This window comes from Ictidomys tridecemlineatus, chromosome 9 (assembly GCF_052094955.1).
Source record: "Ictidomys tridecemlineatus isolate mIctTri1 chromosome 9, mIctTri1.hap1, whole genome shotgun sequence".
In the NCBI taxonomy this organism is placed as follows: Eukaryota; Metazoa; Chordata; class Mammalia; order Rodentia; family Sciuridae; genus Ictidomys; species Ictidomys tridecemlineatus.
Window position 1 is genome coordinate 112,811,282 of NC_135485.1, and position 144,179 is coordinate 112,955,460.

At 38.5% G+C, this 144,179-nt stretch overlaps 2 protein-coding genes and 2 non-coding genes across 4 annotated transcripts; all 4 read right to left on the bottom strand.

Annotated features, from left to right (window-relative positions):
* Window positions 1–13,975: 13,975 nt before the first annotated feature.
* Window positions 13,976–14,048, bottom strand: Trnai-uau (transfer RNA isoleucine (anticodon UAU)). The gene has a single exon. It is a non-coding gene; the product is annotated as a tRNA-Ile (tRNA).
* A 922-nt stretch (window positions 14,049–14,970) lies between these two features.
* On the bottom strand, window positions 14,971–65,228 carry Herc5 (HECT and RLD domain containing E3 ubiquitin protein ligase 5). Its single transcript, XM_078021929.1, has 23 exons — window positions 64,818–65,228; window positions 62,354–62,474; window positions 61,458–61,534; window positions 58,610–58,831; window positions 56,783–56,874; window positions 56,431–56,561; window positions 54,296–54,441; window positions 53,151–53,227; window positions 52,403–52,506; window positions 51,141–51,200; window positions 49,215–49,308; window positions 45,792–45,981; window positions 43,124–43,278; window positions 36,417–36,530; window positions 35,421–35,528; window positions 33,486–33,656; window positions 32,758–32,907; window positions 31,997–32,163; window positions 24,191–24,257; window positions 23,264–23,334; window positions 17,551–17,734; window positions 17,367–17,469; window positions 14,971–15,241 (listed from the first exon to the last, which is right to left on the bottom strand). Exons 1-23 carry the CDS (start codon window positions 65,080–65,082, stop codon window positions 15,036–15,038), a joined length of 3,075 nt encoding a protein of 1,024 aa, XP_077878055.1. The 5' UTR covers window positions 65,083–65,228; the 3' UTR covers window positions 14,971–15,035.
* Trnag-acc (transfer RNA glycine (anticodon ACC)) lies at window positions 46,782–46,851 on the bottom strand. Its single transcript has one exon. It is a non-coding gene; the product is annotated as a tRNA-Gly (tRNA).
* A 5,689-nt stretch (window positions 65,229–70,917) lies between the features above and the next one.
* Window positions 70,918–117,011, bottom strand: Herc6 (HECT and RLD domain containing E3 ubiquitin protein ligase family member 6). The gene is made up of 23 exons (XM_078021930.1): window positions 116,652–117,011; window positions 114,587–114,746; window positions 112,345–112,421; window positions 110,790–111,017; window positions 108,825–108,919; window positions 106,507–106,634; window positions 105,271–105,407; window positions 104,709–104,776; window positions 100,060–100,181; window positions 99,424–99,483; window positions 96,453–96,546; window positions 94,414–94,600; window positions 90,361–90,524; window positions 88,257–88,373; window positions 87,609–87,716; window positions 83,152–83,286; window positions 80,429–80,572; window positions 77,803–77,969; window positions 76,681–76,744; window positions 75,361–75,431; window positions 73,563–73,746; window positions 73,373–73,475; window positions 70,918–71,556 (listed from the first exon to the last, which is right to left on the bottom strand). Exons 1-23 carry the CDS (start codon window positions 116,857–116,859, stop codon window positions 71,324–71,326), a joined length of 3,054 nt encoding a protein of 1,017 aa, XP_077878056.1. The 5' UTR covers window positions 116,860–117,011; the 3' UTR covers window positions 70,918–71,323.
* Window positions 117,012–144,179: the final 27,168 nt, after the last annotated feature.

A 144,179-nucleotide genomic window follows, 5' to 3' on the forward strand; every position in this document is an offset into this window, starting at 1 on the left:
GGGTTTGATTCTCAGCACTACATATAAATAAAGGTCTATTAACAATTAAAAAAATATTAAAAACAAAAAAAAAATTAGGATAGGAATCTGAAGCTCCCTAACAAACTGTTTGAGAAGGAAATGTTAATTACCCCATATAATCACACTGTACTTATGTGTTGAATTACACTTGGACCCCAAATATGTATAACGTGTCAAACACTACATGGTTTATTCTAGTTTTTTTGTACTGTGTCTATATTTTGTCTATCTGGACAGTAAACTTTTTTTTTTTCCCCATACTGGGGATTGAACCCAGGGGTGCTTTACCACGGAGCTACATCCCCAGACCTTTTTATTCTAGTTTGATTTTAGAACGGGATCTCACTAAGTTGCTAAGGCAAGCCTCAAATTTGGGGTCTTCCTACCTCAATCTCCTGAGTCACTCAGATCACAGGTGAGTGTTGCCATATCTGGCCATATTTCTTCTTAACTGATTTGCAGGGAAACTTTAGAAAACAGTATGTATACAATTTTTTTTTTAAAGAGTGAGTGAGAGAGAGGGAGAGAGAGAATTTTAATATTTATTTTTTAGTTATCGGTGGACACAACATCTTTGTTTGTATGTGGTGCTGAGGATCAAACCTGGGCCTCACGCATGCCAGGCGAGCGCGATACCGCTTGAGACACATCCCCAGCCCCAGTATGTATACAATTTTACTAAAGGTCTATAACATATAACGATATTAATAGTCTATAGGAAGTAAATGTGAGCAAAGTATATTTGGAGTAAGGAAATGACACCAGATGGTAATTTGAATTCTTAGGAATACATGACGAAAACCAGAAAACAACATAACTAATGCTATAAATATATACTTGCTTTCCTTTTCTCTAAGAGACATCAAATTATATGAAATAATTATAGTATTGTTGGGTTTATAACGTAGTATGGATAACAACAGTACAGAATGAGGGAAAAAATAATATAACATGTTTTTATATCTCACTTGCACTCTTATGAATGGATTTGCAGTTTTAATAAACCTCAAACCATCCTCATAGGCTGGTGAGAATATAAAACACTGCAACTTATTAGGAAAATGGTTAGCTGCCTATACAAGGTTAAATATAGAGTCTGGGTCTGCAATTTCATTCCTTAGTGTTTACTCAAGAGAAATGAAACCTCTTTTCACACAAAAACTTATATGCAGATGTTCTCAACAGCATCATTCATATAGCCTTAAAATAGAAACAACCCAATGTCCATAACTGATGAATGGATAGATGAAATGTGGTATGAAAACAATGAAGTATTATTTGGCAATAAGAAGGACTGAAGTGCTGGGCACCTTAGTGCATGCCTGTAATCCCATCAGTTCAGGAGGGAGGAGCATGAGTTCAAAGCCAGCCTCAGCAAAAGCAAGGTAGGCGCTAAGCAACTCAGTGAGACCCTGTCTCTATATAAAAATACAAAATAGGATTTGGGATGTGGCTCAATGGTCAAGTACCTCTGAGTTGAGTCCCCAATACAAAAAATAATCTCATTATAACATGAATTTTTGAAAACATGCTAAGTAAAGCCAGTTATAAAAGAACATTATTTGATCATTTATATGAAATGTCCATAACAGGTGTAATGGTTTAAATATTAAGTGTCTCCCAAAAGCTCATGTGTGAGACAATGCAAGAAAGCTTAGAGGTGAAATGATTGGGATGAGAGCCTTAACCTAATCAGTACATTAATCCCTGATGGGGATTAAATGAATGTGACTAGGCAGGTAGGGTGTAACTGGAGGAGGTGGTGTCCCTGGTGAGGTGTTCTCTTTCTCTGCTTCCTGGTAATGTCCTGAGCTGTTTTCCTTCAATGCACCTTTCCTTCATGATATCCTTCCTCACTTCAGGCCCTGAGGAATGGAGTTGGCCATTTATGAACTAAGGCTGTAGTAGGACAGACAAGGCTGGACACGGAGGAAAAGCAGGAAGCAGGTTTATTGGCTACAACCAGGTTCAAAGTGGGGATTTTTGCCTCCATCAAATCACCCCTCTGAACCCCGAGTTCAGAAAGTTTTAGAACTTTATACCCAGTGTGTAAGTGGAGGGACTCAAAGGCTCACAATCTGTAGAAATTCACATAAAAGCAGCTTTTTCACTGTTCTAGGCACCCAATTTAAGCCAAGGACTCTAGGAAGTGGAGAGTCCCCTCCACTTTCTTCCCACCAGCTGGCTCTGAAGGACCTCACTATAGTCCTGTGAGAGGAAAACACCTCTGTGTACGCTCCAGACCCAGGCTGGAGGCCTTGAGTCCCACTCTGTCTCTGCAAACACACCCTCCCCTTGAAAAGTTCTTGCTGATAGTCTAAGAACAATTATGCTAAATAGAATGTTTGAGGGTCACTGAAGAAGCTTAGTTATGACAAGGGTCTTCTGGATGGGGGTATCTGATGTACTTCAAGACCTCTGAAACTGTGGGCTCCCAAATAAACTTTCCCTTCTCTATGTTCTTGTCAGGTATTTTGGTCACAGCAGCGAAAAAGTTGACTAAAGAGGTAAATCTACAGAAACAGACAGTAGTTTAGTGATTATCTAGGGTGAGGGGAGGTTATGGAGTTAAACTCAGAGGTGTAGTAGGGCTTCTCTTTAGAGAAATGAAAAGGTTTAAAATTTGATCGTGGTGATGTTGCATAATTCTCTCTGTGTGTGTGTTGTGTGTGTGTGTACAGGGATTGAACCTAAGCCACTTAACCACATAGTTACATCCCAAGACGTTTTTATTTTTATTTTGAGATAGGTTCTCACTAGGTTGCTTACAGTCTTATTAAGTTGCTGAAGCTTTCTTTGAACCTGCATGCTATCTTCCTGCCTCAGTCTCCCCCTCCCGATGTGCTGGATTACAGGCATGAGCCACCACGCCCAGCTAATGTTGCATAATGCCATGGATATACTAAAAACCACTGAGTTGCACACTTTACATGTCTGGATTACAGTAGCTTCCCTTGTAGGTACATTCCAAGACCTCTCATGGATGCCCGAAACCACGAAGACTACTGAACTCTAGTATAGGGATAGTATACACTTACTTTTTTTTTTCCTATACACACATATGTATGAAAAAATTGTTTATAAGTTAAGCTTAGTAAGAGATTAACCAAAATAATAAAATATACTATATATACTATAGTAAAAGTTAAGTGAGTTTGTTCTCGCATGAAAGAGTCAAAACAAAGAATATTTTTGGATGAGGTCAATCACAAGTAACCAAAACCATGGCAAGTGAAACCAGGGATAAAGGGAGACTAATGTATGTAAATATATTTACATACATTAGTAAGGATTATATATCAAAAGGATTATATATCAAAAACCCATTATTATTTTTCTTTTTGAGGGGTTACCAGTACTGGGGATTGAACTCAAGGGCACCAGACCACTGAGGCACATCTATTTTGTATTTTATTTAGAAACAGGGTTGCACTGAATTGTTTAGTGTCTTGCTTTTGCTGAGGCTGGCTTTGAACTTTCTATCCTCCTTCTTCAGCCTCCTGAACTGCTGGGATTACAGGCATGAACCATCGCACTCAATTCAATAAACCTATTATTTAAAAGGTACAATATCTAAGTCTCTGTTGTTTCAAGACATCTGCTAATTAGAGACATGTTCAAAAGTGATATGCAGTTTTTTTAAGAGAGAGAGAGAGAATTTTTTAATATTTATTTTTCAGTTTCTGGTGGACACAACATCTTTATTTTATTTTTTTTTATGTGGTGCTGAGGATCAAACCCAGTGCCCCGTGCATGCCAGGCGAGCACGTTACCGCTTGAGCCACATTCCCAGCCCAATGCAGTTTTTGAACCTTCTAGATTTGTTTCCATTGTGCTACTTCTTGTGACCCTCTCAGATATGATACCCTTTCTTAGATTTTTTCAACTCGTTTCTAGAGTTCTAAACCAAGTTTCTTGGTGACAGACATAGACTTCATTATCTTCAATTGTTGCACAGAACCCACCATAAGGGTACTCCTTCACTAAATGGAACTCATCTCCATTCCTCCTCTGCAATAATTGGAGGACTTCACAAAACCAGGGTGAATGTGTTCCTAGTCCCTTTGTGATCTATGGTCACTCGGCTACCTTGTCACTGGGGGGTGGGGGGTAGGGGGGTGTAGAGATGGAATCAACACACAAACTTTGGGAGCTGGTGAGAGAACTGGCTGGAGACCCACCTCAGGTCGTCGTCCAGTAGCTCAGGTTATTTTTGGAATGCACAATGTAAGGGTCTGGCCAAACGTCGGAGGAAGAGACCACCAAGAGACTGACTCATGCAATTGCAGAAGGGGATTTATTGAGTATCCATTCCAGTGTGCTGGGTCTCCAGGCTCACTCAAGAAGGGAGAGCAGCCCAGAGCCCCAGGCAGGGGTTGAGCAGTGCTTAAGTACACTTTTTGGGGAGGGCGGGGACTTTACATACATCACAGTCTCCTTTAACAAATCACCATACACCGTGGGAAAATCAAACAACAATTCTTAGACTTGATTAGTACATTCATTGGTGGGAACAGGTCGGGCTGGAGTGATAGGTCATTCCTAAGGAAGGGGTTACATTCAAACTGATTGGTTCGGGCCCTGAATGCCTACGTGACAAGCTGCACAGGGTCCTAGGCTATTAATCAACTAAATGGTCAGTAGGGCATTGTCTTAAGTGCCTCAGGAATTTCAGGTTCTGTATGCAGTTCAGAAACTCTACAATACCTAGTCCTTTACTTTTTAACCCAGGCTTTGCAGTTTAGAAGCAGCTTTACAATGCCTGGTCTTTTACATTTTAACTTAAATTTCTTTTACTCTTACACACACAATGGTTATAGGGTTTGAATGGGGCGTGCCTGTTAATCATACATAAGCAAGACAATATCCATAAGCCAATCATTTTCTGCCTACCATAACCGCACTGTGAGGAAACTCTAAATATTGCTGTCGTGGCAGAAAGCAATCTGGAAGGGTCTTTAGCCCTTATTGAGGCAGGGGTTTCATGCCCTGAAGCCCCTGACTCTCAGTTTTCTGGCTGGGCAGTTTGGCAATGCTAACCACAAGTGCTGAGGATGTGGTTTCACCCCATCCTGCAGGTCCTCCTATCAGGCCTGAAGGAAGGTGGATATTTCAAGCACTTCTGAGCTGCTAATGAAGATAGGTAGTCAGTGTAGTTAGGTAAATCGGGTCTAATATCAAGTAAAATCCAAAATGGAGGCCATGTTGAGAATGAAGTCCGGGAAAAGCAGAACAACTCTTGGAATGTTAATGTCCCCAAGGTCCAGAGCCCATCCCAAAGAAGTGTTAATGAAACAGCTCCCAGCAAACTTGAAGATGTTGACCCAAAAGTCCTTCCTGCCCAGATTACTCCTTTGGCCCACCTGTGCCCCACCCTTAACAGAACAATGGACAGGAATGTGACAGGAATGCAGGAAAGATAAAGGAAGACTTTAGCTATAAAAAAGGGAGACAACCACCCTTTGATGGATTCCACCTCTTGGGTCCCCTTCTTTCTCAGAAGCCTTTTCTACTATCCTTTAATAAACTACTTTCTACTCTAACCTTGCCTCGGTGTGCTTCTCTGGTGTTATACTTCGACACTGGGGAAGCAAGGACTCATCACCAGTACACGGTAACACTGAAAAACCAGCCTCTATCTCAGAGCAAAGCTGTCCAAGGAAGGGACATGGCCTTTGTCCTTGGAAAAACCCACAGAGCACTTCCTAGGCACATTCCCACCCTGCTAAGTTGTTTATCTACAAATAACAGGAGAGATCTGCTGCGCCAGGTGTCCCTGACTCAGTCAGGCTAGGTGGGGATCCATAGCAACCCCCTAGCAGCCACCAATCAGCATGAGACAGGGAAATACCTGGGATGCCAGATGACCCTCCCAGTAGTATATGGTAGTTGATAACAAGTTGGGAAATCATGCCGTATGCATCTCAGGGCTTCAACCAATCAGTTTAAACGTATACCCCTTCTTAGGACTGACCAATCCCCCCCCCCACCTGTTCCCGCCAGTGAATGTGCTAATCATGTTTTAGAGTTGTTATTTGATTTTCCCGAGGTATGTGATGATTTGCTAAGGGATGCTATGATGTATGTAAAGTCCCTGCCCTTTCCAAAGAATGTATATAAGCTCTGCTTTAGTTGTTCTGGGGCTCTTTGTTCTCTGCTCCTCTGAAGTGAGCTCTGAGCCCCAGCATGCTGGACCCCCAGTAAACCCTTTGCTGTTGCAAGAGACAGTCTCTTGGTGGTCTTTTCACACTAACTACCTAATTTTAAATCTGGCTTCAGCAGGATATGGTTTTGGTGGCTAACCAAGAGCCTTATAAAATTTGGGGGTAAGAGCCTTCACCAAAATCTATGTTAAATAACAATCAAGACTGTTGCCTTGTCTTTAGCCTTTAATTTAAAAAAAAAAAAACACAATACCTTTGTTTTATTTATTTTTTTAATGTGCTAAGGATTGAACCCAGTGCTTCACACATGCTAAGCAAGCCAAGGAGCTACAGCCCCTAGCCTTTGAATCTTAATCCTTCCTGTAACTCCCATTTGGGTTTACCTCTGCCTTCCATTTCCTGCAGCTCTGGGACAAAGGATTTGGCTGGAATGTTCCCTAGGGTTAGGTCTTTACATTTGAAAAAGAACTTCAGGGGACCCATTTTGTTTCTACAGGTTACCCTCCAGGCATGGTCCTTACAAATGCACAGGATCTTCATTGGGGATTATTACTGTGATGGCCTGACCATAAATTCTTTCTTCTTATTTACTAGCATGGCCAGGAGCAATAGTAGAGTCTCACCACCAAATATGGTGAGGACAAAGGCATCCCTTTTTCCAAGTTTTGTCCTCCTTGGTGAAATGCTGCATTTGGAGGTAGTTGTTATATTCTGCATATACCACTAGGTGGAACTTTTGGCTAACTAATGGGATACAGTGAACCAAACACTCCGAAGGCACTAGAAAGATGACTGTGCTTAGGCAGTGCTAAGCCAGGTAGGCGCACCCTGCGTGTATTTATTTAGCATATACTGGAAGCCCACAATAGCTGACATGAATCCTGAAAAATGAACAGGAATGAGGTGAGGAAAATGGAACAATAAAAGTGGGATAGGAAGAGGGATCCTGGAACAAGAAAGAGCACATGTAAAAACACAGGAAAGAGACTGACCCATTCAGGAAACTGAAATGGTTTACAAACTGTAATGGTGGGGTGTGGGACCAGAGCCATACACGGGCACATCAGGAAGGACTTAAAAGTTCAATAAAACTGGACTTTAAACTGGGCTTGGTGGCACAAGCCTGTAATTCTAGCAACTCAGGAAGCTGAGGCAGGAGTTTAATAGTAGTCTACTTCATGATTTTTAATATAGGATCTTGCTGCTCTGCCACTGAGGCTTATTTTTATTTATTTGTTTTAATATTTTTTAGATGTTGATGGACTTTCATTTTATTCATTTATTTATATGCGGTGCTGAGAATTGAATCCAGGGCCCCACACATGCTAAGCGAGCACTCTACCACTGAGCTGCTCTTGACGCTTATTTTTCCTCTTCTCCCTTTCACAAATTAGCAAGTGAATTTCAACACCTGCCCCTCTTTGGGCACACTGGCAAGTAGCTTTGGAATCACCACTTTGAAAGACCTTTGTTCCCCCAAATGGGCAGAATCACAGCCTCGAGGACAGGGATCCCTGGTGTTTCTCCTTTGCTAGCAAAACAATAAAACTTATTTTCTTTCTCTCAAAACTATGTCCTTGGGCTGGGAATGTGGCTCAAGCGGTAACATGCTTGCCTGGCATGCGTGGGGGGCCCTGGTTCGATCCTCAGCACCACATACAAACAAAGATGTTTTGTCTGCCGAAAACTAAACAATAAATATTAAAATTCTCTCTCTCTCTCTCTCTCTCTCTCTCTCTCTCTCTCTTAAAAACAACAACAAAAAAACCCATGTCCTCATTATTAGGTTGGCTTGGGGATGATCTTTCCATAACAGAAAAATCACAAAAAGACGATCACAATAAGAAATTTGCAGTAAGAAACTTCTCTGAGACTTCTAGCAGAGCAGTTTGAGTGGAAGAAATGGGCACTGGAGGAAGATAAGGTACGATGTAGAGACAGCAACCATAGATTTTTTTTTTTTTTTAATGAAAATAAATACAGAAAGAAGAGACAGGAATTGGGCTGGGGTTGTGGCTCAGGGGTGGAGCGTTTTCCTGGCATGCATGAGGCACTGGGTTGGATCCTTAGCCCCACATAAAAATAAATAAATAGAATAAAGGTATTGTGTCTATCTACAACAACGACAAAAAAAAAAAAAAATAAGAGAAAGGGAAGTACATAGCAAGAGAGGAATTTAAAAACTTATTTAATATTTATTTTTTGGTACCACGGATTGAACCGAGGGCGCTTAACCACTGAGCCATATCACCAGCCCTTTTTATTTTTGAGACAGGGTCTCACTAGTTGCTTAGTGCCTCACTAAATTGCTGAGTCTGGCTTTGAATCTGCAATCCTTTTGCCTTAGCCTTCAGAGCTGCTGGGATTACAGGTGTGTGTGCCACCACACCAGGCTAAAAACTTATTACCTTAATGGCAGAAATGTGACTATGTCGGAGCCTGTGGTGAAACAATGGAAGATTGGAAGATGGAGGAAAGTAGAGAAAGGATGCCAAGATCTTGAAGGAGTTGGAAATCAGAGCACAAGTGCAGTGCAAGATGCATCTTGTTGGAGTCAAGGAGGAAGGAAGAAACCAAGGGTGAGGGAAGTGGGTTTGTGTATGGTGAAGGGGCAGGCAATTCCTGAGGTGGATTCCACTCTCAAGTTAGGTCTCCTGGGAGAACATAATGCACCAGGTGCAAGTAGTTTATAGTTCCTTCTTCTGTAACAGTTCAGAACACATTGTAAATACAGAGAGTATTATAGTATTATATACAGAGGAAAGCAATAGTGTTGTTCCAGTGACTCTGTAGCTTTTACCCTCTTAGAAAACTATTGTCTTCTACCAGTTTCAAAAACATGTGCCTATCTTGTCTACTCTATATTGTGAGCATCTCTTGTAAAATCAGAAGCCAAAGGAAATCATTAAAAAATTGCCTTTGAAACTTGGGGATTGAGTCAAATTAATGTCCAACTTAAGGTTGCCAAATAGATTCTGTTCCCAGGAAAAGTGCTCACTATCTTTACACAGGAAAAAGAGAGGTGGCTCAGGAGGCTGAAGCAGGAGGATTGCAAGTTCAAAGCCAGCCTTGGCAAAAGCAAGGCGCTAAACAACTCAGTGAGACCCTGTCTCTAAATAAAATACTAAATAGGGCTGGGGAAGTGACTCAGTGGTAGAGGGCCCCTGAGTTCAATACCTGGTACCCCTGCTGCCCCCCCACCCCCAAATTGCACAAACCTAAAGTACATTTTTACCTAGCATAATTATTTTGCAATTCTTCCATGCTGTTGTCAATAGTTTATTCCTTTTTAATGCTGATTTTTTTTTCTTGTGGTGCTGGGGATTGAACCCAGAGTCCTATGTGTTGGAAGGAAGCACTCTACTAACTTAGCCATATCCCCAGCCCTGTTTTGTATTTTATTTAGAGACAGGGTCTCACTGAGTTGCTTAGCGCCTTGCTCATTGCTGAAGCTGTCTTTAAACTGGCAATCCTCCTGTCTGAGCCTCCAGAGCTGCTGGGATTACAGATGTGTGCCACCGCAACCACACCTGACCCATGTATCTTCTTTGATAATGTCTTTTCATATGTTTGACATATGATAATTGAGGTGTTTTCTTGAGATTTGTTTATATATCATGGATAGGCTACAAGTCTTTCATCAGATACATGATTGCAAATATTTTCTCCCTCTGTGACTTGTCTTTTCATTCTCTTAACAGTGGCTTTCCAAGAGTAGATGTTAATTATAATGATGATACATAAGTTTTTTCTTATATGGATATTTTTATTATTAACAAATAATTTTTGCCTAGCCCAAGGTCATGATTTTTGCCACCTATGTTTCTAGAAATTTTGTTTTACATTTATGTCTGCAATTCTTAATTTTGTATACAATGCAAAGAATACATAGCTTTTCCTTTATGTATGATGGACATTGAACTGATCCAGCACTGTTTTTTGAAAAGACTATACTTTGTTGAATTATTTTTGCTCCTTAGTTAAAAAAAAAAATCAGTAATCCATGAATATGAGACCTACTTCTAGACTATTCTGCTTCAACCATCAAACTACCACCTTGACACTAATGCCATGTCCAGTCTCTTGATTTGTGTTGCTTTATACATCATAAATTCCAGTAGTAGTTGTTTAAGCTATTCTTGGTCTTTTGCATTACCATATCATTATTAATATCTTGTCAATGTTTACAAAAAAAAGCTTCCTTGGGATTCTGATAGGAATCGACTATAGATCAATTTAGGGGAGACAGACACCTTAACAGCCAGTCTTCTGACTAGTGAAAACAGTTTGTCTATCTAGGTTAATTTCAAGAATTTAAAAAGTATATTTTATTTTTTGGTACTGGCAATTGAAACTAGGGGCGCTTAGCCACTGAACCACATCCCCAGTCCTTTTAAATTTTGAGATACGGTCTCACTAAATTGTTTAGGCTGGTTTTGAACTTGGAATTCTCCTGCCTTAGCCTCCTGAGTTGCTGTGATCACATGTACATGCCATCATGCCCAGCATAAAAAAAATCAGCTTTTTAAAAATTTTTCTTTTTTTTGGTGTCCAGGACTTTTCCACTTTTGTTGAATTTATGTCTAAGTATATTGTATTTTTAAATGTGACCACACTGATTTTGGCCCTTTCCTACGTTGGCTTCAGATTCCAAGTTGAAAAGGAGCCTTCTTTCTCAATAAAACAATTATAAAATAGCAAGCAAAATCACATAGGATATAGCGTAAGGTGTTAAAATTTTGTTCTACTGGGGCACTCTACCACTGAGCAAATCCCCAGCCCTTTTTTCTTTTGAGACAGGGTCTCACTAAATTGCTGAGGCTGGCCTTGAACTTTCCATTTTCTTGCCTCAGCCTCCCAATTAGTTGGGATTATAAATAGAGTAGCTGGGATTACAGGTGAGTGTCATTTACAAACAGCACTTCTTTTTTGTTTTCTTCATGTTGCAATTTACTTAACCTCCTTTGGGAATGAGAGCCAAGTTTTGCAACACCATTTTCTTTTTTTGTTGTTGGTACCAGAGATTGAACTCTGGGTCACTTGACCATTGAGCCACATCCCCAGCCCTGTTTTGTATTTTATTTAGAGGCAGGGTCTCACTGAATTGCTAAGCACTTCTCCAATGCTGAGGCTGATTACAGATGTGCACCACCGTGCCTGGCTTGCACTGCCATTTTCTATTGGTGCAGACTGAGAAAAAAAAATACCTTAAAAGAATAGCCATGAAAAGCTAGTAGAATTATTTGAAAATCACTATCCACTAAGATAAACACCAAAAATGGAGAAAGTACCAAATTCTCAAAAATAAAATAGTAAAAATAAGGGAAATTTTTTTCCTTAATCAAAGTATATGCTTAAATATATTGCACATCTAATATTCAAACATTAAAAAACCCATTGGTGGACACAGTGGTGCCCACCTATAATTCAAGCAACATGGGAGGCTATGACAGAACCAAGTTCAAGTAAGACCCTGTCTCAAAATAAAAAATAAGGGTTAAGGATCCCTGGGTTCAATTTCTAATAGGGCAAAACCAAACCAAACCTAATAAAAGCCCTCCTCAATTGCAGACAAAGCCAAGATAGTATTTCTTTGGTATCAGGGATTGAACGCAGAAGCGCTTAACCACTGAGCCACATCCCCAGCCCTTTATTATTATTTTGTAGTTATAGATGGACAGAATGCCTTTATTATTTTTTTTAAATGTGGTGCTAAGGATCGTACCCAGTGCCTCACACATGCTAGGCAAGTGCTCTGCCATTAAGCAGGGAACTCACTGACCAGCCTCACCCCCAGCCCTTTTTCATATATTATTTAGAGACAGGGTTTTGCCAAGTTGCTGAGGCTGGCTTTGAGACACTGGGATTACAGGCACACACTAATGTGCTTGGCTCAAGAACGGTATTTTGGGCTGAGGATGTGGCTCAAGTGGTAACACGCTCGTCTGGCATGCGCAGGGCGCTGATTCGATCCTCAGCACCACATAAAAATAAAATAAAGATGTTGTCTCCGCCGAAAACTGAAAAATAAATATTAAAAAAATCTCTAAAAAAAAAAAAAAAAAGAATGGTATCTCGAGGCGTCACAATGAAGATACTGGCCTTGGAGCTGGAGTTGCAGCTCGGCGGTAGAGAGTTTTCCTTCCATGTGTGAGGCACTGGGTTCGATTCTCAGCACTACATATAAATAAGTGAATAAATCAACTAAAAAAAAATCCTGGCCTCCACATTTCCATTAAAGACATCTGGATTCCCCTTCTAAAGTCTATTTAAAAGTAATACTTAATAAAATATATTTTGTGTTAATACCTGTTCTAGGTATTTGACATAAAAAAAATGAATGAAAAAAGGTCCCTGTCATCACAGTGAGGCTGGCAGAAAATGCGGCTCAAAATATGGAACTCACTGACCATCTCAAAGAGTACCTGAATCTCATTCCAAGATGGATTAAGTCATTTTGACAAATCTGATTGTCTTCAGAAAGTCTCATGCTAATGACCATCTACATGAAGCGGGATATAAGAGCATTTTGGAATGGTTTGACCCTACCAGACGTGGCTATGGGAAGACTCCTGATTTCTACAGAAGACAAATCTTCATAAGCATCTTTATACATATATAAATATATATATATATTTTAAAAAGTAGGTATCAATATAGTGCACTGTCAAACTTACATACATAGGACATGTGTCTTAAACCATCAGTTACTTGATCATTAACTAAGGGAAACCCATGCAGAGTGACTTAAAATTTTGGAGAGTAAGCCTGATGGAATGTTAAGTACTTGTTCATCCGTGTGTATTTATTTATTTATATTAGGTCTTATTACTGAGTGATTCCCTTCCCCTCTGAGTTCAGTAATAAGAACAGAACCTCACAAATTTCAGCAGAAAGAGCCAATTCAAGAAAACAGGTGCTTATAATCTTTAGAAGGGCTGTTAAAAAACGAAGTCAGCAGGTGACCACAGAATTTGGCTTTAGCATCCTACCAACTCGGAGGTCAGAGGTCGGAAGCTGCTGTTTCCACTGATGCTACTGCTATTAGCATCACAATCACAGTCCCCACCCATTCACGATGCTGGTAAGTCCAGTGGGATGAGCAGTCTTACTGCCTGCAGCAGTCCCATCTGCTGGTTGCTTCCACTGCCTGTCCCACCAACCATGATGCCTGCACCTTCCCGGTCACATTCCACATCCTTTGCAAATGTAATGCATCCTGTTGGCATACAGAGCTCTGGCTATTAGGAATCCTGAGAAATGTAGCTTTTTCCTCTCCAACCTCTCAATAGAAGGAGGATAAAATGGAGGTCAAGATTGCTAACCCAAATACCTAGTTCGCACAGAAATGAACCAATTTTCAGTGTTCCCCTTGCTTCATCTAAAACAATTCTTTGGAAATATTATTCTATCTTGATCTAAATAAATAGTCTACTTTGTAAACACATCAAAGTATATTTGAACTAAATATGTGCTAGGAAAAAGGGCACATCAAATATGCTTACGATATAGAGTTACTTTTCACATAGAACACTATTGCTCCTATCTCCTGACTCTATATAAGCAGTCTTGCGGTGTGTATGTCACAAAAACTCCATATGCTTACTGACATGACTTTAAGCCCCTTTTCTGATTTGACAGCTTTCAATCCTAACCCTCAGCCCACCTTTAACTGCAATCTTTTAGTGCCCTCTCACCCATTACACTACCCTTTTTAATTCATCTTTTATAAGGGATGTGTTTGCCCATAGTAAGACTCTACCAAAGTACCTTTTTTTTTGTGTGGGGGGGGAGGGTGCTGGGGATTGAACCCAGGGCCTTGAGTATATAAGGCAAACACTCTACCAACTGAGCTACATCCCCAGCCCTACCATAGTACCTTAAACACAAACACAAAACCAATTATTCTCATAAGATGTTCAGAATTAAGCAGTTTCTAATCGTTAAACCAAAGAATTTTAGGGACAAGGTTTCTGCTCTTATTGGACTTCTCCCTGGTCTGAAGACAGATGCTGAGGCTCTTGCTATAGTGCTGCATCCTAGCAAGAAAAACAAAGGCAGGAGCAAAAAAGTTTCCTTCACAAAGTTCCCTCAGAAACTTATACTAACAGCTTTCAAAACCATTGCCCCAGTTCCTACTGTCCAGGGAGGCTGGGAAATGTATGGTCTTTTAACTTGGCACAGTGCCACTCCCACCTTAAAGGGAATCTACACCTGAAGAAAAGGATAGCTATGATGTAGACAAACAGTCTTAAAAAAAAACACAAACAAACAAACAAAAAAACTCCTAAGCTAAAGAGTCTCTCTCAGGCCAAATTAGGCAAATATTTGTGTCAGACAAACAGTTTAACCTATTTCATAACTAATACATCTTACATGCAATGACAACAATTATTTTTAATTATTATTATACTTTATATATTTTTTGTGGTACCAGGGATTGAATTCATGGGCATTCAACCACTAAGCCACATTCCCAGGGTCTTACCAAGTTGTTTAGCACCTTGTGCCGCTGCCGAGGCTGACTTTCAACTTGTGATCCTCTGATGTCAGCCTCCTGAATGCTGGGATTACAGGCTTGCACCACCCTGCCAGGCTGTTATTCTTTTTTGAGACAGGATCTTGCTAAGTTTCTGATCTGGCCTGAAACTTGTGATCCTCCTGCCTCAGCCTCCTGAGTTGCTGGAATTATAGGCACATACATTCATGGGGCCCAGCTGAAATGATAGCCAATTTTCAAACAGCAGGTAACTACACTGAATATTGAACAAGACTTTTATGTCAGTTTTTGAGTTATTATTGTTTATTTTGAAAATATTTCCCAACAGAGGTAGAGAATACAATGTAGGGTTAGCCAAATCCCCTGCTATTGTTGATGGCTACTTGAAGTGCTTCTTCCACTCTCTCCATAGTAGAATACTTAGGGAGGTAGAGAACACTAAAACATGTCTGCGCTCTCATGGGATCTTTTTCATTCAAATTTTCAGGGCAGCAAAATCTTATTTTCATATTCTTTAAATCTTTCATTTGTAGTCTGTCAGTGCCTGTAAGAAACACTGAAAAGAAGAATGCAACAGGATGACCTATTACATATGAAGACCAAAATCTCTTTATAAAGACAGAAAATCTATTTTTTAAAAAATAACTTTACTAAGGGCCCATGAGCAGAGTCCTATATTAAATAGTACATTGGGGACCATATTAGGACAAGATTTGGCATAGTCACTGCCATCAAACAATTCCCAAGACCGGCTGGGAATACAGTAGTCATTTCCTACCCCCAAGTTCCAAGATCCCAGTGGATGCCTCAAACTGTGGACACTATATGTACCCTACGCTTACTGTTTTTTCCTATTTATACATAATTATGATAAACTAAACTTTTCACTTAAGGAAGATGTTTATAACTTCTCTTCAATATATATGAACTGGCAGCAAAAATTATTCATGCACTTTGGGGCCACCATTAAGTAAGATAAGGGTTACTTAAACATAAGCACTGTGATACATCGATGGTCAATCTGAAAATGAGATGGCTAGTAAGTGACTGGTGACCAGGGAGTGTATGTAGTGAGCATATGCTGGACAAAAGGATGATTCGTGTCCAGGTAGGGCAGACTAGGATGACACAAAATTTTGTCATGCTTCCCAGAATGGCATGTTAACTTAAACTTAAGGATTGTTTACTTCTGGAATTTTCTATTTAATATTCTCACACAGTGCTTGTCCATAAGAAACTGAAACCACAGATGAAGAGAGGGATACTATATAGATTTGTGTATAGAACAAGACCAAAAAACGAGTAAATAGGACAGCCAAAGAGAAATTAAATGCCTTCTGTGTAAATGCTGTGTTTGAGGGTAGGGAGAGGATGCCAGGCTGGGATGAGCAGAGAAGAGTTTAGAGTAATAAACTAGAGTTTATTCACAGTATGAGAATCTGTCTCAGAGTTATTATAAAGATTAGTCAGGACAACAGTGCACATGGCAAGTTCTTCATGACTGTTAGGAGTTCAAGCCTTTAGATTTACCCTCCAATTTTTTTTTTTAGAGTTTAGAGTTTAGAAGGGAAAATAAAGAGGTAGGTGAGGCTCAAGGCACAGGGAGGAACGTCAGAGAGGGCCCAGAGGCAGGAGTGCAAGGCGAGCTCAGGAAAAGATTCCTCTGGAAGTTAAGACTACAGAGGCAGGCTGCTGGCTTCAGGGTAACTGAGTGCCTTCCAACATACATGTCATCCACAAAAACAAGAACAGGAAGATTACTGCTTCTTCAAAGTAAGGAAGCAGTAAGCAACTGAGAAAGTCATTAAGCCAACCTCAGGAAACCATCATGTAGGTATAAAACTGAGATCAAAAGCTGGGAGGTGAGTTAGAATAGGCTTGGAAACACAAGTAAAACAGCTTGTATACAGTAACAACAACATAGCAATAGAAAAAATTACCCTGACAAAATATTTTGGTAAATCCCACAAAGGCTGGGTAATTCAATGGAGAGTGCAAAATGAATACTCAAAATTTAGCTTGGACAAAGAAAACAAGAAAAAATTTAAAAGCAGGAAGCAGGGATGAAATATTAGGGAAAAAGATCACCTATATTAACACTTGAATTGTTCCCCCCTTGGCAGGTTGGGGATGGTAGACAAACACTCTTAACCACTTAGCTACCTCCTCACCATTAATACTTGATTTTTTAAAAAAAATTATTTGTTTTTTCTAGATGTATATGATAGTAGAGTGTATTTTGACATATTATACATACAGAGGATAAGTATAACTTGTTCTAATTAGGATCCCATTATTGTGGTTGTATGTGATATGGAGTTACACTGGTCATGTATTCAAATATAAAAATAGGAAAGATATGTCTGATTCATTCTACTGTCTTTAGCACTTGATTTTTTGATGCTAGCACACAGCAGACATTTGGTTGGACTAGAAGTAGCTATGACACTAACCATGATGGTACCCATCACAACTGAGATTTTTTAAAAAATTTTTTTGTTGGAGATGGACACAATACCTTTATCTTATTCATTTATTTTTATGTGGTGCTGATGATTGAACTCAGTCCAATGCCTCACATATGCTAGACAAGCGCTCTACAACCCCAGCTCCACAATTGAGATTTTTATTCCTTTAAAAAGATATCAAATTATAGATCTATTCATTGATATAATACTTACCAAGGAACTTTTTCTTTTCCTCCAGAGTCAATTTATGTAAAGCCTCCCAAAACATCACTATAGTGGGATGTGAATTATTGTATCCTTGTTCATAACTTGCATTCTAGAGCAAATAAAAGAGAGAAAAAAATTAAGGAAACAGAAAAGAAAACAGAAGTTAATTGATTTGGCATCCACGATGTACCTTTTCTAATGTTTCCCAGTCATAATCTGTGTTTCCAACAATCACATCCTTTAATTCTTCAGGATGAAAAATTTCTATAATCTCTTTGTCACATACTTTATAAAATCCTCTCTGGAATTCTTTGTAAACTGTCTTCACAGAGATGTTGAAGATGTAATCAACACACTTAGAAACATAGTCTCTCCTTTTAATAAAACAAAAACAACAACAAAAAATTACTTCCTTTGATTGCAATAACTGGAAAAAAAAAGATTGGAGGATAAATCTAAAAGCTTGAATGCCTAACAGTCATGAAGTGCTTGCCATGTGCACTGTTATCTTGACTAATTATATCTTTATAATAAATCTGAGACAGATTCCCATATTGTGAATGATTTAGTGAGGAAGAAACAGACATGGTGAAGTTAAATGATAGTTTAAGGTCACAGAGTTCAGAGAATCAATACTTAGATTAGAACAAAATTTGACCTAATATAAAGTCTGAACCGCTACAGTGATTAGTCTCTGGGGACTGACTGGGCTTGGGAGGTGGGCTAAATATCATGTTTTATTATTATGCACCATTACAAATTACCTAAATTTGTATTGGTGAGCAACTGGTGGTTAACACAAACGAAGAAGTAGTTTCCCCTTCTAACTAGGATGAAGTAGCTTACAGCAGACAAATGCTGCCCCTGGGAAGAACCAGCAAAGTCATCAGCTAAAATACAAAAACACCAGGCTCAAAGCTTCTGAATCAGGGTCAAAACTCCAGAGGCCACTATTGGGAAGGAAGGCTCACTGAGGAGGGCCTAGCATTTTCCTTTTGCCCTTCAGGATATTTGCCAATTTTTGATGAAGGCAAAGAAGCCAGAAAGTAAAGAGTCAGATAAATTAGTACAAGATTTGGTAATTTAATGGGGATGCACAGAAAAATTAAGTTTGGGGTTATCAAAATAAGAATGTAAGAGGCCAAGGGCTCTGGGAGGAGGGCAGTGCTCTGGGAAGGCATCTCCCAAATTCTTTAGAGGCAAAGACGAATAAGCTTTTGGCACATAAAAAACAGAGCAGAACTTAACAGTCTCCTGAGGCTGAAGAAACAAAAACTGAAGTTCAGGGTCCACCAAAGGGGTCCTAAAAAATTCAGCACTCATTCATGATTAAAAAAAAAACTGAAAAAACTATGGATAGAGGACTAGGGTTGTGGCTCAGTGTTAGAGCACTTGTCTCACATGTGTGAGGCACTGGGTTTGATCCTCAGCACCACATAAATAAATAAAATAAAGAAAAGAAAGATATATTATAATAAAAGATCAAAGACAAAATGAAAAACCTTCAAAACAGTCCAAGAAGAAACTCATATGACTTCAAAAGAGGAACAAAAAGACAAAGTGATGATTTTCAGCGGGGTAATGAAAGCCAGAAGCAATGGAATGGCACTTCTTAAGGTGGTGAGAGACCAGCCCTCCTAGAATTCTGCACTTGTTTGAACTCTTCTTCAAAGTGAAGACTTCATAAAGACACTTCAGATTTTAAAACAAAAATTAAGGGAGTTCATAAATAAATAGGCAACCTGAATTACAGGAAACACTATAAGTATTTCTTCCTCTAGAAAGGAAGTGGATCCCAAGTGCAAAGGGAAGTGCTGAAGGAATGATGGTCAATGTAAAGGAAAATTAGAGCGAGTCCAAATGAACACTGACTCCATCAGAGAATGATTACAATTAGTATTTAAAATTGATGTAGAATTAGATTAATTAAGAATAATAGTGTCCTAAGGCCCACCGCTGGTCATGGAGGTGCATGCCTGCAATCTCAGACACTTGGGAGGCTGAGGCTGAAGACCAGCAAGTTTGAGGCCAGCCTCAGCAACTTCGTGAGGTCTCAAAATATACAATAAAAAGGATTAGGGGTATAGCTCAGTGGTAGAACACCTCTGGGTATAATAATTTAGCAACACTGCCTCAAAAAACAAAAAGGGTTGGGAATATGGTTAAGTGGTAGAGTTCCCTGGTTTTTCCCAGTACCACTGGAAAAAATTGAGAAACAGATTCCCAGAAAAATACAATTTAGAAATAGTTTCTTCTCTAATAGGCTTTAAAGAGTATATGTGAGAAATTTAATCTATAATAAAAATTCACTAATAATAAAATGGCTTCACTGGAAATTCTTTCAATACTTTAGAAAGAAGCAACACCAATAATATATAAACTTTCCCAGACAGCAGGATAAAGGAGATGGCCTACCTAGTCAATGGGACCAGTGTAAGCTCAATGCCAACCTTAGTATCAACATCGTAAAAGAGGAAAATGACTAACCTACAAACTATGCTTTTTACAAACTGGATGAAATAATCATAAACCAAATAGTAGCAAACAGTTATACATAAAGAGAATAATAGATTATCACTAAACTCTGTTTATATCAGGAACACAGAGTTGGTTTAACATTTGAAAACCCAATAGTACAATTCTCCCCATCAAACAAACTCATGATCATTTCAATGGATGCAGAAAAAGCATTTGAGAATATTCAACATTTACTCAAAATAAAAATTCCGAAGAACAGAAGGAAATAACATTAAATCTGGCAAAAATTAAAACCTATGGCAAATGCCACATTTAATGGTAACATACTGAAAACATTACATTTGAGATGAAGAAAGCAAAAGAATGCCTGCTGTTACCATTTCCATACAACCCTAGATGTTTTGGCCACTGCAACAGAGAATATTTTAACAACTGCAAGGATACACTTACAACTCCAATTAATTGCAGAAACATGAATGTGTACCAAAAAAAAAAAAAAAAAAACCCCACCAAAAAACAAAAATGAAAAACCTGAAGAATCTATTGAAAAACTATTAAAATAACTGGATTTAAGATCCTTGAATCTTGGGGCTGGGGCTATAGCTCAGCGGTAGAGTGCTTGCCTACCACATGTGAGGCCCTGGGTTGGATCCTCAGCACCACATACAAATGAATAACCATAGAATAACGGTTAAAAAAAAATCCTTGCATCTCAATGTATCAAAACTAATGTTTCTATATGCAAAAATAAACAATTAGAAAACTGAAATTTTTTGGCTGGGGTTGTGGCTCAGCGGTAGAGTGCCACGGGTGAGGCCCTGGGTTCAATCCCCAACACCACATAAAAATAAATAAATATACTGTGTCCAACCACAACTAAAAAATAAATTTTAAAAAAACCCTGAAATTTTAAAAGTGATAAAATTTATATTAGCATAAAATACATCAAAAGCTAAGAGTAAACCCAATGAAACATAGGCATGCTCTCTACACAAAAAACCACAAAATTTTTCTGAGAGGAACGAGCTAATCAGATGGAAAGAGATTTTATATTCATGAATTTAAAAATTTAATACTTTAAGATGTCATCTATCTCCAAATTTATCTAGATTCAATTCAACCACAATTCAGAATCCCAGCAGGTCGTGGTGGTGGTTGTAGAAACTGATGCTAATACAAGGTTATTCTTTTTTAAAGGAAAAATGACATGCGATATAACAGAAAAGGTAATCTTTCCAATAAATGATGCTAGATCAATTGGATGAGGGAAAAGAGGGAAGGAAAGGAGAGAACAGGAAGAAACCTTATATTACATCTTACTAAAAAAATTACTTGGATTATAGGTCTAAATGTGATAAGTAAAATAAGCTTCTAGGAGAAGACACAGGGTCATACACTCATGGGTGTATAATTGTGAAGGATTTTAGTCATCAGAGAAAAGCAAATTGAAACCATGAGTCAGGTGGTGGATCACACCTGTAATCTTAGCACATAGGGAGGCTGAGGCAGGAGGATCATAAGTTGAAAGATAACCTCAGCAAATAAAAGGAACTGGGGATGTGTCTCAGTGGTAAAGGGTTCCTGGATCCAATTCCTAGTACTAAAAATCAAAACAATCCAAACCCAAATCCACAATGAAATATTACAATGCACCCCCATAATAGCTAATTTAAAAAGTCTGACTAACAAGCTAGGCGTGGTGGCGTACACCTGTAATCCCAGAGGCTGGGGAGCCTGAGACAGGAGGATCAAAAGTTCAAAGCCAGCCTCAGCAATGGTGAGGCACTAAGTAACTCAGTAAGACACTGTCTCTAAAAAAATACAAAATAGGGCTGGGGATGTGGCTCAGTGGTTTGGTGTCCCTGAGTTTAAACACAGGTCCCCCCACCGAAATGATGTTAACAATAACAACCATCAGAGAGTTTGTAGAGCAATTAGCACTTTCATACCCTGCTGGTAGAAGTCTGTCTCCATTCTGGATGTGTGCAGACTACCCACTTTCAGGTCCCATTACTCCCCCTATCACCACATCTGCACAATAGGTAATAAAGCCCTCAGGCTCTCTCCCTTGGCACTCGGGGAAGGTTAAACTATACAAGCTCTGGACTACATGGGAACACTCATCATAGTCACATGTCTGAACCACCATAAAAACCAGAGGCATCTGCCTCTTCCTTCACTTAAGCCAAACAGTTTAGGATAAGTATCTGCCCAGCTCTCCCCAGAAAGCCTCATTATATGTGTAATATTCTTATACTCTCATGTGTACATGTGGCAGTAAAACTTTAAAAACTCCAACCAATACTGGGTGGGGGGATTGATCCCATCCTGCATGGGGGGCAACCACCAAGACTGCCAGAAATAATTCTCCTAGTTATATACAACAAACATGCACATACACAAGCAACCACATACACACACAAGAATGTTCACAGCATTACTCACAATAATCTAAGACTTGAAACACATCCTGTCTGTCAATAACACTACGGGTGAACAAACTTTAGTATATTCACGCAGTATACAACTACTACAGCTGGAAATGATCTGTTTCTCAGTGTGGATGGTAATTACATAAGTACATTCATTCATTAAAATATACACTTATCATTGTAGAATTTTCTATATTATATCATTGGACTACATTGGGGACACTCTCCATGGTCTCATGTCTGAACCACCATAAAAACCAGAGGCATCTGCCTCTTCTTTTCACTTGAGCCAAACAGTTTAGGATAAGTGTCTGCCAAGCTCTCCCTAGAAAGCCTCATTATGTGCATATCTCTATATCTCAATACAAAGTTAAACAAAAATTAAGAAATAGATTAAGAATAGATTTGGATTAGGCCAGTATGCTCCCTAGAGATCTCTTTGCCATGTAACCAACCATCAAGGGAATGAACTATGATCCTAAACTATGTGGCTTTAAGTAGCATCCCACAGGTGCAGTGAAGTCATATCACAATAACCTACTCAATACAAGGTGCCTGCTACATACTGGGCACTACTATAGACCACTTGAGGGTCCAACATGCAGTGTGAAGCATACAGATCAAGTCTCTGCCACCACACAGCTTTCACTATGGGGGAGGGGGGCATGCACTGACAAATAAGCAAATAAATCCTGAGGGCAAGTGAAGTGTTACAAAAAAAAAACTAAAGCAAAATAAGGGAAAAAAGAGGTTAGTAGTATATTATTTTACACAGGAGGAAAAGGGGAGGTTTCTCTGAGAATGCCATTTCCATTCATTACAGTATGAACCCCATGGTGTACATATCTATACATACAACACACAACTCCTCTGCCCTACTGAAAAATGATTATCGGGAATAAAAAAATTATACAAAATAAAAAAAACTTTTAGAGCTTAGTGAGATAAATATTATGTATATAGAAACCAAATACTTTATTTCTTTGTACGTACTTGTTGGTCTGGTTGACAACTATGGAGCTTCCATTAGGAATTAAGTTTTCGTCATTTCTGTCCCAATGCAACTGTGAACAAAATAAACTCAGATAACATCTCCAAAAATAATTCTGAACAGTTTAGTACCACCAAAAATACTTTGGAGTGAATCTCTTTTCCTACAAGATTTATGAGAATGTACATCTTTGTCAAAAACTAGAAGAAAGGTATAAACAAAAAACTACCATTCATCATGAAGAATGTTAAATAGTTTTTTTTTTTCAAAACTTGAATCATCTTAACTGATCAGATTTAACAAACTAATCAGAAAATTGTCAGAACTCAATATTTGCTTTACATGTAGTGTAGACAGTGTGGCAGATTTGCAAAATGACTACCAATTCCTCCCTTCCCCTAAAAGGAGCAATGTGACTTGGCAATTCCTCCCATCAAGAGGTGAGTGCATATCTTCAGCCATTGAATCTGGGGTGGCCATGTGCAGTACTTTGGCTAATGGGATCTGACAGAAGCAGAAACTTGAGAAGCTGCTGTGTGTTAGGCTTGCTATTTACCCCGTGAAGCGGCCTTGGCTAGCCTATTAGTAAATAAGAACCCACATGGAACAAAGACCAGCTGTTTCAGCTGACACTCCATAAACCAATCCACATGCCCATCACCAGGCATGTGGTAAAGGCCATGGCAGATCACCCAACCCCACTCACCCAGCCCAGACACACAGAATCATGTTTGAGCTACTAAGTTTAAGGGTAGGTTGTTACATAGTAAAATTTAATATACCCAACTAATGAAAAACAAGGAAAAAACATCTTTTCATTAACATGATTTAGAATTTTTTTTTGAAGCAAAAGGTGACATTTAGGTAAAGTATCTAAAGGGTTATTAATGAAAGCTAAAACTGAATATCAGGTTTTTATTGTTACTCACATTAAAATGGACGTAAAATACTTCTCCAAAGTCATTGCCTTCATCATCCAGAAGTGTCTGCAAACTCCTAAGAAAGAATTTTGTTTTTAAAAGTACAGTAATCTCTCATATATATTTTAGATCACCATCTATAATAACTACTGGCATGAGTACTGCTAATCCAAAGGCGGGGGTTAATGTTTATGGCACCCATTTTCTGTGGATTGACAGTTAAACTGGGCCTGAACTCAGCTAAAATGTGAGGCACAGGAAGCTTATCTGTAGGGTCCCTTCTGATTTGTAGCTCTTTTCCTTCAACCCTAACTTTCTTAACCCAGTGATGCAGGTTTCTAGCTAGAAAAGGAAAACATGTTTACTGACAGCAAAATTCATTCAAACTGGCATTAGCCCTCTTTATGCTTTTGAATTTCACCTACAGATTAATAAGTTTCCTATCAATATTGGATAACATGAAATCTGAGGAGTAAGTTAGAGGACCTTCTCTTCTATCTCTTTTCCCAGTACCATCGAGCTTAAGAAAAACCTGAAATTCTACTATCTTATTAATTTCAAGGCACCTCTCACAGCAGCTTCCATCAAGAGGTCAGGAGCCAGCCTTTTCAGATTTCCAGCCTGTCATGCTGTGGTACTTTATACCTACTTTCAAAGTCACATGTCTCGCATTGATTTTTGCTTACACACTCGTTTATTCACTTAGCATTCAAGCAGACCCTAACATGGAAGGCATAGGGAATGTAAAAGATGAGACTAACCCATCACCAACTAACCCTGAGGGACATAGGTGAGGTATGCTGAGGAAGTCCCCCCTATGGTATAGTCAGATCTGTGCAAGTGTGTAAAAGACACAGGTGTAGCTTCAAAGAAATTTCCAAAGGGACACCTATTTTTGGGAAAGATTTCTGGAGCTGTGTTCCCCGACCCCCACCAGACTTTTATTACAATATTGTAACATAATAGATCATACTTATTGTTTTTTAGGGAGAAAAGGAGGCAAATTACTCTCTAGGTGTAACCCTGTGAAATCAAACAAGTTATTGCTTCCAATGACAGAATAGGTGACATTCTTATTCTAGAAAAGAGATAAGAGGCCAGGCGTGGTGGTGTATGCCTGTAATCCCAGCAACTTGCGAGGCAGAGGCGAGAGGATAGAGAGTTAAAAGCCAGCCTCAGCAATTTAGCAAGGCACTAAGCAACTCAGTAAGACCCTGTCGCTAATAAAATACAAAATAGGGGCTGGAGATGTGGCTCAAGCGGTAGCGCACTCGCCTGGCAGGCGTGCGGCCCGGGTTCGATCCTCAGCACCACATACAAACAAAGATGTTGTGTCCGCCGAGAACTAAAAAATAAATATTAAAAAAGATTCTCTCTCTCTCACTCTCTCTTTAAAAAAAAATACAAAATAGGGCTGGGGATGTAGCTCAGTGGTCAAGTTCCCCTGAGTTCAATCCCTGGTACACCCCCCCCCCCCGTCCCCATAAAAAAGCTAGAAAAGAGACAAGAGAAAGAGGAAACAGTTCCCAAGTTAAATCCAAAAAACCCCAAAGGGTGAACATGGAATTTTTAGGTCTGAGAATAATATTTGGATGGCTCACCTTTGATAGGGCTGGGATTGGAAACTGCCCCCATAGCTTTGCCAGGCATAGCCCACCTAACAGCTCTCAATGGTGGCAGCCGTATACCTGTGGCTCTCTTAGGCTGGAGTGGCTTGCTGGTAGCTCTACTGTCCTGGGGTCTCTAGGGAAGCCTCACTTCTTGGCAATTCTCTGCCTGGGCCAAATGATTCTGTCAGGCACCCTCTGAAATCTGTCAAGGAAGCCATACCTCCAGGCATGTGTGCTCTGTACGCTTACAAATATGGGGGCACCGGATTCCCTAGCACCTATGTATTTACCACCTGTACACTCAAGAAGGGTGGCCACTGCAGTCACACCAAACCCAAGTTCAGTGGAGCCCAGTAGGATTGGCTGAGCACTGTGCTAGAATGCAGGGAGCAGAGATTTGATATAGTGCCAAGCATAGACCGTGAGGTCTGATGATACCTAGGGTCTCTCCTTTGACACAGTTCTGTATCCTAGGCCTTGAGTGGAAGCTCTGATGATTTCCACAAATGCTGTCAGTCATTTTCCCATCATCTTGGTGAACAGAGCCAGGCCCCAGTTAATCCATACTACCCTCTTTACCAAAGATTGCTTGGCCACACCCCCTTGGTGGTTTCCCCCAAACACACCTTTTCAGCTTTTTACAACATGGCCAGGCTCCAAATTTCTCCAAATCTTTATGTTCTACTTCCCTCTGAGTACAAATTCCTATTTTTTTTTTTTTTTAGTATTAAAGACTGATGCCAGGGATGCTCTACTTCTCAGATACATCTCAGTCCTTTTTAAAATTTATTTTAAGACAGGGACTCAGTAAGTTGCCCAGGCCGACCCCAGCAAACTTGTGATCCTCCTGTCTCAGCCTCCTGAATAGCTGGGATTATAGGTGTACATCACTGCATCACAAATTCAATCTTTAAATCATTTCTCTCTTCTCACATTTTACTTTAAGCAATCAAGAAATCTTACTGCTCCTCAACAATTTGCTTAGAAATTTCTTTTCACAATTCTCTGCTCATAAATTCTACCTTTCACAGAATACTAAAACATAAACACAATTCAGCTAACTTTTTTGCCATGTTATTATAAGGACTGCCCTTTCTCCAGTTTCAAATAACATCCCTCACTTGTTTTGAGACTTTTATCAAATGGCCTATAGTGTCCCTATTCTATCCAACACCTTCATCATAACCACTTAGGTAATGTCCAAGAAGACTGTAGCCTTCTCTATCACTTTCCTCTTTTGAGTCCTCATCAGAATAGCCCTTCATGGTCTGTTTGCAGCATTACAGACTTTTTCCAAACCACATCTCAAAACAATTCCAGCCCCTGCCTATTACCTAAATGCTTGCAAATTGCTTCCACAGTTTCACATATTTGTTATAGTAATATCCCCGTCTTGTCTTCTCATTTCTGACTTCATCCATTTTGCCTTCTGTAACAAAATACCTTATACGAAGATGATTTATAAACAATAGAAATTTATTGCTCATTAGAAGCTAAGATCAAGACAACAGCAGATTCTGTGTCTAGCAGGGGACAGTTCACCACAGATGGTGCCTTTAATGTGCCCTCACAAGGCAGAAGAGGGGAATAAGTGCACTAATCCCACTGAAAAGGGCTTTGCCGTGGGATCTAATCATTTCTTAAAGACTCTCCCCCAAATACTATAGCATGGGGTAGGCAGACCGCAACAGTTCCCCCTCTCATTTTTCTATCATCCTCAAATGAGTTCAAATATCTACCAGTTTCATTAAGGTATCTACCTCTTGGCGAACAGAGAAGCTCTTTAATCTTAATGCTGTTAAATTTATCAATCTTTTCTTTAAAAGTTGGTTCTATGTCTTGAAAACTCTATCCTATAGATCTTCAGTATCTATATCCATCTTCTATATTTTAGTCATTTTTGCATTGAATACTTAAGTCCTTTATCCACATGGAGGACTTTTGTGTGAGGCATTAGGCAATGATCTACTGTCACTTTTCTCCCAGGTGGGTAATAAGTTTTTACAGATCTATTTATTAAATAATACTATTTCCACTAATCTAACATGCAACCTCTAACAAAACTGCATATATACCCAAGTCATTTTCTGAGCTTTCTCTTCAGCACCACTGGAAACCCTACACCATTAACATGCTGTTCTAATTAGTACAGCTTTCCAATAATTCTGGGTATCTGGTAGGCCAAGTTCTCCATCTTTATTTACTCTGAAGAATTATGTCTGGCTATTCTTGGTCCTCTGTTCATTCATAGAAAATTTAGAATCAGCTTATGAGGTTTAATAAAAAGTCTACTGGGAAAAAACTGGAGAATTACAGAATTCAGAGAGATCAGTGAGTGGTTTTCAAAATGTGGCTCAGGCCAAGAACTACTGGGAACCTTGGGGATTTTACAGAGAGTTCACAGGGTCAAAACTACTTTCATATTACTAAGATGCTATTTGCCTTTGTGCATTGTGTCATGAGTAGAGAGTAATTTTCCAGAGGCTATGTGAAACTGTGGAGTCCTCTGATAGCTAACAGAATGTTTGTGTATTCCTGTGTTTAAAACATTTCTCATTTTTAACTTCGAATACTGTAAATACCAACAGATATAACCAACAAAAGAAAAAGCTCTTTGTGGTCTTCAATGATTTTGAGATAATCTTCAAACTTGAAAATTTGAAAAGTGCTATTCACATACATATTTACTGAGTTTATGTATGTTAAAAATACAGGGGCTGGGGCTGTGGTTCAGTGGTAGAGCACTTGCCTGGCATGTGTGAGGAGGCATTGGGTTTGATTCTCAGCACTGCATATAAATAAAATAAAATTCTACCAATAGCTAAAAAAAATATTTTAAAAAATACATAAAAGTGACTAAAGTTAGTTAAGTCTTCTTGGGTATAAGCATTATTTAGGTCTTCTTCAGTGTTTGCCGTAAAAACAATGACAAATTTATCTTCTTTCCAAATCTTGTGTTTTTATTACATTTTCCTTGTCTTATTATTTAGTATAATGAGAAATAATTGGACTCTGGAGCCAGATCTATGTTCAAGTCGTGGGTCTGACACTGAGGGGTCCTCTGCAAGTTACCTAACCTCTCTGTTTCAGTTTCCTTAACTAGAAAATGGAGGTATTCATAATAGGATCATATTACTATTTTCATTATTTTAAAAATCTCTTCATTATTTAAAAAAGTCTTTATGTCTGATTGCATAAATATACTAAATACGCTGGGTATAGTGGCACTTGCTGTAATCCTGGTGAGTAGGAAGGCTCAGGCAGGAAAATTATAGGTTTGAGGCCAGTCTCAGAAACTTAGCAAGATCTTCTATCAAAATAAAACCAATGAGGGTTGTAGTTGAATGGTAAAGTGCCCCCAAGTTCAATCCCCAGTACCCACCCCCCAAATATATATATATGTGTAGACATAAATATTAAAGGACATTTTAGGAAGCTCTTATATTTTTATAAATTATAATACAATGTAGGTTAGTATCACAAACTATTGCAGGGTTTTGCTTTATTCTTCTTCTTTTTCTTTTTGCAGTGCTGGGGACTGAACCTAGGGCCTCGAGTATGTTAGGGAAGCACTCTACCATTGAGCTACACCCTCAGCCTGTGGCTATATATTTCTAAAAGTGAAATATTTAGAAGTAGACTTGCTGAGTCAAAGGGCATATACAGTTTTAGTTTTCACAAGTACCATGTCACACTGTTCTGAAAAAGGAGTACTAATTCACATTTCCATTAAATACCTGAAATAAGAGTAAACCTTTCCCCAAACCCTTGTTACCTCAATTTAGCACCAATATCTCAATCCTCTCTGTTGAAGCACCAGATACCTTCTCATGTTGACATATACTCCAGGAGCACTAGTGAGACTGAACACCTTTTTAATTGTGAGCCATTTTATTGTTTCTTTTGTTGTTTGTCTTTTCAGATACTTTGTTAATTTGAATTAAGGATGTGTAGGGAAAGTGTTGCACAGCAGGGACAATAATGTATGTTACCAATGTTTCCCACGTGGTACTTTGTCTTTCAACTAAAAAGTAAATTTCTACTTTATTTATTTATTTTTTTATTGTTGGTAGTTCAAAACATTACACAGTTCTTAATACATCATCTTTCACAGTTTGATTCAAGTGGGTTATGAACTCCCAACTTTACCCCGTATACAGATTGCTGTATCACATAAGTTACCCTTCCATTGGTTGACATATTGCTTTTCTAGTGTCTGATGTATTCTGCTGTCAGTCCTATTCTCTACTATCCCCCCTCCCCTCCCTTCCCCTCCCCTTTTCTCTCTCTACCCCTTCTACTGTAAATCATTTCTTCCATTTGTATTATCTTGTCTTACCCCTCCTTTCCTCTTATATATCATTCTCACTCCCTTTCCCTCCCACCTCTCATCCCTGTTTAATGTAAATCTTCTTCTCAAGCTCTTCGTCCTTACCCTGTCCTTGTTTACTCCCCTTATATCAAAGGGGTCATTTGGTATAAACTATACTACAGAGCAATAGTAACAAAAACAGCATGGTACTGGTACCAAAACAGGCGGGTGGACCAATGGTACAGAATAGAGGATACAGTAACCAATCCACAAAACTACAACTATCTTATATTTGATAAAGGGGCTAAAAGCATGCAATGGAGGAAGGATAGCATCTTCAACAAATGGTGCTGGGAAAACTGGAAATCCATTTGCATCAAAATGAATCTGAATCCCTATCTCTCGCCATGCACAAAAGTTAACTCAAAATGGATCAAGGAGCTTGATATTAAATCAGAGACACGGCATCTGATAGAAGAAAAAGTTGGCTACGATCTACATACTGTGGGATCGGGCCCCAAATTCCTCAATAGGACACCCATAGCGCAAGAGTTAACAACTAGAATCAACAAATGGGACTTACTCAAACTAAAAAGTTTTTTCTCAGCAAAAGAAACAATAAGAGAGATAAATAGGGAGCCTACATCCTGGGAACAAATCTTTAATCCACACACTTCAGATAGTGCCCTAATAACCAGAATATACAAAGAACTCAAAAAATTAGACAATAAGATAACAAATAACCCAATCAATAAATGGGCCAAGGACCTGAATAGATACTTCTCAGAGGAGGACATACAATCAATCAATAAGTACATGAAGAAATGCTCACCATCGCTAGCAGTCAGAGAAATGCAAATCAAAACTACCCTAAGATACCATCTCACTCCAGTAAGATTGGCAGCCATTAGGAAGTCAAACAACAATAAGTGCTGGAGAGGATGCGGAGAAAAGGGCACTCTTGTTCATTGCTGGTGGGACTGCAAATTGGTGCAGCCAATTTGGAAAGCAGTATGGAGATTTCTTGGAAAGCTGGGAATGGAACCACCATTTGACCCAGCTATTCCCCTTCTCGGTCTATTCCCTAAAGACTTAAAAAGAGCATGCTACAGGGACACTGCTGCATCGATGTTCATAGCAGCACAATTCACGATAGCAAGATTGTGGAACCAACCTAGATGCCCTTCAATAGATGAATGGATAAAAAAAATGTGGCATTTATACACAATGGAGTATTACTCTGCATTAAGGAACGACAAAATCATAGAATTTGGAGGGAAATGGATGGCATTAGAGCAGATTATGCTAAGTGAAGCTAGTCAATCGTTAAAAATAAATTTCTACTTTAAAGGTGATAACTAGCCTGGTGTGGTTGCACGTGCCTGTAATTCTAGAAACTCCATAGGCTGAAGCTGAAGAATTGCAAGTTTAAGGCCAGCCTCAGCAACTTATCAAAGTCCTAAGTAATTTAGAGAGACCCTGTGTCAAAATAAAACTTAAAAACAGCTGGCGATGTGGCTCAGTGGTAAATCACCCATGGGTTCAATCCCGAGTACCCCCCCCCAAAAAGTGATGACCACGAAACATCTAATATAAACATCATTAGCCGATTTTGCACCAAGGTATTGTGTCTGCTCATGAAATTTTCCACATAGAAAATGCTCAAAGATAATACTGAGTGCCGAGGTGTAAGTCATAGGAACAATCAACTCTTCTTAATTTTAGAACATGAAACTATTGTCCAACAGTTCTTACCAGAGTTAAAAGTGGTTCAAAGTACCTAAAATGCTAATGTCAAACATGAAATAACAATGCAGTGTGCATATTTAAATATTTATCTTAATATCTTAATATATTTTAGATAAGATCTTAAAAGGGGACTGTGTTCCTTACATTGCCAAAACAGGACTGAGTTCTTTTAAGTCTTCCAATGATGGCACCTGGTCCAAAAGCTTCTTGAACAGTGCCAGTGGGAAAGGGATGTTGGCCACACTGCGGTTGAAAAGGGAAAGTCCACAGAGAACCCCAAAGAAGAAATATCTCTTCTCCTCAAATTTAGGCTGAAAAGAGAAAAACAATTTCAAAGTATTACGAATTCTTTTTCATTACAGTGAAATGTTCATGTCAGGTAAATTCCTTTTCCACTTTCACAAAATCAAATTGCAAAATAACATCAAAAATTCTGAGGTAAGAACATTTAGGGTTTAGTTGGGTGTAGTGGTGCACACCTGTAATCCCAGGGGCTTGGGAAGCTGAGGAAGGAGGATTGTGAATTCAAGGTTAACCTCGGCAACTTAGCAAGACCCTAAGCAACTCAGCAAGACCCTGTTTCTGAATCTAATATAAAAAAGGGCTGGAGATGTGGCTCAGTTAATGGTTAAGCACCCTTGGGTTCAACCATGGTACTAAAAAAAAAAAAAAAGGATATTTAGGGTTTATATTTGGATATTAAATCAATATATTTGGTTATTAAGTGCCTACCACAGTTTCATTATACTAAAACCATAACAGGAACAAAAACATATTTGGCTTAGTAATCCTTATAAGATTATCTCAAAATGACATCAATAACTCCTACCATAAAATAGTTTTCTGTGGCATATGACACACTTTTATGGTCATGGAATACCACAAGCAAAGAAAAGAGGGCTCACCCGGGCAGGAAACCACATGTAGGAGGACTCTTCAGGATATATGAACATCCCATATTCTGGCCGGGTCATCTCTTCAAATAAACAGTAGAAAAATTCTGTCTTGACTCCTCCAAGGTCATATTCATATCCAATTTCTCCAATAAATGAAACCTGGGGAAACAGCAAATAAGGTATCACTTCCAGGGCTCTGTATGAAGTTTCTCTTTGTAATAATAGTTACTAACAATTTCGAACCCAAGTTTTAGTAGGTATTGTGGTTTGCATCCTATTTGTTTTATCCTATCTAGTTTCCCAATTAACTCTAAGAGGGGAATAAGGCTTGAGAATTTCATAAACTCTCCCAAGTTTTTGTCAACAGCTATGGAGCACAGTCCAGATTTCATCCTAAATCTGTTATACCCCAGACCTAGAAGTCTTTACCATAAAACAGTCCTTGACTTGCATCTCTATTTTAGTAATCAGGTCCCTTAAACATAATAAAAATTAAATAAACAAATCATAAATATTAGGATTTTCAAAAAACTGCAAAGCCAGAGCTTGTACACTTGCTGCTTAACCCCAAGGGCACTGAGGAGATGCTACAACTACCTATGGAAACACAATGGACCAGAAAAAGCCCCTAAAGACCACCTTGTGGCAAAGGGAGAGGACTTCCTCTAACACCCTTTGTTCCTTTCTTTTTTTTCTTCTCTCAACACCAAGAATTATAAATGATAATTATACTTTACCCTCAACTCTCTCCTCAAGTCTTCGTTCTCAAATTGACTGAGCTGACTCAAAACATCCTCAATCAAGTGATTCCTTCTGACTCTTAGATTAAAGGTGGACAATGAAGCTAATTCAGACTCTTCTTGTTCAATAATTCCTGCCAAACTCACGTAAGCTCGAATTTTTCTTTCCTAAGGAAAGAAAAATGTTTCATTTCATTTTGCTATTTTCCCTCTTTAAGTAGAAATTTGTAAAATGGAATAAACCAGTTTTACTTATAATTACACCTTGCATTTATGAAATGAGCCTTATATAAACCCCTGGAAGTAAACAATACATTCAGTATTTGCTATTAGCAAGCAGAAGAAATGTGGGACCTTTGGAACAAAATACTGTGCAGAGCCAAACTAAACATGCAGGGAAGTGACCAAATGTAGGTTTTACTGGACCACTTTATCTTAACACAACTATTAACGTTTAGGTTTTTAAAGGCTGAGAGATTCAATATTATTCACTGGGACAGTGCACTGCAGCATAAAACTCTCATTTAAAAATCAGATGTTTAGAAAGGAAGCAGGCTGTAGGAAAAACCCAGGTTCGAAGTTAATAGAAGAGAGGAATAATTAGGGGAGGAGAGAGAGAGAAGAGATAGAGGAAATTAAAGTAGGCAGAATGTTTAGTCTCAAATTAAATGGCACTTTGGGAAGCCTGTGGCTCCAGCAATAGAGTGCTTGCCTAGTTATGTGTGGGGCCCTGGGTTTAATCCTCAGCACCACATATAAAAAAATAAATAATAAAGAACTAAAATTATCACTGGAAGTTTGCTTAAAATCAGGGGAAAATAGGGTATGAGAGTTGAAGCAAAACAAAGTTTTTGTGTCTTTTTAAAATTCATTTTCTTTGTTAAATATTCCAAGAATGATCACACTTAAAAGTTATAAATGATATCCTATTCTGTAAATGCATTATGTGAGAGTATCTTATTTTAAGGACTTTTATTTGAATATTATACATTCATATATACATGTCTGTATATAAGAGTACGTGATAGCAATTGCTATTACTTTGGGTAATGTACATTGTGCGAGGTACTGTTTTAAATGCTTTATTAACAAATTTAATCCTTTCAAAACAACAGTGAGGTAGGGATTATCTGATATATTTTCCTCGTGAATTTTTCTTTTCTGGAATGGTGGTGTGTGTGGAGTGATGCTGGAGATTGACCCCAGGGCCAAGTGCTCTACCATATAAACCTAGCTATACCCCAGGCCCTTTAATGCTTTCACTTGTCCAGTTTTAGGTCCAAAACCACTTTGCTAGATGTCTTGACAAACAAAACCACTTAAGCTGCTGACAGTACATTGAAATGGAACACTCAGAGTACTACCTATAGAGGTCCTAATTTCAAGGCTCCTTTGTCACATTTTATTCCTGCTGTATACCTTTCCATTAGATTGTACCTCCTTAAGTATTAGAAGTAATCCTAATCACACCTAGATTAGTGATACTTCTTTTGAGTACTATTCAGAAGACTACAGGCTCCCTTGACAACTTCAGGTAAAAACATCACAACTAGGTCAGTTGCTCAAGATCTGTCCTTTGTGACAGATGCCCTAACATGTCTAAGGTCTGAGCAACCTAAATTCTGAGTTTTCTTGGCTTTCTTTTTCTTTTTAGTTGTAGTTGGACACAATACCTTTATTTCTTTAATTTACTTATTTATTTATGTGGTGCTGAGGATGGAACCCAGAGCCTTGCACATACTAGGCAAGCATTCTACCACTGAGCCACAATCCCAGCTCCTTCCTGGCTTTCTTTAGAGAAAAAACTCCTAAATGCCATAGCTGCGGCCTTGCCAACAGGGGCTCCCTTACCACCCCCGAAAAAGGGCACACTCAAGAAGGAATTTATCTTGTAATTTATGTTAACGAAGACAGAGAACTAGGCATTCGTACCTGTATTTTTAGAATTGAGTCTGCATAAAGTAGTTTAGTTTTTGACCGAATATCAAAAACAAATGGAAAGTGACTGAATATGACACAATGCATATCTTCTGAAGTATCCTAAAAATGAAAACGATGAGAATTCTGATAAATTAGAAGAACAGAGACCTCTTACACCTTACCTCATAGCCTTAAATCCCTTTTGGTTTCAAAGTTTCAGTACTTCCAGCCAAAGCAATCAAAATTGCTGGCCAGCAGTAGTAGTTGTAGGAAATGTATTTAACATGTCACCAACGAAAGGTATGTAAGCCTAATATTTTCAGCACCATTTAATTTGGCAATTATAAACTTTGGACATGTTCTAAAAGAGTCCATCTCACAGCAACCTGAGTGTCTGAAATGTGAATCAGCTCGGGGAACAAGGGATTGATACAGTGTGGAGAGCGGGCTAACTCAGTCATGTCTCATCAAGCAAGGGTTGATATGCCAGAAGAATGATAACCTCCAGAGAAAGGGAAAAAAAACCTCAATCAGCTACAGCACTGGCATCACAAACCTCTGAACTATATTTTTTAAAAACAAAGAGTGCTTACACCAGGACTCCCTCCCCTAAGCTGTAGCTTTGGACTGCTGGCTCTTGGTGCCTGGTGAGTCTTGGGGCCCCCAAAGGCACTGGAGCTTCCATCTGTGTAATATCAGAGACAACCAGTTCTCTCAGAGCGTGAAAAGAGTTTTACCTTTGCTTTTTCAGCAAATTTGTCTTCTTCTTATAGCACTCCCTGAGGCCTGCTCACCTGGTTGGTCCCAGGCACAATCACTTTTCTGCCAGTGCTTCTGGTGAAAAACTGCATAGGTTTTAATAAGTCTTATTCTTCCTACCAGCCTGCTATTTCAATTGTGCAATTATAGAGTGCAAAGTTTCTCAGAAACTCATGGAGAAAGTTGGGGCAGAATATCTAAATTAACTCACTGATAATCATCTTCTCCCCTCAAACATGCCAAACTTACCAAGTTCATTTTCCAACAGGACCTTCTATATGCTTCTCCATAAAAATTGAGCCAATCTGAGAGTACATCTAGTTTGAAAATATCTTCAGGCAGTTGATATTTAATTTGGTTTACCTAAAATAAAATGTGACATCAGAACACTTTATATTTAAAGACAATTTTACTTAAGGGTTGTTAGTTACATTATTGAATTAAACAGTAAATTAACGATTCTTAATGACCACAGTAAGATTGTATCCAATTGCCAAATCCCCCAATTTTCATGAACAAAAAGAATACCCCAAAATTAACAGGAGAAATTGATGATATGATAAACTTTTGATTACTTTAAATTCAGAGGAAAGTTTTTAAAGCATTTTAAGTCCAAAGGCAAAAGCCAGTTCTTCATTTCTTACTCTTCTAGAGCTTAACAATACACTATTTACAAATCCCTTGAGGATTTCTTCCATTACTGCTTGAGCATTTCTCATGATTTTCTTTGTAAGTGGTAAAAACTCTTTAGAGGATACTTCTTTGAGCTCTTCCATAAATTTCTCGCTTTTTAAAAACCCCATTTAAAAAAATTATCTTTCCCTTTTATACAAAACCTTTAGAGGGGCTGGGATCGTGGCTCAGTGGTACAGCACTTGCTTAGTACATGTGAGGCACTGGGTTCGAAGTCTCAGCACCACATACAAATAAATCACTAAATAAAATTCATCAACAACTAATAAAAATATTTTTTAAAAAGACCTTTAGAAATAATCCAGGACAGAGCCAGATGTGGTGGGTGTACATCAGTAATCCCAGCAACTCAGGAGGCTGAGGCAGAAGGATTGCAAATTCAAGGTCAGCCTCAGCAAATTAGCAAGGCCTTGTCTCAAAATAAAAAACAAAAGGGCTAGGGATGTAAAGGGCCCCTGGGTTCAATCCCCAGTACTATAAATAAAAAAACAAATGAATGAATGTAGTCTGGGATAGCTACTATTTTCAATAGTATAGAAGGCTTTTTTTCTTTAGCAATGATGATCCAATGAAAACCTGAAATACAGGGGAAATTGTGAAAACATTTTAAAGTCATTACTGATTTTGTAGTAGATAGGGAACAGTCAGGTCAAAACTGAGGTGAGGGTGGCATTTGCCAAATCCTGTGAACTTGACCTTCAGGGAAAGGACACAAAGTCCACCACACTGTTCCAATTAGGGAGTCAATAGATTCTATCCCCAGGCCTGAGACCCAAAGGGCGAAGCCATCAGAGTGAAGGTGACCTAGAAATAAATTCTTTCCTTCACCTCTATCAATCCGCCCCCATCTCAACCCTAGGGCCATAAGGCAAACTCTAGCAATTTGGAATGGTGTTGAGTTGGGGAAAAAATATTCCCCAGAGGACTTGTTATTACTAGAGCTCTCCTACAAATATGCACACTAAACTCCTACCACCTGGGGATCTAAAATGCTTCAAGCCAAGAATTTAATTATCTGCAGGAACACAGCAGAAACAAATTCTCCCTGAAAAAAATCCTAGCCACCAACTAATTCCAAAAGATAAACCTCTAAGGTGAATGAAGCTTTCTCAACACAAATACAAAACACATGATGAGAGACAGGAGGAGCTTTCAGCAGACATAAGAAATGACCTGTAAATACTTCAGGTATTAGAGTTATAACATATATACATTTAAATAAAGGGAAAACTTGAAAAAATATATTGTAAAAAATGACCAAGAAAATAAATGTAAAGAACAAATCACAATGTCTGAAAATGAAAAACATTCATACTTCAAATTAATAAAAAAGTAAAGGGTAGTTTTAATAGCAGAAAGACGTAACTGAAAGGAGAATTAATGAAATGGAAGACAAGGTTGAAGAAGTCATCCAGAATGACTGGGTGTGGTGGTGCATTCCTGTAATCCCAACAGCTTGGGAGGCTGAGGCAGGAGGATCCAGAGGTCAAAGCCAGCCTCAGTAACTGCAATTCACTAAGCAACTCAGGAAACCCTGTCTCTAAATAAAAATAAAACATAAAATAGAGCTGAGGTGTGGCACAGCAGTTGAGTGCCCCTGAGTTTAGTCCCCCTCAAAAAACAATCATCATCCAGAATGGAGTACAGAGAGACAAAGAGATGGAAAATAAGAAAGCTTGAGACACATAGTGATATTCAGTGAGATGGTCTAATATAACTGGAATCTCAGTAGGACAGCATCAATTATTGGCTTAAATTTAAAATATGCAACAACTTTGAAAAGGAGGGCACATCCTCAGACCATTAAAGGTATATTTTCAAAAACCATGTAATAAATATTCTATTTAATAGTGACATGCAAAACATTTCCTTTAAAATCACAAGACAAGGTACCTGCTATTACTACCACTTTTATTTGCACTCTATTGCCTATCCAGTATAATATGGGAAAGTAGTAAAAAGTGAAAACAAAAAACCCAGCAAATTCAAAAGAATCTTCAGATAAATCATAAGATCTATGTGAAAATTTAGCAGTAACTGATATAAGAATCAACATTTAAAAATCAATGAATTCTGGGACTAGGGGTGTGTATTTCAGTGGTAGAGTGTTAGACTAGTATGCACAAGGCCTTGGGTTTGATACCAGCACTACCAAAAATAAAAATAAATAAAAAATTAATGTGTTCCCATAAGCTAGTAACATAATTTATTTACCTAAGTACATTTCAGGGTTGAACCCAGAGGCACTTTATCACTAAACCACATCCTCAGCCCTTTAAAATTTTTTTTTTATTTTGAGGCAAGTTCTTATAAGGTGCTGATACTGGCTTTGAACTTGAGATCCTCCTGCTTCGTCACTTGCCCATACTGCTGGGATTACAGGTGTGTGCCTCAGTGCCTGGTCATAATGTAATTAAAATTTTTTTTTTTTTTAGTTGTAGATGGACACAATACCTTTATGTTGTTTATTTATTTTTATATCCATTGCCTCACACTGTGTGAGGCAAGTGTTCTACTGCTGAGCCACAACCCTAGCCCCTATAATTTTTAAATCATGATTTACAATAGCCTAAAAATGACTAAGTATCTCAGAACCAATTAAAAAAATCCAAGACTTTCAGTCATAGTAAAGATACAGTTCTCCCTAAAGTGAAATGTGGATTCAATGTAACTCCAGTCAAATTCCCAATAAGATTTTTTTTGTATATGTGTAATTTGACAAATCAACTTTAAAATTTATACTGAAGAGGCAAGTGCAAAAAATAACTAAAAATACACTTCAAAAACAAAGTAGGGGTACTTCTCTTACCAGATATAAACAATCAGAAGAGAGTCAGAAATGGCCAGTAATACAGCAATGAGCCCAGAAATGAATGTCACACATAGAAACCTGAATTATGACAGTGCCCAAGCTTGAACTTCCCATCAGTGGGGAAAGGGCACTATTTCAATTAATGGTTACTAATTATTTTCCATGTGAAAAATAATCAATATAAATTTGATATCAATTTTCAATTAGATTAAACACTAAATTCTAAAGGAATAAACTAAAAGCATTTTCCTCTAGATCTAGACAAGAGCCACAGTGATCTGTCTACTTATAGCCCATTTATCTTGCAGAGTGGTTCCACGCCAGCCTCTACGACCTGCTTGGTTGCTGGAGAGTGGACTCTGTCACACCCCAATTCTCAGGACTGGCCAAGAAGTACTTGTGGTAGAGGTGGATGAAGCCAGGGTATGTGGGTGGAAGCATCCACATAGAGGCATGTGACATTCCTCACTGTGCAGGGATAAGACCCACGTAAGAAAAGAAGTACAGAGGGCTCAGTGAGGGACCTGTCTGAGCTGCCACTTTTTTCAGTGTAGAATGCTATAAGGAGCTTGAAATTTCTAAGTTCCACCCTAGCTTCCCCTGTCATTATCAGGTTTTATTTTTCTAAGAGGGAGGATAGAGTACATTTAACAGTTTGTTAGTTAGGTTTCTTTCTTTCTTTTTAATAAGTACATTTGATTTTTTTTCTTCTTAGTTTAGATGAACACAATACCTTAATTTATTTTTATGTAGTGCTTAGGATCGAATCCAGTGCCTCTCACATGCTAGGCAAGCACTTTACCACTAAGCCACAAACCCAGCCCTGTTAGTTAGATTTCTAATATTCTAAATATCTGCTTCCATGTATCTTCTTCCTCTGGCCTTGGCTATCATCCTCTGAAGACTATCTAGTGCCAAGTGCAATGTATATCTGTAATCCTAGCTACTCAGGAGGCTTAAGCAGGAGGATCTCATGTTTGAGACCAGCCTGGGCAACTTGGTGAGACTCTATTAAAAATGAAAAATAAGAATAATTAAGGGTTGGGGCTAGGTGCAATGGTGCACACCTGTAATTCCAGAAACTTGAGAGGCTGAGACTGGAGGATTGCAAATTCAAGGCCAGACTCAGCAAATTAGGGAAGCCCTCAGCAACTTATCAGGATCCTATCTCAAAATAATAGATAGATAGATAGATAGACAGATAGTTAGATAGATAGATAGGACTGGGGATGTACCTCAGTGGTAAAGTACCCATGGGTCAAACCTCTGGTACCAAAAAGAAAAAGAAGAAGAAAAAGAAAAAAGAAAAAAGAGAGATATAGGTCAATGGTTAAGCATCTCTGGGTTCAATCTACAGTACTATAAATGAACAAACAAATGCATAAATAAATAAAAAATAAGATTTGTTAAAAAACACTATAGAGTGAAAGACAAGCTATAAACCAGTACTCAATATTTATAACACAAATAATTAACAAAGGACTAGTGTTTAAGATTTTTAAAAACTCCTTTAGCCAAGGCAAATATCCATGTAAAATGAACATGATTCAAGGACAGACATTTTAGAGAAGAGGAAACAAATAATGCAATTATAAACATGTAAAATATGCTCTAATACACTAGAACCAGGAAAGTTCATTTAAAATCATAATTTGGTATCATTTCATATAAAACATGTCTTATAAATTTTAAAGCCTGATGTGGAACAATAGGAATTCTCATAATCTCCTAGAGAAGAATTAAACTGATCTAGTCATTTCAGAAAATAGTTTGTCACTATTAAAAAAGAACACATATTTCCATAACCTATCAATTCCAGAATCAGCTATGAAAACAAAAAAATCAACTCTTGGCCCAAGAAAACCAAGAGATAAGTATGAAAATACTTATAACAATATGTTTTCTCATAAGGTAATACCCACTCCAAAACCAAACCAAACCAAACTGAACCAAGGAACTGAAAGAGCATATGCATCCATCAATACTGGAATGCATGTATAATGGCTTGTACTAGAGAATGGACCGCAGTACACGGTGGAAATGAATGAAATACAGCCAATCAGTATTATCTGGAGTAATCTATAAAACAAAATATCGAATATAATTCATATAAATTTTGAAAACAGCAAAAGTAAACATCATAATGCTTACAGACACACATATTATAGTCATAAAATAGAAAGAGAAAGGAAATAATTAACCCCAAATCCAGGTTCACACTACCTCTGGGAAGTGGAAAGAGTGTGATCTCTGAGGGATATACCAGCATTTTCAAAAGTATTGGAAATGTTTTATGTTTTAGGTATCCGATGTTTATTACCTTTCTTCAAATAGGTATTATATCTACTTGTGTATCTCTGTACATAGATATTATATCCAGTTATTTCTTAGGATCCATGGGAGATTGGTTCAAGGAGCCCCTAGAGATACCAAAATCCAAGCTGCTGAAGTCCCTTATTTAAAATGGCACAGCATTTTCATGTAACCCAAACATAACCTCTCCTCTACTTTAAGTATCTAGATACTTGATATCTAATGTAACATAAATGCTGCAGGAATAGCTGTTATACTGTATTATTTAGCGAATAATGAAAAGGGGGGGGGAAGTCTGCACATGTGCAGAACAGATGTGATTTTTGTTTTCAAATGCTTTTAAATTCTCAGTTGAATCCCTGGATGTGAAACCCACAGACATGGAGGGCCAGATGGAATAATCCTTTATGTCAATGATGTAATTTAAAAAACACAACATTAAAAAATAACAATCTACACCTGATGGAGAACAAGGACTTCAGGCCACTTCCCCTCAATTACACCCTCTTCTAGAGGGAAGAAGCTTGGAGACGTCATTGCTCATTTTCCCCTAGCAATGGAATGTAAAAGTTGTCAGTGGGGAAATGTAACAGTGGTCTGCTTTACCCTTTGAATATAGCTCTTGCTGCTCTGCCACTGTGACTTATTTTTAAAACAAACATGTTCTTTCTCTTCCTCACTCCCTCTCCTTCCCTCATCTCCCCTCCTAATTCTCCAGGAAACAGATTACCTTTCTTCACCATCCTATGCAGAGTTACCTGCTCTTGAGCATACAACAAACCAAAGAAAGGGACTGACTTGGGAATGGCATCAGAAGACCTAAGAAATTACTCTCTCCTAATTTAACTAGTGAATTACAACCCCAGACAGAGAACACCTGGAATGCAGCCTTTGAATTTCCTCTTTAAACCCCACCTCCACCATGGGCAGAATCAACAGACTCAGGGATAAGAGTCTTGTGTTTCTCCTTTGCTAGGAAAGCAATAAAACAGTTTTTCCTTTTTATTAAAAGAGAAAAAAGAAAAAGGCAATGTAAATTTCTTATGTTTCATAAGCCTGCTTAAAATTCAGGCCAATTAAAAGAGAATCAACTATAATTGCCAACTCCAGACATGGAGGTTTCTAAATGAACCCTTACCCTATGCAGCTTTTTCAAAATTTCTAGTAGAGCTTTAAGGTGACAGTTATTCTCATTGTTTTCAGTCCAGTAATGCAGCTGAGAGTTGATGGCTTTCATAAACATCTGAACCAGGTTTCTGAATGTGGATTCTTGCAGAGTTGCCCAGTACTCTTCTGAGGAATTAAAAGAAGACCAATGTAATTGCTAGTAGGTAATTTCTCTTGGATTCTTAGGAAAAAAAGGGGGGTCAACAGTGCCCCAAATTCATACCAAAAATTTTTTACATGTCATAATTATCAAAACACATTTGTAATAAACCAGTGAATAAATATAATTGTAATTAATACACAAGCATTTCAAAAGTACTAAGAAATACTAGATTTTTACATCCTGAAAAAACTCCTTTAGCTGGGTTTGTAGCTCAGTGGTAGAGCACTTGCCTAGCATGTGTGAGGCACTGGGTTCAATCCTCAGCACCACATAAAGATAAATAAATAAAATAAAGGTATGGTACCCATCTACAACTAAAAAAAAAAAAAACTTAAAACAACAACAACAAAAACACTCTTTTATGTTAAAAAAGAAAAACTTGTTCTAACCAATTTGTGAAGAAAATGCAGACATTAATCACATTCTTTGCCTAGATGAAAAACCATATTGTTAAATTAGGAATTGTTTATGACTAAAACTCTTAATTCTTAGAACACATATTTCATTTAAAAAGTTAAAACCAAATAACCACTCTAAAATATCTTTTCATCACTTACAATACGGTTTATTTTGGGTGCTAGGATTTACCACTGAGCTACATTCCCAACCCTTTTTAAATTTTTGAAAGGGAAGGTGTCTCATTAAGTTGTTTAGGGCCTCACTAAATTGCTGAGGCTGGCCTTGAACTTGTGATCTTCCTGCTTTAGCCTTCCAAATTGCTGGGGTAACAGGCTTGCAACACCACCCTGGGCAGTTTAGATTTAATAAAATGTGAAGAGTGGACATACCAAGTACTGAATATACTAGGTATGTCAAAAATCTTTGTTAAAATCTATTCATGCCTAGACAATCAGGATATGACACAATCCACAAAACAATGGATTTAAATTCTTTTTTTAAAATATTTTTTTGTAGTTGTACACAAAATTTTATTTATTTATTTATTTTTGATATGTAATTATTTTATTCTGTAAAAGGTAACAAAATATACAGAACAAAACTTTCCCTTTTTAAAACTAATGTTACAAACCCATATTATCACATATATAAATACCATATTCTATAGCTGATCATTAATTAAGAATATATTCCAACAGTGTATTCTAACTGTTAAGCAAAAAAAACTGCAGTGGTCATTCAGAATGAACGGTACAGAAGGACTCTCCGGTAAAGTTCGTTTTTTGTTTTTATTTATTTATTTATTTTTATGTGGTGCTGAGGATTGAACCCAGGGCCTTGAACGTGTGAGCACTCTACCACTGAGCCATAACCCTAGTCCCGGATTTGAATTCTTTTTTTTTTTCTTTTCTTTATTTTTTTAAAAATATTTTTATTGTTGGTTGTTTAAAACATTACATAGTTCTTGATATATCATATTTCACATTTTGATTCAAGTGGGTTATGAACTCCCATTTTTACCCGGTATACAGATTGCAGAATCACATCAGTTACACATCCACTGATTTACATATTGCCATACTAGTGTCTGTTGTATTCTGCTGCCTTTCCTATCCTCTACTATCCCCCCTCCCCTCCCCTCTTCTCTCTCTACCCCATCTACTGTAATTCATTTCTCCCCCTTGTTTTTTTCCCCTTTCCCCTCACTTCCTCTTGTATGTAATTTTGTATAACCCTGAGGGTCTCCTTCCATTTCCATGCAATTTCCCTTCTTTCTCCCTTTCCCTCCCACCTCTTGTCCCCTTTAATGTTAATCTTCTTCTCATGCTCTTCGCCCCTACTCTGTTCTTAGTTACTCTCCTTATATCAAAGAAGACATTTGGCATTTGTTTTTTAGGGATTGGATAGTTTCACTTAGCATAATCTGCTCTAATGCCATCCATTTCCCTGCAAATTCTATGATTTTGTCATTTTTAAATGCAGAGTAATACTCCATTGTGTATAAATGTCAAAAGACAAAAAAGCTGTAAAATATTTCCTGAGAAAATTTCAATATGGCCTAGATATAAGGTGGTATCATGGAATTATGACTAATTTTCTTAAGTTTGATGATCATATGAAGTTAATAGACAATTCAATATTAATGCTGAAATGAGCAAAATCTCACATCCTCAACTTACTTTCAAATAGTTAAGCAAAACTAAAAGGTAATCTGAATAGAAGAGAAAGCACACATTCATTGTTGATGACTCTAAGGTAGAAGATACATGGGTCATTGCTCTCCTGTTCTTTCATCTTCCTTGTATTTGTGAAAAAATTTATAATGAAATGTTCGGGAAGAAGGACCTCATGACCAAGCCAAGCATGTATATTCCAAGAACTCTAAAAAAAGTACTAGAATAATCATTTTAAATGACCACAGTAATTATTATAGCATCTTTAAGAGAATATAAACTGTAACACATGAATATATTATTATATCTAAATTGTGTTATAATTTTAGCATGTAACCAGGCATGTCTTTCCATTAAGATGGGTGAAGTATATTCAATAATAAATCATAAACCATCACTCTTACCCAGAATCCCTAGTGATTGGTCACTCATTTTACAAATAGTCTCTGCAAACGGAACCACCAGGCTCTCCCAGTTGTTAAAATCATGCATCACTGGACACTCTGGGAGAAGGAAGAAAATTTCTAAAGCTTCTTGGTGTAGAAAACAAAATGGCAGATTTTTGAGCAGATTATCTCTGAGGCAGGTAGTTATCTGTGGTCAGCAAGAATGAGAGAAAAGGCATTCAAAACTCAGGATCTGGGTGCCACACCATCAGTTGAAACACAGTGTAGAATATGGAGTTTCCCTCCAGAAGGAAATCTGAATACTCATTTAGTTTCCCTGAAACTCACCTTGACAACCCGTCTTGCCAAGGTTTCCTAATACAGAGGTACAGATACGGGACAAGTATTCCCACTGTTCAATGTTGGGCACATGAATGAGATCAGGAAGAAACCACAGGTGTGAGGATGACACTGAATGAACAATGGATTCAGAATAGGCAGCTTTCCCAATAATTAATACTACACTCTGCCCTCTGGTTCACACCGTGACACCCCATTTTCTGAAAAAAGAAGAATGTGTCCGAATCCAATAATGTAAACAAAATAAAACTCTCAACACAATGTGGTTTCTATCATCTTCGCATAGGACCTTGTCTCTACCATGAATGCTTGTTTCTAGTGCCTCTAATTATAGTTTCTCTGATTTGGATCTAACCTTTCAGGAAAAACCCAAATTGAATTCTGAATTTTTATTTGCTATGTGTGTACAGCAGCATTAATTTAAAAGCCCCTTTAAACTAGTATTTATGAAGTCCTACTTGATAGATATTATATATTAATTAAGTTAATAAATATAGCTTCTCTTATAACAAAGATGTTATTAAACCCATTTTATAGATGAGAAATCTGTACTTCAGAGAAATTAAGTAACTTGCTCATGGTCACACAGCTACATGAGATTCTCTCCTGAATCTTTCTGACTCTAATGTTCATACTCTTTTGTTGTGTTGGTGGTGCTGGGGATTGAACCCAGGGCCTCGTGCATGGTAGGCAAGCACTCTACCACTGAGCCACATCCTTAGTCCCTTCAATGTCCAAACATTTGATTACTAAATTATGATATACTAAATGACAGCTCTAAATATGCAAATTCTTATAACTTTAATTTATATCACACATTATATTGAGTTCCCACTATGAAGTTTAGTCCTTGGAGTGGCATAGTTCTGATGACTCTACTTAATACCTCAATGGCACAACGAACACACTCCTACCTCTCCTCACCAGCCACAGCCTACAACCTCCAAACCTACCCCAATCTCTAGAACTGCAGTCAGATATCAATCCAATGTCACTGCTTCACACACTGCATTTACTTCGGGGTACACCTTTCCTGCTGCCTTGAAGGGCTTCCCTACACCCCTGGTGAGCTCCTTCCCCTGGGTAGATTGTTTTCAGTACATTAAGTAGAAGTGACCATTCGATACCTTAGGAACAAATGCATTTACCTGAAAATATTTATTGTACACCAATTCTAAGCTAGGGACTAGGGGAAGCATGATCACTCGTGTCTACACAAGTGTCTTGTCTCCCTCACTAAACCATGAGACTCCAAAGGACAGTAGCATGTCTTTTTTCATTTTTCATCAAGAATTTAGCTGGACGCAGTGATGTACGCCTGTAATCCCACTGACTTGGGAGGCTGAGGCAGGAGGATTGCAAGTTCATTAGCAAGGCCCTCAACAAATTAGCAAGACCCTGTTTCAAAATAAAAAACAAATAGGGCAGAGGACGTGGTTCAGTAGTTTAGTACTCCTGTGTTCAATTCTGGGTACCAAAGCGGGTAAAAATCATCATGCAGTGCACCTAAGCACACAATTAAATGTTTGCTGAATAAATGCACAAAATGCACAAAATAAATGCCAAAAGTCTGTGAGTCCATATTACCAAATCTCAAGATAAAAAGGAACGTCTTAGGTTTTCTAATCTAATCACTCTCTCCTTCTGGATGTGAAAAATGCCCTCTGAGTATATCACCCATCCCTGGCATAACCAAAGTGTAATTAGTATGCAAGGAGGATCCCAAGTGATGAACTGATCCAACCCCTCCCTGTCACACCTGCTTTTGGTTGACTTTTCTATGGCTGCATTCAGCAGCAGTGACTCAGAATCTTATCGAAAAAGTTAAACTGACCTTGACAGGAGGAATTCAAAGAGTCAAAGTAAATGAGCAAGAATAAATGCTGATAAAATTGGCCATAGGGGTTCATTTTGTTTCCAACCTCTAAATGGCCCATGTTTCTCCTGAAATTAACAGAATTACACTTTCCTGGCTGGGCATGGTGGTGCATGCCTGTAATCCCAGCGGCCTGGGAGGGTGAAGCAGCAGTAGCATGAGTTCAAAGGCAGCCTCAGCCACATAGTGAGGCTCAAAGCAACTAGGTGAGACCCTTTCTCTCCCTGTTACCAAAAAAAAAAAAAAAAAAAAAAAACCAACCTCACAAAAAAGAAAAAAAAAACCCTTTCCCTATAGTCTTGAAAGAAAGGTATGAGAGAAGGTAAACTGCAGCTAAGACACAGCATGCACTGTGGCAGACAGAGCAACAGGAGGGGCAAAGGAGCAGAGACACGGGAGGAATGAGAGCAAGCCTGAGAGGGACAGAAAAATCAAATAGGAGAGAGAAAAACAGAAAAAGGGGGTGGGAGCAAGGAGGAGAGGAGGGAGCATACAGGAAGAAAAGGAAGGAACCAGATGTTAAAAAAGAAAAAAAAAAAAAAAAGATTGAGACTATAGGAAGTACTACCCAAGATGAACCAGTAAAATAGAATAGGGAAATAATGCAGCCTGCGTCACAAAGGGCTGTTAATAAAGGAAGCATGTTTGCAACATTTGCAAGTGAAAAACCTAAAGACAGTAATAACAGGGTTGGAGCAGGAAGCAACAGTCCCAGAAAGAACAAGAATATTCTAGAACTTACAGAAAAGGGAGAAGTATAAACAAAACAGAGAGGAAGAATGTTTATATTAGAAAAGATGAGGGAGATGTTTATATTAGGAAAAAAGTGTTCTCATTTCTGTATTTATGCTTAAAAGAATTGCATATAAAATGTTGTTCTGATTCTAGTGTGCCAAACTCAACAATCCTTAAATAGACTTCGAAAGCCCTGAATTGAAAAATTTCACTCCAGAATTGTATGCATGTATGTGTGTATGTGTTTGTGTATGGAGCACTATTTAGACTATTTGTAACCTATGTGACTGCCATGTCAATTATTTCACCCTAGATGGGGAAACTCTAAATGCTATCTCAGTTTAACTTAACCTGGCTGAATTACAGGGTCTCAGAGAATCTCTTAAAAGAAAATATTTCTTCTGAAACTTTGGATTCTTATAAGTTCCAGTGCATTTTCTTTCTCCAAATAACACTCTGAAGAATACCACCGTGTTAGCGATCCAGTCCTTTTGGGTTAATTCCTTAAAGGTGTTTCTTGCTTTATTTAAGTCAGAATGTATAAACATGGTTTCAGCAGCTATTCTGTAGAAGATAAATAAATAAATTGATAAGTAAACGAGAAAGGATATCTATCTAGACACAGTTTCCTCTAGAGCTTGCCCCATTTCAGTACAATTACTTTTTTTCTCAATTTTAAAATAATTTGGCTAAACATAAACACAATAGTAGTATACAATACGGGTATTTCTAAAATGCCCCAAAATATCAAGGCTGCATTAATCACATATTCCTTAAGACTGTAATTCAAATATCATGTTATCTAAAATGAATAATCAGGCATGGGGGTACACAGCTTAGTTGTAACAACACCTGCTTAGTATGAACAAGGCCCTGTGTTCCATCTCCAGCACCGTAGAAAAAAGAATGTTTAAGTAAAAAATACCTTCTAAGAAAAAAAAAATGTATTTTTTTTCCGGTTTCCAGAAAAATGTGACTAGCTCTTCCAATTACATGAACTGAAAATGGGGTCTAAAAGAAAGGGCTTCAGCATGCCTGTAATTTCAGTAACCCAGGAGGCTGATGCAAGAGTTCACAAGTTTGAAGCCAGCATCAGCAACTTAAACCTTGTCTCAAAATAGAAAATAAAAAGGGCTAGGGATGTAATTCAGTGGTAGAGTATCTGTGGGTTCAATCCCTAATATCCTGTAGTCACCCCACACAGAAGAGGCTTCAGAGAAGTAAATTCTTAGTATCTCAAGAGAAAATTATCAATGAAATGTGTCTTATGAATTCTGTTCTGATGCTGAACAGAACAGATTCACTGTCTAAAATTAAAATTAAGCATATTCTTTGTTAATACATATATTGCATGTATGAAAGTAGGAATAAATTCTTCTTCTTTTTTTTTTTTTTTTGGTACTGGGGATTGAACTCAGGGGCACCTACCATTGAGCCACATTCCCAGCCCTAGTTTGCACTCTGTATTTAGAGACAGGGTCTCTCAGAGTTGCTTAGCATCTTGCCATTCGTGAGGCTAGCTTTGAACTTGTGATCCTCCAGTCTCAGCCTCCAGAGCTGCTGGCATTAAAGACATGTGCCAGCAGCAATAAACTCTTTTAAAGAAACAAATATACAAAAATGTAGGAAAAGAAGTAAAAAGTTGTTCTTCACTAATACTTAAAAATTCAAAAGGGGCAGGGGTGTTACTCAGTGCTAGAACATGTATAGATTAACATCTGGTTTGATCCTCAGCACTACCATAAAAGAAAATAAAATTTTAAAATCTTTATTGTCTACCAATAAGGAAATAAAGTATATCCTTCCCATGGATTATTGTACAACCATTAAAATGATGTTGTAGAAAAACAGTGAATAATATGGAATTGAATAAAATAGAAAATGGGCACAATAAGTAAAAAGCAATACATAAAACAATATCCATTTTTTTGGGTGCATGTCTGTATACATTAGGGATCAAACCCAAGGGCTTGTGCAAATAAGCACAAGCTTTACCACTGGGCTGTCCCCCTTGACTAAGATATTATTATTATTATTATTTTTTTTGGTGCTGGGGATCAAACCTGGGGCCCTGTGTATGAAGCAAGCACTCTACCACCGAGCCACATCCCCTAAGATATTACTCTTAAGTGATGGATTATGGATGATTTTGATATTTTGTGTATGTGTGTATGTGTGCTGGACCTCATGCATGCCTAGGCAAGCGCTCTACCACTGAGCTACTTCCTTAGTCCTCTGTATTTTTGATGTTTTATACAGCAAGCAGATATTTGGTTTTATTGAAAAAAGTAATTTGGAAAAGAGATAAACACATAGCTAACTTTTTGCCCTGGAACCATTTCGAATATGCTTTCGTAATACTTTTAAATAGAATTTTAATTCATTATATGTATTACCTTTCCCTTAAGAAACTTCCGGTCAGACAAGCAGGAGATGAAAATATCTCTCGGATTTCCCTATATCAGGAATAAGATGATGGTTACACCAAATTGAACAGCATGCCTCCTTACAGCATGAGACATGATAAATGAAACAGCTTGTAATTGTCCTTCAAACTTCTCCCATCTTTTACTTGTTTGCGTACTATCATGGCATCTAAATATCTACCCCATTTGTTAATTCTCAAAATGTCAGTGGAAATAGAAAGGTGTATTCTGAGACGTCTCAGGGAAAGAGGAAAGGGCCTGATGCAGTCAGAAATTTCTCCAACAAATAAAACATATTCTACTCAACTTCACAAGCTCTATTTCTATTCCACTGATTTGGGAACAAAATAAATTACCAGAAATTAAATATACTGGGGGCCCAGGGTAGGGGTTTGTTTCATCTCTAGAAGTACACAACACTTGTTGGTCATTTGTACTCTGCAAATTATAACACAACTATTTTTTATAACTAGTTTCCAGAATTAAAAAGCCACATCTAAGAAGGTCTCTAGAATGAGACCGTAAGAATGAGTATAATCCTTACAAGTGGCAGGAGTTTTGTAGTTGAGATTAGGGTTGTTCTGACTATTCAGCTATGAATTAGAGGTGTAGGAACAAGTGGTTGCAGGGTCAGAAAGGGTTGGGAAATGCCACAGAACATATTTCCTGCTCAGAGTCACAGTAAATCTAAACATAGTAAGAGTCTAGGGAAATCTTACAGTAAAAAAAAGCTGTCTTCGTGGAGTGTACATGCTAAGTGTGTTGATCAGTTTTAGGTGTCAACTTGGCTAGTCCATGCTACCAAGATATTTGGTCAAACATTATTCTAGATGTTTCTGTGAAGGTATTTTCAAATTAAAATTAAAAATTAAATCAGCAGACTTTGAGTAAACCAGGTAACTCTTGGGTATGTGGTGAGCGTCATCCAGTTAGTTTAAAGGCCTTACAATAAAACAACAAGCTACCCCAAAAGGGAATTCTGCCTTCAGACTCAAGCTGCAACATCAATTTCTCCCTGGTGACCAGACCACAAATTTCAGACTTGTGCCCCCACAATTACACAAGCTAATTACTTAAGATAATCTCTCTTTCGACAGATAGATATAGACACATCCTGTTAGCTGTTATTCTGGAAAATCCTGGCTAATACACTAGAGCCTTATATCTCTCTATTGTGCAGCACCAATTTGGGAATGCTACTTTAGAGAGTCAGACAAATTAAGTGCACATACCTTTTTGTATTTTGCCACTGCTTAGTGCCCACATCAGCGATCCATCTCTTTATAGTTCCTTCATTTAATAAAAGAATTTTCCTCCTCAGATTAACATAGGAATTCTATAAACAAGAAAGCATAATAATTTAGACATGTCAGAAATTTACCTAAGTTTTAGGTGCATTCTAAGAATACAACACTGATTTTTAAATATGGATAACTAAGTCTGGGACAATCACAAAAAGAAACTCTACCAAGCAAGGAGTTGCCCATTTATTGTCCAAGGAGGCTTAGAGTCAAAGAAATTTCTTGGAGTGTCACAACACTTAGCAGTTTATACAAACACAATCCTATGAAGGTGAACATCAGACAACCTTAAAAGGACATTCCTAGAGGGCAGGGTGTATAAGGAGGAGGAAATTGATTTCCAGGGTCCAGTACTCACAAGCCTCGTAGCCTCAGGTGTTTTTAGTATTGTACCTATCTGCTCATGAGGACCTGACAATGTTACTAGCCAGAAGCCCACCAAAAGATAGGTGGAGTATGAGGAAATTACAGTGATTCAACAACATTCATTAGGGACAAATCTGTTGATTTTTGCAGGTAAAATAAATTAGCTTAGATGGTAAAGGATCAACAATGCCCATCTATTCTCCAAAAGTCACCTTAGTAACCTAATGACTTTTAAGTTGGACAAACCTGGATTCCAGAACCCTTTATTTTGTTTAAAATACCAAGGATAGTACATGTAGAGATTTAATTTTACCTCTTTTTCCATCCAGAGCAAAATGCTTTGATTTCCTCCAGCAATCATAATCAGCTCCTTTCCTGAGCTGTGGCTTTCTGAAAGGGATGCACATAAAGTGTATAGAATGTCACTTAGCACAAACCTGTATATTCAATGTAAATAATCTCAGATTTTTCTTATATGTTGTCATTTTATGTTTTTAACAGACAAAAACTCAGTGCATTTCCCACTAATTAAGAAGTAGAGATGTATATACTTTAGGGTAAAGTCTAGTTGTTAAACATAGGTGACACATAAGGTTGACATGTGGCATCTGTTTTATATAATTAATATAAATGCTTATATAGAGCATAAACAAATATTTCATTAACTGTTGCCTAGCTCTCATTCTTAAAAAGCATGATCATAATATTTAACCAATTATTGCTGAATGAAGAATATGAATAAATACTTCAAGGCATGGAATGTTATAAAGAATTAAAGATAATATATGAACTACTTGAGCAAATTACTGTTCATTTCCCCAGAAAAAATGAGAGAATTCTAAGCTTTCAGAAACAATCCAAGCACTCTGAGGCACTTGTACTGCAGTGTTTCAGAGCCTGGGTTCTGAGATTACATGGAGCATGGTTCAATTTCAGCTAGACCTCTTCCTGGCTTTGAGTAAGTGTCTAGCTAGCCTTTTGCTCTCCAGGTTTCTGTATCCTCCTGCAAAATGAGGATAACAAAATACATCTCAGAATGGTTACAAGGACTGATAGTACAGGTACGTGCTGAGCATACTTCCAGCACTTCTGATTTGGAGCATACTTCTGATTATGGGTCAATTAAACCCAGGTAGGAAAACCAATCATCCTGGAATGTAATAAGTCTCTTACAAACTGAAATCTTCAAACATCTATGAATCCATATCTGCTTTATTATGTGATTATTCAAGTTTACATTAATCCTAATCTGAAGGAGAAGCAGAAAAATGAGGGTTATTCTGATTTGATAAATTAAATGGAATCTTTAAAATTATTTACACATAAAAAAAATAAAACCAGTGTTCACAGAAACTCATTTATATTCCTACACTGCTTTCCTTGTCATATCGTGTCCTCAGAAAAATCACTTTCTCTAACAAGGCATTATGCTGAATCCTATACTCCTATAGAATTTACCAAATTTGAGTTCTTCATTTGATGGCAATTTCATGGGTAGCGGTATCAGCTGATTATGTTTTCCACCATTTCCTAATTGTCCTTCTTTTCCAAAACCAAAGGAAAAGACCTTTCCCAAATCGGAAACATAGGCAAGTGTGTGCCACCTATTAAATAAAAGCACATACTGTCAATTCTTAATTTTACCCAATGATGAGAATATTTAGCAATACAGTAAAGTACCAAAATCAGCTTACCCAATCAGAGTGAAACTAACACTCAAAGGATGAAAACCATCTGGAAACCAAGAAACCTACTGTGAGAGTGAGAAGACTTTGGAAAGCCTATATCCACTCAAGGCCTTGAGTCACACACTGGCAAATGGTGTTCCCTTTATTGGGAACAAACACCTCCCTTTCCTCTTCCCTTTTCAAGCCTTAGCTTGAGAGTGACCAGCTCCTCGAAACCATCTCTGAATTCCTCATCTTACCATCCTAGAAGACTGGATTAGCTGACCTCCTCTGAGCTCCCACTTATTTCTCAAAGACATTTACCACACTGGTTTTCTCACTCATTTGTTCTCTGGTCTCTTCCAACACTGGTGTGTAGTAAACAATTTGATCTTGCTCAGAGAGGTTTGCCCTTGTCCCCTACTTATGGGTGGTAACTGCCAAATCCTCAGTACTTTTCAGGTGACAGAGTGTCTGGCACTGAGAGTGGAGCCCTGAGACCACTCCTATTGGAGGCTAGTGGCAAACTCCCCTGGCCTGGGATGTAAGCCAGACCCGTGGGAGGGAAGAGATGGAGATTGGGTTAAATTACCTGGCACTGGTACAATTAATCATACCTAAGCAGTGAACCTCCAATAAAAACTCTGTGGACTCGGGTGTTTCCCAGTTTAACAATACTTCCTGTATTCCAGAGGAGGTAACAGCTGCTCCAAGTGGAGACAACCAGAAATTCAGCATTCAGACTCTTCCTAGTCTTTGCCCTCCACCTCTCTTCCTTCAACTGTTATTAACCACTATCCTTTTCCTGTAATAAATGTGACTGAACATATCAACTTGCAGTGTGTTATGTGTTTCTAGTGAATTCCCCCATGTTAGTAGGGGTATTAACCTGATTTATACTAGGGATCTAATGTGGCTCCTTCTCTTGAAATACATGCTATTAAAAGTGACATGTGTTAGGAAGAACCTAAAGTGGTAGCAACATTTTTTGATTAAAAGATACTGAGGCTGGGTGCAGTGGTGTACACCTGTAATCCTAGCAGCTCAGGAGGCTGAGGCAGGAGGATTCCAAATTCAAAGCCAGCCTCAGCAACTTAATGAGGCCCTAAGCAACTCAGTGAGACTCTGTCTCAAAATAAAAAGGACCAGGATATAACTCAGTGGTAAAGTGCCTGGGTTCAATCCCTAGTAGGAAAAAAAAAAAAAAAAGAGAGAGAGAGAGATTGAATGGGTCCTTGGGATGTTGTTAGGATGTGGCTCAATGATAGAATGTTTGTCTAGTGTGCAGGAGGCTCTGGGTTCAATCCCCAGTATGGCAAAGAAAAGGGGAGAAAGATGGAATGTGACATACATTAAGAAGATATTGCTTTGGCTAAGAGAATCTTACTCCAATAACTTGGTCTACCTTAACATTATCATCATTCATGTAGTTTTAGTGTGAGTTCATAACAGAGTATGTCTACAGACTGAATGTGCATAAACTGGATTTTTTATAGTAAAGATTTCACAAATGAACCCAAAAATAACCCTTTGTGACTTACATTTATTTACATTCCCCAAATAATAATGATTTATTTTCCTTAAAGATGAAAGTTCATCTGAACAATTAACAGAGGTATTTTAGAAAAGAGACAAGAGAAAGTGAATTGCTCATTAAAAAAACAAAAAAACAAGAAAAGGCTGGAGGTGTAGTTTAGTGGTACAGCATTTTGCCTAGCATGAGCGAGGCCTTGGGTTCAATCTCTAGTACTCGCCCCCCCAAAGTCAAAGAAAACAAATATGTAGGCTTAAAGATTTATTATGATTAATAATATAAATTCTTCACCCATTTGAAAATGTTTGATATTTATAAACAAATGGGTATTTTTTAAATTACCTAAGTTTATCAATATCATTGAATATTTTCATTGATACTTTACAACTTACCTTCCACATGCTACCTGGGTCACTCTATTTCCAGCAAGCTTGGTCACCAAACAGGGTCTCAGCTCATTCTGTGTTGAATTATGACCAAGTTGCCCATATTTCCCAGCACCAAAAGTAAACATCAGCCCATCCTACAGAAAGGGAACTTCATGTCAGATGCTGGAGAAATACCATAAAAGAGGCACATTCACTAATTCCTAGAGTGAATAAAAGTACTGTCAAAGTAAAGATCCCAAATTATCAGGACAACAGTCCTACTGCGGGAAGAGATCACCTTTTTTCTGGATAACATTAATGCCTCATACACAGTATTCTTCTAGATGTACAGTCAAAGGAGACCATGTAAACCTACCTGTGTGAGCAAGGCAGCATGAGAACCACCACAAGCGAGAAATTCAACTTTCTTATTGTCTGGTGTTTCAATAAGACAAGGAACTGCTCTATCTGTGCAGGGAAAGAACAGTTGAAGTGACCAAAAAGAAGCAGTGAGTTTTCACACTGGTTACCTGGCTTACTTCCTCTCAACCTAGCAACAGCAGTGCTCAGCCAGTTCTGACAAGCTCAGATCTATACTGACAGACTGAGGCCCAAGTTCTAGCCCTAAAGTTGAGACTGGGGCAGTAGCCAAAGGGTCACCCTTAGTAACCTATGTATGTGGAAGGGCCAAGCCACTTCCCAAGATTTCATTCTTTTCTTTTCAATCTAATTTTTTTTTAATCATAGGAATTGAACCGAGGGGTACTCTATCATTGAGCTACATATTGTTCCCTTCTTTTTTTCAGACAGGTTCTCACTAAGTTGCCCAAGTTGGCCTCAAACTTATGATCCTCTTGCTTTAGCCTTCTGAGTAGCTGGGATTACAGATGTGCACCACCACCCCTAACTTGATTAATTTTAATTGAAACACATCAGATATTTCTAATTCTTGCCCAGAATTACATTTTTTTTTTCCTGGTTCTGGGGAGTGAATCCAGAACCCAGGGTCTTACAACATGCTAGGAAAACATTCTACCATTAATGAGCATGAAGATTTTTTTCTCCACCAGGAATAGTGCCTCACACTTGTTAATTACAGCATCTTGAGAGGCAGAATGATTACAAATTTGAGGCCAGCTTTGGCAATTTAGTGAAACCTCGTCTCAAAATGAAAACTAAAAATGGCTGGGGATGTGGCTCAGTAGTACAGTTCAATTCAAAAGGGAGAAAAAATTCTCTACTACAGCATTCTCACTGCATGCTACTTTTCCTTTCCTTCATGATTATTTTCCCACCAAGGCACTCAAAAGATTCAGCAAAAAATAATTTTTAATCACATTTTACTGTCTTTTGGTACTGGGGATTGAACCCAGGGACTCTCTACCCCTGAGCTACATCCCCAGTATTTTGTATTTTGAGACAGGGTCTTGCTAAGTTGTTGAGGCTACCCTTGAACTTGTGACCCTGCTGTTTCAGTCTTTTGAGTTACTGGGATTACACGCATGTGCCACTATGCCCAGTATAACCATTTCTTTACTCTTATCCATTTTGAATACTTCTCCAACACTGAATTATGAGTTATTCTGTGTAATTAGCATTAAGCCATATTAGGGAGACATGCAAAATTTGACCATTTCCAGATAAAACAGAATTCATTACACATGAGAATTCTAATAAGTCATCTGGGACCATGAGAAATTTTGCCATGCTTTGTAGAGGTAGTTCAATAATGGCAATTACATGATTTTTTTTGGTTGTGTGAATGTGTATATAGACATAAATAATGCCGTTTAAAATAGGATCAGGATGTGTGAGTTTCCATACAGAATTTCAGCGTTTTTACGTTCAAAGACATCTTAAAAGTCATTTTATCAAAACTTGTCACTTTCCAGAAAAAGGAAATAGGCTCAGAGGAAAGTGAGGGCATGACAAGGCCCTGTAGTAAGCAAATTGCAGAATGGGAAGAATCTCAGTGTTTTGATTCCTAATCCAATGCCCTTGCTGTCCTACACAGGCCTTGATTATATCAACAACTTCCACATGGTCTCCTGGACAGATTCCGCCTTAAAGCCAGATAAATCATGAAGACCAGTACAAATGAACACAAGGATCTTAACCATCTGTGACAGGAAGGTCTGTGTTCAATTATCTCCTATTTAACAAATATATTTGTTAATAATATGAATTTGAAAATGTTCCTTACTCTTGGTGTGGCCCAGGCCAAGTTGTCCAAAATTATTTTTTCCCCATGAATAAACATTTCCAGACATGGATAAGGCCATGCTGTGGGCTTCTCCAGCAGAAATCTGAACCAAGGGGACTCCTGCAAGGTTCTCCACCATCTGTGGTATGGGGGTGAAAGGAAAGATCCTTTCAACTCCAAGCTGGCCATGCAGGTTCTGTCCCCAGGCAAAAAGCTCACCACCTTGACAAAAACAAAGAAAATTCAGTCGTATTAATTGCACTATGTATACTACACGTCTTACATTCATATTTACAAATCTCTCAGGACCTGTGCCTAACTCTGAAAAACACAGAAGAATCTTCCCTTTAGCAGTAACAGTTAAGTAACTTCCTCATCCCTCATCTCAAGGGATACAATGAAGCTATCTGAATATAAATATTTGATCAGACTCAAGGAATACTTTAAGAAAGCCACATGTCGGGCCCATGAAAAACAGAAGTATTCTAGTCTGAGAAAATAAAACCCAGAACTAGTATTTCTTCTACTTTCCTCCCTTTCAGAGGCCTAAACATCCCAAATAAACAACTTAGAAATTCACTTGAAACCAGGCATGATGGTACACACTTGCAACTACTTAGGAGGCTGAGAGAAGGATCACTTGAGCACAGGAGTTTAACATACCAGCCTGGGCAATGAATGAGGCGAGATGCCAACTCAAAAAAACCAAAAAAACAAAAAACAAAAAGAGCCACAGCACAGTATTTTGAAAGAGACAGCTTCTTCTTTAACTAGTTGAATATATGAAGCATATTTTTCAAGGAATTTTTTAGGTTATCTAATGAAACTGTCAGTATTCAATGGCATCTGAAAAAGCATATCAGAGAACCAGTGTTTAATGATCACCTCCTTGTAGAATACCATTCGAGGGGGTAGAATCTCTTTTTCAAGTAGAATTTTCAAATGCCTATTAGCCACCAGGAATATAATGATGAGCATGACCAGTTCCCTTCTTTACTTTTCTTTTATTTTTTTCTGTATTTTGATTTACCAGTAACTTTTATTTTTTTTCTCTTTTCTTTTGAGACAGAATCTTACTATGTTGCCCAGGTTGTCCTCAGAGTTGTGATCCTCCTGCCTTAGCCTCTGAAGTCACTAGATTCCAGACTCCTTCAAGACAGGTATGTAATTTTCACAGCCTAAACATAATAGATACTCTATATGAAATATCTGGACATTAATGGATGAGATCAAAATGGCCAATTTTTTCTAGTACAAGTTCATATTCTCAAACCACAACAGAGCCTTCAGCATCTACTTATGTGTATGCTGATACATACACACACACATACACACACACACACACACACGTATGTATTTATCCTACTCCCGCTTTTTGGGTGGTACTGGGGATTAAACTCAGGGCCTCATGCATGCTAGGCAAATGCTCTACCTCTTAGCTATATTCCTAGCTTTTTATTTTTTATTTTGAGAGAGAGTTTTGCTAAGTTGCCCAGATTGGTTTCGAACTTGTGATCCTCTTGTCTCAGCCTCCTAAGTAGCTGGGAATACAAACAGGTATATGCCACTGTACCCAGCTGTCATTCATATATATATATATATATATATATATATATATATATATATATATATATATATATTTTTTTTTTTTTTAAATTTCCTCAATCCTGAATTCCTTCTATCACCCTCCTATAGCTATTCCTTTCATAGTCAAGTTTGCTGCTTCCATTTCATACTATCAGTGTTTGACAGGGAACACTGAAAGGATGGGAAAATCCTGAAATTCAAAAGATGATATATGTAACACAGGCCTGCAACTTGGGCCCCCAATAGAACTAGAGAAGATTCTCAACTACAACAATGAAATCTAGTAGAGTGTTAGAAAAAGGAAAAAAAGTTCTGGAAAAGGGTGGCCAGGGCTGGGACCAGATTCCAGAAGGAATGTTTTTGATTATTCAGAAATTCTTCACTATTTCATATTTGCAAAATAAAAGACTGGAATAAAATGTAGAAACAGGGCTGGGGATGTGGCTCAAGCGGTAGCGCGCTCGCCTGGCATGCGTGCGGCCCGGGTTCGATCCTCAGCACCACATACCAACAAAGATGTTGTGTCCGCCGAGAACTAAAAAATAAATATTAAAAAAATTCTCTCTCTCTCTCTCCTCTCTCACTCTCTCTTTAAAAAAAAAAATGGTAGAAACAGTTGATTCTAGAAATCTGAAGATTTTAGAGACCCAAGAATTCTCTCTCATTTTGCACCCTTTAAGAGCACTACGTTAGTTAGGCATGGTGGCACACACCTGTAATCCCGGCAGCTCAGGAGGCTGAGGCAGGACGATCAGGAGTTCAAAGCCAGGCTCAGTAACTGAGTAAGGACCTAATGAACTTAGTGAGATCCTGTCTCAAAATAAAAATATGAAAAGGGCTGGGGATGTGGCTCAGGAATTAAGTGCCCCAAGTTAAATCCCCAGTACCAAAAAAGAATATCCTTTGGCTGGGTGCAATGGCACATGCTTGTAATCCTAGTAGTTCAGGAGGCTGAGACAAGATGATTTGAGTTTGAGGACAGCCTCAGCAACTCAGTGAGGCTCTGAGCAACATAACAAGGTCCTGGCTCAAAATAAAAAAATTAAAGAGGGCTGGAAACACAGCTTAGTGATTAAGCACCCCTAGGTTCAATCCCCAGCACAAAAAAACAAAGCAAAACAAAAATAAACACATACAACTCTGAATCGTATCAAATTCAAAACTACATTTCTGTCTTGTCACAAAATGAGGTATATCTATTTGACTGGTTCTACAGATACATGTATTTACTACTTACGGAAAACAATATTCCAAAAATTACCTTTTGATAATGCAAGAGAATGATAATCTCCACATGTGATCTGAATTATATATTTTTCTTGCAAAATGCTTTGAAACCTGATCAAAGAAAAGATAGTTTATGAAAGTCATAATGATTGTTAGAACTAATAATGTAATTAGGAATGAAGTCAAGAAAAACAACTTTAAATTTACCACTTCACATTCAGAACACTGAGCTGTAAAAATACTTTGAAGAAAATATTGAGCATAATATATTTATAATATAAAGAGTCTAAAATACCCTACTTATGTAAACAATGTTAACATGCAGAAATAAATGTAAGTTGAAAATAAGTTCTAATTCATGCAATCTACTAGGAAAAAAGTCTTACAAATCACTTCATGATAATGCACTTTTTCCTAGGTTTAAAAACTTATTTCTGGAAATACCATATAGGATTATCTTGAGTATCAAATAATTTGATGAATGTCAAAGTTCAATTTGGGGCTAGAGAAACTAATCAAACATTTCAAATGCCAAAACAACATGGTAGCTACAGCAGAATACTGGTTTGTATGGTATAGATGGAATTCACTGGTCAGTTTAGAATTCATCACTACTTAACACATTACTTTGTCCTATTATTCCAGACTGGGAACACCTATAAAAACTTCAGTATATAATGCATAATATAATTATACAGTGTGTAATAAAATAATATTATTAATGAACATTAATATAACATACATAAGTTTGTAATTTCCACCTTATTTTAATGACCTGTGCAATATTGGTAGAATTGAAAATCTTCCTTAAGATGCTACTATATAGAGCAGAGGACAAGAATCATATGGTGTAAAATTTTACTACAAAATTACTGTTGCCTTTCAGGTGAAAGTAAAACCATTTAACAAAAGAAAAAAAAAGTTACCTACTTTGGGTGTTCTATGCTGTAATTGTATTCAAACAGCTTTCCATCTGAGGACAGAATCAGCATATGCTCTTCTCCTTGGTCCATTGAATGTATCTTCATTTTTTTCCCTAACTTAATACACTCTGAAAAGCAAATCCAACAAGAAACTGTTATCAGTTATTATCTACTACTATTATTGATTTCATTATAATATTATTGATTTTCATTATAAACCAGACAATCTTCAACTTAACATGATTTTCTCTTTAAGAAAACTCAAGTATGCGAAGCAAATAAAAAATAACAATTCTCTTGCCAATGTACATTTTTAGATTTGGGAAAGCACTGATTTATTCTTTGTTTTACATAAAATAGAACCTTACCACAGTCAATTAAATATCTTGCTTTTAAATCCTTAAAAACATTTTTGGGTAGCAGGGGTGCTTAACCCCTGAGCCACATCCCCAGCTCTTTTTATATTGGGACAGGGTCTCATTAAATTGCTTAAGGCATCTTTAAATTGCTGAGGCTGGCTTTGAACTCCTGATCCTCCTGCCTCAACCTCCAGAGCTGCTGGGATTACAGGCATTCACCTACTTGCCCAGTTTATATCCTTTTTTAATAAACTGAGACAAATTAGATTTACAGTGACAAATGAAAAACTAGGTAAGAAAACATAATTTTAGAGTAACATAACTCATTTCAAGAACAAATATATTGTGTATTCTGAGACATGCTATCCAAAACCAATAATAAACACCCACAGAAAGCTCCCCTCAAAAGCTAATGCCTATATTTAAAAGCAAGAATTGTGTTTGGGGGGAATATCTTTAAAGGGGGAAACCATGGAAAAAATTTTTTACAACAGTTACTATTTAATCTCTACTTAGTTTGTTCACAAAAATTAAGAGGATAGTTTGGGGACTTTGTTTCACTCTTTAATTCTAATGAAATAGAATCTATTCTTGTGAAAATCTCAAAAGCACAAACCATTTTACAAGTACTAGAGGAACAAAAATGGCCCAATAGATTAACCACCCCCCTTCTTTTACTTATCTTTTAATGTATTTTTATAGACTAAGCATTTCAAATCAGTTAAAAAAGAGGGATATTCAAGAAATGGTACTGGTTAATCATATTCAGTCCCCTGGGGGGGAAAAACAAATAAATTCAGACTCATCATAATCAATTCCAAACATAACAAATGTTAACTTTAAAAATAAAACTTTGAGCTGGGCGCGGTGGCGCATGTCTGTATCCCAGCTCCGTGGGAAGCTGAGGCAGGAGGATAGCAAATTCGAGCGACGCCTGAGCAATTTAGGGAAATCCTAACTCTAAAAACAAAAAGGGCTGGGGGTGAGGGCTGGGGTTGTGGCTCAGCGGTAGAGCGCTTGCCTAGCGCGTGCAGGGCCCTGGGTTCGATCCTCCGCACCACATAAAAAGAAAATAAAGGCATCATGTCCAACTACATCTTAAAAAATAAATATTAAAAAAAAAAGACTGGGGGTGTAGCTCAGTTGTAGAGCAACCCCGCCACGAAAAAATACCGCTTTAAAATCACTACCTTATATCTCAGAGGGTTCATAAATTTCTAATTTAAAAATCCACACACCTCCATAAAAGAAAAAGTCGGATAGATGATTTTAAAAGTTTAAATTGTGCACAGGAAGAAATAAGGTCAACAAAAGGCAAGGCAGAAAAATATCACAACATATACGAGAGGCAAAGAGCTATTATTCAATATCCAAATTGCTATTACAAATAAATAAGGAAAAAAAAAAAGATCCACAATTCAATTTTTTAAAAGCCAGGTAAGGATTTGAACAGGCAGTTGATCGAAAAAGGAATGCAAATGGCCAATGGAGAACTGAAAAAAATGCTCGATTTCACGCCAGTTAAATTCACAACAACACAACAGTAAGACACCATTTACTTCGGACCAGAATTTTCTAAAGATCAATAAGATAAATCAGAACCACCATACGGGGATTAGGATCCGATCCAAGTGCAACTGAAGGCCAATGTTATACCGTCGCGGATAAAGATAACTGAAGCCTCTAAAAGGCTCACAAAATCGGGGAGAGTGGGTGGTGGTGTGTGTTGCGGGGGGAGGTGGAAATCAACTTTGAACGGCAACCACTTATAAAAGGACCGTGGCTAAGAAGATGAAGATGCTCTCCGTACACTCCCACGCGGGTCACTTTGCAAAGGACGGTCTAGTTTTGACCCACATCCTGCGAACTCCGCGACCAGTGGGGACCGGGGTAAAGGGAAGTTCAGGTGCGCTGCACCGCGAGACCACCGGAGCCGGGCGCGCGTCCGCCGCCTCAGACACAGCCGCCAGCCAAATGCCCTTCCGACCGCTCACACCCGTACAAGGTGAAGGACAGCACACAGCACTCCACCCCTCTCAGGGAAAGCGACAGTGCCAGCCACGCCACCCCCGACTCGAGACCGAGCGGATACCTCCCGCACGCCCCACTTACTGGGCTTCCTCGCCCCGTCGCTCCTCGGCGGCAGCTGGTGGATCTCGACGCCAGCCCCGCCGCGCTCCAGCACCGCTAGGCGCCTCGACGTGCAGCATATCTGGCGCGTAGTCTCGGACCTCCGGAGTAGCGCGCTGTGGAGACCCGAGGCGCTGGGGAAGAGCCACAGTCCCGCGCAGTGCGGCTCCACGGAGCGGGACGCGGCAGCCCGGCCGGGATTCGAGCGCGCGCGGCCCCGCGACCTCCTCCGCAGCCTCGGCTCCATCACTGCTTTTTTTTTTTTTTTTCTTTTTGGCTCCGCGGCCGCGAGGCAACAGGAGAACGTCGAGGACCGCCAGTCTCCAGCCCCGGCGTCGCGCGGTGGAGCTGGAGTCAGCGCCGCTGGCGTCTGAGATTCGATTCCGCCCCTGCCCCGCCCCTGCCCCGACGCCGGGCTCCCCACGTGCTGTTTGGGGGCGGGGCCAGCAGTCAACGGAGAAAACGAAACTGTTTTGTTTGGGTTTTTTATTTGTCAGGCGAAAAGGAAATTAAAAGGGAAACTCCCGAGCGTTTCGAAAGGCTTGGGAGGCGGTCCGAGAAAGAAGTCTCTGGTAGGGGGTAAAGTGGGCCGAGGAGGTCGTCTCCGGGCTGGACCGCGGCCACCTGAATTCCTGGACTGGATGGCTTTCGAGGAAACTGCGATTCCGCTAGGAGGCACCCTGACGCTGGCCGATTCTAGAGAAGGCTGTAGGGTGAAAACACAAGCTAAAGTGTATTTAGCGTCTGTTCCAGGTTCAAACCATAGAACGGAAATGAAACTGAAGAAGAAAGCTGGGCAGTCAGTCCACCCCCTTCTCACCCCACGCACCTTCGCATCTTCGTGCCTTGTAAACAGTGATCTGTCCTATTGTCAGTATAGTTTGGCCTTTTCTAGAATTGTACACAATGGAATCATACCAAAGTAGTCTTTTGTGTCTGATCTTTTTACTTAGCATAAAGCTTTGAGATTCATCCTTTTGTGTTGCCTAAGTATCCTCCCTTGTTACTGCTTTGTGCATTCTGTGATATGGATATATCACAATTTATTTATCCATTCACCAATTGATGGTCGTGTTAGTCCTTTCCAGTTTGGGGCTACAGTGAAGAGAGCTGCTATGAATATTTGTGCACAAGCCTTTGAGGAAACAAATGTTTTCATTTCCTCTGGGTAAATACCTATAAGTGGTATTGCTGTATCTTTTGATAAATGGTTGGATATCTTCAAAAGAAACTGCTAAGCGCTTGTACTCTGAAGTACATTTTACATTCTCTCCAGCAATTTATGTCACTCCACACTTAACAGTTGTAGTGTAACTTTTGTTAACAGTTGTAGTGTAATCTTGTTTTGGTTTTAATTTCCCTAATGACTAATGATACTGAGTGTCTTTTGAGTGTACTTATTTTGCTATCTATAGCTCTCTCTTTGGTAAAGGGTTTATTGAAATCTTTTGCCCATTTAGTAAATCAATGGCTTCACGTATCTGAGGGTTCTTTCTATATAATATTAGGATTCTTCAGATGTTTTATACCATGTCCTTTATTAAATATTTATATATTTTAAAATATTTATTTATTTGCAGATGAACACACGGTATCTTTATTTTTATATGGTGCTAAGTATCGAACCCAGTGCCTCACACATGCAAGGCAAGCAGTTTGCCACTGAGCTACAGCCTCTTAAATATATATTTTGTAATGTTTTCTACCAGTCTGTGGCTTACCTTTTCATTTTATTAAAATTGTCTTTTGAAGAGCGAGTTATATTTTATGCAGTTCTTTCATTTTTTCCTTTTGTGTTGTTTTTTCATCCGAAAACTTTGCTGAACACAAGATTGCAAGATATTCTCATTTGTGTTCAAGAAGTTTTACAGATTTAGGTCTTTATTGTATTCAAACACATTATTCTTTATAGTATGGGGAGAGAGTAAAGGTAGTATTTATTTTTTTCCATATGGACTTCTACTTGTTCCAGCTTTGCCTATCTCCATTAATTTTCGTGATTTGTTTCTGGATTTTTAATTGTTCCATATGATCTGCTGACCTATATATCTGTTTTACTCTACCCACACACTGTCTTATTTACTATAAATCCTGAGTCCCAAATTCAGTTCATATGATAGGGGCTGGGATTGTAGCTTAGTGTAGAGCACTTGCCTTACATGTGTGAGGCATTGGGTTTGATTCTCAGCACCACATACAAATAAATAAATAAATAAAATTCCATCAATAACTGATAAAATATTTTTTTAAATCAGTTCATATTTGCATGTCAGCATTGTCCTTTTTCAGTATAATTTGCTTATTCTAGATCCTTTGCATTTTTACATATACTTTAGGATCAACCGATGATCAAATTGATCAATTTCTACGAAACAGACTGTTGTGATTTTGCTTGAGATTGCATTGAATTATCAGTTTAGCAGGGTGCTTTAGCTAGTAGCCCCAGCTGCTCTGAAGTCTGAGGCTAGAGGAAAGCTTAAGCCTAGGAGTTAAAGGCCAGCCTGGAAACATAGTGAAATCATCTCAAAAAAAAAAAAAGTGTGTGTGTGTGTGTGTGTGTGTGTGTATGTATGTATATATATATATATATATATATGTGTGTGTGTGTGTGTGTGTGTATGTATGTGTATATGTGTGTATGTATGTGTATATATACACATACATACACACACACATATACACATATATGAATTTTGGAAGAGTTGGTTTTTTTTTAGTGAACATGATCTCTCCCTCTACATTAATTCAAAGTTTTCTTTCAATTATATTTTATAATATTAGTGTATAGTCATACATATTTATTAAAATTATCCTTAGATATTTCTTGTTTTTTGATATTGTAAAAGGTACTTTTTTCAAATTTCAATTTATAATTCTTGTGACTACATAGAAATACAATTAGTCTTTATACAGTGACCTTGAATCCCGAGACCTTTCTATATTTACTTAATAGTTCTAGTTTTTGTAGATTCTGAAAATAAGGCAGTTTTGTTCCTTCCTATCCAATCTGTATGCCTTTTATTTTCTTTGCCCTCTTGAATAGATTCCTACCTCTAGTAAAATGATGAGAGATGGTGTTAGTAGGAAAGCATTAAGTCTTTTGCCAGTAAGTATGAGCTTAACTACACAGGCTTTATCAGGTTGGCAAAGTTCCCTTCTAGTCCTTGTGTGCTGAGAATATTTATCATGCATGAGCAGGTGTTGGATTTTGTCAAGTTACTTTTCTGTCTGTACTAATTGTATTTTTTCCTGTTAATATGGTAAAATGTAATCGACTTTTTAATGCATTTCCAGGCTAAACTCCCACTTGCTCATAGGCATTACCCATTTTGTTTTGTTGTATGTGTTCAATGTTTTAAAATTTGGATTTTTGTATCTCTGTTATTTTGTTCTTTGTCTTTCCTCCCCCCCACCCCGCCACAGCACTGGGGATTGTACCCAGGGCCTCAAGACATGCTAGGCAGGTACTACATTCTCAGCCCTTTTTATTTTGAAATTGAGTCTCACCCAGTTGCCCAAGCAACTTGAAATGTTCCTGTCTCAACCTCCCGTGTAGCTGGGATTATAGACATATACCACCACACCTGGCTTGCCTCTTTTTGATACTGGGGTATTGCTGAGGTAAAAAAACAAACCAAAACAAAACTAAATGGGAAGTGTTCCTTCTTCCCTGGCTTTCTGAAGGATTATGTATCAAATTAATACTGTTTTTTTCCTTAACTGTTTAGAACAATTCATCCATTTGCATTAAACAAACAAAAAAAGTAATGGTGGTAAAAGATCAGGTACTGGGGAACCCTTAAGTTTAGAGATTACCTTTATTTTATTTTTTTTCTTTCTGTACTGGGGATTGAACCCATGGCCTCACACATTAGGCAAGCACCCTACCACTGAGCCACATCCCCAGCCTGATTACTTTTTCCTTTAAAATTCAAATAGAATAAATACAATTCAAATAGAATTATTCCACTTATTAACGTTGAAAACAGACAAATCTAAAGTAACTCAGGATTTCTTTGAGGGCTTATAGTTTTACTGACCCTGTTATATCTAGTGACCCTGGCAAGTTCTCTCTGTTCTGTATGTCTTCAGGTGACCTCTGTCCTTTTTTCATATCAGAACCCAGTATGGACTTGGCCCCATAGTCTTCCATTTCCCCAGCTACCACTAGTACCACTAACACAAGGCTTCTGGAATGGTTAGGACAGCAGCAGGAATTTGTAGAACAACTTACACTTAACTTTTTTTTTTTTTTAAAGTACCAGAGATTGAACCCAGAGTTGCTTAACCACTGAGTCACATCCCCAGCCCTTTATTTTTTATTTTGATACAGGCTCTAAGTTGCTTAGGGCCTCAATTAGTTGCTGAGGCTGCCTAGGAACTTGCCATCCTCCTGAGTTGCTGGGATTTCAGATGTGTGCCACCATGCTTGGCTATACTTTGTTTTGTACAGTTAAAATAAGGAGATGATTAAAGTATGATTTTATGAAACACATTTTATTGCCACACAAAGATTTTTTTTTATGTTTGAGGAGAATAATAATGGAAATAAATTTCACAGAGAATATATTCAATAGGGAAGATACATAAACCACATAGTGTGTAAGTTCCAATTTCATTGGAGTCTAATTATTAAAGTCTACAGTGGCACAATTAGGATGGAAATTAAAAGTTTGATCGTTTCAAGTATCCCTGCGTAAGAGTAGTTCTCAGCAGAGACTAGACATGTGGGCAGTGCTGGTGCTGCCTGGCCAGGCTTTGGGACTTGGCTCAAAGGCTACCTGGACAGCCCTGCCTGGCAGAAGCTCTTGATCTTTGAAGAAGTGGTCAACACAGTGTGGTCTGCCACAACCTAAGCTCTCAAAGTGTTTGCCAAACTCTTGGGTTTAATACGTATTTTGGAGTCTAATGGTTGAAGTCAGAAACTCACATATGGGTTCTGATAAAGCATGATATAACATTCTCATAGCAAAGGGCTTACCCTTCAAGTTGTTATCACAGAAAAAATATGGCATTTGCCAGTAAATGGGTGGAACTGGAGAATAACATACTAAGTGAAATAAGCCAATCCCAAAAAACCAAAGGCCGAATGTTCTCTCTGATATGTGAATGCTGGTCCCTAACAAGGAAAGGTAGGGAGGGGAAATAGAGAAATAGGAAATATGGCAAATTTTGTATTTGGAATCATTTCAAAGCTACATAATTTTTTTTTTACTTTTAAAAAATCTTTATTTATTTTATTCTTATTTGTTGCTTTTAGCTATACATGACAGTAGGATGTATTTTGACATATTATACATACATGGGTTGCAGCCCATTATAATTTTGATCCCATTCTTGTGGTTGAACATAATGTGGAGTTACATTAGTTGTGTATTCAAATATGCACATAGGAAAGTTCTGCCTATTCATTCTACTGTCTTTCCTGACCCCATTTCCCCTTCCTTCTCTTTATTCCCATTTGTCTAATACAATGAATTTCTCTATTTCCCCTCTCTACCTTTCCTTGTTAGGGGCTAGCATTCACATATCAGAGAGAACATTTGGCCTTTGGTTTTTTGGGATTGGCTTATTTCACTTAGTATGTTATTTTCCAGTTCCATCCATTTACTGGCAATGCTATAGTTTCATTCTTTGAGGCCGAGTAATATTCCGTTGGCTACATAATAATTTAAAATTTAACATTAGGTAGAACTGGTCCACAAAATTCATTAGTTATTTGCTATGGCAGTTACAACTCCCTTAATTTACTCTATAGCCACAATAATGACACATTTTAACTTCACATTTCCCCAACTCTAAGTAGGAGTTCCTGCTTGGGCTCAGTGTTTCACCAAAATAATTATAACTGCTTTTAGAATGATTCTTCAGTGATTTAATGAATCCTTTAATATTTAAATTTTTCTATCCAGCAAACTGCTAAAATAAAAACTTGAGATTTTACGTAACATAAAATATGCATCTACATAGCCTTAAAACATAAAAATTAGTTTACATTTTATTTATTTTTTTCAAACTTGACAGGCTTTCAGACTTGCATGCAGTATATTAGAGGTGCAATAATTTTTTAAAAATATCAATATTATTCATATTCAGTTTATTTTTAAATTGTTCAGGAGATAATTCAGTAAAAGCAAACATTCTAGTAGCAAAGTTAGGGATACAGGAGATGATGTTGTACATAATTTTGTTAAACTAAAAATACTATTCTTTTTTTTTTTGGTACTGGGGACTGAATCCAGAAGCACTTAACCACTAAGCCACCTCCCCAGCCCATTTTTATATTTTATTTAAAGACGGGGTCTAACTAAATTTCTTTAGGCCTCACCCAGTTGCTGATCCTGGCTTTAAACTTGCACTCCTCCTGACTCAGCCTCTGGAGCCACCAGGATTACAGGCCTATGCCTTGCCCAGCAGAAAATACTATTGTTGATAATACTGAGAGGCTTGGGTGCCTGAGGCCTTCATGAGACTCTGAAAGGTGAGCATTACAATGTGATGTCACATGGGTGACAATGCACAAAGCCTCTGCTGTTGTTGATGGCTACTTGAAGTGCTTCTTGCATTCTTTCCATTGTAGAATATTTAGGCAGGTATAGAATACTATGACATGTCAATGATCTTGGAAAGTCGTTTTCACTGCAAGTTGTGGGACAGCGAAATTGTATTCCTACATCCTGTATGCCTCTTACATGCAGCCTATCACGTCCTGTAAGAAACACTAGAAAGGAATGCAATTTGGTTAAGGTACTTCATAGAAAAGAGCAAAACTTATGAAAATAAATTAATGATGACATTTACTAAATGTTGAGTGTTCACACATAGAAAGAGCTAGAAATATCATGGACGTTTGGTTTTTGCCCTCCATGAGTTCACGATCTAATTGCCAGGAAATTACATACATGAAAATATAATAGCGAGATATAAAGAAGTTTAATTTAGCTCGACTAGGAAATACAAGTTTAAGAGTCAACTGGAGGAACTGAGACTCAGGGCAGGGAGAGATGGCATGTTGGTCTGGTCAGGGAGACCTCAGAGAGGTCACACTGGCTAGTTCTCTAGTAGGAGTTGGATGAGCTTTCAAGTGTGAAGGAAAAACAAAATGGAGTAGCATTGGCTCACAGCACCAAAAATGAAATCAGGAGGTTAACCAGATCTCAGACAAGTGCATAGCTAACCTTTGAACTGGTCTGTAGACATGGGCATCCTTGGAGCTGGCCTTTGAAACATTGTTAACCTTTGTTGACCTTCTGTACAGTGGACCCCTTCCCCCAAACTACCCAGAGACTGAAACCACACCCAATCCCTTTCTTTTAAGATGACTTAACTTTGGCCAGCACTAATCATAATTCCTGACTAACAAGGGCCCTAATTCCCAACCCACTTGCAGTTTAAAGCTATAAATACAGCTACCATCTGTAAAACTTTGGTGCACACTTGTTGTTTGAATTTGTGTTCTCCCAAATTTCAATCCTAATTAGCCCCAAATAATTTTCTTTGTTCTTGACTAGGTTGCTTTATTGTTGGCCAATACAAGGTAGGGGGAAAAACCAAGGGGGGATGATATAAGTGAACTCATTGAAAATACAGACAGTTGAAGCACTGGGATAAAGCAAGTTTCCCTTTAAGAGAGGATTAAAAAGGTAGTTTGGACTTGTTAGTGAAGAACTCACAATTATTTGCAACAACATATTCAGTGGCAACAAAAATAACAGAGTGTGTATCAAAAATTGAAGTGGGCCTGTTGGCACATACCTATAATCTCAGCAGTTTGGGAGGCTGAAGCAGGAGAATCACAAGTTTAGAGCCAGCCTCAGCAATTTAGCAAGGTCTAAGCAATTTAGTGAGCTCCTATATCAAAACGAAGTAAAAAACAAAACAACAACAACAAAACCATCTGGAATAAGGAAAGAGGTCATAGTCTAAAAATGGGATTAGTTAGTGTGGAAGACTTTGTAAAACAGCAATATGTCTATTACTCTTATTTATTTATTTTTTTGTACCAGGGATTGAGCCTAGGGGTGCGTAACCACCGAGCCACATCCCCAGTCCTTTTTATATTTTGAGACAGGATCTTTCTAAGTTGCTTAGGTCCTTGCTAAATTGCTAAGGCTGGCTTTGAACTTGCGATCCTCCTGCCTCAGCCTCCCAAGCTGCTGGGATTACAGGCATATGCCATCGTGCCCGGCTTCTTTTATTTTTTTAAATGGGAAACAGGCTTTTTTTTTTTTTTAATTTTTAATGTTTATTTTTTAGTTGGCAGACACAACATCTTTGTTGGTATGTGGTGCTGAGGATCGAACCTGGGCCGCACGCATGCCAGGCGAGCGTGCTACCTCTTGAGCCACATCCCCAGCCCAGAAACAGGCTTGTGTAAGGAAAAGAATGCTGTTCTAGAAGGCAGGGAACCTGGTCCTTACTCCGTACTCTGCCATTAACACATGTGACCTACCGTTAAGAACTTGACTTCATTGCAAACAAGATAATTGTCTTAAAAGATATATAATTGTAGACCTCTCTGATATTGCAGTACTTACGGAGGAATTTTTTCTTTTCATCCAAAGTTAACTTGTGGAAAGCTTTCCAAAACATCTGTATAGTTGGATGTGATCTGCAGTACCCGTCATAATACTGGGAATTCTTGAGAGAAAGGGAAAAAATGTTTTTTTGGGAATGGAATATATACAAGTTGTTTGGAAAACTGGGTATACTTTAGGTATCACCTACCTTTTCAAATTGTTCCCAGTCATAATTAGTATCTCCAGTTATCGCTGCCATTAGTTCCTCAGGCTGGAAAGGTCTAATTATCTCCCGGTTACAGACTTTATAAAATCCTCTATGAAATTCCTCATAAACTGCCTTTACAGAGATGTTGAAAATGTAATCAACACACCTAGAAACATAGTCCTGCCTTGAGAGAAGGGGAGAAAAAAAAAACAAAAAATGGCCAATGGCCCAATGACTAGGGAAAAAATTTTTATATTTATATATATATAAACCGTTTCTATTGAGAAAGAACATAAATTCGATCTACACAGTTCTTCATTCAGTCAGGAGAATTCTTTAATAACACAAATCTGAATACAGATGCTCCTTGGCTTGATTTACAATGGGGGGGGGCATCCCAATAAGTCCATTGTATGTAAACTGAAAACATCATAAATCAAACTCGCATTTAATACCCCCTAGGGTACTGATCATCAGAGCTGAAACACACAGTTCGCTATAGAGTACTAGTTGTTTCCCCTCATGACCCTGTAGAGCAGCTAGGATTTGCTGCCTCTGCCCAGCATCAGGAAGGAGTCTTGTGCCACTTGTTGCTAGCCCAAGGAAAAATCCAAATTCAAGATTTGAAGTACAGATCCTATAGAATACATATGGATTTCAGACCATTGTAAAGTTAAAAAGAATGAAAGCTGAATCATCTTAAGTCATTCTTCTGCTAAAAATCTTTCAAAGGCTTCACATTTTACTTAGGGATAAACTGCAAACCTTCCTAGCTAAGGTCAAAAACCCCTCTATGACCTGACCCTTGCCTGACTCAGCAGCCTCTTTGCCCTTCTATTTTCATCTCTGGCCATACTGACCTTCAATTGACCTGCCTGGCTGTCTCTCATTAGTAGGTAGCTCTACAATGTAAATTTCCTCTCCAGCACGTCCTGTTCCTTTACCTGACAGCTGCTGTCAATCATCATATTTCACTATGAACGTGATGTTCTCAGGGATGCTTCTTCTGTTTCTCTCCCTCTCTCTTCTTTCCTCTTCCCACACGTGTCCCTTTACAGAATTATTTCTTGCACTGCCAGATGCAATTTCCACTACATGATGAATTTTCTAAAGGTATGTGGTATGGTTTAGATAGGGTCTGAGTGTCCCCCAAAGCTTTGTATATTAAAATCTCCATTGGGAGGCATAAATGGGTGTGGAAACTTAATCTGACTGCGTTTACACACAGGACCTTTGGGAGACAATCAGGGTTATTTCAGGTCATCCCAGTGGAGCCCTCATGACAGAATACTGGTGGCCTCTTTAGAAGAGAAACCAGAAGAGACATGCATGTGCATTTCTCGACTTTTGTCTTGGTATGTCCTGTGCAGCCTCAGAACTCTATTGTCAAGAAGGCCATCACCAGATATAGGACCCTGAATCTCCAGACTCGTGAACTAATCAACCTATTTTTTTTTTAAATTTACTTTGTGGTATCAAGGATTGAACCCAGGGCTTTGTGCATGCTAAGCAAGCACTCTACCACTGAGTTATAGTGCCAGCCCATTTCTTTTCTTTATAAAGTTACCCAGTTTCAGGTGTTTCATTACAGTAATGGAAAATGGACTAACATAGGAGGGTCACTACAGGAGGCATTTTCACCAGAGACATGATTATCTGCAACCCTTTAAGCAACCTTTGGGAACTAGGATACCTAAATCAACTCCTCTCTTCCCTCCCTGGAACCAGTGGTATGCTGGTAAATGATACAAACATTTTATGAATATTCAGAGTAGAGAGTCTAGGTGGTAAAACTTACTTATTGCTTTGGTCCACAGGTACAGAGATTCCATTTGGAATTAAATCAACATCAGTTTGATCCCAGTGTATCTGTAACCACAATGTTTTCCATACTAAACATGACTGTAAGTCTGAATAATCAACCACCCCACAATACCACTATTTCCAGACATTTTTCCCTATAAAATTTACAAATGATTTTGTCATGTAGTTAAGCCTTTTAAATACACATAAACAATTTTTAAAACTTACCCTAATGCATGTTGTATATAGATTTCAAAAGTGAATTATTATTTATCTGTTTTCATTGTTTATATTAATTGAGTAACTGCTGTATTTTTGGTGAACTATAGATATAAGGTATCAAACAAGGAGCAAGTGGGCAAAAGCTTTGTAGTACACAAGTGAAATATCTTTCAAAAAGTATGGATCCAGGTTGTGGTTGTGGCTCAGTGGTACAGTGCTTGCCTAGCATGTGTGAGGCACTGGCTTCAATCCTCTGCACCACACAAAAAAATATTAAATAAATAAATAAATAAAATAAAGTTATTATGTCCATCTATAACTTGAAAAAAAAAAGTATGGATCTGCCAGGCATGGTGGTGCACACCGGTAATCTCAGTGACTTGGGAGGCTGATGGAGGACAGTCACCAAGTTCAAGACCAGCCTCAGTAATTTAGTGAGGCCCTAAGCAACTTAGTGAGACCCTGTCTCAAAATAAAAAGTAAAAAAAGGCTGGGAATGTGGTTCAGTGGTTAAACACCCTTGAGTTCAATGCTTGGTGTGTATTTAAAAAAAAAAAAAAAGTAGTTCGGATCCCAAGCCCAGCCCAAGGGTGTGCTCCTATAATGCCGGCAATTCAGGAGGCTGAGGTGAGAGATTCACTTGGGTCCACCTGCTTGGATACTAGACTGGGCAACATAGTAAGACCCCCATCTCAAAAACAAACAAACAAACAAAAACAAAGGATAATGTATTTAAGACACTAAAAATTATTTTTAAAAATCACAGATTAGGAGCTAGGATTGTGGCTCAGTGGGAGAGCGCTCACCTAGCACGTGTGCGGCCCTGGGTTTGATCCTCAGCACCACATAAAAATAAATAAAGTGAAGGTATTGTGTCCAACTACAGTTAAAAAATAAATATTTAAAAACAATATGTAAAAAAAAATCACAGATTAGGGCTGGTAGTATAACTCAGTGTATTGAACTTTCTTAGCATGCACAAGGTCCTAGGTTTAATCCCTAGCACCATCATCAAAAAAATGAAATCAAAACAACAACAATAAACCCTAATAGATTAGAACTAAACAGTGACCTAGCTATCATTAATACTCACAGAAAAATATATGAAAAGTTCTTCCATATCAGCAGCTTCAGCATTTAGAAGACATTGCAAATTCCTAGTGAAAAATGCAATTTAAAAAATTATATTTGTTCATTTTATGAAATTTCAAAAGTAATAAATATTTGGTGGGAAAAACTGTGAACAATATAGGATGTACCAAATGCAGTGTAAATTTCTTCTCCTCCACCTTCCCACTCCTCTTTCCATTTGATTTTTGGACCATGGCTATCCTATAGACATTTGCAGTGTATTACGAAAAGTACAAAAAGGAACCCCTTCCTCTAGACCAGTGATTCTCAACCAGGGATGATCTGCCTCTCAGGGGGCATCTGGTAAAGTCTGGAGACATCTTTGGTTGTTACAATGAATGGGAGGGCTGATGCTGGCAAAGTGGGTAGCAATCCCAGATGCTTCTAAGCATCCCACTGTGCCTAGGACAGCCTCACACAAGAAAGAATTAAACATCCAGGGGGCCACTAGTATAGCCCAGTGGTAGACTGCTTCTCTAGCATGCAGGAGGCCCTGCTGTTTGATCTGCAGCACTGAAGAAAAAAAGAAAAAAATTTAAATAGTCCAAAATGTCAATCCTGCCAAGGTTGACAAACCTTATTAGAATAAATCTAGCCAAATTATTCTCCCACCAACAGTGCATGAGCTGGGCATGGTGGTGTATGCCTGTAATCCCAGCCTGTAACCACTAAGCCACATCCTCAGTCCTTTTTATATTTATTCTTATGTACTTATGTATTTACTTACTCATTGGCATTGATGATTGAACCCAGGAGTGCTTAACCGCTGAGCCACATCCCCAGTCCTTTTTATTTTTTATTTTAAGACAGGCTCTCAGTAAGTTGCTTAAGGCCTTCCTAAGTTGCAAAAGCTGACTTTGAATTTGCACATCTCCTGCCTCTGACTCCTGAGTTGCTGGGATTAGAGACGTGCCTCACCATGAACAGCTAGGTTTACTCAATTTAAGTAATGCTAAAATTCAGATTCATCTGAAGGATATACAATATTGAAATGAAAGACCTTATCTATGTATTTCTCTGTATAATATTATTTATTCTTAAACCATTGAGACTTACTAGATATAGTCTTAATATATTTACTTACTTCCCCAAAAGAGGACTGAGTTCTTTTAAATCTTCCAATGATGGCTTTTTGCAGAGAAGTTTCTTATACAGAGCCAGTGGGAAAGAAAGATTGGCAACATTTAAATTGTACAGGGAGAGTCCACAGAGTATCCCAAAGAGGAAATAGTTCTTCTTCTCAATTGTGGGCTGGAAAAGGAAGTATAATAAACAAACAAAAAAACAAAACCCCAGTTATTTTAAATGGTCAATTATAGAAAGGGATAATGACTTTAGTAATGAAAATTTCTTAGTTCCCTCTTTCCTATCCCTGTAGAAAAATCGACACTGAGGAAGAAGGATGTACTTCATCTCCCATTTCCAGTCAGCATCAGGTCGTCAGATGCGCATCCCATGACTGAAGTTCTCTTTGGCACTGCAGCTGAATAACTAAAACCCTTCAATTCAGCAATCTGTAATTTAGAACCAGTTGGTAATGTGTGTGGTGTCTTATCACTGCATCGTATATATAAAATGTTTCAGGAGCAAAAGGATTATCTTGTGTACTAATTCTTATGTGGAAACATCAAGAGACATTCAATAAATGCTTGCTGACAGACTGATAAAAAGTCCCACCATGGCCACACCTTAACTGTTCCTATCTTTTAGAGATTCATTAATACTCAAAAAAAGTATGAAACTCTTTTCAGTATTTTTTCACATGCTTTCCTCCTTCTCTTCATCTTCCCTGTCCTTTCTTTTTTTTTTTAAGTTGTTGATGATTTTGTTTATTTATATGCACTGCTGAGAATCAAACCTAGCATCTCACACATGCTAGGCAAGTGCTCTACCACTGAGCCACAACCTCAGCCCCTTCCCTAGTCTTTCCTCAATCATGTCATTTGGGGGAAGAGTTTGAAAGTATATGAGAAAGGGGACCAATAAATAGAGTCAATATGTGATTAGAACTATTTGGTCTATGCTACTAACAGAGAAATGATTTTTTTGTTTGTTTGTGTGGTGCTGGGAATTGAACACAGGGCTTTATACTAGGCAAGCACTGTACCACTGAGCTACATCCTAGCTCAAGACTTTTTTTATTACTTTAAAAAAAATAAAATTTTTACACTTCAAAGATCATTTATAACTATTACAGAAATCAATCACTTGTAGCCAGGCATGGTAGTACACACCTGTAATTCCAGCAACTTGGGAGGCTGGGGCATGAGGATTTTGACTTCAAAGCTAGCTTCAGCAATTCATCAAGGCCCTAAGCAACTTAGCAAGACCCTATCTCAAAATAAAAATGAATGAGGATATGAATATATATATATATATATATATATATATGAATATTTATATATATATATATTTTTTTTCAGGATTAAGAGTTATTTCTAGGACTCTTAACAGCAACTTCTCTCCTAATTTAAAACACTCAAAATTACTACTACTCAAAATTCAGGATATATCCTAAACATCTGTCCATCAGAGACTAGGTATATAGACCATAGTATATCCATATAATGGACTAATACTCTAGAATGAAAAAGAGTGAACAAAGGATGCATGCCAAAACATGGATGAATCTCAGCAATAATAATAACGAAGCCAGGGGCAGTGGGACACACCTGTAAGCCCAGAGGCTTAGAAGGCTGAGGCAGGAGGATCATGAGTTCAGAGCCAGCCTTAGCAATTTAGTGAGGCCCTAAGTAATTTAGCAATACCCTGTCTCAAAATAAAAAGAGCTGGGGATGTGGTTCAGTGGGTAAGTGCCCCTGGGTTCAATCCCCTTATACCAAAAATAAATAATTAATAAATAAATAAATAAATACTAATAATGAAAAAGAGGCAGTAAAGACTACACTATGAACTCATTTATAATTCTAGGAAATTTAACCACTCTGTAGTGACAGAAAGCAGATCAGTGGTTGCCTAGGCACTGGGGGAGAGGAGTAGGAGAGAAGGTGAGCCAAGGATAAGAAGAAACTTGGATTATGGTGAGAATGCCATGGATATATAAATATGTCAAAGCTTATCAAATTGGACATTTTAAATATGTACAGCTTATTATATCTTAATTATACTTTATTAATGCTGTTTATTTAGCCAGGTGCAATCATGCATGCCTATAATCCCAGAGGCTTGGGAGGCTGGGGCAGGAGAATCCAAGTTCAAAGCCAGACTCACAATTTAATGAGGCCCTAAGCAATTTAGCAAGACCCTGTTTTTTTTGTTGTTGTTTTGTTTTGTTTAAAAAAAAAAAGGCCAGGGATGTGGTTCAGCAGTCAAGTTTACTCCTACTAACTGGAGTTCACTCCCTGAAACCCGGGGCGGGGCGGGGGGGGGGGTGAGCATGTATGCATGTTTGAATCACTGGGGGATCTTAATTAATATATTTCCAATTCTGTAGGTCTGGGGTGAGGCCAGAGATTCTGCTTTTCTTTTCTTTCTTTCTTTTTTCTTTCTTTTTTTTTTTTTTTAGATTCTGCTTTTCTACACACTCTCAGGTGAGCTATAGCTGCTGCTCTGTGCACCATATGAGTACTACTTAATTCAGGAGTTGCAACTCTTCATGAGCTCATTTTACATTATTTTCTATAGTTTCATATTGCAGTATATGGCATACTTTTTCTGTTTTGAAAACTGTGAGAAAAGAAATCACTTACGTTGACAGGAAACCACATGTAGGAATTCTTTTCAGGATACATGAACATGCCATAGTTTGGCTTGGTCATCTCTTCAAACATACAGTGGAAGAACTCTGAACTGACCCCTCCATTCTCAGGACGAATTTCTTCAATAAACTCAACCTAAGGAAAAAAGAAGAAATTCCCAGGCGCTGGTTTAAGATACAATGCTTGACCTTTACGGAAAAGTGTTCAATTGCTGATGACTATTGCTACAGTCACTGGAGTTACCACAGTCACACAGTCCTTACCTCCTTCCTCACAGTCTAATTTCCCTCAGTTGGCTGCTGAGGGAGGCCACAAGCCATCTATTTCCAGGTGGCTGTAGTGAGTGCATGGATCCTTTAGACTGCCACGCGCACCAAGAGAAGGGGACTCCAGCAAGGCGTAATGTTTCCCAATTATTATCTAGAGCCTTGAACCAAATTATCTGGTACCTTGAACCAAAATTTTGATTTGCTTCAAACCTCTGGGCCATTAACTTCCCCAATTATTCTTTCTTCTTATCTGTCTTCATCTATCCCTTAGCTTTCACAACCTTGGCTGAGGTTGACAGCCATTCAGTTTCTCCTCTATCTTCATCAGAGCTTCCACTAAACAGCCCTTCCAGTCTGTCTGGGCACGAGACCTTTACAGGGACAGTGAGACCCTGTTGACCACAGAACTTCATGTGAGGAATCAATATTTATAGTCCCCTTTTTAAAAAAAACTGTCTCTACTTTTGGATTTGGGTTTTGTGGCTGAGTCCTCATGTGGTTTCCCCCCTAAACTATTCCTTTTCTACTTCTTTTCTGGCTAATTTCCTTTTCTCTCTCTCTCGTTGTGTGGCTGGGGATTGAACACAGGACTTTACATGCTAGGCAAGCTTTCTACCACTGAGCTAAACCCCCAGCTCAAATATTTTTTTGTTGTTGTTGGTGCATTATAATTATGCATAATACTGGGATTCATTATGCCCTATTCATACATGCACATAATTTGATCATTCCCATTACCTTCCTTGTCCCTCCCACCCTCGATCTATTTGCTCTATTCTACCAATCTTCCTTATATTATTATTGTTATTTTAATTACTGTTATAATTATATCTATCTATCTATCTGGGATTCATTGTGGTATATTTGTACATGGACATAGTATAATTTGGTAGTTTTTATTCCCCAATACTTCCTCAAAAGCTTCCCTCTTCCCTCTCTTGATCCCCTTTCTCTACTCTATTGGTCTTCCTTTGTGAGATCTCCCCATTCTTTTATTCCTTTTTTTCCCCCCACTTGGAGAGAAGACATTAGTCCACTAACTTTCCTAGCATGATGTTCTCCAATTCCTTCAATCCATGTACCTCCAAATGACATAATTTCATTCTTCTTTATGGCTGAGTAAAACTTCATTGAGTATATATACCATATTTTCTTTATCCATTTTTGTGTTGACGGACACCTAGGCTTGTACCTAACTTGGCTATTGTGGATTGTGCTACTATAAGTATTGGTATGCATGTATCACTATGATATGCTGATTTTAAATTTTTTGAATAAATACCAGAGTGGGACACTTGGGTCATATGGTGATTCCATTCCTAGTCTTTTGAGGAATTTCCATACTGCTTTCCAAAGTACTTACACTAATTTTTAGTCCTACCAACAACATATTAAGTATACTTTTCTCCTGACAACTTCACCAGCAATTATTGTTAACTAGTTTTCTTTCTTTCTTTCTTGGTATTGGGGACTGAACCCAGAAGCGCTTTACCATTGAGCCACATCCCAACCCCTTTTATTTTTGATTTTGAGACAGGGTTTTGCTCAGTTGTTTAGGACCTCACTAAATTGCTGAGGCTGGCCTCTAACTTGTGATCCTCCTGTCTCAGTTGTCTGAATCATTGAGATTATAGGTGTGTGCTACAATGCCCAGCCTGTATCTTTTTTTCTTTCTATTTTTTTTTTTTTTTTGGTAACAGGAATTGAACTCAGGGGCACTCAACCACTGACTCACATCCCCAGTCCTATTTTGTATTTTATTTAGAGACAGGGAGGGTCTTACTGAGTTTCTTAGCACCTGACCATTGCTGAAGCTGGCTTTGAACTAGTAATCCTCCTGTCTCAGCCTCCCATGAGGCACCATGCCCGGCCTATATCTTCTTAATGTAAACATCATTAAGCTTCATTCTTTGTTCAGTTCTTCCCTCTTTGCCTGGGAGCTCTTATGTAAAGAAAGGACATTCTAAGCAGAGCCAAGCTGCCTCACGCAGGCCTAGCATATAAACAAATAGACAAAATCAGCAGGGCTGTGGATTAGCTCAGCATAGAGCACTTGCCTAGCATACATGAGGCCCTAGGTTCAATCCTTAGCATTATAGAAAACACACACACACAAACAGATAAGCCACTAACAACTAAAATCTGCAAAGCCACCCAGATGAGTTCAGCCTAAATCAGCCATTGGCAGAAATAAATTATTGTTATCTGAAGCCATTAAGCATTGGGATGCACCATTATATAGCCATTTTAGTAACACAAGAGTTAACTCACACCCAGTGCACAATTAAATGTCCCATTGCCATTCTTCAAAGAGTAAGAGGATTCTGAAACCATAATACTGATAACCATAGTTGTCAATGCAGACTTGTAAAAGGGCTCTTGTTACAGCATATGAATGTTCCTTTCCACAGCAGTAAAAACATTCAATGAGATTTTTTACTATACCACGAATAATTTCCGAAGATCAGGGACTTCAGCTTGACATAACTGACGCAGGGCATCTTCAACCAGGTGAGTTCGTCTTACTCTAAGTGTAAACAAGCCATTCTTTCCGGGCGGAATTGTTTGCATCCAAGACTCCTAGTGGGGGAAAAACATTTTAGTTGGCTTTTTCTTTTGATCTCCAGGAGTCCCAGGGAGGTCTAATACCTTCTCACAAAACATATTTTTTGCAGCAGGCACTTAGTCTTGCCTGCCATTGCTGTATGAACTCACACAGTCATCACTTAAGAAAAAGGATACTGTATCTACATTATGGAAGATAAAGTGATCATGGGATCAGAAAAAATGATGTCATCTAAGAATCATGTACAAGAAAGTGTCCCCACAGATGAATCTCTAAGTAATTAAGAGCATCTCAGATCACTTATTGCAGTAAACAGGACCCTTAAAGGCAATACTGATATTTAACATTCTAAGACATTCATCTGTCATCAGTCTTAAGAAACACAGTGTTAGCACTATAAATCTCAGGAACATAAGGATAATTTAGGAGCTCAGGGATAACGTTAGCTATGGGGAAAAGGATGAGTGGAAAGACTTGCTAAGAGTATATCCACTCTTCTTCAAATAACAGTGATCTATCTGGATGTGGTGGTACATGCTTGTAATCCTAGCAGCTCAGTAGGCTGAGGCAGGAGGATTGCAAGTTCAAAGTCAGCCTCAGCAACTTAGAGAAGCCCTAAGCAACTTAGTGAGGCCCTATCTCAGGATAAAATATGAAACTGGCTGGGGATGAAGCTAAGTGGTTAAGTGCTTCTGGGTTAAATCCCTGGTACCACCCTTTTCCCAGCCAAAAAGAAATTTAGTGATGGATTTGTTATCCTTGTTTTGACCTCCAACAACATTCTAGGGCTTCTAAATGTTCTAAAGGAATATTTAGTACTCAAACCAACATGGGGGTACCTGTCCTAAATGATGACAGTAAGTCCACTGGATAATAGCTATCCTACTCCAGGTCTCTAGGATAGCTCTGTTTGCTCACTCAACTCCTATGAACACCTTAGAGAAGGTACATGGGGCTCTGGACGTGAGAAAGCCCTGTCCCTGATCTCTGCCACCACTTTAAACTGAGAAATCTATATATGATTCCACTAAATTCTGTTTTTTTCCTTGAGATGTTTTATGAAAAGAAGCTCCAGGTTTGATGGGAAATAGTCCGAGCTCTGGTCCTTTCTAGTGGTCAGTCACCTCCTATGTCCATGCACCTGCAGCTCTGAGTGCTTCCGCAATACTCAGTGCTGAGCAGCATATTCTATGGCTCTAAGTGACAGTGGCCAGTGACATCCTCCACTTACTATAGCAGTGACCTGTACCTTCTCTTACCTATTGAAGAGCTAGACTGGAAACTTGCATCCTATTTTCCAGCTTCTCTATTCTGTTCTTTATATATTGATTTTCCCTTTCTATGTTTACATACTTGATGGTAATCCAGATTGGAGCTTGCAGGTTTGACTCTGTACATTATTTCTTCTTTGGAGAACTGGATTATGAAGAGTAACTCTCCAATTTCACCTATGAGAACTATGACATGCAGCTTTCTTTCCTAATTCTTCATCATATGCAGTGTCCCTTCAACTATTCACTAACAGAGTAGACAAATTAGACAGAGAGGATCACAGCTGTGAGAGAAAATACTACAGATGGGAAGGACTTGCACAAAAGTTGGGGTTTGAGAAGGAAAGACCTAATCTATCCTTTCCCTTTACCATGGATGTTAGGAAAATAAAAACAGGGCTGGAGTTGTGGCTCAGTGGTAAAGTGCTTGCCTAGCACGTATGAGACACTGGATTCAATCCTCAGCACCACATAAAAATAAAGGGAAAAAAAAGGGGGCTGGGGTTGTTGTGGCTCAGTGGTAGAGCGCATGCCTAGCATGTATGAAGCACAGGGTTTGATTCTCAGCATTGCATATAAATAAATGAATAAAATAAAGGTTCATCAATATATATATATATGTATGTATGTATATATATTGTGTCCATCTACAACTAAAAAAATTTAAAAAAAATAAAAACAGAAATGATGTAGTCAAACTTACATATAAAAATGATGATGACAGATACTAATAACAGTAACGAGAGAGAGTGTCCTTATTTACAGAAAGATATTAGCAGGATTTATCTGTCTAGGTTGCTTACTGTAAATAGATCTGGAATTTAGCAACTAATGGGGCATGGCATGGCATATTGGAAAGTCATGTAAGCTAGTGTGTAATTGATATATTATAAAAAGGAAATGCTTTATAACTAAAATGACTCCTTTTGTGACATGGTATCCCACATTTCTCTGTTTCACCCAGATGGTTCGTATCCTTTCAATTGTTATTATTATTTGGTCCTAGGGGTTGAACCCAGAGGTGCTTAACTGCTGAGTACATCCCCAACCCTTTGTATATTTTATTTTGAGTTAGGGTCTCCCTAAGTTGCTTAGGGCCTTGCTAAGTTGCTGACACTGGCTTTGATCTTGTGATTCTCCTGCCTTAGCTTCCCAAGGCATTGGGATTATAGACGTGCAATTGCACCCAGCTCCTTTGAATTATTTTTTAAAAATATTTTTTAGTTGCCAATGGATTTTTCACTTTATTTGTTTATTCATATGTGGTGCTGAGGATCAAACCCAGGGCCTCACACATACTAGGTAAGTACTCTACCCCTGAGCCACAACTCCAGACCCTCCTTTGAATTATTAATAGAAGTCAGTAATAGGCAGGGCTTTGGATTCCTGTGAGTCTTTAAAAGTTTAAACATCATAGATAAATGGATATGAACCTCTCCTAAGGGATGACTTAGAAAATGAACTTCAGCAATCAAAAAATGTTAGGAAAATCTTTAGCATAATGTCTGGGTGTGAGTGTTACATATTTGAAACAGAACTAAACCCAGTGGCCATAAAGAAACAAAATACTAGGTAAATGTTACACGGAAATGACTCAACTACAAGAAAGGAGCAGAGGGCGAGAGTGAAGGGAAAACAGACTGAACTTACTATGTGGGAATAAAGGAATATCAAATGGGGTTTATAAATCCAGCTCCAAGAAGCTAAAAGGGTATAACAATTCAAAAACTGACACTAAGAATACATTAGTAACTAAATTGGACAAAGGAAGAGAGATCCTGGAGAGGAAAAGAAGAGCTTACTAGACAGTTTCAGTATTTCTCACAATAGAAAAACAACAAATCTTATCTAAAAAAGTGAGGACTAGGGAATTAAATAATGAGAAATGCACACTAAAATTAAACTGAAATGTGATTTAACACTGAGAAAGATCTCAAAGCACTGATGGCAACACACGAAAGTGGCATTTCATATGCTGCTGCAGGAACATCAGTTGGTATAACTTCAGAATCTGACAACACTTAACAGTTAAAAGAAAATGACTAAACAGCACCTTACCTGGTGAATTTTTTTTTTAACAATTTAAGGGTAACCAAATAGCCCTTATTGATGAGAAAAAATTCCTTATAGAATTCCAGTTAATGACTTTGGTAGAATTAATAAGATTAGAAATATGCCATATTAAAAAATAATGGATGAAATTGTTAAATAAAATAATTTTCTATATGTATAAAAGTTCAAAAGAGTGATGGGGAACATTAAAATGAAAGAATCATGTGGTAACCAAGTGACCCACTGATGAACCTTAGTATAAACGAGAGAGTCAACCAGAAATAGTGGAGCAAAGAATGGTAAGGTGAGAAGAAATTGGAATTTGCTTCAAAATATTTCATCAAAAAACCAAAAACAAACAAAAAATAGTAACAAACACAAAAACAACAAAAGTGACCGAAAGAAGAAAAATTGGCAAAATGTAGATAATTGCTGCATCTTGATGATGGGGTTCCTTACGTCATTATCTCTATTTAATGTGTGTGAAATTTTACAAAACAAAAAAGTAGGCCATATGCTATGCTTTGGATGTGATTTGTTTGTGCCCGAAAGATTCACGTGGTCTTCAAGTGTGTTGATTTGGGGGATTGGTAGAATCTTTAAGAGAGCAGCCCTAGTAGAAGATAATTTTTGTCACAGGGACAACCCCTTCAGAAGGAATTAATGCTGGTCTCACAGAAGGAGTTAGTTCTTATGAGAGCAGATTGTTATATAAAGACAGGCCACCGGACATAACTGGCCTTTTCAGTACATGGCCAGTTTCTTTTCTGCTGCTTTATCATGTTGTAATGCTGCAGGTATGTGTGTGTGAGTGTGTGTGAGTATGTGTGAGTGTGTCTGTGTGTGCCCAGAGAGGCTCAACCTTACCAGGAAGCCAGTTTTATGCTATTAGATCTTCAGAACTATGAGTAAATAAGCTTATTTTCTTTATAAAATAGACCCTGTTATTTTGTTAGAGCAACAACAACAACAACAACAACGACCAAAAAAACAGCCTAATATAACATACATACCATCCTTTTAATTTCTGCATCAGCTTTCAATAATTTAATTTTGCATGGCAAATTAAAGATAAATGGAAAATCACTGAAAGGAATAGGACTGGGGGTGTCTGCAGGAACCTAAAAACAAAGGCATAAGAGTTTTAATAATTAAAAGAAAACAATCCATTGTTTCACTTTATTACCTTATTTCCCACTATGCTTTTAGAACCTGTTCTTAAGAACCCAAATTACCCCAAAACACTTTTTTTTTTTTTTTTTTTTTTTTAGTTCCAGGGATTGAACTCAGGGGCACTCAACCACTGAGCCATTTCCCCAGACCTATTTTATATTTTATTTAGAGACAGGGTCTCACTGAGTTGCCTAGTGCCTCGACATTGCTGAGACTGGCTTTGAACTAGTGATCCTCCTGACTCAGCTTCCCAAGCCACTGGGATTACAGGCATGCACCACCATATTCAGCTCCAAAAAACATTTCTAAGAAATTACATTTGTGAGTGAAAGATGTGTAAGCTTTTTAATGATTATCTAATTTAGTAAATTCAGCCTTGTATTGAGGAAATTTTAAAAGCTTGACTCATAAAAACAATATTACATAGCTTACTAAGATGTCCTCCTTTAAAGTATGAACATATTCATAAATGAACATGTTATGCTTACCAGGCTATTACATTCAGCAAACCATTTTCGAAAGTCCAACAGATCAGAGAGCTCGTTTATGTGGAAAGTATCTTCTGGTAGCTGACAGTTAGATTTGTTTTTCTCACTGCATGTGACCTGCAATTTCATTTTCTATTAATAAATTACTCTATGATATACAGATATGTATGTATACTGAATACATTTGTAAACAATGAAGTAAAGTTCTTTAAAATTCCATTTTCTGACCTATAAGTTCTCCAATTTTCATGAAGAAGTATTGTCAAAAATATAACACATTGTATTAGTAATTAGGGAAACAAAAGTCAAAACTACACTGAGATTTCATCTCACTCCAGTCAGAATGGCAGCCATCAAGAATACAACAATAATAAATGCTGAAGGAGACATGAAGCAAAAGGAACACTTCTACACTATTGATGGGATTGTAAATTAGTACAACCGCTAAGGAAATCAATATGGAAGTTCCTCAAAAGACTAGGAGTGTAACCACCATATGACCCAGCTGTATGTCTCCTCACTATTTACCCTTCATGGAGAATTAAAGTCATCTTACTACAGTAAAACATGCATACCACGTTGATAGCAACACAATTCACAATAGCCAAACTATGGAACCAGCCTAGGTGCCTGTCAATGGATGAGTGGACAAAGAAAATATGGTGTATGTACACACTTGAGTTGTATTCGGCTACAAAGAAGAATGAAATTATGTCATTTGCAGGAAAATGGATGGAACTTGAGAGCATTATATTAAGCAAAATAAGCCAAACTTGGAAAGCCAAGAGTTGTATGTTTTTTCTCATATGTAGAAGCTAGAGAGGAAAAAGGAAAAGAAAGGTGAGGGGGGATCTTATGAAAATTGAGGGTAACCCAGCAGAATAAGTCCGGGGCCAGAGGTGGGGAAAGAGAGAGAAAAAGGGGAAATACTGGGGAATGATATTGGTTAAATTATATTGTCATATTGTGTACATGTACAAATATGTAACAATGAACCCCATCATTATGTAAGTGTAAAATACACCAATAAAAAATAGAAAGTATATATAAATAAAAAATGAGAAAATATACATAACATGTTGTTAGTGGGATTGATAAAACTAATTTAGATTTAATTTAGGTTTTGGGTTTAGGTTTACTAGAAGTTGTTTTTAGAACAAAAGTACCATGAATTTGGCAAATTTAGCATTTTCTTGACTAAGTAATGAATATTAATTTGGTACACCATTATAGTTTTGATATGAAATGTCCCTGAAAGACTCATGTGTTGAAGGCTTGGTTCCCAATGCAGCAATGTCTAGAGGTGAGGCTTTTGGGAAGTGATTAGGTCATAAGGACTTTGATCTCATCAATGGATTAGTCCTACCAATAGGTTCATAATTGAATAGAGTATTGGGAGGTGATGGAAACTGTAGGACATGGGGTCTAGTTGGAGGAAGTAGGTCATTGTAGGCATGCCATGGAAGGGTATATCTTGTCCCTGGCCCTTTCTTCCCCAACCTTCTACTTTCTGGCAGCCATGAGGTGAGCAGTTTTGTTCTACCCTTCCATCATGATGTTCCACCTCGCCACAGGCCCAGAGCCATGGAGCCAGCCAATCATGTCTTGAATCTTCTGAAACTTCGAGCCAAAATAAATCTTTCCTCCTTTATGTTTTTTCTCCCGCTCAGGTATTTTTGTCACAGTTACCAAAAGCTATCTAACATAGGAAATAAGTACCAATAGAGAATGACACAGATTATGTAACTTGTTTTTTCATTTTTGCAAGATTTCACAGCTAAGAATTTGCCTTGATTCTCAGAAGAATCTTTTGGATTTAGACTTTTGAGCAATACTGGAACTGTTAAAGACCATGGAGACTCTTAGAAATAGACTGTATTATGAGATTCATGAGCACAGTCTTTAATATCTACATTCCTATCAGTGTTCTGGTCTTTTTGGCTAACAGCAGAATTGTCTGTTAAGTTCCATTTACAACATTCTAGGGCTCTGCTAGTCTACATCTCCAAACTTTCCCTCACTCTTCTGGCAAACCAGTTCCAAAAGCTTCTTATATACCCAAGGGGTTGTTATTGGTATATACATTCCTTTAGATGACCCTTACCTTATGTACTTCTTTCATTGTTCCCAGAAGAGCTTTAAAATTTAAATGATTCTGCTCCACTATCATCAATAGCCTGGGAAAACGAAGTTGAGAGGCAATAGGTGTTTTAAGCATCTGGACCAGTGTGTTCAGAGAAGATGCTTCTGACAATGCCCAACACTTTCCTGAGGGGTGTAAAAATCGACCATGAAAAATATGGTCTTCCTCTCAATTCCCAAATCCCTCAGTTTCTACCAGGTTTCTTTAATAGATAATATTTTCTATTACCAAGGGCATAACCCATAAAATATCTTTTCTAAGGATATTATCTACAAATGTGAGGGAAAAAGATCTTCTGATTAAGTATCATTAGAATTAGAAATTCAAACTCAGGATTTGAAGAAATTTGTTGGTGGTTCATATTTACATTGACTACATGATTTTCAAAGTGTCATTCTTGAAATCGAAAAAGGTACATAAGTGAATAAACACAAGTGTTTATCAAAGGTCATTTTTATATCAATTTTTTGTGGGGTGGTGCTGGGGATTGAACCCAGGACCTTGCATATATTAAGCACACACTCTACCACTGAGCCATATCCCCAGCCTTCAAGGTCATTTTTAATCTATTAAAAAATCAAATAGTATTATCTATGTTTTTAGATTTTATGAACCACATATGGAGATTTTTAAGATAGCCAATAACTATGTCTTAATATTACTGAGAGTGAAACCTGGATTTTGGTACCTTTCAAGGACAATTCTCAGAAAATTCTCAAATAGTAAAATAAATTACCAAGCTTATGTAATTAAAACAGTATTACACAGATGCATGTATAGCAGATCAATACATCAGAGTAGAAATTCCAAAAGAGGACTCAAATACATAGAAGATTTTAGTTTATGATAAAAGTGGCACTGCATATTAGTGAGAATGAAACAGATCATTTAATAAATGCATAGGGACAATTGAAAACTGATCTAGGAAAAAAAATGAACCAAGATAAACTACATAACAATCAAAAATTTAAACATTAAAAATTAATTAAACATTAAAAATTAAATAATAAAAATTATAGTTAGGAAAGAATGAAATTCTGCCATTTGCAGCAACATGGATAGAGCTGGAGGACATTAAGCAATAAATCAGGCACAGAAAGACAAACACACCATTGCCACTTACATGTGGAAACTAAAAAGTTGATCTCATAGAAATAATGAATAGAACAGTGGTTACCAGAGCCCAGGAGGTGTGTGTGGGAGGGGTGATGGAGAAAGGATGGTTAACTGGTACAGAGGTACAGCTGGATAGGAGGAATAACTTCCAATGTTGTAGAGCACAAGAGGATAACTACAGTTGACAAAGATTAATTTAAAATGTTTCAAAATAGCTAGTAGAGAGAAACGGAATGATCCTAACACAAAGAAGGGATAACTGTCTGGGGTGATCAGTTACTCTAATTTGATCATTTATTACACATTGTTTAACTACACTGGTATGGCAACTGTGTTGGGCACAGATGCACAGGCCTACAATCTGAGCAACTCAGGAGGCTGAGGCAGGAACATCACAAGTTTGAGGATAGCCTCAGCAACTTAGTGAGATCCTGCCTCAAAATGAAAAAATAAAAAGGACTGTGGATGTAGCTCAGTGGTAAAGTACCCCTAGGTTCAATCCCCACTACCAGAAATAAAAATAAAAAAAGAAATATCATACTGTATCTTATAAATTTGTACAAGTATTAAGATAAAAATATATTTAAAGAAATAAGCCAGGCATGGTAGTGATGCCTGTAATCCTAGCAACTCGGGAGGCTGAGGCAGGAGGATCACAAATTCAAATTCAGCCTTAGCAAATGAATGAGGCCCTTAGTTAAAGAAGGTGACCCTGTCTCAAAATAAAAAATTTTAAAAAGGTACAGGGAGGTGGCTCAGTGGTTAAGTGCCCCTGGGTTCAATCTCTACTACCAAAAAAATAAAAATTATAGTAGGAGCATGAAAATTTTAAAAAATTTTAGACTGAGGTAGGATTTTTGCAAAGCTAGAAAATCCTCAAGCCCAGAAATTATAAAAAGAAAATGTTACTGTAGCAGGCTACATGAAAATTAAAAAATAATTTACATAGCAAAAATACCACAAAGTAAAAGAAAAAAAATACCTTAAGGGGAAAAAATCCTTTCAATTAATTTTGTTAATAAAGAATTAATTGCCCTTAATACCTGAAAGGCTTCTATGGTAAAAGAAAAATATTAAAAAGCAATTAAGAAAAAAGGGGCTAAGAGGGAATAACCATTAGTTCACAGTATATGACACACAAATGGATCTGAGCTATAAGAAAACCAGCACAGTCTCATTCTTAATAAAAATTCAGATTTAAATTAAGAGATTTTTCTTTCAGAATGGCAAAGATCAAGTTTGATGACCCCTCTGAAAAATATGTGGTTGTTATTTGTTGATGAAGTTTGCATTGGTACATCATCTTGTCAAGCCTGCCTTGTTAACCAATCCCAAGGCTGCAATTTACATAAACAACAGTGAAAACAGTGGCCACTGAAAGGTGAGTGACATCATGGCCCTGACCTCTTCATGATGGATCTGAAAAATTTGATTTGAAAAATTTGAAAAATTTCTCAAAATAAACATGTATATACAATTTAATCCTGTATTTAACTTCCATAAAATTTTGCTGAATGTGTAAGTTTACATTTTTAAAAAGAAATGCATGTTAGCACTGTTATAATTGCAAAAGAGTAAAAAAAAAACCATACATAATACATCTGCCAGAAGAATACTCTTCAGTCAGTCTTACTGTTTGGATGTGATTTGTCCCCAGTAGTCCATGTGATGGAAGCTTGGGTTCCATTGTGGCAATGTTGAGGTGGTTGGATTTTTTAAAGATAGGGCCTAGTGAGAGGTCAGGGGGTGGGAGGGTTACCTTTGGCAGGTGTTAAGCTAGTTCTCATGTAACCCCAGGTAATTCTTGCAAGAGGGTTGGTATGAAAGCCTAGGCCTGGTCCCTTCTAAACTTTGTGTATCAAGATGTGATCATTTGTTCTAATATGTGCTCCTGAAATTGCCATCTGCCATAACGTGAACAGCCAAGAGTGTTCTCATTAGAGCTCAGCTGATACCAGAATCCCATTCTTAAACCTTCAAAAGTATAATATAAATACATCTCTTTCCTTCATAAGTAGCCTGCCTCAGGTATTGTGTTATGATGAAAAGCTGACTAATACAGCCAGCCCATAGAATGAAGCAATTCTATAGGCCCCATAATGGAATAATCTCTATGATGTACTGATAAGTAGGAAAAAGTAAGTTGCCAAAGAAGAATGGTTTCCTTCTCTTAAAAGAAGAGAGCAGGGTGTGGAGGCACATGCCTGTAATTTTGGTAATTCAGAAGGCTGAGGCAGAGTACTTCAAGTTGGAGACCAGCCTGAGCAGTTTATCGAGACCCTGTCTCAAAACAAGAAGTAAAAGGTCTGGGGAGATAGTACAGTGATAACTAAAGTATAATGGGGGCTAAGTCCTTATTTAAAAAATAGTAACAATAAAGAATTTTTTATATGTGTATATGCATAGAATATCTTTTGAAGTGTACATAAGAAACTAATCACCTTCTAGGAGGGGAACTAGGTGGCTTATATTTCAGTATACATAACCTTTGTACATTTTATGCTTGAGGCCTTCAACATCAGCTTAAAATTGTAAAAAGACATTCCATGATATTGAATAACATAAACAATAATATCAAAGCTTTTAATCACCTCTGGTCAAAATATCAAATGTTTCAAAACAATATGAATGAAAAGTTTAATGCATGGATTTATCTTGATTAGACACTATAGATATCAAACTCTGATGTCAAAGCCATGTCCAAGTCTAAGGACTACATTTGCTTTTAATGATAAGAGTAATGGTTATAATAGCTTTAGGTGAATCTTTGCAATAATTCACATACCATATACTCAAATATGTGTATATTTTGAAATCTTCTATCCAAAATTTGTTACAACTTCTAATTCAGACAGTGACTCTCCATTGAGTGTATACAAAAAGTGACATAAAACTTACTCAGGACTTGTAAAGATTGGTTACTCATTTTACAAACAGCCTCTGCAAATGAAACCACCAGGCTCTGATTCTGAGAATCTTGCATCACAGGGCATTCTGGGAGCAGGAGAAAAACTGATAAAGCTTCCTGGTGTGGAGAATGGTATGGGAGAGCTTGTAGTAGATTATCCCGGAGACTTGTAGTCATCTATGGTTGAAATAGGATCAGAAAAAAGGCCCTGGTATTAGATACAGTGTTGTGACAATAAGCTCTGCGACCAGGGGTTTCATTCTACCAAGTTCCATTGGAACAACCATTTACTCTTTCTGAAATCTACTGATGAAACTCCATTATTCCTTACATTTCAAATGCCCCTGAGGCAGTACTTGTGAGAGTCATCCTCCCATTTTATATTAGGGAACATGAAGGAAATAACGTGAAACTACCTACACATGGTCATACTGAGTGAATTGGGACTTCAAAACTAATACAGAGCCCTCCAAAAGCAATATTATAAGCTGGATATAGAGGCATGCCTGTAGTTGCAGCTACTGGGAGGCTGATTTGGGAGGATCACTTGAGCCCACCATTTCAAGACCAACCTAGGTAACATAGTGAGACCCTGTCTTAAAAAAAAAAAAAAAAAGCAATATTGTATATATAGATCACACCGATATGGAATGTGAAGCTGTTACACAACACATGCACACACACTCAAAATCCATTTCTTCCTTCCTTTGCCCCCTTCATATATCAGTATAAAAATTTCAGAGCAAAAATAGCTTTGATTTTTTATATTATGTATTGTACCCAGAGGTTAACTTTTAAGGTAGATAGCCAGATGTGATGGCACATGCATCTAATCCTAGTGACTCAGGAGGCTGAGGCAGAAGGATCCCAAGTTTGAGGCCCACAGGGGCAACTAAGTGAAACCTTGTCTCAACAAATAGAAAAGGCGGAGAATATGGCTTAGTGATGGAACACCCATGGGATCCATTCCTCGTACCAACAACAGTAAAGATAGAACATACATAATAACGTATATTAGTGGGAATAAATTGTATTTGTGTGTGTGTGTGTGTTTGTGTGTGGTGCTGGAGATCAAATTCAGGGCCTCACGCATGCAGGCAAGCAAGCACTCTACAACTGAGCCACATCCCCAGTCCATGTATGATTTTTATATTTGTTAAACATTAATTAAGTTCTCACTATGTGTCAGGTGATCTCACGTAAATGTTATTAGACTGTGTAGGGTAGCTTTCTCTTTTATTTTTTTTTTTTAACCTTATTTTTACAGATGGGGGAGAGACTCAGTTAATTAAAAGTAGAGGAAGAAAATCATTCAATTAGTAACAAATCAAGGTTCCATACCCAGATCTGTATGACCTAAAATCTACCATTGCCAGGAAAATTCTATATATTCATCTCCCTCATCATGCTAGGGAAGCACTCTACACCTGAGCTACACACCCCCAGCCCCAGACTATGGTACTATGGTATTCTCTTGCAGTTGTCCCAAAGTACTAAGACATCCTGATTACCTGCCTTTTGATAATTTGCAGCCCCTTGTCCCACACACACCAGAACTCAAATTGACAGAGGAAAAGTTGTCTCCCTATTCAACTTAGAATCATAAAGTAGTTTACCTTAAAGATGAAATAAATTTATAGATAAAGAAAATGTGAATAAAAGAGAAGCAGGGATGAATCAGTAGCATAGATTCATGTCAAATATATTTAAGGTTCATCTCAAAGTAGAGAACACGCCAGTCCAGGACAAGGCTACCCTGCTTCCCAAACCAATGCTCTTCTCGTGCATCATGTTGGAGACTCTCAAGCATTTGCTTTTCTCATACAGAAAATAAAAATACTGTGTCCATTGTATATTTTATGATTGAATAAGAAAATAAATGGTAGCACCTTATGCAGTGTCTAGAAATAGTAACCTCATAATGAAAACAAGCCTCTGACTTAGCTCCCCACAAAACTAAACTGCAATCACATTTATTCCTGTAAAGAAATCCTATTGTTCTATTTCTTAAATAAGTATTGGTTATTACCATGGAAGAAATCCATTCCTTTTTTGTTATCTTCTTGAAGATATCTCTTGCCATTTGTAAGTCCACATCAATGGAAATCCTTTCTTCAGTTCCTCTTTAAATAGAATGTTAAAATAAAAAGATGGAAAAGGATATTTCTAAACGTCATATGTTATTATTTGTTGTATTGACAAGAAATATATTTATGACAAACCTATGACATATAAAATATAAACTTTTATCTTGCCTCCTTTCAAACTAATCAACTTACTTGACACAATCAATTTTACAAACTTTATATTTTTCTGTTAAAAGACAGTAACACATTACTACCTCTTTATTAGTTACATCATCAAGTTTGAGCTACACTATTAGTAAGATGTTCCCCCCCACCCTCAGTGCTGGGGATTGAACACAGGTACTTAAGTGAGGCAAGCACTCAACCACTAAACTGCATCTCCAACTCTAGCAAGATTTTATGTTGAGTATGAGATCTGAAACTGGCTACCCCCAACACTTAGTTTGCATACTGAAAACTAGAACTACCCAGTATCCGCATTATTGCCATTTCTATTTACACAACTTTGCAATTCCACTGTTTTCCTTAGTAGTGCACTGATGAAGTAATAGTTACTTTACAGGGAAATGGCTTGATTGTTTATCGCAGAAAACTTCCTGGAAAATTCATTAACAATTCATAGAAAAATCTGGAAAGACCATTAACGATTCAAAGGAAAGCATCAACAAATAGTTTGGCTGTAGGATTCTTTGACTCCTTTATCTCAAAATCCTTGCCTTGCTATTGCAAACCTATCCAGGATCTTTGTATATTTTCCCAATTCTCATCAAGTCCACAGTCCTCTGCTCCCACACGAAAGACTGTCCAGGTGTGGTGTCTTATCAACAGGTTGTTTTGGTGATGTTTGAAGAGCCAAAATTCAACAAGTCTAATATTATTTTTAAAATGATGCATTATCAAGAAACATGCTTTCTAGATTAACAGATCAACAGTAATATTAGGAGCTAGGCATGGTAGCAAATGCCTATACCTCAGCTACTTGGGAGGCTGAAGTAGGATCACAAGTTTGAGGCCTGCCTGGGTAACTTAGTGAGATCCTGTCTCAAAATAAATATAAAAAAGGGCTGGGGCTATAGCTCAGTAGTACAGCAACTCTGGGTTCAATCTCTAGTTGTTGTGGTGAGGGAGGGGGCGGAATATATATATTTAATACACACATGGGCTAGAATATACATGCAAGTTCTAATTGTAAATTTTTCCTGCTTAAAAATACTTTCTTCTTTGCAGCCTTTGGCATTTTAAAAGTATGTCACTTACGTCACTCTCTGTGTGGGCCCAGATATTTTTCTGCTTTAGAAAGATAATACAGGGGAGGAAAAGAGCCCATCTATCTCACCCCACCCCAGTTCTTAGGCTGATCTAGGAACTAAATCAACAAAAAGCTGATTAACAAAACAAAAGCATCCTGCTTGGATGCAGGCTTGTAATCCCAGCAACCAGGAAGGCTGAGGAAGAAGGATCAGCAATTTAGCAAGACCTAAGCAATGTAATGAGACCCCATCGCAAAAAATAAAGAGGGCTGGGGATGTGAGGATGTGGGGATGTAAGGTGCCCCTGAGTTCAATCCCTAGTACCAAAAAAAGTTTGCCACTGTGCCTAACTTTTTCAATATTCTTAGAGTAGGAAAAGATTCTTCTACATCCAGTAAGCATGAGCCTGAGGCTGGAAGAAAAAGAACACCTTGTCTAGGACAGTCAGGGGGAGAAGAGATGAGGAGTCTAGATTTCTCTTCTGCCTTTGGCTAGGATAAGTACAGAGGAATAGGAATGCCTTTTGGATTCTAGAAAGATACTGGGCTTCTCTAGTTCCCTGATGACATTGTTGGGACCCAATACTTTCTAGTCCCTTGAATTACTTAAAATGCAGCTGGGATGGAACTGGCCTGTGATGTAGCTCACTGGTAGAGTGCTTGCCCAGCATGCATGAGGCACTGGGCTTGGTGCCCAGCATCACATAAAATAAATAAATAAATAAATAAATAAATAAATAAATAAATAAATAAATAACACACAAAAAACCCCCTAGATAAACAAAATAAGGTATTGTGTCCATCTACAAATAAATTATATTAAAAAAACAAAAATAAAAAAACCAAAACGACAATAACAACAAAAACCCAATGGAACTGCCTGGGGTTGTGTAAGGGAAAAGCACAGGGGTTAAGTCAGGACTGCCTAGTTTCCAGAAAGGGATCAAACATGTCTTCTGAACCAGTGAGCCAACTTGAAACCACCTTAAGGAAGGGACAGGACCTGACCAGGTGAAAGAAAACCAGAATGAGTTATACCAGCTGCAGATCAGCAGGGAAACAGCCTTCCAAGGCAGCAGAGGGCAGCCTAAGACCCCTTTACACCTGCTATCCCTCCAGCTCCTCCCTCACACACCCAGGTGCCACCCAGGAGCCCTCCAAGGAAGGGGCAGACCTAGAAAGTTAAAATAGTAAGCATTAAAGGAATTGCTGAAACTACTGGAATCAGACCAAGTATTAAACCAAGTAAGAGAGAAATCAGATTTTTCTCCATAGCAATGAGTTAAAAAACAAAATAAGATCTATTTTCTTTATTAGTCCCACACAGTGCTAAGTGTGAAGTGAATTCTCAGTTTCTAAGTACCAAGGCTATGTTAGATTTTAGCTGATGGTGGACACAAAGATCCTGAAAAAACACCATTCCCTCCAATTGGATAAAAAGGAAAGCAGTGTGGAGAAAAGTGAACAACGTTAATTATGACTTATAGTGATCTAATAGAGGATTCCTTGCTAAAATGGAAGAATTCTATAACTAACAACCTCTGGAGTTCTCTATGTTGAACTCTGCATTGATAGTAATATTCACACATTAATCTGACTCTACACATTTCATTTAAAATATTTCACAGTATTTTAAGTGAAGATAAGTCTCATAGAAGTATTACCTTTGCTTTAAAAAGCTTGCAGTCAGACAAGCAGGAGATGAAAATATTATTCCAATTTCACTGGAAAATTAATAACAGGGGTTAAGTCAAAACACATTGTGAAGCAAGCCTCCTGTCTTCCTATGTCTGAATAAATAACAGATGTCATGGAATCATTAATGAAACTATTCTCTTAAGTCTCCCAAATTCTAGGTACAGTACTTTGTACCTATTATTGCTGAATACTGCCAAAACCCTTTATAGTTAATTTCTTCCAGTCATCTACATTTGAATAAAATCCCTCATTCTGAAGACCCAAACTCCAGCTCTCCAGGGAGTAAATGAAGAAGATCCTAAAACAGTTCAACTTCCTGGAGGGTTGGTGAGCTTTTTTGATTCATTCCTGTATTTTATTTACCTAGAGAGGTGGCTGGGATAGTGTACAGTTCTCCATACATCTCTTATTTATACTGAAGAAAAGATGAGTGACAGAGTACATCAATGACTATTCATAAACTAAGAGGTGGTGGAATAGAAGCATGGTCAAATGCAAATTTGCTCATGATAAAGTCAAATGCTTTTTCTTGTATCCAGAACAAAATGACCGACACTTTAGAAATAGACGAAATTGGTTTACACTTAATCAGACACAGTCACCTTTTAGCCACTTCATATTCACTACTTCCGATCTTCACTGCTAGCCACTTTTCTGCCAGGGACTGGTTCATTCGGCTTATTTCTGGCAGGATTTTCTTGGAAACGCTTGTTGAACTAGCATCCTCCCAGGAAGGAAAAAACAAGGATGATCAGGAAAGCACACACACTTGCCGAGGAATAAACAATACAGTAAAGCATCTGTGCACGTGATCCACAGGCTCCACCCTCTCGGGCACGGTGGGTGGAGCAATGGTAAAACTGGCCCAGCTGTTCTACTTCCTTTTCTGGGCCTCTTTGCTTATTCTAAAACCTTAGTTTCATCATTTGAAAAAAAAAAAAAAAAAGATTCGGGGGATAAGACAAAAGAATAAAAACAAACCAAAACAGATACTTGTATACCAACATGCACTGCAGCACTGTTCACGATAGCCAAAAGACCGGAATAACCCAGGGTCTACCAACAGATGAATGAATTTAAAAATAATGAGGAATATATATGCAATGAAATATTATTCAGTCTTAAAATGACATTCTAGAAAAACTCTGAAAACATGCTGAGTAAAATAAAAGATATTAAAAGCAATAAATATTGTACATACTGCATGATTCTGCTTATGTGAAATGTCTAGGCAAATTTATAAAGATAGGAAGTGGAAGTTGCCTAGGGTTGAGGAGAGGGGGAATGAGAAATTATTATTTAACACAGAGTTTTTATTTGGGGTTATGAAAAAGATGGATAGTGGTGATAGTTGTACATTGTAAATACAATTAATGCCAATGAACTGCAAATTTAAAAATGGTTGCCAGGCATAGTGGCGCATGTCTGTAATCCCAGCAACTCAGGAGGCTAGGCAGGAGGACTGCAAGTTCAAGGCCAGCCTCAGCAACTTGGCAGGGCCCTCAGCAATATAATGAGACCCTGTCTCAAAAGAAAAAAAAAAAAAGCGGGTTGTGGGGTGTGGGGATGTAGCTCAGTGGTAAAGTGCCCTGGGATCAATCCCCAGTACCAAGGGAAAAAAAAGTTTCAAATGACAACTTTAATGTTACATATATTTTGCCATAATAAAGAAATGGAATAACTATACCTGCTTCTCTGGGCTTTCCTTATGATAGAACTCCAGACCTCATGCATGCCAAGCACCTGTTCTACCATTGAGCTACATCCCCAGCCCCTCCCTTCAGTTTCTTGATCTGTCTGAGTCTTGGGTCACTCCTGTAATTCAATCAAGATGAGCAAGATCATTTTCTCCCACATCCCAGGAATCTTAGGATAATGAGTTTCTCCCTATGGGCACTTAATGCTACTTTTTTTTTTTTTTTTCTGTTTTGAAATCTTCAGCTCCTCTGAAGTATGTGGCATCAGACTCCCTTCTTTCATGAAAACTTGAGCACTTTGCTGTTTCCTCACCATCACCATTCCTGTGGCCACTCTTCCTGTCCTCATGCTTGGCAGTATCAAAACTGATGAGCACAATCTATCTTCCACCTTAGTTTCTTCTTCCTTTCTTTTTTTGTATCGGAGATTGAGCCCATGGCTGCTTAACCACCGAGCCACATCCCGAGCCCTTCTTTATATTTTATTTAGAGACTGGGGCTTGCTAAGTTGCTCACGGCCTCATTAAATTGCTGAGGCTGGCTTTGAACTTGTGATCCTCCTTGCCTTTGCCTCCTGAGCAGCTGGAATTATAGGCATCTTGATTCTTAATCTCAGCTCTATACTTTTCCTCTGCTTCACCTCAGCCACCCATGTCCTGGGTCAGGGTTTCTAAACTGACACAGCTGACATTATGGTTCAGATAATTCTTTATTCTGAAGGGCAGTCCTATCCATTGTAGATATTTAGTAGCATCCCAGCCCCTAGATGCCAGTAGCAGCTGCTCTTCACATCAAAACACACCTCTCCCCTCCAGTCTCGACAACCTAAAATGTCTTCTGACATTGCCAAACAATTCCCGGGATACAAACTCACTCTAGTGAAAGTCATGGCCCTATATATGAATGATAAGCTGGACTTCATAATCATCAATTACTCTCCATGTTTGAAATTTCTATTGAAAATATTCTTTTTTGACCATCACATATCATCTTTTTTTTTTCTCCTTTTCCTTTTCCTTCTCCTTCTTCTTCTTCTTCTTTTGGTGGGGGGTACCAGGGATTGAACTCAGGGACACATTCCAAGCCCTATTTTGTATTTTATTTAGATACAGGGTCTCACTGAGTTGCTTAGCGCCTTGCTTTTCCTGAGGCTGGCATTGAACTTGTGATCCTCCTGCCTCAGCCTCTCTCCCGAGCTGCTGGGATTACAGGCATGTGCCCATAGCCTTCTGGCCCCCTGGCCCACATACCATCTTTCTGATGAATTTCTTTTAGAGTGAAACCTGGTCCCAGGTTCCTTGATGCTCTGGGATCTCCCATTCTTCGACTCTATCCTTGGTTCACTGTCCACCCTCCTGTCTTCCTTACCCAGCTGAGGTTCTGTGGTTCAGCACTCCAATCACTTCTCTCTTTTGTTTCTTTCCTACCATACTTAGCTAGGAAAATTCCAACTGTAGTTAACCTCAAGTCTGGAGTACTCCAAAATCAAGGCAGCCTGAGACCACTGGAGACAACTACACAACTGTGCTGAATGACTGCACTTGAAGTCTAGGACCACAGATTTCATTTGGGCATTTGACACTGTCTAGTAATTTCTGAGAATGTGTATTTTCTCAGTCTCTGAGACAAATATTGCACTCTTTCCTTTTCCTCCTAAGCCTGCACACGCCTTTGTTTCTCTCGCACTTACTTGAGGACCTTGCCTTGTTCATCAGTGAGAAAAGGGCTCACCATGGCCCTTACCTCATCTGCACTGTTCCTTATTACAATGAGATAACTATTTCTGCTCAAATTCTTCAATTCTGCACTGAATTCTGCTTCTGGGATGTAGTTCTGTACTCTGCTTCATATCAAAGCTTCTCAGAATTGTCACAATCTTGTGGGGGGCAGGAAGGGGAAGGAGAGGTGCTGGGGTCTGGATTAGAACAAGATATATTCCATGCTTTTATAACTATGTCAAAGTGGATTCTATTGTCATGTATAACCAAAAATAATCAATTTTTTAAAAAAATAAGAATTGTCAGAATCTTTGTTTTCATTTCCTCCCCTCCTATGCTGTATGCATTCCATCCCAGTCAGGTTTCCTCCTGTCTCTGGAACCCAGTTGGACCAGAGCAAAAATAAACTCTGCACCACTCCTACTTGACCTCTCAGTCATGTTTACAGTATTAGTCACTTTGATTTTGTGCCTTCTCTAGCTGGGTGATCTCTCTCTCTCTTTTTTTTTTTTTTCTTTTGAGACAGGGTCTTGCTATGTTCCTGGTCTTGATCTCCTGGGTTCTAGTGATCCTTGCCTGTCGGCCTCCTGAGTGGCTGTGGCAACAGACACCTACCACCATGCCCGGCCTTTTCTTTTGAATTCCAAATGTGTTTATTGGGATAGTTTCTAACACATCTTGATTCAAGAGGATGCCTTTGCCTGAAGGAGCATCTGTTAGCCTCGCTTTTCCTTCCACGTGTTGGCAGTGGACAGTGGAACAGCTAACACCCAAAACTGCCATTTGCACGTGGCTGAAGACTAAGGTGGTTTTTATAACATCCTGGGCATTTCACATCCATGGAATAGGAACTAGGGCTCTGCACAAGTGCTTCTTGCAGTTTCCTCTTCTCTTCTGGACAGAGAATAGGCATGTTTTCTGGTAGTCGTTATTGATGATATAGTCCCTGTGACTTTTCATATGGGCCCCTGGCTTTAAACACCATCAACAGTTTGATAGCTTCCATGATTGTGTTCCATTGTCGACATCCCCCCTGAGCTCCGGCTCTGACATCTAAGTCTTTGGATCACCTCTACAAGGACATTTCAAAATGAAACCTTCTCATATAACTGGCTTCATCTTATACAACTCTTCATTTTTTCTTATTATCTTCAGCCTCACGGGCCTTCTTTGTCACACACCAAACTTAGTATTGCCCCAGGACCTTTCTATGTGTGGTTCCCTCTGCCTTCAATGCTCTTTCTTTGACTCAGTTTTTCCTTCTATAAAATGGAGAGAATAATATCAACTGGACCTGACAGTTGACTTTATCTGAGCATTAAACATGTTGATCCATTTAGAGGACTTTGGTTGGTGCCTGATACATAACTACAATTAAAATTAGTCATTACTGCCATTACCATCACTAATATTTTTACTAATAAAAAGTACAAAGGGCTGGGCATGGTGTGCACACATGTAATCCCAATGACTTGGAAGGCTGAGACAGGAGGATAGCCTGGGCAACACAGTGAGACCCTTTCTCAAGGAAATAAATAAAAAATATAAAGAGCTGGGGATGTAGCTCAATGGTAAAGCACCCCTGTGTTTGATTCCCCCCACCCCCGGAAAAAAAGTACAAAGACAATAAATTTGAATTTGCAGGTCAAATCTGCTAGAAATTTTGGCAAATGAGGAAATGAGAATGACATAATACTTTTTCAAAAGCATCCTAACCAAAGACCTTATTATTTAAGTAAGAAATCTGAATACATGTGAATAATATAATGCCTCAAATATTGCTCTGAAATCTAAAGGAAAAAGCAAAGTTTAAAAGAAACAAAGTATACTAGGTACCTGATGAACTGTCACAAAGTTGGCATGAGTTCCAGCAAAAATGTGTTTGATGTGACTATCCACAAGGTCTAAAAGAAAGTCAGAAACCCATGCTTCGAGTTGTTAGCAGTAAAAGATAAATCTGATATATAACCAAGCCAAATTAATTCATTTATGGGTACTATATACTTCCCTGAATTTCAAGTATAAACAGCATAAAAAATTAATTTTGATAAGGTTAATTATTATATATACTTTAATTACAAACTTAGCTTTCCAAGTATTTGCATAATAAATCCAGGTTCATGTGCTTTAGAAAAGGTTTGATTAAATATATAAAAGTATATTGTTCTGATAAGAAATCTATCTGATAAATAATCTATAAGATAATTCCTTTGTATTATCTTCATTTTTAGGAAGGATTGTCAACTACTCCAGGAATCACTGCAAAAGAAGAAATGCACAAATTTGCAATAAAAGTACTAAAGGAAGCTTAGCTCTATGGGCTCCTTTGAAGGAAGCAGAATACTGTTTCCTCTTTAGTGGCATTAACAGAATGATGAATCAGTGGGACAATTCATACCACTGGCAGAAATCAGGCAGCGCATGTCAAAGTCCTCTGTTGTGGCTTCTGAATGGGCTGGGTTGCTTGTGCAACCTGGTCCATGACCAAAAGATACCACTTGACCAGTGGTATAGACATATGCAAGGGTGTGATAACTGCAAGAAAGAATACAAGACAACAAAGACCAAGGTTCTCATGGTTTTTGAGAAGGATAGTGTTTTCTAATACAAAACAATAGAACTACCTTTACTAAGTACCTAGATTCCTTATCACAACATCAGTGTTAGAGGGCACCAGATGATGTAGCTAAACAGATGGTGAGTATTAATTTATTCCAACATTAAAGATAAAATGTTATTGATAACTCTTTACTATGGTTTCTATCATTTGTGCTTTAAATCAAATACTTGTATTTTTGTTTTCTTAATGCACTGGGTTAGATAATTAAATACTCAAAAATGCCCTCATAATTATGTTATGCAAAAGTCTGAATACATATGCAAATATTCATTAAATTCTACAAGCATGAGACTGATTTTGTCTTAACAACTCAAGCATACAAGCACCACAATTTTGTTATCAAGCAGCCCACCACCCCCAGTTTCTAGTAAGGTGTTCTATTAGAAGCAGACTTCTAATAATTTCTTATTAAATAAGTTAAATGTCTAAGAAAAAAGTTGGTAAGTTAAACTATTTGAAAAAAGGTAAATTTTCAGGATAAAATGCTCTATAAAAAAAAAACAGTCAAACCAGTGGCACACATCTATAACTCTGGCAACTAGGAAGGCTGAGGGAGAAGGATCATAAATTCTAGCCCACCTTGGGCAATTTAGCAAAACACTTGCTTGAGATAAAAAGAGCTAGGCATATAGCTCAGTGGTAGATCACTCCTGAGATCAATCCCTAGTACCAGGAAGGGGGAAAGTTTGGGGAAAGCAGTCCCATATTTTAGAATTTCACAGTTTGATACTATTCTATAATCCCAGCAACTCAGAAGGCTGAGATAGGATGATGACAAGCTCAAGGCCAGCCTCAGCAAGTTAGTAAGGCCCTAAGCAGTTTAGCAAGATCCTGTCTCAAAATTAAAAATAATAAAAAAAAAAGCGTTGGGGGTGTGGCTCAGTGGTTAAGCACCCTTGGTTTCAATCCATAGTGCATGCCCCCCACCCCCGAAAAAAAAGATTTTATGAGTTGTTTTTAAGGAATAAAACATTACATTTTTCATCCATGCTTAAAATAAAACCAGCCTATTACCTTCCACAATCTATCTGTGAAACTAAGCCGTTAATTCTTTTCACAAGTTGTGGGCCTCTTGACTTGGCAGTGGTACTGTGTCCTAGTTGTCCACGGCTGTTGTCTCCAAATGTAAATACCCGCCCAGCCTGTTTTAAAAGGAGGAACCAGATAAATTTCATGTTAAAAAAAAAAAGTAATTAAAAGCCTCTAGAGTAATTATCATAGGGGAAAAGGAAAAAGGGGGATGATGGGGATTGAGATCAATTTTTTTGCATGTACTGCTTTGTCAAAATGAACCCAAATACTAAATATAATCATAATGCTCTAATAAAAAAAATGAAGAAAAAAAAGAATTTGTATGAGAACTATATGTAAAATATAATCTCTACATATATGGAAGGGGTCCTTTGTTATCTCTTTTTTAAAATTTTTTTTAGTTGTAGATGGACACAATATCTTTATTTTACTTATTTATTTTTATGTGATGCTGAGGATCTATCCCAGTGCCTCTTGCATGCGAAGCAAGTGCTCTACCAGTGAACCACAATCCCAGACCCCTTTGTTATTTCTTACAGTGAGCATAGAGTTTACAACATTGGACACACAAAATCTCTGACATGCCCTTAAAATCAAGGCACTGTGGAGATGTATTGTACAGCATGGTGACTGCAGTTAATACTAATTGTTAGACACTTGAAAATTGTTGAGATAGTAGATCTTAATGATTCTCATTACATAAAAAGATAATTATCTAAGGTGATATACATATATATATATATATATATATTAATGAGCTTGATTATGATTATCATTTCACATCAAAACATCACTTTGCACACCATACATTTACATAACTTTTGTCAATTCTATCCCAATAAAGCTGGGGAAAAGAAAAAAGTACTTTATTATGGTTTGGATCTGAAATGTTGCCCCAAATCTCACATGTTGAAGCCTTGGTCCCCAATGAGGTACTGTTCAGAGGTGAGGCCTTTGGAAGGTAAGTTGGTCTTGAGGGTTCTAATATCATCAGTGGGTGAATCCATTGACTCCAGTTTGAAACCTGCAGTTTCACCTGGCACACCCACAGAGCCCTCCAGTATGGCCTCAAACAAGTTACTTCCCCTCACGATGGTAAACAGAGTGAAGCCCCTGGCAGGCTGTCCTCACTTGATAAGAGGGAAAGGTGAGAAGCTCAGGGTGGAGACCACCAGACCAGATGTTTCTGACCCCAGGGTAAATGATGTCACTGATAAATCGGTGGTAGTTGATAAGGATTGAAAGGGGGGTCAACCCCCCCACCACCAAAATTTAGTATAAATAATAGTGCAAATGAACAGGGATTCAGCCAGCCGAAACAAGGATGCACTGGAGCTGGAGAGCCTGATGAGGTCCTGACATCCCATCACTTGTCATCGTTTCCTGAGCCTCTGCGTGATCCTTACTGCTCTCAAACTCTACCAACTCATCTGGACCTTGGTGAGAGCTGCAACTTCTCCCTACGACCCTCTCCTCAACTGGTCGTCCACTCCACACCAGGAAAAGCCTGCCTTGGTTCTGGACCTGATGCGGTCTGAGTGAGTGTGCGTCTGCTGGAGATAAAGCCTAAGGTTTAATACCTTTGAACTTAGCACACAGAGGAAATGTCTGTCATTAGCCTATCATGATTAAGTGTGCTTTGCAGTGCTTAGATTTAATTTAGAATTGCTTGCTGTGAATTAATTAATCTATGATTGTTTGCTGTGAATTATTTTTATGTGGTGCTGAAGATTGAACCCAGCTCCTCGCGCATGCCAGGCGAGCATGCTACCACTTGAGCCACATCCCCAGCCCTGAACATATTTTCTAATACATTTCAGTGAGATATCTATATATTGAATAGATATGTCTAGATATTGATATACACATCATGCTATAGTTTGAATATTTATGTCGCAAAATTTATATGCCAAAATCCTACCTCCAACATGGTGGTATTAGGAGGCAGAGTCTTTGGTAGATGATTCAGTCATGAGGACAGAACTAGCATGAATAAGATTAGTGCTCTTATAAAAGAGGACCCAAGAGAGATCCCTCACCCCTTCCACTATGTAAGGGCATTGCAAAAGTATGCTCATTTATGAGCCAGAAAGTTTGTCTTCTATAGACATGAATCTACTGGCACCTTGATCTTGGACTTCCCAACTTCCAGAACCTTGGGAAATAGATTTCTATAGTTTTTAAGCCACCCAGTCTATAGTATACTGTTATAGTAGTCTAGACATCTTGCTTGCAAGATTACTCAGCAGATGTTAATCTTTCTCTGGGATTTATAAAATTTGCAACACATTTTGGATTACCTGAGTAAGCACTGCAGTATGCTCATCACCACAACTGATATAAATTACACCTAGATTCTTCAGTGCACCAATTGAACGGGGCTTGTAGCTTTGCTCTGTTGGAAGAAAGCAGAATTTTTAGAGTTTGAGAAACAGATTCAGAATTTCATGAGTTTTTATATTTGTATTCCTAGTAATACCTTTCATGTTAGCTTACAATTCATTAACATAATTTTTAAAGTGCATAATCAAGGGCATAAAACAGAAAGAAAACTATTTTGTTTTCATTTTATTAGTACTGGGAACTGAACCCAGGAGTGCTTAACCACTGAATCACATCCCCAATCCTTTTTATTTTTTTATTTTGAGACAGGGTCTTGCTAAATTATTGAGGACCTCGCTAAGTTGCCAAGGCTGGCTTTGAACTTTCAATCCTCCTGCCTCAGCCTCCCGAGTCACTGGGATTACAGGTGTGTGCCACCGTGCTTAGTGAAAACTATTATGGAAAAAAAAAATGGAGCTGTCCTTTAGCATTTATTCAGAAACTATTTATTCTTATGGAATGCCTGAAACTATTGACTTAGAAAGCTAAGTTTTAAGACTCACTTCTAATAATACTGCTAACATATTGTATTCATTTCTGCCATATTGTAAGTGATCTGCAAATAGGTAATAGTAATTGAGATGAGAAGCGAAGCTAAATCATATTAAGGGTGTTAAATAAAATGAGGTGTAAATGCTCAGCACAGTACTAGCACATAATAGGTGTTCAGTATATATATGCCAAATGCAAAGATTGAACAGGGAGGACAGGATTCCTGGAGCAGACTTCTTGGTGAGTTTTGTTTTTACCATTTAGAAGAGTTTTGTCTAGAAGGACTGGTTATTTCCCCTAATGTTAGTAGTCTACTAAGCCAGTGGTTTCCAAATTGTGCTGCACATTGTAATCCCCTGGGAGATCTTTAACAATGATTGAAGCTTGGCTCTCACCCCAAGACATTCTGATTTCACAGGTATGGAGTTTAACCAGGGCATCAAGATTATTAAAGGGATCCTGTGGTGATAGAATAATGGCCTTGCAAAGAAAAATGGTCTCTTGCGTTCTAATCCCAGAGCCTTGGATCTGTCAGGTTCCATGGCACAGGGGAGTTAAGGAAGTAGAGAGAATTAAAATGCTCATTAGTTGACCTTAAAATAGGGAGATTAGAACCAGCGGATCCCAGCGACTCAGGAGGCTGAGGCAGGAGGAGTATAAGTTCAAAGTCAGCCTCAGCAACTTAGCGAGGCCCTAAGCAACTCAGAAAGACCCTGTCTCAAAAGAGTTGGGGACGTGGCTCAGTGTTAAGAGCCTCTGGGTTCAATCCCAAGTACCAAAAAATAAAAGAAGGGGGCGGGGAGATTAGCTTGAATGATCCAGGTAGACCCAGTGGTATCATCAGGGTCCTTTGAAGAAGAGGGAGAAAGAAGAGTCAATATCAAAATAATGAGATTGAAGAAAAACTTCATCAGCCACCACTAGCTCTGAAGCAGAAAGAGGGCTGCTAATGTCAGAGTAATCAACACAAGGGGAAGCAGGAAAAGGTGAGGAATGAGATCCACTTCCTGCCTCCATGAGGGAAGGCAGCCCTGCTGATGCCTTGACTTTAGCCCAGTGAGTCCAAATGTCAGACTTCTGATCTCTGGAACTGTAAGACGATAATTATAAGGGCTGGGGTTGCAGCTCAGCAGTAGAGCACTGTGCCTAGTACACAGAAGGCTCTGAGTTCTATCCCCATCACTGAAAAGGGAAAAAAAACAAAAACAAAAACAAAACAAAACAACAACAACAAAATAATAACTTTGTGTTGTTTTAAGGCACTAAGTTTGTGGAAATAGGAAATAAAATAGCTCTCCAGGTGATCGCATGTGTCACAGTTTGGGAACCCCTGTTTTAGCCTTGGAAACTGCCCCTGCCCTTTGCCCAGCTTGCACCCAGACTTTCCTCACCTGGGACATTTTTCCCACTAAGGGCCAGCTGCCCTGCATTGTTGTTTCCCCAGCCAAATGAAGTCCCACAGAGGGACAGGGCAAAGCTGTGAGCTCCTCCTGCAGCCACCTGAGCCAGTGGAATGCCCTCCAGGGACTTCACCCTCTGCGGACTGGCTTGGGAGGGGAACTCGTTCCCCAAGCCCAGCTGACCATGGCTGTTCTTTCCCCATGAAAACACTTGGCCATCTAAAAAAATAAAGAAAACAAATTCAGAGTTGCACACACTGGAATACCAAATTCAAGTAGAACCTACTTAATCCTGCAAATCCCTCATCCCCCCCCCACTTCAGTGAGGTGTAACTGACAAAACTCCATGCGTTTAACGTGTTCAACATTATATTTTAATTTACATACATATTGGGAAAAGAATGCCATGATCATCTAATACATTAATTACTTACTTTTTAATACATTCATTAATTACTTTTTCTGTTTGATGAGAACATCTCTTCTCCATGCTAGGGCTGGAGCTCAATAGTAGAGATTGAACCCGGGACCTTGTGCATGCTAGGCAAGCACTCTGCCCCTGAGCTTTATCCCTAGCCCTGGCGTAAGGATTATTTGAGCTGCACCTGAGAATCAACAGAGGCAGGAAGAGTTCTCTGCCCTCCCCTGATCAGCAAAAGAGCAGGGTATAAATTTCTCTTGTAAAGCTGTCTGCTTTTCCCACCCTGGGGAGAGGACAGCAGATGGAGAGTTGACATGGAGATGAATCTGTACAAAATAAATTACTAAAATAGCCCTTATCTTCCATTAGTATCCCCATATGTTTTTTAGTCACTTTTTCACAACTTATTTTTCCTTGAAGCCCAAACTCCTTTTCTTTTGTTAAAGTTGTATATGGGTCCCTGAGTCTAACCACTTCTTTTTAGTTTCATTTCTGTTTCTGTAAACTCCTGTGTACAGAAAGATTAATAAAAATTGGATGCCCTTCCTTTGTTAATCTGTCTTCTGTTCATTTAATTCAAAGCCCCCCAGACACTAAACATAGGAGGGTAGGGGAGAAGATTTTCCTCCCCAATATTCTTTAAGAAATTTGGATTGAGGATGAACAGTGTGGGAGAGGTTAGTAGGCAAAATGTGGAGGTCATAATTTTGACATTTTGACTTTTCTTTCTTTGATCTAGGTTAAAAAAAAAAACTACAAAAAACAAATAGCCCCTTGTCTTGGTTTACCAGTGCAGACAAGCCATTCAGCATTAAGAGCCAAGGGCTGGAAATAAAACCACTACTAAGTTCTAAGGGAGTTGGCCAGTCAGATATGAGCTGGGATGACCTCTTATGAGAAGATAAGAACAAGGCACTATTTAAAACACAGCCAGAACAAAGAAACTTGAAACAACAACAATAACAACAACAACAAAACAACATGAAGAACAACATATCTAATGAAATCTAGAAAGTTAAAAACTTTTAAATGTGCTAAAATGAACCCCAATCCATTCAACATCAACAGTTATCATTCTGAAAACTACTTCCAAATGACACTCGAGTTCCAAAATGTGATTTTTACCTTTTGATAATGCCAGGGAGTGGTAGTGTCCACAGGAAACTTGTATTATTTTTATGTCAGCTAGAGCATTTATTTTCCTATAATAAAAATAATACAAAATCTACTATAAATCTTTATTTAGGTAGGGTGAGTTGCCAGGTAAATTACAGATCTACAGGTATATAGGACACTGTAGGACACTGTTGTAGGAAAAAAATTTCTCTCTCTCTCTTTCTCTCTCTCTCATCAATAAACCCAGAGGGCCTTAACCACTGAGCCATACCCCTAGCCCATTCATATACACCACTAATTAGATCATAGGCATTTGATTACCTTAAAAGAGTCACAGTTACTCTGCTGTTTACCTGCACTTCACTGAATTTCTTCACTGTGACTTTCAGAGCACTATGCAAAAATCACATCATATCAAACTGTTTTTCACATGACATCAACATTTACAAAAATACAGGACAGAATCCAAAACAGTATATAATGCAAACACTACTTGTATTGGACTTTAAGGCAATACACAATATAATTTTTTTTATTATTTACTTATTGGCCTAAAAGAAAAACAAGCTTCTTCAAAACATAGAGCACAGGCTTTAGAATTTCTAGATCATGTCTTCATCTTATAAGTTCTGAGAGATCTCTGGGTTGAATCATACAAAACTGTCACATTTGTAGATCAGAAAGAAATAACCATCAGCAATTTCATATGGTTGAACCTAAAGGAACTCAGAAAGGTCAACAGTTATCAGGTTATAGAAGCAGACTCATATCCTAGCCTTTTCATTTTAAGTTTGATCTAAAGCTGCATCTGTACACATTTTGGATTTGGCTTCGAAGCTTTTTCATACATAGTGAACTATACCCTAACTCCCTATTTATTCTTATGAAATGCCTGAAACTATTGACTCAGAAAGCTAAGCTTTAAGACTCACTTCTAATAATACTATTATCATATTGTATTCATTTCTGCCATATTGTAAGTGATCTGCAAATAGGTAATAATAATTGAGATGAGAAGAGAAGCTACATCACACCATAACCTACTTCTGTAACAAGTAGCCTAATCTCAGTCACAGAAACTGTTTAAAGCACACAGATGCAGGCTGTCTCCACCTCTCTTTCAGTTTCCATATGTCCTTTCTTTTCTCTGGCTACAACTATAACATGCCCATATGGTTGGGTAAGGTAACCTCTTTGGGTCCAGACTGCTGCCCAATTCTAAAATCATATATAAAGCCAGTTTAGATCTGCAAAACCAGATTTGCTGTCATTTTCTTTTAGCAGGTCAGTTTTCATTTTCTCAAACCTCATGATCTCTCATATATGACTAGAGGAGGTAACAAAAGATAACTTCCTGAAATTAAAACTGGCATTTAAAAAAATTCCCCAAGTGTGTAATTCATGAACACAAAATTCAGAGCTAACTTTTTGTCATAATACTTGCTCTGGGAAGTTGTTTGTGAGGCAATGTGATATTTCTCACCATTTACTAAGTAAAGTATTAGAACCAATTGGTTTAGGACAAGCGGAAAGATGGCACTGGGAGGAAACTACTCCTCTTCCAACTTATTTTCCGGTGCTTGCAAATTAACACAACAGATAGATTAACAGGAGAAAAGACAAAATGTACTTATGTGTGCTTATTATTGTAGAGTAGCCTGAGGGGTGTGTGTGTGTGTGTGTGTGTGTGTGTGTGTGTGTGTGTGTGTTCAATGGGAGAGTATTGGAGTTTCTTTGGGGCTTTTTGATGGTAATGTTAATGGCTAAATCTGCAGGAAACAACTACAGATGGGAGTTCATGGCAATTTTATTTGGGAGAGCCTCCACTTTAGTCAGATAAAGGATGTTCAGATAAGATACTTTCTGCATCTTCTGAAGTCCAAATGCTTTTACTTTGAAATAATCTTGGGGCTGGGGATGTAGCTCAGTGGTAGAGCATTTGCCTAGCATGAGTGAGGCACTGGGTTTTCAATCTATAGCACTGCCAAAGAGGGAAAAAATTAAATAATCCTCATACTCAGGGTGTCCACGTGGGTCACATTCCAATTCACTCTGCCCTTTTCCTTCATGGGACTTTAAATTTAGTGTCATACATTTTTTTTTCCTGTCTTCTTCCCTGACCATACTATAATCCCTGAGGTTAGGGACTGTGTTCCTCACAGTTCTCTTTGTATCCTGGCATCTTGTATGGTCCCTGATACACGGTACTCAAAATTACTGAACAAATAAAAGAAAGAATTGAAATACTTACTTAGGTATAAAGTTTATTTCCTTAATTTCTCCAATCCCCAGCTGCCCTTCAGAACCAGCTCCCCATGCAAAGACTCTTCCTCTGTGGCAGACAGCGAGAGAGTGCTCCTTCCCGCAGCTCACGAAAGCAACATGGAGAGTTGCCAATGCCTGAATTAGTTCTTTAATACAAAATAACCCCCCCACACAAGATTATTAATTAACAAGTATGAAATAAAACTTTCCTTCAAAAAGTAGGATTACTTCGATTCTTTGTCTCATTCAACAGTCTCATGGGTTTTTGTTTGTTTTAAATGGGGCCTTGCTAAGTTGTTAAGGTTGGCCTTAAACTTGTGATCCTCCTGCCTCAGCCTTTCAAGTCACTAGGATTACAGTCAAGTGCTACCATGCCTGGCTCCAACAGTCTTTTAAATCAAAACCTAGAGCCCATGCTACAAGGAAATAAATTCAATGTGTATTATATCACTTCATGGGAAAATAATAGACTGGGATACCATCTGGCTGAGATACTGCAATGCCTTGGGTTCCTATGTAAGCGAACTGAAACCCAACTCAGTGATGGTCACAGCCTAGAAAAATGAAACTTAAGCTTAACCAATCAGAAACTGCCAGATGACCTCTAAGGACTTTAACCAAGTTTTCTGTCTTGCTTCCTCAAATACCTTATAAGTTTCCATCTTGAATCCCTTCAAATCCCCCTCAGTGGAATCTAATAGCCTAAGGTCTGATGCTGCCCAATTCATGAATTACTAAATATTTAAATAAACTCTTTAAAATTTTAATGTTCTTAAGTTTATCTTTTAACAGCAGATAAAAGGGTGAGCACTATGGTGGGCAAGGCCCATAGGAACTAGGATCTTTAACCGAATGTTTCATTCCCCCTTCCCCCTACTATGAATCAGCATCTGCTCATCAGAGAAAACATTTGGTTCTTGGTTTTTTTGGAATTGACTTATTTCACTTAGGCATGAGCCTGAACTATTATATAGCAATTTAACATATATTTTCACTTGGGCATGGTGGTGCACATCTGTAATCCCAGCAACTCAGGAAGCTGAGACAGGGGTTTAAAGTCCCATGCCATCCTCAACAATTTAGCCAGACCCTGAGCTACTTAGGGAGTCCCTGTCTCAAAATAAAATAAATCCTGTGTGATGGGACACACCTGCAATCCCAGTGGCTCAGGAGACTAAAGCATGATCTCAGATTCAAAGCCAGCTTCAGCAATTTGGCAAGGCCCTGTCTCAAAATAAAAATATAAAAAGGGCTGAGGATGTTTCTCAGTGGTAAAGTGACCCTGGGTTTTAATCTCCAGTACCCAAAATAAAATATTTTCAAAAATACATTATAAAAGGGTAATATATTCATGACATTTGTGAAAGACACAATTTACAGAATTGTAAATACAAAACTGTATAATGACATGACTTTTGTAAAAGTTAAATACATACACACAAAAATGGGCAAGGAGAAAAAGGCAACAAATGTTAGGAGTTATCTTTGGGTGTTGGGGTTACAGGTGATTTTTTCCCCCCATAATTCCATAACAATCAGTAATGGTGAAAATGCTGTTCTAATAGGGAGAACTTGTCTCAAAAACAAACAAGTTGGAGATGTGGCTCAGTGGTTAAGTGACCCTGGGTTCAATCCCTGGTACAAACAAACAAACAAACAAACAAAAAAGCAAGAACGAAAAAAGCTATTCTATGGTTTTAAATTTCAAAATAAAAGCTCTCCCGTGGTATTTCTGGGCTGATTACAGGTGTCTAACCCACAAACCATGTTTGCAAAATAAACTGATTCCTCCAGCTCCATCCAGGTCTGGAAAGTCAAGGGAGGGACCCCATCTCTGTCCAGAGATGCGAGGTCCAGGTCAGTTCTGCTGTTTGGCAGGAAACAGGAACTGGAAACCGAAACAAATCAGAAGCGCTCGGGGAAATGAAACTGACCATTTGCGCTCGGGAGCGGGAAGCGCAGTTTGGGCATCTAGGTGGCCGGGCGGACCCGAGGTGCAGCATACCCTCCTGCCCCGCGCGCAGGGCCCCTCCCTGCGCCCGGGGGCTTACCTGGCCGCTCCCGGCGAGGCACTCCCCTCTGGCCCAGCTGCCCCCGGCTGTTGTCCCCGAAAGAGTGGACCTCATGGTGGTTCAGCAGTAGCAGAGAGTGGCGCTCCCCGCTAGCCGCCTGCAGGAGCTGGTCGCCTCTGGCGCTCCTGGGACCCCGTGCCAGCCCGCGCTTTCGCCCCTGGGAGCCAGCGCCCCAGCTGAAGTACATCCTGCGATCCCTGACCGCCGGCTCCACTCTCAAAGGCTGGTGATGGGTGTGAGCTGATTTCTCAGAAATCGAAAGAATGGATGACAGTCCAGCTCCCGCTCTGGCTCACTCCGCCTTCCAACTCACTTCGCTCCTGTAGCGCTACCCTGTCTCCTACGTCATCCTGCCACCTCCCTGCCCGAGGTCTAGGTGCTGAAGAACCCGGAGGACTCTCCAGGAAAAACATCTCCATCCCTAATTAAACCATTTAGGAGCTGTGCCATTGTGGGCAAATTATCTAATGCTTCTGTGCCTCAGCTCCCTTATTGTCTGTGACTTGTGACACTAATAAAGCAAATTTACCATGTTTTAGGATAAATCAAGAGATGATATATTTAGTGTTGGAATAATGCTAAGTGGAATAATAATAGCATCTGAGTGCCTACTCTCTTCCAGATATTGGTTTTACATCAGAACTGCAATAATGAAAGACCTCCATGATATGTTCACCTTCTCCTGAGGGAAAAAGAGCATAAACAGATAAGTTTATAGTATAAAATCAAGTGGCAAGATAAAGAAATATAAGGAAGGAAAGAGAGGATGGAGAAAGAAGGAATTAGACGTTTTTTGTGTTGTTTTGTTTTTGTTTGTATCTTTGTTAGTACCGAGGATTGAACCTTGGGGTGCTTTACCCCTGAGCTCAGCCCTTTTTCTTTTCTTTCTTTCTTTCTTTTTTTTTTTTTTTTTTTTTTTGTACCAGGGATTGACCACTGAGCCACATCCCCAGCCCTATTTTGTATTTTTTTAGAGAGAGGGTCTCACTGAGCTGCTTAGTGCCTCACCATTGGCTTTGATCTCCTGATCCATCTGTCTCAGCTTCCCAAGTCACTGGGATTAGAGGCGTGTGCCAGCATAGCCGGCCTTTATTTTCTTTTTTGACTCAGGGACTCCCTAAGTTGCTGAGGCTGACCTGGAACTTGCCATCCTCAGCCTCCCAGTGTTTGGCATTATGGTGGGTGCTGCCTGCCTTGCAGGAATTAGCATTTTTGAGAAGATACCAGAGGCGCCTTCTCTGGTGAAGGGACATTTGAGCAAGAGCTGAAGGGACATGGGTAATGAGAATGATTCACAGTCATATCCAAATGAAGAAGATAGGGAGAAGCCGTTGGAAGATTTTGAACAGAGAAGCACAGGATCAGCTTTAGTTTTATAAGAGCTATTCTGTCTATTCTGTAGAAAATCACAAGACAGAAAGCCAGATAGCAGAGGCCACTTGTGCAAGTGCAGGTCAAATGTGATATCCTAGAGTAGAGGAGAGAAATTAGCAGATTCAAGATGTATTTTGAAAGGTAGACTCCCCAGATTTGCTGGAGGATTATAAATGGGAGGGAAGAATGAAAAGGATGAGGTGTTACTCCAAGGTTGGCCTGAGCAATCTACTGGGATAGGAAGTCTAGTGGGAAGTAAAGATTTGGGACTATGTGGGCCTGGGGTTGTAGCTCAGTGGTACAGTGCTTGCCTAGCACGTGTGAAGCCCTGGGTTTGATCCTTAGGTCTGCATAAAAATAATAAATAAATAAAATGCAGGTATTGTGTCCATCTACAACTAAATAAAATTAAATAAAATAAAATAAATAATAATAATAATAAAAGACTTGGAGCCAGGCAAGGTGGTGCACACGTGTGATCTCAATGGCTTGGGAGGCTGAGGCAGGAGAGGAGGATTGTGAGTTCAAAGTCAGCTTCAGCAACTTATCAAGGAGCAAAGCAATTCAGTGAGACCCTGTCTCTAAATAAAATACAAAATAGAGCTGGAAATATGGCTCAGTGTTTGAGAGCCTCTGAGATCAATCCCTGGAACCCCCCATCTCCCCAAAAAGACTTGGGACTATGGATCAGGAGTACAGTTTGGTAATAATAACTGTGACATAATTGTTTGCCGCAGTCTGGCTGCAGCAAAATAACCAGGGGTGACGAGCAACTTGTGTAGATGGATACAGCAGGAGTAGGAGCCGTTTATTGTAGGATAGGAGCAGTATTTATACATTCCACACAGCTTATCTTAATTAGCATAAACTAGATACATCAGTCAACCAATAAGGAATCTCCACACTTAATGGCGTTACTTCACAAACCACTCCCTCTGGCAAAATGCCAGGCGCCATCCAGACTTGTTTACAGACTCTAACCTTTGCCAGGCACCATCCTGACTTGTTTACAGACTCTGACAATTGTTGTACAAGGAGACAATAGGATAGACCAGTTTGGAGTTGGGGGAGAAGTTTGGATAGTCAAAAAGTTGGGGGCCAGCAATATAGAGATGATGCTTAAAGCCAGAAGTCTGAATGAGGTCACTAGGTATTGTGTGGCTAGAGGTTGGAGGACTTATCACAAGGGGAAAAACAGGAGGGAATGGTGTGCCCCAAGCAAATATGGAATAAGTAAATGATCAGCTCAGTCAATTGTTCATCAAGCAAGGTAAGGATTGAGTATTGACCCTTAGGTCTGGCAAAATGGATGTCATTGGTGACTTTGACCTTGTTAGATATCATGGGCATTATTATTTTATATTTTATTATCATAAAATCTATTCATATAATCTCAGTTTACCTCTCTTTATGATTGTATTTTAAACTTTCTAAAGGTAAGAACAAATATGATTTGTTTTTTCTATCTCAAGAGTATTTGGCACTTGCTAGATATTATTAAGTGTATATTAGACAGGTAAGTAGTGAGTAAATGAATAAAATCCATATTTCTAGTTCCGTTGCTGTATATCATGTATAACCTTTTTCTGAATGGTACTTTGCTAAATGTTTATTGCTTTCTTCAGTGAAAGATATCAAGCCTTCATTCTAGTTTATTTCTTTAAAAGTCTATTGGAGAACTAAAATATAAATATATTATACTCATTTTTCTTCCTTAGTACTTAGCACATCATCTGCCAAACTAAAAAAAAAAAATCAATAAATGTTAGTGCATAAGTGAATAAAATATCTTACAAAGAAATTAAGTATGATTTGATTGTTGGAGAAATATGTAATTCTCACTTGATCTGTGTTCATGTGCTTGGAAAGAGAGCTCCCATTTGTTGAATGTTTACTATGTGTTGATTATTTTCTATAATGTATCAAAATTCCTTTGCCAGCTTTTCTCTAGTTAAGATTCTTTTGGTTGCAAGTGACAGAAAATATGAACTTTGCTCACTTGAGCAAAAGGGAAATTTATTGGTACATTGCATTATTCATATTAAAAATATTTGCTGCCCCTCTCCATCCTGTGGAATTAAGCTGGAGCTTGTAATTTGTTCTGGCCAATGGTATACAAATGTGAAACAACTTCCAGGCACGTAAGTACTTAGAGCCAGTACTTATTTTTATTACTCTTTTTTTCCTCTGTTCAAATAAAATATGATTTTCTCAATAGAGATTGCTCTATCATCCTGAGTCCCAAATCAAAAACAACAAACAAGTAGAGCTGCAGGGAACCCAGATAGCATAAGGGAGAAATACACAGCTGTTGTGGTAAGCCCCTGAGTTTTTAGGAGATGTTTGTGATAACAGCAACACTTAGCCTCCTCTCCTGACAGTCACATAACTGAGAAGTCCCCCAGTATGGCTGATATCAAGAATTTGCTAAAAACAAGATCTTCAACAATGTCTGCATCCATGGGCAATGACTCCATGTCTGCCTCATCTCTGCCTCTTGTTATGAGGGCATCAACTTCAGTTTTTATGCAATGTATTCCACAGTTCCAGAACCTCCTCTGACATTGCAAGAGTGTTACTGAAGCTCTACACTTTGTGTCCAAAATAATAATAATAATAGTAATAATAATAATAATAATAAGGCAAATATACATAGTTAAATATTATATTCAGCCACAATTAAGAATGAAATTCTATTATTTGTGGCAAAATGGATGAAATTAGGACATTATGTTATGTAAAATAAGCCAGGCACAGAATGAAAAATATCATATTCTCTTTCAGATGTAGAAGCTAAAAAAGTTTGGTCTCGAAGTAGAAGAAAGAATAAGGATAATAGAGGTTAGAACGGGTAGAGGGAGGTTGAATAAAAGATACCAACATACAGTTGGGTAAGAGGAATAAGTTCCAGTGATCTGCTGCACAGTGGGGTGACTATAGTTCACAATAGTTTATCCTATATCTGATGCAGAACTAGAAGCAAGAAGCTTAAAACCTCCAAAACGTAAAGAAATGATTAGGAGGTGGAAATGCTAATTACCCACATTTCGTAATTATACAACATAATAGATGTATTGAAAAGTCACATTGTATTCCATAAATATGAATATTATTATATATAAATTAAAAATAGAATATAAAATTTTTTTAAATGACATTCAGCTCTCAACTTCCCAGCCTGTGAACAGAAAAAAATCTTCCCCAAACCAAAGTCCTAGCATTTAGTTGTGATGATCTGATTTGTCGGGTTTTTGTTTGTGACTGAAAGGCTCAGGGGTCACTCCAGTTGAACTGGGCTGACTGGGCTGCATGAAATAACCACCCAAGAGACATAAATACCTTTTTCTTTGGGATCGCTATGACAGCTCCTCTGACCTTATGGGTCCGCAGGAAGAGAGAGCGAGAAAGCACGCGCTGACCCCTTTTATTGAGGAGAAGCTATTAAAATGAGGCAAGGGGTCAGGTTTCAGGGGGCTGAATCTATTTTCATGATGTCCACTGTCAGCAGGTTGACTGACACCTGGGTAGACCACACCCAAGGGCACAGTAAGAGGAGGGCACACACACAAGGCACTTCCATGGAACATTCTATCCTAATCAGGGCAAGGGGTTATATTACAAAGGAACAGGTGAGCATAGCTCCACCCATGGGGCTGTAGGAAGACACGCCAGGGAATGAAGACAGTCACTTGAACCTAGAATAGTGGGGCAGTGTAGCAGCATGGGTGCCCTGATGCACATTGCCCAGCAGGAGAGTTGACTCAATGACGTGCAAGGTTGGTCTCCCACACTGATTGGCTCATTTGGGGGTCTCATGTCCAACCCTGAGCCAATGGCTGTGGAAGCCAATAACACTAGGTCAATCTACCTTGTAAAATGAGGATGGAATCTCACCCAACCCCATGTTTTGAGAGTGAAGATAAGGAAGGTTCTAAAGTGAACATTAGACATGCTGCAAGAAGAGGAGGAGGATGGATGCTAAGGAGTCAAAAACAAATATCTTCTACATCAGTCATGCAAAATAGGCATAGTCATGCATTGCTGAACAAGAGATATCTTCTGAGAGATGTATTGTTGGGTGAGTTCACCTTGTGAACATCACAGAGTGTGCTTACACAAACTAAGATCCTGTGGAGTCACTAGAAAATATAAACTTATGGGACCACTGCTGTACACGTGATTCATTGTCAGCTACAGTGTTTTTTTTGTTGTTGTTGTTGTTTTGGTACATGAGATTGAACTCAGGGGCACTCAACCACTGAGCCACATCCCCAGCCCAATTTTTGTATTTTATTAGAGACAGGGTCTCACTGAGTTGTTAGCACCTCGCCATTGCTGAGGCTGGCTTTGGACTCGAGATCCTCCTGTCTCAGCCTCTAGAATGGCTGGAATTACAGGTGTGCACCACCAGGTCCATACCACTTCAGCTGCAAGGTTGTTGCTATGGTTTGAACGTGGCCAGCCCCCAAGGGTTCATATGTGTGGAGCTTGGTCTTCAGTGGCAATGCTGAGAAGTGGAAACTTCAAGAGTTGGGGCCTAGAGGGAGGTTCTTAGATCAATGCTGCCCTCACAAGAAATTAAGGCCATTCTCCTGTGATCTGTTGGGAGGGCTTTCCAGAGGAATGTTATAAAAGCCTAAGTCTGGCCCAGCTCAGAGTTCTCTGGCTTCATTTTCAAGATATGGTGGCTTTTTTCCGGCACATGTTTGTGCTTTGTCATCCCCATGATGTGACATAATTGAAAGGGATTTCACTATAACTGAGTCAATGTCAATGCCATGCCCTGGAGCCACCCAAGCTGTGAGCTAAGTAAACCTCTCTACTTCATGAATAGTCTACCTCAGATATTTCTTTGTAGTGATAAAATTCTGACTAGTATGGGTGCCATGCTGTTCAAGATTGTATTATTATTACTTCTGATTTTGTGGGTATGGAAAGAATCAAGGCTCAGAGAGTTTGGTAACTTGTTTGAAGTTACACGGTATGTAAGGATTTTTACACTCATCCATTTGATCAGAAAGCCTATTTAATTTTCATTATAATATGTTCTTTATTCTCTGATCTGTCCTCCTCTCATGTTCCCCTTCAATGGCACATCCTTACTACCATTCCAGCCACAAAACTCTGGTTTGTCTTATATTCCCTCCCCATTGAAACCCTGCCCCAATTAGTTGTAGGAGACTACAGGCAGGTATCTTATTTTCTATTAATTCCTTACAACTCTATCACTTCTCTCCTAGTTCAGGCCTTTTGCAATAACACTTCCTAATGTCTTTATCACTAACATCTTCTTCTCGAATTGATCCTTTATGTTCTTCTAAGAGTTATCTGCAGAAAACACAGGTCAGATTGCATTGCTGTTTAAAATTGTTATAGGCCTGTTGCTTATAGGAAAAAAATACAAATCCTTTGCATATAACTTAAGGCCTAGGGTCTCTTGTTTTAGTCAGCTTTTCGGTTGCTATCGTTAATGGCCTGACAAGAACAATTAGAGGAGGAAAAGTTTATTTGGCTCATGACTTCAGAGGTCTCAGTCCACAGATGGCTGACTCCATAATTCTGGGTTTGAGGTAAGGCGGACGATTAGAGCAGTAACTACAGGCAGGTAGGAGAGGTTGAAAGGTGTATGGGGTTTCTATTTTGTTCCTTATTGCAGTATCCTGATCTTCTTTCCTTTTGCCATAATGTTCTGCGTCACCTCTGGCCTAGAGCTATGGAGTCGGCTGTCTATGAACTGAGACCCTGAAATTGTGAGCCAAATAAACTTTTCCTTCTCTAATTGTTCTTGTCAGGTCTTTTGGTTTCAGGGATGCAAAAGTTGACTAAAACAGTCTGCTTGTAACCATATTTTCCATTTTTATCTCACCAACAATTATAGTTCTCTCTTTCTCTCTCTCTCTCTCTCTCTCTCTCTCTCTCTCTCTCTCTCTCTTCTCTCTCTCTCTCTCTCTCTCTCTCACACACACACACACACACACACATACACTGTTGTCACAGTGAGCTAATGTTTTCCTACTTGCTTTTTCTAGATCCATGATTATGTACCTTCTGTGTAGAATTTCCTTTCTGTTTATGAAAAAATGAATGTTTCAAATAACTTCTTTCCATGAATTCTTTCTTGGACCCCCCCCCCCCAATATCAATTACTCCTCTTTCTAGGCTTCTATAACAAATGGTGTTCTTTCTACATATCATTCCCCCAATTTAATACTAGTTTCACTTTGTATTGCTATATTCTATCTTCAATTAATATTTTTTGATATATTTTTTAGATGTTGATGGACCTTTATTTTATTCATTTATTAAATGTGGTGCTGAGAATTGAACCTGGTACCTCATACATGCCAGGCAAGCGCTTTACCACTGAGCCACAACCCCAGCCCTGATTAATATTTTTACTTATTTTTTGTGGTGCTGGGGGTCAAACTCAGAGCCTCACAAATGCTAAGCAAACACTCTACCACTGAGCAACACCATGTCCCCCAGACCTAGTTAATATATATAAACACTTACTATGTTTACTATGGACATAACATTGAGCAAATAAAAGATAATTATTACTCACATTAAGATTTATTTAAGATTTTATCAAATTTTTGCAGCTATTTTATCCCTTTTCCTCAAAACCACAAAATAGTAGGCAGGAGAGAGGACACTGTCCCTGTTCACAGATGAAGAACTTAGGCTCACAGCAGAAATAACAGTAATTTGTCTCAAGTTTGCAGATGAATAAGTGGTTTGTCTTCTACTATGCCATCATGTCTATGAGTGACCCTTTTTTTCAGAGAAAGTTCATGTAAAAAACAGAAAGTCAAAATTTATCGTCATGATATCTTTAAAATCAAACTTTGATTATTTGTGCTTAATTTTTCATACCAATAGCCTATTTTTTCTTTCCTTCCTTCTCTCTCCCCCTTTCCTCCTTCTTTCCCTTCCGTCCTTTCTGTCATTCTTTCTTAAACTAATTTTCCCTGCCAGTGATTTACAGAAGACAGAACAGAGATGGAAAAGAAAATAAAACGTCCTGACTGCCTACCACATGCCAGTGTCTTTCACAATAGACTTTATTATTTAAGCAACTGCCCTGTGATGTACCTATTAGGCATCCTCATGCAGATATGAACAGTTTGAACTTCAGAAAACCTACGTATTTTGTTCGGGGTAAATAATAAGGTAAGTGGGGAGCCCTGATTCAAACCCTCCTGCCACCCAACAGCAGTGATTCAATGTCGGGTGGAAAACAGAAAGGGAGAGAGAGGTTGGGCTTTTAAAAGGCCATCATGGGGCTGGGGATATAGCTCAGTTGGTGGAGTGCCTGCCTTGCATGCACAAGGCCTTGGGTTCAATTGCTAGCACCAAAAAAAAAAAAAAAAAAAAAAAACAACAACAACAAAAAAACCTATCATGAAGTGAGATTGAGGAAAGAATAAACAGGAAGGAAGGAAAAGGGTCTGAAGCAAATTCATGGCTCAGCTGCAAGAACATGGAGAAGAGGTGGAGGTGCTGCAAGTTTTCTGTGGTTTTTGAAAGAGTCTAGGGACTGTCATCCCCAAAACATGGCATATGCTGATTAGTTTGAATAAAAGGAATGTGAAGAACAAGTGCTGAAAGAGGCTTTCATGTTTCCCCTTGTCTGCTTAGAGTCTGGAAACCTAAGGAGAAAACCCAAATACTTCTATGAGTGTTTATTAACTAAACTTGTCCTGGGGGGAGAAAGACTTAGGTCTCTCAACATACCTGGAGAGACTTGTCACATGTCATTATCCTGTATTTCAGTTCGGTAGAGTTATTTACAAACAATTGCCCATTCTGCAATCTAAACAGATTCTGTCCTAGGTCATTGTATGTTCTCCAAACCCATTGAGTTTCCCAAAACATCAATTATTATTCCCTCAAAATTGCCTGCATCCCTCATCTTCCCCTTCCCCTGTAGAAATAGTGTATAAAATGATTGAATCCCCTTGGGCCTATGGATGATCACACTCCTGTGATTTTCCTCCATGTTGCGATTTTTTCCTTTCTCATGTTAATTAATTTATCTGCCTTTTCTACTATTTAACCTTTGTTAGTTTATTCCAGTAAACCTTCAGAGGGTAAAATGAAAATTTCCCATTGCTTCTATTCTTTCCTTTACCCTCTTCTTTCCTCTCTTCAGCTTTAATCTCCTTGTTCTGAGTCTAAACCTTCAATGCGCTTCCAGCCCATAGTGAAAAATGAAATAGAACACATTCCATATACTTGCTTAGTTTTTTATTACATTCTAATGACTATCCCAACTGCTTACAGGTATATCCCTGGAAAATTTGTCTAATGTTTCTTTGAAAATAGATAAGATAGTTACATAGCTCAGTGGGAAAGTGCTTGCCTAACATGGACTGACCCTGGGTTCAGTTCTTAGCACTGCAACAAACAAACAAACAAACAACAAAAAACCAGAAAGAAAAGAAATTGGCAAGACAATTAGGATGACCAGGCATAAGTAAGTGAGGGGAAAAGACTTTAAAGGTAGAACTTTCACATTCTCCTTATAAGCAAGAAAAGGTAGTTTTGAGTTTTAACTCTAGGTGGCAGTATTAGTCAATTTGATCTCTTTTAGGACACTTTTCCACCCTTAGAATAGGAATGGTTGACATCTATTTTCTATAGATAATCTATATGGATTTTTAAATGATTTTTCTTCCCCATGTATGTTGCAAGATATTGGCATTTAAATAATTTAGGAAAGATATTAAATGCTATATGCACATATTGTTGTTTTAGTAACAGCATTTTTTTTTCTAGAGTATACCAGCAATCTCAAGTCTCCAGAAAATAGTTCTGAATTGGAAAGGAGGATGAAAAGGACCTCTAGATCCTAGAAATGATTGTTAGTCAAACCAAGGACTTCTCAGTGTCTTACCCAATAAGCCAGGTGAGGAATATTTGAGCTTTACCTTCCATCTATTGTTTAATTGAATTTGTTAATAGTGGAAACTTTCATGCAAGTTAAGATTAGTGTTACCGGCACAGAATAAAACTGCAACTAACAATCGTTTAGCAAATACAAGTTTATTTCTTTCACTTATAAAAAGTCTAGAGACCATCAGTCCAAGGCTTATTCGGCAATGCCATGGTTTTTCAGGGACTTTGGCCCCTCCTATCTTTTGGTGTCATTTGAGAACCTAATTTCTACCCTCCAGGTCACTTTACATTCTAAAATTCTAGCTGGGTTCTAACTATTGCAACTGAATTCCAAGTGAAGCCAGAGTTAGACAGGGAATCAGTATTGATAGGTAAAGTCGGGTCAGATCTTGTTAGATCAGATGGAGTCAGTCCAATTTTGAGTGAGTCCCAGGAAGTTGGAGACAGTCCCCTGAGGGACTGAAATGTTAATTCCTTCAGAGCCCTTCCTCCACCCTCATGAGAACCTGCCCCTTCCCCAACCTGTTGCTAAGGTAACCTGTCACAGGAATTGCCCCTCCCTAGCTATAAAGTTGTTAATTAATGTGTCTTGGGCTGCAGTGTCCTGCCCTTCCCCCTTCAGCCCACCTGGTCCCCACCTTTTGGCCATCCCACCTAACATTCCTGGGCCTGGTCACGTAAACAGGAAGGAGAAAGATCTGGGGAAGAGGGCAGGAGAGCAAAGGAAGCCTAGGACATAAAAAAAGGATACCAGCTATGGCCCTCTTCTCCCTACTGGGAGAAGTCTATGGTACCCCTTTTTTTAAAAAAAAAAAACCAAAAAAAACCCCTGCTTTATATGCTTGCCTTGGCGTGCTTCTCTAATCTTCAAACTTAAACAGGTGAGGAAGCAGGACTTGGCACTGATAACCGGCAGTATTACAAACAGCGGGAAGGAGGAGTGAGGCCACTATCCCATAAGTCTCAAATGACACTTCTTTATGCATCCAATTAATCAAAATTTATTTACATCTTTATAGTAGCTATAGAAGATGCTGAGCAATGCAGGGTTTCCTGAGCTGAGCATATCACAACTGAAAGGAAAGTGACCACAAAACTGGAGCGACCAAGAGATCTTTATTGCAGCAGTGCAACAGAGGAGAAAAGAGAGAAAGAGAAGGGGAGATAGAGATAGAGATAGAGATAGAGATAGAGAGAGAGAGAGAGAGAGAGAGAGAGAGAGAGAGAGAGAGAGAGAGAGCAAGACCAAGAGCAAGAGAGGGAGAGAGACAGAGCTAGAGCAAGCAAGAGAGGCCCAGCAGAAGGGAGTTTTTATAGCCCAAATCTAATGGGGTCTCTGGGTCTGCAAGCTGCCTTGTTGGCACAAGGGGGTTAAGTGTTGGGCCTTGAGTGAGGTTGAGTGTTCAGACTTGATGCAAACAGGTGATAAAGGACCAGACAGAGGTGGGGTTTGGGTGTGTGGGTTATCCTGAAGCTAACATTTGTTCAGCCTGCTCTGCAGACAAAATAGTTCAGCCTGTCCTGCACCTAAACAACAACCCCATGGGCTGGTGCTGTAGTTCAGTGGCAAAGCGCTTGCCTAGCATGCATGGGGCATTGGGTTTGATCCCTCAGCACCACGTAAAAAATTAATAAATAAATTAAAGGCATTCTGTCTATTTACAACTACAAAATGAATTTATTATTTTTTAAAAATTGGGTTTCTGTTATCACAGGAGAGAAGAGCTATCAGGTGACAACAAGCAGTCACTTCACAATCTAGTAGCAAAGAATTTGAGATGTTTGGTCCAAACAACTGTGGTAGGCAGAGTTGTCTCATGGGTATGTGACCTGGGCAGTCACAGCACAGGGGTCTAAGAAGCACTCTATGCTTGGTTTAATGTTTTCCTATCATTTATCTTGAAAGTCTTAATTTTGTCTTTGAACATGTGTTTTCCAAGTGAAGGCTAATAGAACACTGGAGCATGCTAGTGAGCAGAGGAGTTACACACAATGTCGTCAATTTTTGCCTTACTATTTGCATGTAATGTTGGATGTGCTCCCACAAGCAGAAATGCCCTGTGGGCAGAATTCCTGTGGGGCCATGATGAGTGAGAGTTCAGTGATAGCAAAGGTGGTATGAGGTCTGCTGGTTACATCCATTATTTAAAAAAAAAAAAAAAACTTTATTTTGTTTATTTATTTTTATGTGGTGCTGAGTATCAAACCCAGTCTTACATGTGCTAAACAAATGCTCTACCACTGAGTCACAACCCAAGCCCACATCCATTCTTGGTAGACAAAATATACGAATTTCTCAAGAAAGCAGAGGAATTTATTATCATTTTAAAATATATAGAACTTATCTCTATTAGTGAATTGTTTTGAAGGTAATGAAATCATGAATATTTGCAGAGAAATTTGAAGGATGTAAAATCATATCAGTAAAGTCATGTACTTGGATAAAGGGATCACAGTTTAAATTTATGGGGACTTCCACAAGAGCACAAACCACAGGATACAATTGTATCATCAAATGTCTGGAGAGTTTGAACTTCAGGAAATTCTGAAAGGGACTGTAGATCCTAAGCTATAGTAACCCTGAAATGATAGAAACAAGTACTAGATCTGCCTAGAAATCCTAGTGTTTTTCTAGTTTTGTAAAAATTACATTATTATTATTATTATTTGTGTTGCTGTGTATTACTTGTGTCCCCTGTGTGCATATGATAAACATGTTTTTCTCCTGTTAACCTGTCTTTTGTCAATATAATTTACAGTCCTGCAGGTAGAGGATCTATGAGGGTACTACAACTACATACAACCACGAATTGTAGGTATAAATCTATAATTTTATAATTCTGTATAAAATATTTCTAATCGAATACATGCTATTTTTAAAAATTGGATGCGGGTGGTGGATAAAAACTAGGATAGATATGCAGATAACAAATGACCCCAATGGCCCCCAGTGACTGTATCCATACTGGCCTTCATTTCTCCTCTTTATTCCTGGTTATAGGTGAGTGTGTGGCCCAACTGGACAATTACAATGCTGACTCCTGGTTCTGCAGGTGGTTCAAAGATTGGACTCAACCTAGATTAGACTGATCAGATTACCCGACCCTGGGATTTTTTAAACTTAAAGTTTCTTGGGAGAGATGTGTTCATTTCACCTGTTATAAGGTTGGAGGATTCACCTCAGGCTTAGCCTGACTGCCTAGAAAGCCAAAATACCAGTGACTGCATCTCTAGGTGCAGCACTTGATAAAAAGGGATGCAGAGATAAAAACACTTCATCTCCCTTAATTAATATGACTTGAGGAATCAAGTAGACCTTTTCTGTACAATGTAGTAGCCACTAGTCATATGTAGCTCCTAAGCACTTGAAATGTGACTCCTCTATATTGAGATGTGTTGGGTCAAATAAAAATTACAGGGGCCATTGTTTTGAACTAGGCTCCTGCACTGGGTCCCAAAGGACTGGACTAAAAGTCAAAATGTCACCGTATCAAAACTGAGTTGTTATCTAGCCTTCTGAGAAATCAGAGTGAGAGAGCTGAATTTCCTAAACACCCCATAGGCACAACAGTCAAGTTGCTTCTGCCTTGATCCTTACAGAGAGCAATCTGAATCTGACTGATGTTAGCTCATCAGTTAGTTTTCTATTGTTCTACCCTCAACTCTACTTCACAAGGAGGTGACTGCAAGATAACCGATTCACTTTTTGTTCTTTTTTTCTAGCTCTTCTTGGTATATAAAACCAATTTTTGCTCAAACTACTTGAATACTTATTCCATTTTATGAAATAAAGTATTGCCCAATTTTAGAATTTAAAATAAAGCTAATTAAGACTTTTTAAAAACTAAGTTGTAATTTTTTTCTTTGGGAGTTGTAAATGTAAAACCATATACCAATTTCAAAGAATTAGTGGAAATAAAAGAGTATAAAGTACCTTACTGATAATTTTATATTAATGACATGCTGAAATAGTGCTTGTATATATTGGGTTAAATAAAACATTATTAAAATTAACTTTACTTCCTTTTTTTTTTTTTTTTTTGGCAGCACGAGGACGCTGAACCCATGGCCTCACATGTGCTAGGGAAACACTCTACTTCTGAGCAATATCCACAGCCTCCCAATTTCTTTTTTAAATGTAGATATCTTGCTGGGTGTAGTCATGGACACCTATAATCTCAATACTCGGGAAGCTGAGGTAGGAAGATTGAAAGTTTGAGTCCAGCCGGGGCAATTTAGCAAGACCTTGTATTAAAATAAAAAATAAAAAGGGACAGGCGATGTACTCAGTGGTTAAGTGCCCCTGGGTTCAATCCACATTACTTCAAAATAAATTAAAATAAAAATGTGAATACATCAACATTTAAATGATATTTGATGATTTTATTATATTTCCAGTAGACAGCATTGACCTCCAGAACTCCTTATGAGATTGAACCAAGATTACCCTCCTCCACAGCATTTTGCTCAAATCTCTACCCTATTGGGCCTCCTCCTTTCCAGTTTCAGTTTCCTGTTTCTGTGGATTGTTTTCCTGGGAATATCTTCTAATAAGTTACTTCACACCCTCAATCTGAAGCTGCTTTCAGAAGAACTCATCAGAGGCAGCTCTTACCCAGGGAAGATAGAGATAAATGAGCTATCTATAACAACCCTGCTATCCTACCTTGTGATCCGACAATGACTGTCACCAGAGAAGAGATGAGAGGTCTCCAAGGATGGGTCCAAGGAGTTCCTGGAGAGAAGGGGGAACTTGACTAAAGACCAGTGGGGTCCTTGCCACGCATGAGGAAAAAGAATTTCAGCACATGCCAGTCATTGATAAAGACAGAGGTTTATTTAGGAAAGTTGGTACACATTCAAGGGAAAGTGGAGCCATCTCAAGAGGGAATACACATTCAAGGAAGAATGCAGACATGTTGAGTTGGGGTTCCTTTTTTTTTTTTTTTAAAGGAAACTTGGTGAGAGGCAGGTATGAGAAGGTACTTAGGAATGATATTGGTCTGGTGATCTCAACACAGTTTCTGGAGGTTGGTTAGTCTCAGGATCCTCAGGCTGACGTGGTCTTCATCATCTGAACACTAGATGGCGCTAGAAAGTTCCCTAAAATATGTGTGCTTCAAGATAACACATCTCTCTTTGCTTAATTGATTTAGGGGGTGGTTAATTAACAGTGCACAGGTAGATTTTTCAGATTTCCCTGGAATTTTGGGATAAAAGGCCTTGAAGGAAACACGCATAGGGGATGACAGGCCTGAAAAACAACGTGGAACTTGTGAATTAAAAGTCCTTTTCCTTCCTTTGTGTCTCCTTTCTACCTATTTCTTAATTTTTCTGTCTTACCTCAAAACCTTCATCTACTTAACATATTTTCCTTTGCCATCAGAGCAGGTTTTTGTCTCCCTGTGAGGAACATCAGAAGCTGGGGATTTTTCTAAAACCCGCCCATTTGAAGTGGGAGCCTTGTTATTATTTATGCATCAGTTTCTTCTGCTTGAGAATAATGCTAAGAACTGAACCACTGTGGTGATCTGTGGTGTACAGTGGTATAACATTGCTTTCTTACTGCAACATTTTCTGTAAATGAAGAGGTTATTACTGGTGCTAGTTTTCTGAGCCTGCAAGTAGAGCTTTAATATATTTCCTTCCGAATTCCAGACTTCTTAAAAAGAAATTTTCCTAGCTAATAAAAATATCACTCTCCCCTTACGAAGGTATTCACTGTAAGTAGTGAAGGAAACCAGAAGGTGTCACCCCCACATATGCCTCCTTGACAAATATTTTTGAGCTGACAGCAATGAAGAAGCAGCAAATAGAGGATGAGCTCTCTCTATCCTCCTTTTCCACCCAAAGATATAAATTCTATACAAGATTTAAATATACAAGATTTCAATTCTCCTTTACTGGAGACAACTCTTATCAGCTGAGAGGGGCACCTGAGGCATCTATAAATGACCCTACCCCTCCAGTGTCTTCCCATATATTTATTTGCCTTCTTAGTTTCCCATCATTAGAAGCATTGACCTCCTCTTCTGCCATTTCTCTAAAAGTTTATTGTTCTTTGTGGAAGATGCTGTATAAGCCAGAGTTCTAAGCCCCTGTCTTGAGCTACCTTTCATTGAAGTTTCTCCTGCAAGTGTTAAGAAATGGACTTGGATTTTCTCTTGTTAATCTGTTTTTTTTTTTTTTCTTTTTGTGGTGCTGGGGATTGAACCCAGGGCCTTGCGCATGCAAGGTAACCACTCCACCAACTGAGTTATATCCCTAGCCCCATTAATCTGTTTTTTGCTAAGGGGATCTGTCCCAAATGTGCACTTGTTCACAGCAATTGGAATTGAGGAAAAGCTGAATTTCCTCCTTGACAGTAGCTTTTTTAGGGTAACTTGAAGTCTTATTCCTAAATTGGGGAGGGGACTACTACACTATTTTGGGGGGCGTGTTCATTTTTCAATCCTTAATTTCCATTTGTTCAGTGCTCCACTAATACAAGGCATTACCTGAGGAACTTTATGGAATTTCTGCTTTGAGATGAGATGTACACGCTAATAGATATAGTAAGGCTTTATGAAGAGATGCTAGGGTTGGGGAGCAAAGGGTTATAAGGGACACAGAGATAAAAGTATAATGTTTGGCTAAAGAGGTGTTTCTGGGAGTCCAAAAATTAAACTACCAAAAGACAGATTCTCAGGAGAAAAAGAACACACTTAAAAAAAAATGTATTTGTTCTTTTTAGATATACACGACAGTAGTGTATTTTGACATATTATATATACATCGAGCATAACTTATCCTAATTAGGATCCCATTCTTGTGGTTGTGCATGATGTAAAGTTTCACTTGTCATGCATTTATATGAACATAGAAAAGTTATGTCTGATTCATTCTACTGTCTTTCCTATTTCTAGTACCCTCTCTTCCCTTCATTCCTCTTTGTCTAATTCAGTGAACTTGTATCCCTTCCCTTATTGTGTGTTAGCATCCACATATGAGAGATAACATTCGGCCTTTGAATTTTTTGGGATTGGCTTATTTCAATTAGCATGTTAGTCTTACAGTTCCATCCATTTACCAGCAAAAGTCATAAACTCATTTTTTATTGCTGAGTAATATTCCATGGTGTACATGTACCACATTTTCTTTATCCATTGAAGGGCACTAGATGAGTTCTATAGCTTAGCTATTGTAAATTGAGCAGGCACACACTTTTCAAATTAATACTCATGTGTTGGGGAGTTCACAGCAAATAAGAAAAATTCAAAGAAGTGATTAGACTTGGGTACTTATATATTCTCCTTAAGGAAGGAAAGAGGGTTTGGGCTTCACAGGGCAATTTTGGAGAAACAACTAGAAAATAAATGTGGGGGAAAATAAAAGATAAGGGCTACTTTAGTAAAATCTATTTATGTAAATTCATCTTGGCATCTGCTCCTCTCTCTGCTGATAAGAGTCATTCTCTTCTCCATGGTTGGAGGAGGACACTTATACCTTCCTCAAAGAGAAATTTATACCCTGCTCTTAGATAAGAGAAGGACAGAAAAACTCTTCCTGTCTATGTGGATTTTCAGTTGCTGTTAGCTCAAAATTATCCTTATGCCAAAGTTCATGTTTTGGGATGTCATGTCCTGTTTCCCTTCAGAGATCAGGTTAAGTTTCCATGGAAAATTAAAGATATGGAGGATTTCAAATGGTAGAAGTGGGTGTAAAGCAATCCAGAATAGAGAAATGTCATGAACAAAGAAACACAGATTGGTTTCCTAAATAATAGAGTTATTATTATAACAGAGTGGGTTCCTAAATAATATTCAAAATTTAAAACCAAAGAGGCAAAGATCTTTAAATCCTGTTATCTGAAGATACTGACTAGTCCAATTTGCCTAGAGCCTGAAATGAAAATAAAAATGTAGGTGATCATTTGAAAAGACAAGAACATCATACAATGGGATATTATATAGTCAGCATGGCAGGGTTGGGTGGCCAGGCCCTTCACATGGACTTTAGCAAGCAACAGAGATTGACTGGCAGGAGTTGAACTCAGGAGCACCATAATTCCACCAAATGTGAAATCTGATTATTTTATATTTAAATCTGGAGAAATTCCTCCAATGCCCAGTAAGCTCATCAAGAATTTGCTGAGGGGTTGGGGTTGTGGTTCAGTGGTAGAGCACTTGCCTAGCATGTGTGAGGCATTGGATTCGATTCTCAGCACTGCATGTAAATAAATAAATATCCATCAACAACTAATAAAAATATTTTAAAAAATTTGCTGATCACCTGCCATATATAACAGGTCCTAAGCTGGATGCAATGGAGCTACACATTTAAATACCTGCCCTTGTGATTTTCAACTTCCAACAAAGCATGAAAAATTGCATATAAATTATAATTTAGTCATGGATTTAAAATAGCCATTCAATTTAAGGAGATCTGTAGTGGTTGGAAGTTAGAAGTGAAAGAGATTATGAGGAAGAAAACAGTACTTTTGGAGTAGGTATCGCTGTGCTGTGAACCTCACACCTTATCTCACTTAACCCTCTTAGTCATAACACAGCATGAATATCAGGAAGTTTGGTAGAAGTAAAGGGGAGGAGGGGGAGGTAGTGTAATACAGAGATGAAAGAATCATGGGAAGAGAGTCCACTTACCTAAACCGACAGTCTCTTTAAATCCTCTCGTTAAATTTCTTTTGCAGAAAAATCAAGTAAAACCTGAAAAGCAAAAAATACAAATCAACAACAACCCTTTTGCAGGAACTGTAACAGGGACTTGGAGAAGCTGCCTTTGCTGAAATCAGTGACTCATTATTTAGGCCTGCAAATATGGCCAATGGGCAACTAGAGGCAAAATCAAGTTGTATTTCTGCCTTCGTTTTTTCTGTTTGTCTCCTTTATCACCATAAATTTGGGGTCAGGTCTCAGCTCATTTGAGTATGTAGACATGTTAATCCCTTAAGAAGTGTGCATCTAAGAACTGGTAATACACGGCAGACTGGCTCTTAAGTTTGCTGAACCTATCTCAACTCCCTCCAAGACTGAGACATTCAGCTTTTATAGCATCCTTTTTCTGCCCCCCTAGAGTTGAACCCAGAAGCCTTCAGCCATTGTCCTACACCTTCCAGGAACAGTGGGAGGCAGGCACATCTTCCCATAATGAGACAGCTGCCCTAAGCAGAAGAAATTGTCTCATGGGAACTGCACTGTCCCTTTCTAGGATCACAGGTCCAATAGATAAACATCCTAAGCAAGATGTAGAAATTGCCCCCTAAGGTGATAAGAACTTCTCTGGAGCCACCTGCAGAACCAGAACTGAGATAATGATCAACCAGATCACCATTTGACCAGACCACCATTCCCCCAAACCCCACATTCTTCCTCTATTTAAACCTAGAGCTCCTCTCAGCACAGTGCAGACCAGGCTGGGATGTCTGATCTCACTTGGCCTTCCCAATATGGCCATATTAATTAAAGTTCTTGTTTTTTTTTTTTTTCCAGCATTTTCTGTTGGATTTTTACGTCAAGTGGCAGATTTGTTAGAACCCCTGAAGTCAGGCTTCTGGTCTAGAACTCCAACAACAGTACCTCTGGAGTGTTTAATGTTATTTCTATCACGCCTGTCCAGATGAGTTACTAAGCTTTTCTGAATGTCACTCTCTTCCTCTGAAGAACAGAACAACTATTCTGGCTTTATGTCAATTACTGAACAGGCTGCTTGTCATTTAGGTGTTTAATAAATGACTATTCCTTTTTCCTCTTTTATTAACTGAAAGTGATCAAATGGGTCTCTGTTTAGTGTGAGAATCCCCCCCTCCTTTCTTTTTTCTTCACAGTTTCATGTTGTAAATTGGTATAAAGTAGGAAAAAGTAGGTGGGTATGATAAAAGCACATCAATAGAAAGGCCACAGTTAGTTTTAGAAACCTCCCAGCTTGGCTGGAGTGTGGCTCAGTAGTATAGCACTTGCCTATGGAACTCTGGGTTCAATCCTAAGGAAGAAAAGAAGGAAAGAAAGAAAAACGAAAGCAAGAAAGGAAATTAATCAATGACTTGGCACAAAAATGCCACCAATCACAGAGCAAGGAAAGCAAGATGGCACAGGTAATCTGTGCATGAATCAAAATGATAACCCACTTTCCCAGATTCAGAAGGGAAATCAGAAGAATGTCATTAGGTCCGCTTGACTATTTGAAGTTGATTTTAAGAGAAGATACAGTAAACCTGGGTTGAGTTAGTCATGAGTATCAAGCTTCTACCTGTGTTCACCTCTGGCCTAGGTACTCTCAGGATTCATATTTCATCAGGAACAATGCGTACACATTAAAAACAAAAACAAACAGTAAAACAAGGACACACTGTAAGTTAGAGCTCAGTGGAGTGTTACTGACAGGTGCAGTAGGCATTCAAAGGAAAAGACGTGCTACCATAAGTCAGTGGAGGCAGAAAAGGAGAATGACCTTGGAGGACACTGGCATTTGGATACGTGGAGAGAAGGGGAGGAAGTTTCTAGAGAGAAGAGCAACAGGATCAAAAGCCTGGAGCAAACAATAAACCCAGTTTTTTAGAGGACAGTAAGGTGAACTTTCTGGTTCCACGTGGAGTGTGTATTTAGGGAAGGAGAGAAAACAAGTTTCAGTAGAAAGCATGGGGCCAAAACACAAAGACCTTGAAAGTTTGCCCTTTAAGTGATTCACCAAAGGAGCCTGACCAGCGCTGGGAATTGAGAATACAGTACTTTTGAAAGAGTTTTCTCAGGCATCCACATGTTAGATCAGGAATTTCCAGACCCTCCTGTCCCTATTTTTCAATGGTCCATGAGCTAAGATTTTTTATATTGTTAAATAATTGGGGGAGAAAAATCTAAAGGAGAAGAATATTGCCTGACCTGTGAACACGATAGGCAACTAAAATTTCAGTATCCATAAATAAAGGGTTCTTGGGACACAGGGACACTCATTTGTTTGCCTATTATCTATGGCAGCTTTCCTATTACAATGGCATAGTTGAGACAGAAACCATGGTCCCAAAAAGCATAAAATAATTACTATTTGGCCTTAATAGAAACTGTTTAGAGAACCCTGGACTGACAAGGGGAACTGGGAGAACAGAGTAACTAAGACTAGTTACATATCTTGGGCACAAAATGTAAGAGGAAGATGTGCCAGAAAAAAAAAAAAACCAGCAGTAATCAAAGAATATTTTAATATTTTGAAAATAAAAAATGCAAAAAAAAAATTATAATAGGACTGAGGTTGCGGCTCGGTGGGAGCGCTTGCCTAGCATGTGTGAGGCACTGGGTTCAATTCTCAGCACCACATATAAATAAAGAATAAAATAAAGGTCCATCAACATCTTAAAAAAAAAAAGAAAGAAAAAGAAAGAAAGAAAAAAGAAAAAAACCTTTAAAAAAATCCATGATGTATAAAATATAAACACAGTGTTATCCTGTACCTTACCAGAACCGCAGGCAAAGAAAACTCGATAATACTTAGATTTTGGTGCCCACTTCAATTTTGCAAAGGAGGCAAAAGCTTTACTCACTTCCCTGTAATCCAGTCCCTGGTGAGCTGTCCCTAGTGGTGTGTGTGTGTGTTGGGAAGTCTGATTATGGACAAATTAGGGTGGTAGCAGGCATGGAGCAGAACTTCAATTTCAGATCTCTACCTTAAAGGAGAGAATTTATTTCATTTCATCCACAGTGGAAGTCAAAGCTTACACGGCTGTACAATCCAGCCACCAGCCTTTAACTGTCCAATGCCATCCCTAAATACTCCCCTCCTTTTCTGCTTCCCTCCCACCACCCAAGATGCCTTGCATCTCTGCAGAGTGGCAGGTCCCTGCACCTGGAGCCTCTGATCTGCAGGGCCGCCCTGCGCATGCCTGAGAGAGTCCTCCTGCTGTACCTTGTCAGCTAGGCTTCCCGGACCTCGTCTTTTGAGATTAGACCCACTCCTTCACTGTCTCCTTTCACACTGTTTTATTTTTTTATTTTTCCAATAGCTTATATCAGCCTCGGAATACCATGGAGCACTGATTTGTTGTGTTTATGGTTTCTCTTCCTCCACTGGACTGCATGTGCAATGCTCTGTGCTTGGTAGAATACTGACCACCAGAACTCCAGCAGTACGCCACGGCTGGCACGGATAGAAACCGGTGGGCCTCTGGTGGCAAAGGAAATCGGAGGGATTTGTTCTATTTTAAGGCTTCAGGTTATTACTTCTATTAACAGTGGACAAATAAACTGCTCCCTCAAACAAAAATATAGGCTACAAAATGTTAAAATATCACAGCTGCTCTCCCTCTCCCCCTCCCCCTCCTCCCCCTTCTCCTCCCCTCTCCTTCTCCCCTCTCCTCCTCCTTCACCTCCTCCTTCTCCTGCCTTTTGCTTTGGTACAGGGGATTGAGCCCAGAGTGCCTGGCCACTGAGCCACATCTCCAGCCCTTTTCTCTGTTGGTCTCCTTGTATTTCTTAGGGCAATTCACTAAATTGCTGAGGTTGGCTTTGTGATCCTCTGGCCCCCAGCCCGCAGGGCGCTGGGATTACAGGCGTGCGCCCCCTCACCAGGATCACAGAGAACTTCTGACCTTTTGCCTTCTTGTGCACCTATTTTCCTCCTCTCTAGGAATTCTTAATTCTTAATTCTTAAACCCCTAATTAATGGCTTTTGTTTTTCAAGGGCGCTTTCTGTCGAAATGCCTAGCTTTCCAGATGCGCCTACAGAAAAGGAAAATCAGTTATATCGGGGTGTCTAATTATAAAAAATATGGTGCCTGGTTCCCATTGGCATTTTCCTTTGCTTTCTTACCACGCTTGCCTTTCTGTTCAGGGCTGAGCTCCTGTGTGGGTGGTACCCTAAGTACTACATTGGTGGATTCTGACTTGAGTCACAAGTCATTCAGCTTGCTCATTAACACTTTAACAGTTCCTTCTCACCGAATCCCCCTAGAAGTCCCTACTTATTTCAGTCTGCTCTTTAAAGTAGCAGCTGGTTGCCTAGCTATCCTCAGCAGCTAACCGGTGTGGGCAGGTGGACGTCAGAAGGGAAGGAATAGAAACCAAGTTGGAGGCTAAGGTTTCTGTCTTTGGTGGGTGTTAGAGGAACCAAGGTCTTCTATCCTAATTGTAACCTGTCCAAAGGCTGTACCTTTGAAGGTACAGCCTATTACCCATATTGTACCCATGAAGATAATTATTAAAATCTGAATATAAAAATTGTTTTTATACAGAGGGAGTAACCAGTGTATGTATCTTCTTCCCAATATAGCTTTAAATAATCTGCTAAATTCCTAGGCATTGATTTTTTTCTTCTCCTACCCTAAAATATATGTATTTTGAAATAGTTATTCCGACCATTTAATAGCTGTGGAAGTACATCATTGCCTAGATCAGAGGTCTAATTCTGAATAGGACCAGATAATAAGTATTCTAATTTGCTTTGTGGGCTATCCATTCTTGGCACAGTTATTCAACTCTGTCATAGTAGCGTGAAAGTAGTCACAGACAATACATAAAGGAATAAGCCTGTCTGTGTTGCAAAAGCCTTTATTATGCTGTGGTATTGTGATATAATAAGAAAAATACTTTTGGATCTGCCCTTGGTTACTGGCGTGCATGTCTTCAAATGCTTGAAATTTCAGAAATGAAAAGAGTGTTTTTGATATGTTATGAGATGGCTGGTGGCTTTTAGGTAGCTTCTGGATAGAAAGTGGTCTCTAGAAAGATAAAGGCATGATTAGTGGGTTGGGATTTTTAGCTCTTCCACTCCAGTCTCCCAGGGTGGAAGTTGATCACCAGTGGCCAATGATATAACCAATCACACCTATGGAGTGAATTCCTTCATAGTAACCCCAAATGGGAGGACATTGTTGTGCATACTTCTTATCCCAGTGACTCTGAAGACTGAGGCTGGAGGATTGCAAGTTCAAGGCCAGTCGGGGTAACTTTGTGAGAACCTTTCTCAAAACAAAGTAAGAAGAGTTGGGGATATAACCCAGTGTTAGACCATCTCTGGGTTCAAAAAGAGCTGGGGTTTAGCTTGATATTAGACCATCTCTGGGTTCAATCCTCAGTACTGGAGTGGAGTGGGGAAAAAAAAAAGCCAAAGGACTGGGTTTGGAGAAACTTTCATTTGCCAAACACATGGAGGTGCCTGGATGGTAGCACACTGAGGAGAGGTGGAAACTGCACCCCTTTATCTGGCTGTTCATCTGTATCTTTTGTCATATCCTTCATCATATCCGTCATAATAAACTGACAAATGAGGAATTTCATATCATCATCATAAGTAGAAAGCTAGTATTTAAAAGCATGCATGTTTATCAATGTAATAAACTAGCAAATGTAAATAAAGTGCTTCCCTTGGTAACGTGAGCCACTGTAGCAAATTTGTCCCCTCAGAGGAGGGGATCTGGTCAGTCAGACGCATAAGTCAACCTGAGGCCCTTAACTTGTAGGATCTGATGCTATCTATTTCCAGTAGATAAAGTCAGCGTTGAATTGAATTATAGAATGTTCAGTTGGTGTTCACTGGAGAATTGCTTGTGGATATGGGAAAAACTCCACTGTGACACGTTTGGTCACAGAAGTGTGTGGTGGTGAAAAAAAAAAACAACTGTTTTTTTCCCCGGCAGATATACACTAAAATTTGAATTTCATATAGTTTTCATGGGTTAAAAATTCTTTTTGATTTTCAACCATTACAAAAACATAAAAGCTAGCCAGGCTTGGTGGGGTGTACCTGCAATCATACCTATTTGGGAGATTGAGGTAGGAGGATCACTTGTTGAAGGCCTGTCTGGTAATATGACAAGAGCCTATCTCAAAAGAAGATTCAAAAGGGCTGGGGGTGTTGCTCCGTGGTGGAGTGCTTGTCTAGCATTAGTTTGCTCCTGGGTTCAATCCCCAGTGCTACAAAGAAAAAAAAAAAGAAGTAAAAATCCATTCTTAGTTTATAGGCCATACAAAAATGGGAGACAGAAGTGGGTGGGGGAAGAAGGTCAGATTTGGCCTATGGGGCATAGTTTGCCCACCTATGGCTTAGGTTTCAAAGTCACACAAGACTATCACCTCAGGAAATCTATTCCACAGTCGAGGTAAGGATATTTGCATAGGGATGTTGAATAAAGCTTTCTTGGTTTGGAAGGGGGAAAAAAGAAATTTTAAAAAATGAATTTTTTTAAAATAGTAAATAAACTGTGGCATGTTCAATAGACTATTGTGCAGCCATTAGAAAGAGCAGGTACGATTGATACTCCTAGTCTTGGAGGGATTTTCATAATGTATTTTTTTAAGTGCGAAGAGAAAATTGGAGAGAATTATGTATAAAACAACCCCCACTTTTTATAAAATAAAATAATAAACCCCTCTTCTACTTTCATCTATAACATTTGTTGGGTAGGAATTAGGGAATGTAGAAAAGGAGAAAGATAAGATTTTGTTAATGGAAAAAGTATACATGGTATTGGATAAATGAGGCATAAAATTGTGATCAGCAAGATGCTGAGGAGAAGCCTGGTAGAATTTCAAATGATAATTATTTTCTCCCTTACATTTCATGCATTCCTTGATTTTTAAAATATGGTATTACAGTCTAAATGTTGGTATTTTTCTCCCCAAATTCATATGTTGGAATCCAGTACCCAATATAATGGTATTAATGTGGGACCTTTGGGGAATGATTATCTTGAGCACTCCAGCTGCATAAATGGGATTAGTGCCCCTATAAGAAACTCAAGGGAGCTTGTTCGTCACTTCTGCTATTTAAGGACACACAGATCAATGTAACAGTGGTAATGGCTACACCATTTTGTTTTATGCTGTTCTACTCAAGATTAGCCTTACATTGCAACTTTGGACTTTGAAAAACTTTTTTCCCCCCCTTCCTTTGGTCAGCATTGTGACTTCTAAAGAAAAAATCCTCTTTAAATGGTTGAGATATTAACTACTCATGTCAACTATTCCAGGAAAAGGGAGACAAAGAGAAAAGCCATTTGTCTCCAGATCTCTAATAAGTCATCTTTATTTGGTTTTTCAGAACTGGGAACACCTGGTGGTTTTCAAATAACTTAATTAAAGTATGGGCCAAGGACTTTCTAATGCTGTTCTCTGAAAGAATAATAATGTTTAACTTTCAGAAAAAGAATGTGCTTATGCTAAGGACTACAGGAGGAGCCCAGGAATTATCTGTAATGACAGGAGTGTTGGGACTGAAGAGAATGACCAAGATGACTATCCAGTGGCTAGATGTTTGACTCAGCACAAATCCTACCTATCCACTAATCTACTGTCCTTCTTTCTTCCTCATGAAAACCCTCCCATAGGGGCTGGGATTGTGGCTCAGTGGCAGAGTGCTTGTATGAGGCACGTATGAGGCACTGGGTTTGATACTCAGCACCACATTAAAAAATAAGTAAATAAAATAAATGTATTGTATTCATCTATAACTAAAAAAAAAAAAAGAAAAAAAAAGAAAATGCTTCCATGGAGAATTCTTTAAAACTGGTCACTTGGGTGAAAATCTGGCCATTTTCTCAATTGACTAGTTTATTATAATAAAATCTGATTTTATTCCAACAATTCTTGTCTCTGAATATTGCCTGCGGTGCTGTGAGCAAAACTGAACTGTAATCAGTAACATGAGGAATGGGCCCTCACCAGACACTGAATCTACTGATGCCTTGGTCTTAGACTTCCTGGTCTCCAGAACTGTAGGCAATACATGTCTGTGGTATTTTGTTATAGCAGCCTAAATGAAGTAGTCGGTAAATACACATGCAGGGAATACATTCTAAGACCCTACTGTGGATACCTGAAATAACAAATGGTCCTTAAATCTGCAATTTAATGCATTTTACTTTTTTTTTTTTTGTATAGGGAATTGAATCCAGGGGCATTTAACCACTGAACCACATCCCTAGCCCTTTTTATTTTGAGACAGGGTCTTGCTAAGTTGACAAGGCTGGCCACCAACTTGCCATCCTCCTGCCTCAGCCTCCCAAGTTGCTGGGATTATAGGTATGCATCACCATGCCTAGTGGTTGCATCTTATATCTTAACTAAGGTTGATATACTGTGGCCATAACTTTTGCAGCTTGAAATGTGACGGGAAAACTATATAAATTTCTTTTTCCTTCCTGTCTTTTCAGGTAGAAGTTCTATAATTACCAAGATCTTAGCAACCTTGGCATACATTTTTTTGTTTGTTTCCTTACTGAGGTTTTTGTCTTTTCACTTAATGGGAACA

Excerpts from the sequence above, each read along its gene's own strand:
- Herc6 (XM_078021930.1), bottom strand. The coding sequence starts at position 116,859 with ATGTACTTCAGCTGGGGCGCTGGCTCCCAGGGGCGAAAGCGCGGGCTG. Across the intron at positions 106,635-108,824 it reads ATACTGCAGTGCTTACTCAG|GCTGGGCGGGTATTTACATT; the intron begins GTAATCCAAAAT and ends CTTTTAAAACAG. Across the intron at positions 76,745-77,802 it reads CTCAGTCCTCTTTTGGGGAA|GAATTTGCAATGTCTTCTAA; the intron begins GTAAGTAAATAT and ends ATTTTTCACTAG.
- Herc5 (XM_078021929.1), bottom strand. The coding sequence starts at position 65,082 with ATGGAGCCGAGGCTGCGGAGGAGGTCGCGGGGCCGCGCGCGCTCGAAT. Across the intron at positions 35,529-36,416 it reads CCTGTTGGAAAATGAACTTG|GATACTTCAGAAGATATGCA; the intron begins GTAAGTTTGGCA and ends TTTCATTTTTAG. Across the intron at positions 32,164-32,757 it reads ACATGTGGTTTCCTGCCCGG|CCTAAATTTGAGGAGAAGAG; the intron begins GTGAGCCCTCTT and ends TTCTCTTTTCAG.